Below are 144179 nucleotides of genomic sequence, written 5' to 3' on the forward strand. Positions count from 1 at the left end.
AGACAGCAGGTCGACCCTCTTTTGCTCAACGGCTCCGTCATGGGACGAAGAAACGCTCTTTTTCTCGAAAAAAGAATATATTTTACTTGCAGGACAGTTGTAAAATTTCCGGGAAAGTACATTAGCCTGGAACATTATAACATATATTTAAGAGAGAATAATGTTCGGAAGTAATTAAAAGCGTAATTTTTAGGTGATATGACCAAGGCTTTCATCATTAGAATAAGAAAAGTAAAATGAACCAATGAAAAGTTTTATTAACAAGTCACATGACTTGTTGTGCTTACGTTACGCGCTGCGCGCCCCGGATGACTTCCGGATGCGCTAACGCGGCGCGTCATATGACGCATTACGCGACAACGCAGGTCCAGAATATAGTCAAAATGTCTCCACCAACCAGCGGTCGAAACACAACCCCTTTCAGCAGGCTAAATAGTTCTGTTAAATGACAACAGAAAGGACAGGCAACAAGAACCATCAGTCAAAGAGGGGAGGGCTAGTTCTTCTCTACCGGGTTACATTGGGGCGCTACCGGAACTGATCGAATTGGTAGTCTACAGTGTTTCTGGATGTTTCAGACCGAAGCTGGGGTTAGCATGAGAGCAGCACCATTTCGTAGCTCCGTTGTGGCCATTCCGCAACCAATCATGGCAGCCGCTCTTTATCGTTATTTTGGGCGGGGTGGGTGGCGGAGCCGAGCTGTTTTGCAGCCATCATTGTGTGGAGTTCAGTTCATCTCACTAGTTTTGTATTTGTCATGAGGGGTTGTTCCTAATGTTTCTATTTTAGCGAGGTCAAAAAGAGATCCCATTAGTGGCCTACTGATTTTGCTCGATTCCTTTTCTTTTTTTTACACGATTTTTCGTTATCTGCAAAGACTAAACAGAGTATTGCGACTCTGTGTTTGTTTGTAAATAGAGAATGAACCAAAGAGAACTAATTCTAAAACAGTAAATACTTGGATAACAATCAATCAAATGGAGAGAGAAGCAGGCACGACGGATTACAACGGGGGCAAAGGCCTGCGTTAACTACCTTTCACTATCTGCAAAGAGAGAGTACTCCTAATAGAAATGAGGGGGGGGGGCACCATTCAAAGCAGATCAGTGTGCATAAACACGAAAATGTTTTCACTTACCACGTACTTGACATTCGACAGCTTATGATATTTGCTATTAAAAAACCATTGAAATTCACTGAAAAAACCATAGGTTATAGACCATATATAGTTAGGAATTAGCATTTACAAAACCTTGAAAATTCACTGAAAAAACCATAGGTTATACACCATATATAGTTAGGAATTAGCATTTAAAAAACCTTATTTTACTCACACAAAACCATTGAAATTCCATATATAGTTAGTTGCACTAACTATATATCGCGCACCCGCAATCCACTGCTGATCATGTCACATATTACATCATTCATGACATGGTCAGTGACATCACTGATGACATCACTGATGACATCTCAAATGACATCACTGATGAGATCACTGATGACATCTCATTTGACATCAATGACCACATCACTGATGATATCATTCATGTGACAATACAATGCATCTCCTCACGTTTTAATATAACCTCTGTTTCACCCAGTGTTAAATACAGAGTATAATTTTTGAAACCATTGACACACCAATACTAGTTACTACATACGTACTCACTGATTCCTACGTCTACACACACATTCACTCATTCACCCATACAATCATTCATACATACAATCACTCATCTTTACAACACTATCATATGCACTCATACACCTATACAGACACTTACACTCTGCCACTCATCCATGGAGTTACTCACACACCTAGTCAGTCCTGTAAAGAATCAATCACACTTCCATTTTCTTGTCTATACAGTTAAACATAGAGCACCTTACATTTTCAAACATATACTAACACATACTTACTTTCTTATACAATCATTGATACAAGTACACATTGATCTGCACAGAGTCACACACCTCCCAGCCAGCCACACACACACTCAGTCTCCTATACAAATACTTGGACAATCAATCAATAACCCATATAGTTAATCATATAGCTACTGATCAACACATGCAGCAGTTTACAGAACAACAGACATAATGATGCACAAATTAAGACAGTTTACTCACTAACCCATGCACTCAGTGAGACACATTTAATCACTCACTCATACATTCAGTCATGCACCTACTAAATCCTTCGTCCAGACACTTATACATCTACTCATTCTTCAATATGTAAAACATATTTAAACTTTACAGAAACACACAGTCACTGGATGATGTCATCAGTGATCTCATCAGTGATGTCATTTGAGATGTCATCAGTGATGTCATTTGAGATGTCATCAGTGATGTCATTTGAGATGTCATCAGTGATGTCATCAGTGATGTCACTGACCATGTCATGAATGTTGTAATATGTGACATGATCAGCAGTGGATTGCGGGTGCGCGATATATAGTTAGTGCAACTAACTATATATGGAATTTCAATGGTTTTGTGTGAGTAAAATAAGGTTTTTTAAATGCTAATTCCTAACTATATATGGTGTATAACCTATGGTTTTTTCAGTGAATATATATATATATATATATATATATATATATCACTGTATATATCACTGCTCTGTCTCAGTATTCCAGTACCGAAGTTAGGCACTCACAAACGTCACTTTTTTGGTTAGTCCGCTTTTATTAACAGCGGACAGCAAACAACGCCTTTCAGCCTCCGCCAGGTGTTCGACTTGTACGCCAAATAAGCCAACATTTTATATTTGTTTCAACATCCATACTAGCGATCACGTGATTAGTTAGGGCATAGAAATCAACGATGGACTCAGATGTTCCTGCCATATTGGAGGATTTTCAATCTATATATTACAAATTATAGCCCATTATTTCATATATTTACACATTTCATTTATAAACATTAAAAGGAAAATATATATATATATATATACATATATATACACATACACACACATACATATTTACAAGCAACTTGACATGCATCTTATTTATACAAAAAGGAAAATAGATACAGAATAGACAATGACGCCACCACTGAAAAACCTTATATACACTAGTACAAGATCCAATATCCTTAATTTCATATACCTAAAATGCATATATTTACAAAAAATAAGAGTCAAACTTTTTATAAAACATAGTTTTAACAGGTAAAGAAGTTACAATGAAGGTTAGTCACCTATACTATCCTAAACAAGCATTTAAAATGTAATAGGTCTCGCAATAGCGAGATTTTGACCTATTGCCATTGTAAATGGCAATACCTTTTAGAATATTAAAAGGCAGTGTCATTTACAATAACAATAGGTCAAACTTTAGCGAAAGCAAGACCTAATGTATTGTAGAGCGCAGTGTCTCTGAAGTGGGCGCTGCGCTCAACATTATAGTTAAGAAAAAAACACTGAACTGAGCACAGTTGATCGAATTATTGTACCCAGGAGTCACTGGTGCCCAACGTCCTTAAAGACCAGAACATTTCTCTATGCAGATTGTATAGATAAAGAGGTCCTTTCTTAATCGTATAAATGCACCCTGTATCAATTAAACATCTGCACCCCTTTCAACAATGTATGTATTTCTGCACGGACACCTAACTGAGACCTATCCTGGGCCCTGCTTCTGCCTAGGCATCATGCAGAGTTCAGGCTTCTGGGCCTTGGTGTTGGTATCAGAAGAGTGTACAGGAACAGAGGAGCCTTTTGTTCTCCGTAGTTGGTAGCAGAACTGCTTTATGTACATCTCCTCTATCTGTTTTACGGAAAATACTGACTAGTTGGAACTTGGGTGTGGGCAGTCCAGGGGCTCTGTGAAGAGAGGAATATCTGGATTCAAGCAATCTAAGCGATTTCAATCGCTGCCTATTCAGCTGCCAACATAAACGGCCTGGAGGAGTGTGGGAAGCAAGGTATTATATCTCCCAGGCGTCGCACTCAATATTGTAGTTAAAAAATAAAATGAACTGTGCGGGATGTCCCTAAAGCAGGCGTCGTGCTCAGCATGCAATAAACTATATATTTTTTTTTTTTTAAAAGGTGAAAGAACGTGCAGTGTTCATTAAGCGGATGCCACGTTCTTCTAAAAAGTAGTAATAATTAAAAAAAAGCTTTGCCATTGCGCAGTTGGGGTAGGGGGCAGCCGATTTTAAAGTTAAGAGTGGCATAGCACTCTACGAAAAGCAGCGCTGCAAATACAAATAAAAAAGCAGCTGCAATTGTTTGTCCCCATAGTCAATAAACAAAATAGTGCTCACCCACATATAATGCAGACCATGTAACAAGCCAAGTAAAAGGTCCAGTCGTTATGGGTGGTCACAAATGCAGACATGGTGTTAAGGAGGGACTAACAAGCCTACTTAATCAAAAGCAAGCATTTATGAAGGACAATGACAAGCCAATGACAAATATGGGCAGTGAGTGGGCGGGGGTTCCAGTGCATACGCTAATACAGCATGCCTCGCACAGCACGCGTGCTGCCCTTAGGCTCCACCTAAAAAAGGAAAACTTGTTACTTATATGCTCCATCAACACTCACTTGCAATTTATCTCCAATGTTCAGATAAGGCTTCTATAGAACTGCCCTGCAATGTGTGAAAACATATTTGACGACAATCTAATTTTTTTTAGCCGTGAATTAAAATGATTTAGGTGCAGGTTGGATTTCACCATTCCGGGTTGATAGAGGAAATATGTTGACCAGGTAGGTGGACCAGAGGGAAAACTACTTTCGGATGTACGATAGTATTCGATTGGAGAGAATCTAACCGGGATTTCTATTTATGAAATACAAAAAAGTACCTAGGATATCCGGTCCAGCTAAGTCAGTAGAGTTGTTGGGTTGGAGGGGTTGTCAGGCTGTGGTTTCTGTGGTCCGGAACAGGGAGAACTCAGAGGTCTTCGGGTGTTATCCCCTGGCACCAAACGGGTTCCTAAAAACCCGTTACCTCAGTTGGCGCCCAACTCGGGGCGGTATCAAGCGGCGACGGTCCAAGCCAGATGTTCGTGAGGAGCTTAGTGTGAAAATTCCGGAGGACGGCCAGTCACTTCAGCGACCCCTGTATGTCGACGTGGTTCCGAAGGTCTTTGCTGCGAGGTTCCCCGCGTCCCGACAGCTACGAAGGACTGCTGCCCTGACTATCGCCTTGTTTTGGACCCAGTGATCCTTGGTAGAGCGAAACGATAGACGAGTCTTCTAGCGACGTCACCGATCTTCAAATACTTCAGTTAAGTATAAGTGGAGCGTCTCCCAGTCCTTAGTTTGTCCTTAGTTTTTGGTATCCTTGAGATACGCCTTGATTTGGTACTTGCAAGCCCCAAAGCCGAAGGACTTGTGTATTCACGAGAAATATCGTAACAGATAATCCTTTGAAGTTTGAAGCTAGACTAGTGTGCAAAGATGCCTGGTTTTAGCAGACTTGGAAACTTGTTTTGTCTTGGTTATAGTAAGGACTCCCGATTAGAGGATTCCTGTCCGGTTCCTCCGATTGGAACTCCAACATATGAGCTCTACGTAAAGCACGGCGTAGGCCCTATCACGTATAATGAAGTGTGGATAAAATACACCCGCAAGGATGGTGTTTTAAAATGGCCCCAATATGGTAGTTTCGACTCAGAAATATTAGATAACCTAGAGGTCAAATTATTTAAGAGAAAAGCCCGGCCGGCGATGTTTGACTCTTTTCGCTTATGGCGCAAAGAAGCCAAACAGAAAGAAATAAAGTTAGCGAAAAAAAATAAAAGAGGTATGTCGATGGTGCAAGCTGCCGTTGCATACAGGGATAACGAGGAAGAGCAAGAAAGCGAACAAATACTTAGGAGCAAGAAACTAGCAGTAGATAAATGCTACCCAATGTTACCAAATAAAGGACAAGGTCAAGAGGAAAGATCCGAGAAAGATCCATTAATGTCCCACTTATTAAGCTCACCTCCACCGTATGCGTTAGACGCTACTACAACGCCAAAGCGTTTTTCTATACCACGCCCCGGCGCACGAAACACAGCTTATGCACACACACCAGCTACTGTTCAGCTGGTTCCTACTTCTCCGGCGCAGCCTTCTCAAGGGCCGCCATCTTTACTACTTACCCCATCTACTTCTACGACTTTGCCTACAGCTCCAGCTATTGTCTATGATACCACGTCTGCTACTACTTCAACTTCCTCTACTATTGCCTCTACTTCTTCTTTGCCTCAGCCTGTTTTTTCCGATGCACTTGCTCCTCCTTCTATTAGACAAAGAGTGACAGGTACCGTCACTGGTCTGCTTTCACCTTTCTTCGGGTCGCCTAAGACGACCCCTAAAACAGAAAATAGACAGTTACGTAGTCAACTGCCTGATTACGAGGAAAGAAAAGTGCTAAATGAACTAGCCCGTAAATGGATTACGGATACTGTTAGATATGATGTTCAGTCTGTTATGGAAGTTTTCCGTCAATGGAATGCATCCACTCAGAGATACGTATTCGAAGAAATGTGTGTATATCTGGGCGAAGATTTGGAGACATGATCCCACATACACAATGAACGAACTATGGCGTACACGCTTTAAGTTCCACGAAGGTATGATTACAGGCAGAGATGTTGAGAAAGCGATAGAGTTATTACTCTCTTATAGGAGTAAAGGAAACGTCTCTAGATCATTGTACGAAGACGACGTATCAGATAGGAAAAGAGCGAGACAGAACCCCATGAGAGAGGTTCCTCCGGTTTGGAGGGAAGGCGATGCAAATGTAGTACCGCCAATTCTGCCTCATTTCCAGCGTGTATGGGTACATGTCCCCTGGAAACGATCCGAAGTCTTGGCGCTCAAGCAGACATTGCCTGATCCTCGTAAAAACCCGACTGGGTATTATAAGGAGTTATCGCAAACTGCAAGCTCATGTATAATGAATTTAGCGGACATAGACATGCTGTTTGGGAACGTTGTTCCACATCCTCTATGGAGCAAAATACGCCATACGAACCATGCCCAAGAACTAGGTGACTCATGGGCGAACATTGCCGAGGTACGCGTAAACTGGGACAAGCTATCTGCGTGCAAGCAGAAGAAAGATGAGAATGTGTCTGACTTTTTCACAAGATTCGAGGAGACTTTCACCGATCATAGTGGTCAGGACTACCGAGGGTGGTCAAAGATTGTTTGTAGACAAGTTCGTACATAATTTAATCCCTGAACTATGTAATAAATTGAAAGATTCAGAGAGTGCTTGGGCTGTCTCTACTTCAGCTCAAATTTTAGCTACAGCCCAGTACTATGAAAATAGGCTCAAAGACGAGCTAGATAAAGTAGACAGAAAGACAAAAGATTTAAAAACTAAAGTTCTTCTCCAGCAAGCTTATCCGCCCCGCACGGCTAGTCAGCCCAGTTATCAACCGCAACATCAGTATTCGAGAAACGCGCAAGGAAACGAGTTTTCCCACCAGCGTATTGCTTATGGCCCGAATCAATGTGCATATTGCAAGGAAGAGGGTCACTTTAAAGGTAATTGTCCGGCTCTTGCGCGACGTTTGAGCGGTGCTTCGGGTGTAAGGGGAAGAGGTGTTCAACATGCCCCTAGAGGTAGGGGCCGTGGAAATTCCACGCAGAATACAACTTCTTTTACGCCTCAGAATTCGATGAACAGCTTCGACCACCAGAATCATGCGTCGACCAGGTCAGCTCAGTACTATGCTGACGACTATTACACCGAACATGAATACGAGGGTAACGATTGCTAGGACAGCCATGGACAAAGAGAGGGAGTTGTTTCAGTTCCAGTAGATCAGAATGGACCTTATGTCGAGGTAATGGCCTCAGGAGTGTCAGAGCCATTTCTGCTGGATACTGGTGCTACAAAAAGTTCTATCATGCACTCGAAACTTCCTGGCGCACCTTTGTCTGGCGAAATGAATGTCTCAGTAGGTTTCTCTGGCGCCCCTGTTAGAAACCCGATCTCCAGTCCTGTATCTCTTTCTATTGGCCCATGCGAATTAGAGGCACCCCTCATTCTTACAACAGGTTGTGGTGAAAATTTGTTAGGATTGGATTTGCTAAAAAGGTTATATGCGACTTTGTACTGTTCACCATTAGGAGTACAACTTACTTTCGGTAAGAAAGTCATTTCCCCAATGTATGTGTCGAAAGAAAATATTGCAACTGAATTGTCGTGTCTTCCTGATGCACTCTGGGCAAATGGTTCTAATGATGTAGGTCGTTTGGAGATAGCACCATATGTCATAACGTTGAAAGCCAACGTTAGGTTGCCACGTATAGCCCAATACAAAATATCTAGCGAATGTGAAAAGGCGTTATTGACGATTGTTTATGACCTGATTGATAAAGACGTCATCGAAGAAACAACAGGAAATGTTTGTAACAGTCCAGTTTTGCCCGTCTTAAAACGTACTGATCCTTCACAACCCCCTGTGTATAGGTTCGTGATCGACCTCAGAGAAGTAAACAAGATAGTTATCCCACAGTTTCCAGTTGTCCCCGACATTACTGCTTTATTGACGATGGTTCCAGCTTCAGCAAATTGGTTTTCGGTGATTGACCTGAAGAACGCTTTCTTCAGTATCCCGATTGCTGAGGAGAGTAGAGATATTTTCGGATTTAATTTAGGAGGACGAAGTTTCCGCTTCAAGTGCGCTCCTCAAGGCTACTGCGAAAGCCCATCAATATTCAGTCAGGCCCTGAAAACACAACTAGACACGATTGTTCTACCAAATGGTTCAACTCTGATTCAGTATGTAGACGATCTACTGATCGCTGCAGACACTGAAGAGATTTGCAAGAAAGCTACGTTATCATTATTGCATCACTTATGTGACATGAAGCACAAAGTCTCTCTTTCCAAACTACAATTTTGCCGACAAGAAGTAACCTACTTAGGTCACATCTTGTCGAAGGAGGGAAGGAGACTGACACCAGAAAGAATACAGGCAATCGCAGAACTAAGTGCCCCAAGGACACAGAGAGAGGTTCGAGCCTTCTTGGGCATTACATCGTACTGTAGACAATGGATACCGAATTTCTCACTACTAGCTAAACCCTTGCTGGCACTACTCTGTAAAGACACGCCAAATCCTATGCCTTGGTCTGAAGATTATTTACAACAAGGGGTGGTGATGGACAGAGTCTCTGAATTAAGCAGAGTACTCTCACCCAGTCAAGAGATCAGGGCTAGATCCAACACCGTTTTTTAGCTTATTGCACCATCCCAGTTTCAGAACCTGGCTGTATGCAAATTAGTCTGTCCCTGGCCCAGTGCATCATGGGAACAGGGCAGACCAGACTACAAAAGCCAATTCTTACACTGGGAAGGAAACAAGCTTCCGGGGACCGGTTTCTGCCATTTCAGGCGTCTTCGGCCCGGCTTGCTTGAATCCTGATGGTGCAATGAGCAAGGGACTCACATCTGAGTATACCCTTCCACGCTTAGGGTGGACAAAATTATTTACAACAAGGGGTGGTGATGGACAGTGTCTCTGAATTAAGCAGAGTACTCTCACCCAGTCAAGAGATCAGGGCTAGATCCAACACCGTTTTTTAGCTCATTGCACCATCCCAGTTTCCGAACCTGGCTGTATGCAAATTAGTCTGTCCCTGGCCCAGTGCATCATGGGAACAGGGCAGACCAGACTACAAAAGCCAATTCTTACACTGGGAAGGAAACAAGCTTCCGGGGACCGGTTTCTGCCATTTCAGGCGTCTTCGGCCCGGCTTGCTTGAATCCTGATGGTGCAATGAGCAAGGGACTCACATCTGAGTATACCCTTCCACGCTTAGGGTGGACAAAATTATTTACAACAAGGGGTGGTGATGGACAGAGTCTCTGAATTAAGCAGAGTACTCTCAGCCAGTCAAGAGATCAGGGCTAGATCCAACACCGTTTTTTAGCTCATTGCACCATCCCAGTTTCAGAACCTGGCTGTATGCAAATTAGTCTGTCCCTGGCCCAGTGCATCATCGGAACAGGGCAGACCAGACTACAAAAGCCAATTCTTACACTGGGAAGGAAACAAGCTTCCGGGGACCGGTTTCTGATCGCTGCAGACACTGAAGAGATTTGCAAGAAAGCTACGTTATCATTATTGCATCACTTATGTGACATGAAGCACAAAGTCTCTCTTTCCAAACTACAATTTTGCCGACAAGAAGTAACCTACTTAGGTCACATCTTGTCGAAGGAGGGAAGGAGACTGACACCAGAAAGAATACAGGCAATCGCAGAACTAAGTGCCCCAAGGACACAGAGAGAGGTTCGAGCCTTCTTGGGCATTACATCGTACTGTAGACAATGGATACCGAATTTCTCACTACTAGCTAAACCCTTGCTGGTACTACTCTGTAAAGACACGCCAAATCCTATGCCTTGGTCTGAAGATTGCCAGACGAGTTTTCACAAGTTGCGTGATGCATTATGTTCGGCTCCTGTGTTGGGAAACCCCAACTACAGTAAGCCTTTTACATTATATGTCCACGAGAAGGAAGGTTGTGCATTATCAGTTTTAACACAACATTTTGGTGACAGACAGCGCCCATGCGCGTATTTTTCAGCAACTCTAGACCCTGTGGCTAAAGCCCTACCAAGTTGTCTGAGGGCTACCGCCGCAGCAGCTGTCTGCATTCGACAGTCCGCTGGATTAGTCATGAATAATACTCTGATCGTTATGGTTCCGCATGCAGTAGACATTTTACTAAACAGGACGAAGACACAACACCTTACTAGCGCTCGACTATCCAGTTACGAACTTACGTTGCTAGCAAGTCACATCCACATAAAGAGGTGCGATACACTGAATCCCGCAACGTTATTACCCATTCCGACAGGAACAGACGAGATTGATAAACATGACTGCTGCTTTAGGACAGAAGAAGAGACAAAAGGGAGAGTAGACTTACAGGACACTCCCCTTCCTGAATGCAATGATACTTTATGGGTTGATGGTTCATGTTTCAAGCTGCCGAATGGTGATACGACTGCAGCATATGCCGTAACGACATTACACACCATTATAGAGACTGCGCGCATTTCCCATAATTCTGCACAAGCTGCAGAGCTAATTGCGCTTACCAGAGCATGTGTGTTAGCGAAAGGAAAACGAGTGAATGTGTACACTGACAGCCAATACGCCTTTGGTGTGGCTCACAGTTTTGGGAGATTGTGGCGTGAACGTGGGTTTCTTACGTCACATGGTGCAAAGATACAACATGGTCAGCTAGTTAATGAGCTCCTCCAGTCACTGAGCTTGCCACTACAAGTTGCCATTATAAAATGTAGTGCACACAAAAAGATTCAGGATGATGTTGGCCGCGGGAATGCATTTGCAGACGAGGTTGCGAAAGAGACTGCAAGGAACACAATGAGTCGGATGTATGTTGTAGGTCCCGCTAGATGGATTACTGATGTAGGAATGTGTGAGGACACCATTGAAAGCGTGAAATCTATACAAGCCGGGGCAACTGAGAAAGAGGTGAATGAATGGAGAGAAAGTAAGGGTAGATTAGACACGAATGGTTGTTGGGTCGAATTGTCAGAACACCAGCGATGGTTATTGCCTAACGCCTATGTACTTGCAGTAGTAACAATGGCTCACGGATTTGCACACATCAGTTCGAGAGGAATCTGTAAAATATTGGCCCCAGTATGGCAAAATAGCAATATCCCGAAATATGCAGAGAATGTGGTCAGAAACTGTAATGTGTGTTTGAAGTACAATCCCAGTAGGGGAACGCCAACTCCAGCTGGTCATTTTGCGCCTCCAACGTATCCGTTCGAGGTTTTGCAGCTCGATTTCATTCACATGGAGAGATGCAACAATCTGAAGTATGTGCTCGTTGTTGTTTGCGCTTTCTCCAGGTGGGTGGAAGCGTACCCCCTTAAAGACAACACTGCCTTGTCAACCGCCAAAGCCCTTGTCAAAGAGTTCTTCCCAAGGTTTGGCATGCCTAGAATTGTCTGGAGTGATATTGGAAGTGAATTCGTTTAGGCATACAGCAAAAATTCCACTCTGCGAATCACCCCCAATCAGCTGGATTGGTAGAGTGCTACAACGGCACTTTAAAGCTCAAATTAGCCAAAATCCAAGCCAGTACAGGTCTTAAATGGCCTGACGCCTTGCCCCTAGCACTCTTGTCAACGAGAATGACAGTCCATTCCAGATTAGGACTTAGCCCCCATGAAATAGTGTTTGGCCGCCCAGCCAACGTCTGGGGCGTACCAAGACCAAAGAAACTTAGCGAAATAGAGCACCCCGTACTGCTTGACTATTTGTGCGAATTGACAACTAAATTGCGTGTTTTACACCAACAGGTTCACAGTTACTCTCCACCAGCCTCTGACGATCCAGGTCACTCCATCACACCCGGCACGTGGGTTTTGGTGCGGAACTTCCAGCGCACCAACAACGGACAGCCGAGGTGGACCGGACCTTACCTGGTACTTCTTTCCACGAGGTCAGCGGTTCGGGTGGACGGCAAAAAGAACTGGGTGCACGGGACCCATTGTAAACGGGTCCCTCTGCCCCTTCCATACGACCGGTGGGTCAACGAAGGAATTGGCGACTCCGAGACAGAATCCATACCTCGCTTCATCCCTTTCAGCGATGCACGTTTAAAAGAAACTGGTACCGAAAAGGAGAGTGATCATATTTTACAAGGATTTGTGCCACAGTCGATGCAGTTGGACACTACCGAACCAGAGACATTGTTTGAAGACCACACCGTACCTGGGAAAGAACAGTATAATCTAAGGTCAAGACAAAGAGACTAATAAAAAGACACACAAACGAATGTGATTTTCCCTTCCCCCAAGAACTATTTTTGATTTTTCAGCTCTCTCGCTCTCAGGAAACTTGCTCATTTTTGATTTTCGAACCGCCATCCGGTTCTGCTGCTAGGGTCGCGGTTGAAGTCTGGGGAGTGCAACTGGGAAGTTTTAGGTCCACGGTTCTGGTTGGTCCACGGGAGTTACCCCGGACTGAGCAGAGCGCGCTCCCTGGCAGAATCAATCTACCGCCGCGGGCAGCAACTAGAGGATGGAGTTTCCTAGGGTAAAGAGACCTACCAGACTCCCAAACTTTGAAAAAACAATTATGCACTGTACTGGCCAAAAGAAAGTTTCTGATAACATGTATTTTAATGTTGTGTAGCATAACGATGTTTTTAACTGGTTATACTCTATTCATGTTTAAAGTTACGTTTTCGAATGTCACCCAGCCACAGCCTCCTCCTACTATCTCTCCACACTACTTTCACCCTCTACCTGAACACGAATCTGCCAGAAGACTCGAATTTGTAAATAACTCATTTATTCAACTCCTACACCAACACCAGTCCATCATGAACACATCGAACTGTTGGATATGTGGACTCATGCCACACACGACGGATAAGGGTATCCCATATTTCATCCTGCCTTTCAGTTATTATGGTTCTCTGTGGGCTTTCCAGACGATGTTCCTATTCGCCCTAGAACCATACCCGACACGTTCTACTGAAAGTGATTCCAGTAACAAGGCACTAATAGCAGGGATAAGAAATATGAGTAGAGAGTTCGACACCTATCTTACGATTCCCAAAGATGAATTCACTCCGTACACTCGTTGGACGTAACCAAATATGGGGTCTACCTGAGTAAGAGCCAGACAGCAAAAAAATCCCGCCCAGTTTGGATAGTACCCAACCGAGGTCACTTATGTTTACAGGGTATCGGCAGGGATCCCAAAGCTCAATTAGGGAAGAGTATATGCGCGGAAACATATGTGTTCGCTTCCCGAACTTCCCCTATATTATTAGCAGCCAAAGGCACGTATTTCGTCTGCCATGACCAAGCTTACACGTGGTTGCCCCCTGACTTCTCAGGTACATGCTTTATCGCATTTCTGCTGCCTCCCACTTACACGGCCAGAGCAGATTACCATCGGACAAGGACAGCTAGAGGTGTCGTGAGTAAAGACGACACCGCGGGTCAGGAATTCGCTGACTTCGCAAAGGGTTTTCTGCCATTTTGGGGGCCTATGGTAAACAGCAGGAATATTCGCCAATTATCGAGGATAGTTGAATCCGCCGTGACTACAACGGCCGGAGCCCTTGGAAATTTGACGACCGAACTTCAGTCGGATCGACTTATGACCCTTCAGAACCGAGTTGCCCTAGATATCATACTCGCCGATCGTGGTGGTGTGTGTAGAGTGATCCAATCCAGTTGTTGAATTTTCATCCCTGATAACGCTCCGACAGTGTACCAAGCCATCTCTAAACTACACGAAATATCCGATTCCCTTCACGTAGAAAAAGGGGACTGGTCCTTACTAGGGTGGTTCTGGGAACTGATCGCTACATGGGGATGGAAAACCCTGATCTTCATTGGGATGATCTTAGCACTTCTGTTTATGTTCTGCCTGTGTATACAGTGCGCTACTGCACTATGTGGCATCTGTGCTTCGTCATGTGTACGGAAGCCTGTGTCAGGAGACGAACTGTGCAACAGAATGATGTTACAGCAGCATCTCCACGAATTCCTTCATACAGATTTGGACTCCGATTAATATGAATTATTGCCTTACATAAGGGCAAAAGGAGGGTCTGTGGTTCTGAAAATCTGGACCCTGTTATCATCCCGATATCGAGGTCCAATACCCGTGTCACAAAATATCAACGTACCATGACGAATTTGGTGTCAGCGAACCGATAATGATTAGGGCATCATTCCCATGCATTTGCGTCATAATCGAGGGTCGCCAATACCCCCAAATCGTAGTTTCCGTCCCTACCCCTTAGACTCCATTTTGTGAACGGCATCCATCTTACGTCTTGCCCTCATGATAAGTCAATTAAAGGTCGAGCTTGATCTAAAAGGACACGTCCTCCTTCCCTGACTTCCCCCTGACCTGTCCCAACTGACTCCATTGCCTTTAGCCAAACCTGTTTGGGCAGCCCCTCGCCCAGTGGCCAAATGCGATAGCATCGATACATAACATTCCTCAAACCATTCACTACATACAAACCATGCTTTCTACAAACACACACCTGTCCTGTTCCCCGTTTATGGCCAGTTTTATGACTAGGAGGTGCCTTCCTTTATTGGGGTTTCATCGATATCTGATGGGAGTTCCGGGCTTGGCTGAGTAATCTATCACGCATTGGACATCTAAAATACGGGCTTGCCTACATGACTTCGCTCTTTCGTATTATTGTAGAAATATGTGTATAGCCATATCATAAACTCAAGAATTCTTGCTTGCAGCTATTATTTCTGTATATAAGGAGAAGGCTGGTTCTGTAAAAACGAACAGTCTCCTGAGAACACATGACCCGTGTTTGTCGTGCTTCTAGGACACCTGTTACTTGGTAGCTATCAATAAAACTCGATCTCTGACTCGACTAGAAGACTCCGTGTTTCTGTGGTCCGGAACAGGGAGAACTCAGAGGTCTTCGGGTGTTATCCCCTGGCACCAAACGGGTTCCTAAAAACCCGTTACCTCAAGGCGGTACTGTTTTTAGATTGATTAAGGGAAATGTTGGTACATGTAATGATCTTTAATTGTTGGAAACTACTATTTAATAAGAAAACAAATACAACTATTAGCAGTTTTTATAGCCGATATCCTATTCCCCATTGAATTTTAGATCCCAGTAAGGAGACCCTATCCCTTTAGACTAAGGACAAGTAGAACTACAAATATTGACTTATACACACTGATGGGGATAGAGATACACTTTTGATGCAAGTAATTAGGTTTTGGAGTACATATCTTTAGGATATTTATATTACCATTAGTTACTATTAGTTAGTATGAATCATGTTTTTCCACAGATTGTCAGATATATTTTTTTACACTGTTCAAGGCACTTCTAGAGAAGACTTATCTGAACATGGGAGATAAATTGCATGTGAGTGTTGATAGAGAATGTGAGTTACTAGTTTTCCTTTTTTATGATATTATAGGTGACTAATGTTCATTGTAACTTCTTTCCCTGTTAAAACTGTTTTATGAAAACGTGGTCTTATTTTTTGTACATATGCAATTAAGGATACTGGATCTTGTACTAGTGTATAAAGGTCTTTGGTGGTGGAGCCATGCTTTATTCTGTATCTATTTTCCTTTTTGTATAAATAGGATGCATGTTAAATTGCGTGAAAATATGTATTCATATTTGATAAGTAATATATATATATATATATATATATATATATATATATATATATATATATATATATATCTCCATTGCATTACTAATTGAGATTCCTGTACAGTCGGGTTGAATTTGTTGTACTTGTAGCAGATATCTTTGATGTTGGAAATATTGCATAAGAAATTGATATGATCATGGTACTGCTCTTTTCGGAAGCACAAGAATATTATATGTCTGGATAATAAAACACTCCTGCTTTATCTTTTAAAACAAGCTTTTCTATGTGGTGATTCATGGGCAGTAAGATAACAAACAGTCAGCGTTTTTCTGTGTTACTTATAGGATAGATACAATACGGGTGTGATTGTTCAATAAGCCTTAATGCGTTCCTCCCCTTTACTCCCATTAAGAAGGGTTAAGGGATACTCTCTGCAATACATTTTCAAATGGTGAGGAGTACTCCAAGGGTTTTTCTTTTTTTCTATTTACCACCATTTCACTCATTTAATGTAAATCCACAAGATCGCCCATAAATTCATGCACAAGGCACATACACAGTTAGAAGCAAGGTTGTGTTTAGACTACCAAATAATAGCAATTTAACACCTGCTTTCATTTAACCTCACTACCTATTTATACAGAAGCCAGTCATCACAGATATGACAAAAAAGTAGAACATGTGTGCTCAGTGATCCCTTTATCTATCCTGGCACCTTCACCTATATTAGGGGCACCTTACGTTGTGCCTGGTTAGTCCTACAGGTTCTGCGAGCTGGGTAACAACGCCAAAGCCTACAGTTTTACATTTCCCATTAGTAGGATTAAGTACAAGCAGCACCCTACATAAATATCATAAAGCAGCATTATCCCTAAAAAGTAATTCACCAGACATGCACAGTTTACTTTATAAACTACAGCTATCTGTTGGTTGGCCTACTTTTTCTAATACATAACATACTTAACATGCTTACAGTAAGCCATTTGCTGAAGACTGGGTTTGACTTTTGTTGTGTAATCTTGATTCAGTGACTTTCTGACCTATTCTGATTTGTCATCCTCACTCCCCCAAGGAGCATTTTAGTCTCAGTGTTCCGACTGGAGTTTTATTTCTTTCTGTGCCTGACCTCTACAAGTAACCTTTTCATTGTGCCCACTCTGCTCCCTGTCCCGACCCCACTAAATATAAAACATTTATTTTTTATTACATTTAATGCTTTATTGAAGTGCTGCCATGCAGCTCGCGTCCTGTTTGGTGCTTCATGCATAATATTTTTTACATTTTAATCTACTGTTCAAACACAGCCAAGCACCATGTTAGAAAATTATAAATGGCTGCCATGCATCAAAATGCATGCATGTGCTTTGACGGATATCTTAGCACACATTTTCTGTAGGGGAAACCCTATAGTAAAATGTCTTGGCACATGTGCGATTGCCAAAAACCATTGACAAAGACATGTACAGTCCAGCAGGTTAATGCACCTATAACTGCAACCGCTACTCTGCATAATGGTGGGTAACAAGCCTGTGCAGCCTTCCAACGTTTTTCTACTTCTCACCTCTGAAAAAGGTAATTCTAGAACCAGTCTGAAGCATTGCAGTAAGTAAACCTTGCGCTAGACCATGGCACCACACCATTTAGCAATTAACATTGGTCAGTCATGTCAACATATCAGAAATCCGCTTAATAGAGAAAATAATATATACGTAACAAGGGAGCGTTTGCTCTTCTTCGTGCATACACGGCGACCTTCCCCGAGACACTGTCTGCCACCGCACCCTACGCACATGCCTCCACAAAGTAGGGATCCGAGACAAGGCTCTGGAATGGACCACCTCCTTTCTTACCGGCAGAACCCAGAGCGACCGCCTCACCCTTTTCCGATACGAAGCCTCCGAGATCACCTGCGGCGTACCCAAAGGATCATCTCTCAGTCAGACATCGTTCAACATCTACATGGCAACGCTCGCCCACATCGCCCGACTGCACTACCTCAACATCATCTCCTACGCCACAACACCCAGCTGATCCTCTCCCTTACCAAGGACCCCCCCTACCCGCCAAAGCCAAACTCCACGAAGAAATGAAAGCCGTCAAAGAGTGGATGAAGACCAGCCGTCTGAAACTGAACTCGAACAAGACAGAGGTCCTCATCCTCGGTTCCACGCCCTCAGCCAGGGACGTCTCCTGGTGGCCGACCGCACTGGGAGCAACACCGACTCCCACCAACCATGCACGCAACCTGGGATACATCCTCGACTCTACACTCTCCATGACCAAGCAAGTCAACACCGTCTCTTTCTCCTCCTTCAACACCCTCCGCAAGATCTACATGTGGATCCCCACTGAAACAAGAAGAACAGTCACCGAGGCCCTAGTCATCAGCAGACTGGACTACGGCAACGCCCTCTATGCAGGAACAACAACCAAACTCCCGAAAAGACTCCAACGCACACAGAACGCCTCCGCACGCCTGGTCCTCGACATCCCCTGTCGCAGCCACATCACTGTGCACCAGAGAGACCTGCACTGGCTCCCCGTCAACAAGAGGATCACCTTCCAGCTCCTCACCTACGCACACAAAGGACTCCACAACACCGGACCAGCATACCTCAACAGACAACTCACCTTCTACACCCCGAACAGACAGCTCCGCTCGGCCGACCTCGTCCTTGCCACCGTCCCTCGCATCCGAAGAGGAACCACCGGCGGTAGATCATTCTCCCACCTCGCCACCAAGACCTGGAACACCTTCTCCATCCCCCTATGGCAGACCCAGGACTACTAACCTTCAGGAGACTTCTCAAGACCAGACTATTCGAGCGTTAGCAGTAGCAGCTCCGATACACACACCCCCAAGCACCTGGAGACCCTCACGGGTGATTTGCGCGCTTTACAAATGTTGTGATTGATTGATACAAACAGCAGCAGGAATATAAGTTAAGCAGGCAGCACTAATATGGAAGTGATAGGGAGGCAGTGGGTTGTCATACATAAGACTCAGAAAAAAGAACCACCATTCAACTGCATAGTAGCAGCTTGCTGCTTTTTAGGTCTAGCCGAGTGCAGCGCACATGCACTGCTCTGACCTCTTGTAATCACTTTAGCTTTTCAGCGAACTCACTGAAGTGATTTGCCATGGATTGTGGCTTTCAAAAATGTAAAGCCTGCAATTGGCCAAAAACTGGTGCATGTCCCGCTTTTCCCTAAACGTTAACTCCTCTGGCCTAGGGAGCACGGGAGCCAGCAGCATTCCTGACATTCCTTGTTAGCGTGGTCACTAACTTTCCCGGCCGCGCTCGTTTATAGAGCATTGTGCCATTCTGTCCAGAGCATCAGCTGTTCCGAAGATGGCGCCCGAGGACCTGCACTCTGAGCCTCACAACAGGCAATCGATCAAAGGTTCCAGGAGTGGGAAGTCAAATCCATTTTCTCTCAGTCTGCTTTGAGGGCATAGACATAAATTGCTTTGCTCTGCAAGCTTTATTCATCAGTCAGTTGTTTCCCTCTGTATATTCACAACCCAGTCATAGCCTGGGCAGAAGAGAGCACATCTACAGACCTACCCACCCCACCTCTGTACGAGCGCACGGTCTCCAGAGGGACGTGAACAATTGGTTTATTCTGGTCAAGGTTCCTGCCTTGCGCGTGCCAGTTGAGGTGTTGGCGCAGAGGAAGGATGGTGATACCAGGGGCACGGGGCTAATGCACCTCGCATCTTTGAAAGGCAACTGCTTTAAATTAGCCCGCAGACATGACTGCTAGGCGGTGTCGGCATGTCAAGTCAGTTCTCACAAGAAATGCACAACACCTGTCTGTGAAAGGTCCCATCCTAAGTGTTCATTCACCAGAATGACATGGCTAAGTACGGAGAGGGTTTTGAGCCGCAATCTTTTAATATCATGAGTGACCCATAACACGTTAACCCAACGTGCAGGCAGGATTGTTACACATTGGGTGGGGTGTAGGGCGGGGCAGGCTCCCGGGCTCCAAGCTGCGCTCTTTTATGGGCCCTTCGCTGCCACTACTAAATGTAGTTTTATATTACAAAAGCCTGACTTGTGTTTGTGATATATTCATGGTGATGCAGCTAATGCCCGTCACCACTAGGTGGCACCATATACAGCAGCTGCCTGGAAATCCCAGGGCAGTGTTTTTCTTTTGCAGGAGGTGCTCGTGCTACAAGAGAAGAGCTCCGCATGGCGTTAGGTACCCGAGCACGCAAAAGCTTCTGCCAGCTCTGCATTTAGGAAGGGAAAAATCAATGCTGCGCTGTGATGCATGTATGAATGTGAACTTAGGGAGAGAGTTGCTGTGGGAAAGAATGACTGGTGTATTTTTAGAGTCTTTATGAGGAAGAATGACTAGTGTATTTTTAGTGTTATGAGGGCCCAGAATGTGTCAGAAAGCATTGTGAATATGAAGTTGTTTTAAACTCACAACATACTCAGAATACAGTAGGCAGTCATAAAATGTGTAAAAAAAGGAAGAAAAAAATAATAGATTTTAGTAATACACCTTCAGACTGTACCTCGTGCAAACATTTTTATATGTGTCCATTAAAATCACCCACTCGACAGCTCAGCTGCTGACACCCATACAGCACCTCTAAAGTAGAATAAACATGTCATCACAAGGCTTCAAGGGGCTCCATCAATTAAAGCCAATGCCAGCTTCCAAGCATCCTTTACATTTGCTGATTAACCAATTGCACACATTTGCATTTCTTTCTCTCTCAGGCTCTACTCTTCTAACTTCTCTCTTTTTTATCTCACATTTACCCACCCACTCATCCTCTATTTCAATAATTACCTCCTACATTCACGCTCAATATAACACACTATCCAATTCTCGCTCTTGCTTACATTATCTCACGATCAACAACAAACACACATTTCTTTCTTATTTTGTCTCTTGTTTCAAAAGGCTAAACAACACCTATGAAGCCCCAAAGGTGAGAACTACTGGCTGTGCCAATGCTTGTTCCAACTTGGATCCATGAGCGCTTTGGTGTCTTGTAGGCTTTGCTATTAACAGTTCCAACTTCCGTATGCACGTTAGTTGTGTGGGTGTCAACAACAATGGAAAGTGAAAATGAGTAATAGAGATTCAGTGTGGAGGGAGTGTGCAGCAAACCAATGATTATTACCAATGAGGATTTCTTCTTTGAGGTTTTGTAGATAGGTTGGATAGAAAGAAAATGGAAGACATACCCCAATTCTTGATATCTTCAGCTCATGCATAATTTTAAACATGAATGTCAAACCTTGCTTGAACACTTTCAAACAAAAAAAACTTGATAGAGGCATATTTTTAGATATTTCTTTAATTTTTTAAGACAGAATAATGAATATTAAGCACCAAGAGTGTCAGCCTTAACCATTAGAAATTGTGATTACCCTAGTTGCTAAATTGGTATCTAACAGGATTCACTATAAACTGAGACCAAAAGTTGATAAGAGCATGAGCAAAAAAATACACAAAGCAATTTTAACAGACATTTGTATAACATTTAGAATATTTCCATAAAGATGTAACAGGTTACTACATTTGAAGCCTAGTAGAATTTTAACACGTTAAATACCATAGACATGAAATTTACAGGAACTGCACCGAATCAATTGACTAAGGCTTGGAGGTTAACTTTTATCACAGACGTTTGAGTTCAACTCTCTCTGTATATTCTCTGCAAATTGAAAAACGCTTCCAACTGTACCAGTTACTGTATGAACACTACTAATTCAAAGTACTGCTCCACACTTCAAACGGAATATAAAAGTGAAGGAAAAACTGCCTTCAATGCGGGCTGTAGGATTAAAGTTATGAGTTGCCGCAAAGCATATTTACATGGCAAAATCATAAGTGCGTAGAAAACCAAGCTTGAGCCAACTGAAATTAAGTATCAGCTACTTTGTGATAGTACACCCTACTAAGGAGCAGCGATCATTTCTACCCACGGGGAATGCACAGGCATTGTCAATGTTACGAAGATGATCAAACTTCTTTATTTTACTTTTGTACCAAGTAACGGCACTGCATATTTCCCCTTCCCCCCCCACTGCTTCGATCTCGCAATAAGAGTGGTTTCAGATGTTCTGCATGGCATTAATGGCAAACCAACCCAGATTTCCCAACCATAAAATCGTCAGTGGTAAAAGGGAGCATGAGAAGTCGTGTTTACTATTAAAACCTAAAAATAGAGGGTGAAGTTACAATTTAGTGTGCGCCTTGCAAATTTGAATTATAGAGACACCCTTTACTTTAGCAGTCCTTTAAAATGCTGATGCAATCTACGTCTAATATTTAAGATTTCCAAGTGTTAAGTGAGTTATCTGCAGCATTGGTATAGTGCATTCAGCAATTCATTAAACTGTTCCTGGCAGTTGGCATTAGAACTACAATCTCAATTACAGACAGTTTGCCGGAAAATAGCAGATCACTAAAATATGGATATATCCGCCAATAGTGTTTCGTAATTTCTTTTATCATAAGTGAATACTTCTGTCCACACACTGGCTTCAGACAAGGCTGAAAAACATGCATCCAATTGAATAACAGTGCTTAAAGCTGCATCTGGCATGGCCGCTATTTTTCAGCAGTTTATTAGTTGGGTAAGCCAATCAGCAAAAATTAATATATATATTCATTCTAACATAGGTCACCGACATTAGGTTACTCTATACGTCTGCTAATGAAATGAGCCTGTTCGGAAGCTACTTTTAACTTTACTGCACTGTCCTGGCTAATTCAGAACCAAAAACACAGCTAAGCATCTGATTAATAGGCAACTTGAATCTATATTTAAATACATTAAAACGATTTACACATATTAAAACAGCTCCACCATGGGAAAAAAATATAACTTCAACAACATAACCATGGTAAATGAGAAACATTCACTGTAGTTTCTACTCTTAATAGTCTCCAGTCCATCTCATCAATGACTTGGAAAGAATGCATAAATTAACTTTTAGTAATTTATGTTACATAACAATCTCCAACACTACTCAAGTGGGGCCCCAACCATCTGGAAACTAGTTTCTTTCCATAAACTAAATGCTTAACTTGCCCTTGATCGGGTTGGAGGCCAGAATGAATGCAACTGCAAGCATAGCATGTCAAACAAGCATGCAGAACAGCAGGTCCAGGTACAGATGAGGAACAGACTGAAAATCGGTATACAAAGCGGCAGCAAAAAATAGGTAATTTTGGTACAGCACTTGACAAAAGGTAAAAATGAAATTAGCAGCTATTTCTCAAAACGTCCAGTGGCTTCATCCTAGAAAACAAAATCACTATTTTTATGAAAAGCAAACTTCTGCATCCCATTTAGAGTGCCATGCACTAGACATGTTACAAAATCGGTTGAGGATGAACGTAAAAATAAATACAGAACCGTTACATACCCTGCCCTGCAAAAAGGTTAATGAAGGAAAAAAAATGAGAGAGGAGTTTGTTTGGGAGAAAAGTGAGAAAAAGAAAGTGAAGAGCAGGAAGAATGGAAAGGAAAGCAGGCCTGCTCTGCCATTGTATTAAGAAAAATGCATCTAAAGCATCAGAAATCCAGAAGCAGGTGGGGGAAGGTGCATTTGAGATTCAACAGACCAGGATTGACTGAGAAACGAGGGATCCAAAAATGTGAACTTTTATTACTACTTCCTAAGCTTCTCCATCAACCCCTTTCTTACGATAATAGGTGGAAAATCCATGTTAAAGGATAGCCAATTGATCTGTGCAGTTCAAACACTAGAAATCATTCAACACCATGGGCCTTATTATGGTGCAGTCTCAACTTTGAAGCAAGCTCACGCATTACAAGTCATGGCAGTGATAAGACTATTGAGTGTGTATCCAATAGAACTGGAAGGCCAGTTCAACCTCTATATTGCTGTTGTTTGTGAGGCCTCGTCATGCAATAGGTCTGTCCATTCACAGTTAACTCAACAGCAAACCATTCCATGCACAAATTATTTCAGACCTTCCCTTCATGAACAGCGTCTTCTAAGTGGTAGTGCAATCTCTTCCGCCATATGACCTCACAAGATGCTTGCTAGGATCCAAATCATAGATTAGTGCAAATAGTTACCCCAAGAAAATGATGACTTTTGAAAAGGTTTCCTAAAGGCAACAGGCAAACTGTTTGGATTTTCACTGAGCCTTTACATGGGAAAAGCAAGTTACCTAAATTTATAGCAAGGCTTTTTAAAGAAGAAATGCAAACTTTTGCTTCATGCGATACAAAATAATTTAATGTAAAGTTAGTGATTCTGAAAAGACATATTTTATGCTTTAAGATATGCCACCGAATTGTCTAAGGATCTTAGAGCATCACTACCTATTAGCACAAACCGAACTGCTGCGGATACTACAACAAAGTGAATAGTATTGACAGTCTAAGATCTAAACTAGAAGTAGAAACTCTTGATGCAACCAAGCACAATACATCAATCGTCAAGATGCATGGTAACTTTGGAGTCAAAAGGGCAGCAATGTATGGAACCTCCAAATAAAAGCAGGAAAACATGAGCTTTCTATTTTGGGACACCACGTCAACGTCTCACTCCTCTGAAAGCTCATAGGATTACATTGAGCGGCAGCTTTGGTATTTTGGCATACCAGATTCAGGACAATAACTCAAATGATCAAGTGTATGCTTACGCCAATAGGGCCATTTATATGTTATACAACAGAGGGCTGAACACTGTTATACAGCATTTATATCCCTGGGGAGTCACCAGGCCCAATACCAATTAAAAACAAAAGTGCCTTAAATGAAAAATCTTGAAGCGCTGATCAATGATTTTCCACTAAATACTGTTCTTCAATCAAAAAGCGTGGGGGTCAGGTACTTTGAGAACATGTTTTGGCAAAAAAAATGTTTTTATAGCGCAAAGACTGACCTGTGGTGTGACATTTACTTCTACCCTGTGAGTGTAGTGAGGAACGAGGAAGTGAGGAAGGAAGGCTAAGTGAATGAAGAAAAGAAAAAGAGTAAGAAAAAGAGGGAGTCATTTCACACAAATTATTTTTGGGATGAAACTCCTTAATACTTCACAGAATGAGGAATACCCAGCATTTCTGTCCTGAAATCAGATGTACATGCACAGCCAAGCCATAAGAATGGCAGATTCAAACAGTCCTGATGAATGAGGTAAGAAAGTGGGCATTTCAGCAGCATGGTTACCCAAACCGTTGCGAGCACCCAAAAACCTAAAGGGTTTTCACAAACTATTCCAAGTTAAGAAGAGCTTGTGAATGTATTAATTTTAAATTCTGAAGTAAGTACATTTCCTGGGTGGGGAAAACTACCATCTATACCCAATACTTAAAGGGGTACAACAGAACTTTTTTCACACAGGGAAAGGGATTTTATAATGGTGAAAACTTACACACATTTTGTTGTATTTTTAATTGTGTAAACTTCCATCATGGCACCAATCAAACAGGCTAGTACAACGCTCTGTACAGCAAACCAAAAATATGCAAGAGTGGTGATGGACCAGAGTTCCCATGAAAAAATTATACCCTGTACTACGTATGCTGAGATTAATGGTGAAAACTTACACACATTTTGTTGTATTTTTAATTGTGTAAACTTCCATCATGGCACCAATCAAACAGGCTAGTACAACGCTCTGTACAGCAAACCAAAAATATGCAAGAGTGGTGATGGACCAGAGTTCCCATGAAAAAATTATACCCTGTACTACGTATGCTGAGATTGATCAGATTAAAGCACTGTGAAAAAGGCACAGAGACTAAAATATAGAATTATTTCATCCAATACCAGAAAAGACATGAGCAATTCACAAAAGACTGCCAATTTAAAAAACAAAAAACATAATTATCATCAGTCTGCCCATTTCGAATTCCCAATATCAGAAGGTGATAATAGTTTTGATAGTCCTATTCATAAAACAAAAATTAATGACATCCACTCAGTTAGCCAATGCAAGAAGGATGTAGCTGATAAAAGACAGGGCTGTAACTAAGTCAAACAAATATAGAGATCAGACAACAGAGGGCAAAATTAATGGCAGTATCAAGTTGGACCGGTCATATCTATAACACATAAAATTACTTATGAGAACAATTGTACTTTAAGGCAGGTAACTCTCTATTGGATACCTTCCTTCTCCAGATTTTGTCGCTTATGAAAGTCTCAAAGTGACAAATGCCCAACTGGAAAAGATTCCTGTTGCAGGAAAATTCTGATCACTTGCCCAAAAGGATCATCATTTACTGCAGCAGAATGTGTACAGCAATACCATGTAACTGTATGACTAGAGGACTAGGTAAGCAGATGTTCAAGATAGAAACACAGCAGTGTAAGTCCATAGCTGTAAATCTACCACAAATGTATTGGGCCGGATATCCTTTTGACCAAATGACGTTTGAAATACTATAACATGGACTGCTATATAGTCTGGTCACCTACTTTGATCCAACAACGCCTACATATGTAGCTTATCAACCTTCCTGAACTCTGATGATCACTGGATGAAAGGCATTTGAATTCTCAAGATGTCTCTGTCTTTGAGGCAGTCCAAATAAACATTTGCAATGCAATGCAATAGGTCTCACATTTGAGAGAGTTTAAGCTATTGGTATTGTAAATTACAATGTTTTTGTTTATCTGGTTTGATAATTAACATATAATTAAAAGACATTCTCATTTACAAGGCCAATAGCTCAAACTCTTGTAAATGTGAGACCTATTTCATTTAAAAGAAGATCATGCACGGAGTGCTAATTGTTGCAGGAGAGCATGCCATGCATGCAGTAGGAGAAACTCATTTAATAATACAGTGCTTGCTTACAGATTAAATAAGACATACTGTGTAACAACAGAAGTAAAAGGGCAAGTCCTCATGGGAGGTTACAAATGAAGACAAGGCGGTACTAAGGAGGGACTAACAAGCCTATTAACGAATCAGAAGCCAGCGTTTTACAAAGGACAATGACAAGCCAATGAAAAATATGGGCGGGAGTGGGCAGAGCTTCAAGTCCATACTCTAATACCACATGCCTCGCAGAGCAGCGCATGCACTGCCCAGACTCGACCTAAAAAGAAGCTTATGCAGATGGTGATGGCAGCTAACTTTTAAAGCAGAAACGGCTAGCACAAGAAAGATGGCAACCATCAGAATCTTCAAGAAACTAGACTGCATGTGCTCAAATGAATCTGCCATCAAGATTCAAGTGAGAGACAATATTTTATTAGTTTCTTAAATTAAGACCTTTCTAAACTTCATCACTGTGGGAACTGAAAAGTAGGACTCTTGATCTAGCAAACTAGAACAAAGCACTAGCAAAGCTAACAGGCCTGGGATTTGGTTAAGAGAAGTGTTTTTAAATGTTAGAGCGATGTGTGTTGCGTTCAGCTGTCATACAAATAAAACCTCATAAAGAAGCAAAATACTGGACAAGTCTATGTAAACTGGGAGCAAGACTAGTTTACAAAACAGACCCCATTAGCAGAGTTGAGCTGCACCCGTAAAGAAGAGTGTTAGGAAAAGGAGCCAGGGGCTGACATCTAAAATTTGGGAACATAAAAGGCACAGAAAGCAAAATAGTGTACAGCACATACTTATGACACTCCATCACAAAAACCTATTGGGAAAACAATCTGGACTATGTAACCATCCTTGAAATGCCATGGCCCTGGACGGTCTATCCAAACAATGGCAAAGCATGAAAAAATAAAAGGCAATAACTGAAGGAGGCGGATTAAAATCCCCCTTTCTCTTTGTTTTATTTGTATAGAACCTTTTTTGTACCATTAAGATGAGATCTTCCAATCAGCTAAAGATGCCTGTCACCAACTATAAAATTGCACAGCATAGGTGGATAGCACACAAAAGCTGCAACAATTTCAAGACTTCAGTTGTCTTGACTGAATGGATCACACTGGCAGTCAGTGCATTATGATGATACTGTCACCAACAGTCCGCATAATGTTTACTTAACATAGAGGAAGGGGGGCAGGACAAAAACCAGTTTGAAAGGCCCTCGGTGCCAGGGTGTACAGATGGAGTTTGATGTTCTTAGGTTCTACTTGTTGCTCATCAACAAGCCTGCCAAATAAGACATCCCTCTAAAGACAGAGAACTACACCCATGGCAGGTTTCCACAGGCAGAGGGCATTTATCATATGTATGAAGTTTGTTGCAGTGGAACCAAGTCTCTGACAATCAAGGAACGTCTGTCTACCCAAACAAATCCAACATAATCAATTCTCCATCAAACGGTAGGCTTATTTATGTTAATGTGAGACCTGGTAATAGAAGTGCCTTTATGAAAGACTAACCTCAGACTAAAAAGTTCTTTTAGAACGTGTTCTTTTCGTGACACATTTGAAGCCAATATCCAGAGCATCTGTCACTTTAGAACTCATGTGAAATAAGACAAGTCCCATGGGTCTACCATAATGCATGGAGTACTCCAGCTCTGCTGAATTGTTGGTCCAGCACAGGTGAATAGTTAAGTTCACAGGCTGTAGGCACACCTGTAAAGGAACTGGGGAAAAGAGACCATGGTCGTCACGGTCCTCTAATGGCTGCTTTTTTTCTCCACAAACTCACATCACTCCCAGCAATAATCCAGAGATCAAAGGTCCTTGTGAATAAATAAATTAAAATATGGCAGAAAGCCCATGAACGTCCACTTTGTGTGTAATCTTAACTTGCAGAACAACCTCAAATGAGGGGAAATCTTGGGGTTGTACAGCAGATGCAGCATTCAGTGGTACCAGAGCAGTTTATCATGGTCAGAAAGGCTTTGATCTGAGCATAGCTCTGACAATCTAATTGACAGCTGACATGGGGCAGACCTGAAGAAAAACAGTGGGACTACAGAGGGCAGATGGGAGCCAAGACATGTTAGGGAGGGAGCAGACTGGGACCCAGAATGGCAGATTTCTTAAAGACCGACAGTACTATATTAAACCTGCAGATGATTTATGGTGGCAGAGGCAGATGGAATGATATCTCCCCACTTTTCATTGCAGAGCCTTCTGGGAGATCAACATTTGGGTGGTTCTAGAGACCTATTAGAAGGTGCTTGCTTTTCAGTGAATGAAGAACCATAACTGTGGTCTCTTTAATACTATTGCACGAAGGATGGTGTCTGTTGAGTCTAGAGATGCTGAAGTTGAAAGGGTATAAAGGGGCTTTGACTGGTGGAGGGTGGGAGATGTAGAGAAGGGCTTCTGCTGGTGTTTCAGCTTCAGTGAACAGCCACCTTTATCCAATACAATAGGAACAACGAAGACCTTCATCACTCATTCCCAAACTACCATCAGATTCATCAACTAAATAAACTGTTGTACCAGAGTTTGTGTGATGGATGAAACTAATACAATACATGCTACGGCACATTGAGTCAATCACAGTTTAATGAACTCTGTTGAGGTTTTCAATGGTAGCATACTGACAAACATCTCAGAAAAAAACCTTTAAGAAGAAGGCAAACATCTAAACGAGACTGTACTGCAGAAAAGGTGACCAACATAAAAGCATATAAGTGTCATCATAAATATGTATGAAGACCTTATGCTGGGTCAATACTTGATGGTGTACAAATATTTATGAATCCCTTCTACACCTGGAGACAACTGATTTTAAGGTAAGAAATTCTTGCCAACAAACGTTAGCACTCTATTTGAAGAAGTTTGCTTCCCCAATCATTGATTTCCTCCTTTAAAGGCATGCATACATTCAAAGTCTCTTCCTAACTTTAGCGGAATACTGATGGGATTAGGCCATGTAAGAGAGTGACAAAAAGACAACCGTGTTTAAGAGAACAATGGTGGAAGCATTTCTAGAGAAGATTTTTTTTTTTTTAAACGTGTGCAAACGGCATTCTATGTTATTATGTTAAAGTAAAATGCAGCGAGCAAAATATAAAAAAAGACCACTATTGAAATGTTTGATGTGAAAAATAATAATAAAGAGCTAGAAATTCTCAAAAACCCCACTGCTCATTTTGGCGCGCATATTTCGTTTTAGAACAATTCATTCACTGAACTGTGCTGGGCTCTCCTTCTCCCAGTTAGTTTTGAGCCCCTTATCCCACCTGTACTTTTGCCTGGTGCCTCACAATTGTTCTGCCATCTTCCTCTCTCCAAGACAATGTGCATCTATCAGGTAAATAGTTTGGGATCGTCTATATTTCATACATGTCACAATTTTTCTTATTTTAACTATTCTTTCTTTATTCCAAATATTGTGAAATGCGATAGTTCGTTTTAACACACTACCACCCAAGTCGGAAAGGGTATTGACACTTACTCAAAAAAGCTCTCGGGCTCTGGCCAAACTTGGTTTACATTTTTCTGTTAAACAATATGGGGAACAACTTATAGCTACTCGTTTGTTTATACCATGACATGCCCACAGAAGCAAAGTTTTCAAATTAAGTGCTTGTGGAAGAATCCTTTTCCTGAATTCCTTCCCTTATTAAATTCACCATTTCCTTCTGGCTTTTTTTTATTATAAAAAAAGCCCTTTTCTGACGATCAATTCATTAAATTACAAGACGAAACCTTGTTATTTATCACACAGTTATGTATTTGTTGTGTAAACCTATGTGAATTCTGTGGCATTACATATTTTCATGCCACACTTTGTCAAGCAGAGTTATCCACAATTATCACCTAGAATGTTTTCAGCATTCAAAATGTTTGCATTGAAAAGTGTGGCTCACTGGTTAGAGCGGCAGACTCTGAAGCAGAGATCAGGCCCGGGACCAGGGTTCAAGTCCCGACGCGGCAGGGTCTTGAGCTTAATGTCCGCAGACTCGATAATTCTCGCCTCGGCGCCTACTCTAACCATGGGTCCCACGCTGCAACTCTGGGCAATAGCTTGCTTAATCTCCACAACGGCCCCTACAACACTGGGCCTGGCTTCACCTTGGGGGTACCCAGGAGGGGCATCTCACAGGGAGAGCCAGGAAGGGTTCCACAGCGTTATACAGATCCGGGACGCCCCGTTGGGGCAGCTGTGCGCTTTACAAAATATACTGCATTTACAAATGAATTATGAGACTGTTCAACTTAATAGGCTGCTTCTATTCTCTCTCTCTCTGATCATTTGCGATCCTAGTTATACTCAAAGATTAATGTCACTAAATGTGCCACATAACAATTTTTTCATCCTTTTATCAATGAAAACATATTTGAGACAACATAAACAACAAAGTCTCATAAAACATCTTTTAAAAATGCAGCTGTTTAAATACATTGATTCTAGCTTTAAACCAACAAAGTCCCACATTACATCTGATAGTTCATGTACTGAAAGAGGACAGAAAAGACCGAAAGAGCACGCGTCACCCATGCAGATCATTAAACATGGTGGCAAAGACAGTTTCAGGCAACCAAGGGACAGCCAGAGACCGTATAAAAGACATCCGCTCTACAGAACATGCACACAATGTAACACTTTAGTATAGTCACAGTTCTCCTAAAAACAAAGGAACTGTTTGTGGATCGGTGTCTGCTAGAGAGCAAGAAAAACTATGAGGAAATTGTATATAGCAAGACATAAATGCCTGCATAAAATTAAGCTATGTACATTTTTGCTGATTGGAAAAAGAAAAGCATACTTGTAATCTCATAAAACAAGAATGTTGCCTATTTGAAAATCAGATACAGAACTAAAGGTGAATACGCCATTGTTACCCTTGCTCCCCAAAGGGAACATAGAAGTTATAACAGAGAGAACTCCTTTTTTGGATTATAGAAATTGCATGGTCCTAAAGTAATGTAAAGCTGGAGGATGCAACAGCCTCCAAAAATTGCCAGTGGATCTTCTAGAACCACAGAGAGCATTCTTCAGTAAATCACTGTAACCTTTTCAGACCTCCTGCTGGTTATCATCGCTATGATATACTGGAAAAAAATAAGAACTGGACATCGAGTCAATACAAAGTTTTTCCATTTAAGGTTTGATTACCAGAAGCAATACAAAAAGTGAATATAAATAATAATAAAGAATATATGCTGAACAAAACGGACAGCAAATGTCATAGTACATTGACCAGGAGACTTAAAACAGCGAAGCCCAAGATGTTTTATGTATTACTAGAACAAACTGGACAGCTTGGTCGGGAAATATTATGCCTATTTGAAGAATGGCAATGATGAATAGTAATAGGTAGTCAATACATATGCCGGTATAAGGACTTTCAAATGGCTCAATCAGTTTTTTTTAAGCTTATTGTGAGGTTTATTTACCATGAACTGGGGAAAATATTTGCAGTAGACCATCCAATAAGAAGATAGCACAGTAGCCAATTTAGTCACAAAACACAAACTTGGAACTGAAAACAACATCAGAAATATATTAGATGACAGAATTAGATAATAGTTAACATTTCACATTTCTTGATGTGTTTTGAGATTCAAACTTCTCACACTGTGTATCGAGCACAGTTTTAGCACATTTAAAGAGCAAGACAACACCTTTGTTATTGATAGTAAAGGTAACATACAAAGAGTGCTTAACATTTAATCTAAGCTCATACCCCGTATTGTTTTATATAACAAGACTTAAAAGTGCTCCATGTGTAAAGGTTACTATATTTGCCCTTTATCGCTCAGTTATGGTTCACCATTTCACTCATGTATAACCATGCACCAAATAAAAAATAAATAGTTATACAGGCAATGTACACCATATCAACCAATTCAATGCTGTTGATTAAGCAAATAGCCACTTTGGTGGAATATTTAGCAGTTACAATTTTGGCTTTATGTGCCACCAAAGCTAGCAGAATATTTTATCCCAATGTGAATCTTTGGACAGCTGAAAGGAACTTTAAAAATATGAAGTTTGGTTTCTACTAAAGTGGGGAGTTCAAAACAATGACATGGTCATTGAAGGCAACATGTTTCACAACCAACAACCCTGTTACAATGGTCCAGTAATGGGAAGCTGAGTGGGTGTTTAAATGATATCACATGGCAATACAACGAACAAAATACATGGCACATGGAGAACGTTCATTTTGAAATTGTGCACTATTAGAGGATGTGTCAAGTATTAAATGCTTGGAAGCTCAGCACTGAAAGGACTATACAGTATGAAATGCAAGTTTGACGGATTGTCCATCTATAAATTTATTAATGTAAATATTTAAAGGTCTTTAGCACTCAATGATAAACATGCTAAAAGGCTGATGAAAAAACTGTGAAAGCTATTTGCGCAGGATTTCAAAATACAACTGAATTTACAAAAAGACATGTCCAAAAAAAGTTCTTCACAAATACTCCAACGTACCTGGAGTAAACTTTTAAAATAATTAAAGAATACAAAACTGCGGACCAAGAATGAAGTATTCACTAATATTCAAAATAAGCAAAAGAAACTTTTTCAAAAGTTTGCTAAATACACTGCATAGAGAAAGGAATAAAATCTGTTTAGCTTCACTGTTTGCAAATCTCACTGTGTAAATCTAACTGATCCACAAAAAGGGACCTGCATCTTGATTTCTTTGTTGACAGCCTGTAGATAGCACACTCACTGGAAAAATGCATTCAATTTTAGCTTGTAGATTACTTTTATATTTTTAGCTTCTATAGTTTTTGGAAAAATGTTATAAAAATATATCACTTTCACCGGCCTTCAGATATTTGTATGGCATAAAACAAGCCTCTATGCTTAGACATCTAACTATCAAGCCAAACCATAGGCAATAATATCAGCAGCAGTTAGCAGCACAAGAATTTGTAATCGCATAAACTCAGTGCATTGTGTAAATAGCAATCGTGGAAGGTGTTTGTCTTTAAGAGATTGCATTCCTAGTGATGTGCAAACAAAAACATTTAAATTATTTTACAAAACGGGGGGGGGGGGGAAGAGGACTTCACACTGAATGTATACAGAACTATCGCAAGCTCATTCAAAGGATATGAACAGGAAATACAGAGAGACGCAGCTTACTGACACTTGGTGCAATTTCATGCTGGTGATTTAGTTTAAGGAGCAAGTCAGATATTTTTGTAACTGAAAAGGTCATGTTCATAGTCACTACATACATACGCACGCACATATTCACTTAAGTTACTATTAGTTTTACACTTTCACATAAAAATCATAGAACATGTACGCATGTTCATATATTTGTTTTCAACATCTGAAATGTGACAAAGTGCGTTAGCTACAAAAGAGGCAACAGGCTAGGGCTCAGTTTCCTACAAGCATACTTGGTGTCTTTTGAGAAGTGAATGCTATTGGTCAAATACATGCTCCTCAGGACACTTTCCATAGAGGTACTTTTCATACTCCTCCCAGGTATTTGCTAATTACAATGTAAATTGCCAGAATCCCTATAGGCTTGAAAAAATAAATGTTTGGAATTCAACCCCATTTTACTGTTTCAACTCTATTGCACATAAAGTTAACAAGGATCAAACTATACGTGTAAAATACTTTGGTTTACTAATGTTTGGGAAAGAATGATCACAAAACTTTTTTTAGACTCCCTTTGCACACAAGTATTTAAAAATAATCTTTGGCAATTAAATCAAAATAAAGATGGAATATTTTGAGGAGATGTTTAAATGGTCCCAAAGCTCATAACAAATGGAGTAAATAAGTCATCTGTTATGTTAGGACAGCCCAAAAGTACTCTCAATACAATGTGAGGGTAGGGGCGCTGGGAGGCGGTTTAGAAAGTTAACATCCCTACTAGTAAAGGAAGATGTGCAACCAATGCTAATTAACCCCAGCAAGATGTGGAAACGTCAACAATGCAACTACAAGGAAACTGTACAGTCCACAATATACACCGAGACACATAAAAGGTGAAGATTTCTAAAAATGTGTAACAATTGCATCAGAGCGAAGCTTATTTTCACTATAATTCACGCCATATATCTGCACTTAATTTGCTAACTGAGAAATGAGCTCATATAATGATAAACTTAACTCAATTAGCTGCTACAGAAAATGCAAGCATTATAACTAGCTTACACCACAGAAAACTAAACTTATTCGAGAAGCAGCCACAAAAAAAGCCATATACGGGCACCACAAGAAAGACAGACAGAACAGAAAATAATGTTGCATACAAATATAGTCTATTTTTCCAGCTTGTCAGTCACAAGCTCACAGTCTTTCCATCAAAAGAGGAAATTTTCTGTAGAAGTTGGTAAAGAAGCTAGGGAACAGTAACCAGTACTACGTGGTCAAAACATCATTAGTTGGAAAAAGGAACTTCGCTTAAACTGCTGAAAGTATTTATGTTCCACCAAACGCTTTCCGAATGCTTTTGTGATTTAAAATTACATTTAGCCAGAGGTCATCATGAAGCATGACTTTCTAAAGTACTGAAGTGTCATAAAGTGCTAATGCAAATACAAAATATTTACAATTCTGAAACTTTTCTGTCACTTATAAGGAATAGGTGTTCAGATTTTCCAGCGTACACATTTTTTAATGGAACATTTCATGTTATGACCCACCCACTTAGCGGAGGAAAGCTCAGCACAAACACCTAGTATTACTGCCCTAAAATATTTCTCTAAATTTCGAACATTATTTCTTCACTATCTGGATTTTTAAAAAAAATGTAAATCCCACTCCAGCCTTATGTAAACACAAATGCGTACATAGCGGCTTCTGTGACACGTAGGAATCCAAATTATGTGTAGCCGGTCTTTGATTTCAGTAAATGCCTAAGTACAAAAATGTGAAAAACGTGGCATTAAGCAACTGCAGTTATTCAATTATCTGCCAGAAGTAAGGCACCAATTAAATAGTTTTGCTATTACAATGCCCTTTTTAATTCCTTCATTATTCATACAACTACATTAAGTAGTTACAGATTAATCTTAATTAGAGAGGAGCGTTTCACAAAGAAACCGATTTTGAAAACTTCAAAAGTGAGTGTGTTCTTTAGGAAGTTCAAATGTAACACTGATAAAAGCCCATGCTTCAATTGCTACTACTGTGGTTAAAGGAACACAACAACTGAGAGATTAGTAAGGATATTTTAGTTTCGGCCTTGATGAACACATGCAGATTAGTGTCCTGCAATGTTCTTTTGAGCTCTGATGATTGAACCAGACAGCAGGAGAAAGAAGAAACTAAAATATGGAAAGCTCAACTGTACACTATGTAAGAACTCTAAACTCTGTCACACATGTGCTTATGACTCCTCTGTTAGGAGCACAATGTAGCAGATCTGTAACAAAAGTCTCGTGGGCTCTTAAAGCGGTTGCTATTTATTTTGCTTTAACAGGCTCCCGTTCCAACCAGCGGACCCGGACTTTTTGTTTATAGTGATAGTCCTTTAGAAAGTCTTGCAATATTGACGGCAATGGAAGTGCATCAATTCCATCGTATGTGGTAGATCTGCAGATGACTGCCCGGCAGACATACTGAAGATTAAAAGGAAAAGTTCTGTTGAGAGGAACAGTAAGCAATGGTTCGAAAAACATGCATGAGCTCGGATCTTTATAATGTTCAAGGAGGCCTGTAACTGTGGAGGAGTGAAACACACAAGGGTCATGGGCATCAAAACTGAAATTGTGATTCCACTGTTCAATACGAGCATGTAATGATCGGTTGTACCGACGGAAGCTCACGGAGAAGAGGTAGTCCTCCTGTGCAGAATCCCGGAGCAAAAAAGTGCCTTCGGGTTTGCCCTCTAGAAGTGCTTCTGCTTCATAACGGTCCATCACGCCCCAATAACAAGGATTGCTCGTGATCTGAACCAAATCTGGTACAAGGCAGTGTATATAATCAATCTGAGTGTGCACTTTCCAAGCACCTTGTCGGATGGTCTGGGCATGACTGTCTCCGGAAACCTGGCGTTGCTTCTGCCTACGCGATTGTAGGCAGAGAGTAGTTGTGTCCCCTTCTGGTTCACTGTTCCCCTGTGAGGCTGCACTACTCTCACCTGGAGAATCAGCCATTCCAGCAGCTAATTTTGGTCCAAGTTTATATATGGGGTTAACCTGTGCTGTGGCCTCAAATGTATGTATTTGAGCATTTGGAGGGGGATCAACTCCTTCTTCGATACTGAGCCTTCGTCTCTCTCGAAGCCGATCCTCTTCGTCCTCAGCAGAAATCAAAGTAGAATCAAATGTATCAAAAATGGTTGAATGAGGGCTCACAGGAGCAGTGTGTTGTTTAATTAGATGCCACTTCTGAGCAAGATCTGATCCAGGGGCAAATGGACAATTCTCCAGCATCAGTTCAGAGAGATGGATTTTTCTTTTAGTAGCAAACATAGATCGAGTCTGTTTGCTCCCAGTTCGCATGGGGAAACACAAACCTACAGTATCATGCAGTCGCTGACGCAATGATCGAGCTCCAACAGCTCTGTTTGAAACACTCTCCATATCATGAACAGAGCTAACCCCATACCTTCGCTCCCTTCTTTGCAGTCCACTCCTCGTTCTTCCAAATCTTTTGTCTGTGTCAACTGAGCTCTGTGTTTTGGTGGAACATGAATGCTTTTTCTTTCCCCCCCAAGGAGCATGACGGGTGTATGAGTCTCTCCGGGCAATTCGGGTCCCACTGCATACTGTCAAATCATTTTCTTTTTCAACACTTATTTCAACAATCTGTGGAATCTCTGCGGCACAGTTTTGACTCCGCCTGAGAGAGTTATTTAAAGGGCCCAATGCAAGATGTAAACCAATGTTTTCCCGTAAAGGACTGCTGGGTGGCTGCACATCAACATTTGGTGCACCATCACTTTGATCTTTCGAAAAACACTCTTTGGCATTCACCTCTACAGATTCATTGCGATTTTCACCCTCATGGTTAAAGAGGCTCTGGCATCGGTACTTAAAGTTATTCCACATCTTGCTCAACTTATCCATTAACTTGTTCACCTGCATTTAAAAGAAGAAAACCGTCAGTAGGCATGTCAATTTTAATTTCATATTTAAATGTTAACATTGCAATCTGGATCGGAAAAGAAGAACATTGCCAACATAACATAAGCACTATTATAACAAAGAGCAATATTGCATGTAGGAGAAGAGGTCTTGGTTCACAGTCACTAGAATCCAAACATTTTAGAATAACATCAAGTTGCTGGACTGGGTGAAGAAAATTCAATCTACTCTGGTAAAAATACCTAGTATTTTTGCTTTGTAGACCCTTCAGTTTTACCTATGATGGGGTCTGTGGAACACAGCCTATGTGATATGACTATGTTGCTACATTGTCAGAGCATCACTGCCACAATGGGATTGCGCTGATGTTTAATTTAAAAGCCATCCTATTTTAGTTTAACTAAATAAGGGCACAAGGCACCATTCCTCAGTTCAAAGCCTCAGTTATCAGGCTTTGAATTAACATAGGTGTGGGCCACAATTTGGAAATGCAGTTACAATGTAAGGCCAGGAGGATCCTAATGTTATGATATATACAGGGGAAAGATAGTTTTGTTTGTAACAAGCCAAAAATCTAATTTAAATGTTATTTAAAAAAACATAAATAAGAGCAACAATAGTTTAAAATTTCCTAGTCGGAAAAAACTCATGGAGCTCACTCCTCAACAGAGCAAGGAAATCAAATTTAGCGTACAATAAATTACCCTGCTGAAATCTGCAAGTAGTGTGCAGATAACGTCTATCAGCACAAGTGATGGATGAATATATTTCCTCCCCGGCCAGGAGCATTTGACTAGCTTCTTTACTGAAGCTTCTACTGATGATCTACCTGGACTGGTCCATTTCTTTCACAAGCACAAGTGGAGTATGCTGGTTACATTAAGGTAACCTTTGGGACGGTAGGAGCATTTAATTTAACAACACCTCTTTTCCATTGGTAAAACACCATTTTCATTTTACCCACATGTCTGCGGTGTCATTGGATAAGTTTGAAACCAAATATAAAAAATGAATTACAATATTTTGCTGGAAGAGATTGCGATGAGTAATTAGCTTCTTAGGCTAGACCATCTCTAACTAAAGACATGAATAGATTAGTCAATAAAATGTCCAACGCAATGCATTAGTGTGAGTTGCAGGTCAGCAACGGCTGTGGGTAGTTGACATGCTTGGTATTTTCCAATGGAAGATGTGCCTTGGAAAAACTAATCTGGTGAAGAGGAAGCTGCTGATCTGTGTTGTACTCCGGAGAGCTGGAACAGTAAACCATAACGGGACCAGTTGTGAAAAGCAAACTGGTCTTGCGTGAACTCCATTCCTATGCTGCAACTACTATCGTATCCCCCACAAGTGGAAGAGTCAATGGTGAGTGGTCATACAGATTTCAAAAAGATCTGAGGAAAGTATAACTACCTATAAGCATAAACAAAACACTCATCTTTGTATTAGGAGATGGCTCAATATTAACCAATCAAGCTAGTGTTGAACCGTGTACACTGAAATGATCTCTCTCAAAGGTTTTAGGGACCCCCAACTGATGTTTCAACTGCTTGTGGAGCGGACAGTAAGGGATCTGGTTGTGAGGCAGCCTCACCAGGTACCAAGTGTGCAGTTTGCATCACTAAAAAACAAAAAATAATCAACTACCAAAATGGAACTGGAACCCTGAGAGAACTACAACTTTTAGCTGGTAGCATTCACATGCTGAGCACCTCAGGTTTAGGAGTTTGTAATGCTTGGAATACTTCAGCAAATGCCCATGTGTGATAGAGGCCTGCCTCTACACAGATCCAACTATCCTGGAGCCCGCCTAGGACAGTCTCTCCAGTACCATCAGACAATTTTACTGTGCTTTTTGTTGAAAAAAAGATATATATTTATTTTAAAAAAAAACCTTTAATACTTTCTCGCGTTTTTTGTGTTTTCCACTGCCTTTTAAGGTTTTTAACATTATTCTATTGGTGACATTGTGGTTCCAACATTATTTAAATTGTGACATTTTGATTCATGTTTGGACCTTGAATAGCCAAGCAATTCTTTAACACCAATTATTTTATTTTATTTAGCATTTGTAACTATTTTTGATTTTCCAATGATTTTTGTTAACATATTTTCCATTTAGTGTTTATTAGTAATATTTTTTGCATTTCTTATAACCTTCAAACCCTCACCTGTTGTCTTCCTTTTTTGCCAAGTATTTATTTAGCTACTCTTATTTAGATATGTATTAGATATTAAACTATTTGCATGTTCAGTTTTTTTAGGAATACTAAATTCTTTACTGCATTTCTGAAAGTGCTGTACAGAAATGCAAGAGGTATTTAAGATTATCTGCAGAGGAGGTGTTTACATAACAATATGGTGACATATGACATCGCATTTAAACTCAAAGGTGGTAGGGCAGAATACTTCAGGAGAGGACTAACTAATTTAAATGGCACAAAACTTGATATGGTACCAGAGACTTGGTAGAATAAGAAATGTTAGCAGATGTAGGGAACTTTAATAGGTATCTCATTGCGACAAAGTAAGGCCATTCAGAGTATGGCTTTGGTTAAAAATGCGCTGTACCTTGCATCTGACAGACAACCAACTTGGAGGAATTTCCTAAAAGAGATGCCAGAATTTAATGGCATTTAGGAGTTCTTTGTTCTACCGATTTATTTTATAGTAATGGTCAGTCATGGTTGCAATAATTGAATTTTGAGGTTGGCTAGTTAACCACACAGGGAAAATGTGATGAAAACTGAAAAGTGAGGATGTATACATGAAGAAAGAGGAAGGGCCATAGGGTACAAAAGAAAAGTACACATTTAATACATCTTTATTGTGGTGTAACCTTTATATAGTGTTCTACTTTAAGAATTCACAGATGCAGGTTAGATTTTGCATAGAAACCGGAATAAAGCAACATTTAAACAGATGTTAATTTGAAATCAAATTAGAGCACAGATTTCAAGCTAAAATAATATTGGGTTCACTTACAACAAATTGCAATTATTTTGCACCGACTGTGGCAAACCGCACACAGACAAGGAGGGCCTAGTAGCAAAGCATAGTTTATTAGTTAATAAAAACCATGAACATAAAACCAAGAAAAACTAATCATACATTTGACCATTAGATCTAGATTTAAAAACAAGGATGCATCACGCCTATCCCTGGGGGGCCTTGCCTAGGCCTCCTCCTCCTAAAAGTAGGGAAAAGACCCAGTACTGCTAGGGACCTGCAAAGGGCAAGGTGCAAAGCAGCATGGTTCTCCAGGAGGGTCTCACCATGACAGATTAGTGTATCCACTATCGCAGGTTTTCCTTAGCATGGACTATAAACATTCACAAGAAACAAAGGGGTTTCCAGCTGCTGTGACCAGCCATCTAAGTGCAAGGCCAATTACCAGGGTTCTTGTTCTTGTATGTACAACACTTATCTTTGCAGATAGCTTGGAGCTCACATATATGGCTAGTCCACCTTTGGCTATTCCAAAGGATCTGCTTGTGCATGCAAACCTGCTGTTTCCCACAAAAGTTAGATAAACTCAGATCTCTTGAATCGCTATAATATCAAATGCTTTAAAAGAAATCCACTGAAGGGGCATCCTCCGTTTTTGACAGCAATGCTGTCAGATTCCAGGAGCATAATGGTAGACTACTCTTTTCTTAGTGGCGACAGTCGGATTCATTGCTATTCAGTCCGTGTGGTTGGCCACAGATAGGGAGCCAGCTCCAGCACGCGTGTTTTTGCCTAACAATAGTTCTTCTCTGTGTGGGAGGCAGGTAATCCACTTTTGTGTGAAATGTCAAACACCAACGACCCGAGAAGCCGCACTTCTCTCTCAATATTGATTTTGTAGGGCCATTCCCCTTGATAGAGTGGTCTTGCTGTGGGGGGGGGGGGGGTTGGAGAAAGAGTAGATTTGAGTTAGGGGAAGGGGAATAGCAGTCCTCCTGGAAAATGGAAAATACTTTAATATCCCCAGCTTCTTAACAGCTCTTTAGTCTCTAGTATTTTTGTGGGGAGAAGCCTTGCATTAAATGTAATCAGGGTGGATTATGATACCTGGTTTCCTAAGACTGGTAGGAACTTGATACAGAAGACGTCATCAGACACTACTCGCTCCAGGTCCGGCAGGGCCCTTATCAACTTTTACATTCTGAGGCCCCTTCGTGTTCAATTCTGGGATCTACACAAGTCTTATTTACTGTCCATTCAGTTTCTACCTGTGGTTCAGTACTTTCTTTTTCTTGATCGAACATAAGCTACAGAGCTGGAGCATGGATTTCTTCATCAAACTTTGCCTTCATATGAATACTTCCCAGGGTGAATGTTGACTTTTCAACCCCAGGCGGTTGGGTTTTCTGACCAGGCCTTCCTAGCAGCATACCATGCCTCCACATGTAGTCATCACTATGTTCTGAGAGGCAGTGGGTCTCATTAACGAAAGTATGCCTCGTTGGTGTTGTTGACAGGCTGCATCCCTCTTCGTTCTAGGTTGAAACTATGCCACTCACTTGGTGCAGCGCCAGCCAACTCAAGGCTATTAGGAAACTACAGTGTTACCCTCTTCCTCAAAGGGGAGGGGGGCACAGATAAGTGCGTACTTAGGTGCCCAGGCCCTGGATCTTGTTTCTACCGCTCCTGTCCCACCTGCCCTCCTTCTTCAACAGCTTCAGCGGGGTGGGGGGACGGGGGCGTTGAGTGTTCGGCTGTGTAGTAGTAGCTGATTCCAGTCCATCCTTCCTTCCTTGACTCTGTGTTAGGTTCCCGGGTTGGACTTACCTCACTGCTCAAAAGTGTGTTTTTTTTTTTCTCTCTCTTCTCCTCTCCTCTCCTCTCCTCTCCTCTCCCCCCCCCCCCCGTCTCCTCTGCGCAAGATGGAGTTCACCCTATGAGACTCCTGGGGATGGTGAGGTTGTTAAAAGCACGCTAGTGTGGCAGGCTGCCCAGTGTTTAACGATCGGAAAGTTCCTTACTTCCCCCAGAATTTCTTCTAGGACTGCTGGTAACTGTGCAAGTCGGTCTAAAACTTCTTTACATCAGCATATGCTGAAATTGGTGTAATTATTTGCTTGTACTCGGATTATAAAAGTGTTTCGTTTTTCATCAATACCCGACACAAAACTGCCATGTTATTAAGTAGGGGAGAGGAGTTGGCCTAACGGCTAGGGCGCTCGACCTTGGACCTGGGGATCTGGGTTCGAGTCTCGATAACGATGTCAAAACCTCCTGTGATTCTGGGCAAATCACTAAATCTCCCCGTGCCTAAAATGAAAGTGTCTCCTCATGTAACGTAACTGGAAAAATGTAAAGCGCTCTGATACCTGATTCGGTTCGGGTCTAGTTCGCGCTATATAAAACTCTGCAAAAAAAAAAAAAAAAAAAAGTAAATTTACTTCTATATCCATTTTGTTGGACTGTGGTTAACAGCCCTTACAGTTACTTGCATAGAGCTTAAGATGGCCGCACAAAGCTTGTTAGTCTGCTGAATCTGATACAATGATGTTCAATTCCTCCTCTCCAGCCACATCCCAAGCATGCAAGGCAGGGAGTGCTATATTCCCATAGTTCCGCTCCTGTGATGGGCTATTAAGTCCATGAACTCCCAGAGGAGAGACTGGACAATTGGCGGGAGCCACCTTGAATGAATGAAATGAACAGTAACCCGATTGAGAACTATGAGTGCTTTTCGGGCTGCTTGAACTGGAGGTCAGGATTGATGAGAGCACTGATGAGGTCAAGTAGTGGGCTAGCTGGTGCCTGCACATGGGTGAGGACGTCACAGCACATTCCTTTCAAAATTGAAGTGCCCAGCATGGGCACTGGGGGAGATGTTCTCTTTAAGATCACAACGCTAGGAAAAAGGGACCAGCAAGGGATCTGATCAACAGGTCCTGGAGTTTGAGATACGGTAAGGCTTTGAGATGATATTGTCACGAAGGGTTGTCCTCAACTACTTCTTGAGGGTCTACCACCTCCAGATAGTTCTAGCTTTTGGCAAAGATAATTGGGGGCTTTAAGATGGAGAGCTTTGCGAGTCAAGCAGGCGATCTTTAGCTGTATTCTTGCTTCAGAAGGCAGCCAATTTAGAGATTGTAGGACTGGGGAAATGTGCGCAGATCTTTTTGTGCGTGTGGTCATCCTGGCCGCTGCATTCAATACAACCCTAAGTGGGGCCATGGTATATTTCGCTAGGCCACATACTGTAGCACTGCCATAGTCTAGCCTCGGCAAAACCAGCGATTGAACTACCTGCTTGAAGTCAGCTTGTGGGAGGAAATGTTTGAGAGTCCAGAGTAGTCGCATCAGGTGATTCGCTCCCTTGCAAACCTTACTAATGTGGTTCTTAAAATGTAAGTGTTTGTCCAGGGTGATTCAGAGCGATTTGGCGAATCAATGATGGAGGGGGGCGGGGGAGGGAGAGGGGAGGGGGAAGGGGGGCAGTTTAAGGTAGTGAGATGGTTCATCCAGAGGTCTAGCTTGGGGGTATGATTCTGAGGATAAATTAGCAAGAATTTGGTTTTGGAAGTGTTGAGTAGGAGGTGGCTCTCCGTTACCCAGTTTTGAATGTTCAGGAGGGTAGTGTTGAGTGATGCAAGATTGTCAGGGGAAGAGATTTTCAGTTAAAGTTGTGAGTCGTCTGTGTACTTATGGAAGAGAATGTTCATTGAGTTTAGAGCATTATGGCTGCCGCTAGACTACTTACTGGCACCAGGAAATTTGACCATATCTCTCTAAATCTGAAAGCTTTGAACTGGCTCCCCCTGGAGGCCCGAATACAGCTGAAGCTGGCATGCATCACACACAAGGCTCTATACACAAACTCCTCTGCTTATCTGGCACAGAAACTAGTGTTATCTGGAAGAAACAGGAACTCTCGGTCCGCCAGAGACCTCTTGCTCCAACCTGCCTGTTTCGGGAATAAAAAAAACCTACAATCTGGCTTTCTCCAGGGCCACACCAAGAATTTGAAACGGTCTCCCACCCGCCATTAGAAGAATCCCTTCTTTGGCACGTTTCAAAAAGGAGGCCAAAACTTTCCTCATTGGTAAATTCCTCATCTAAGCTCCGCAGTCGACCATTTCAGTTTGCCTGACTATTCTAAGACTACCGCCTTTGCCGCAGTTCACCTATTCACACCACCAAGATTCAGTGGGGTTTTTAAGGTCTCTAACTGTTAACGTAACCATCCACTTGTGTTTCCTTTACTCCCCATGGGACCAGCACCACTGCCACTCTCCAATTTTGTTTTTTTTGTATACTGCTGTACATATATGCCTTTTTATTTGTTCTCTTCTGTAAACCTTGTAAAGCTCTCCGATACCCTCACGGGTCAAGTTTGCGCTCTATAAAACACTTAAATAAATAAGTGGGTCCAAGAATAGGTTGAATAGTATGGGGGATAAGGCGGACCCCTGTGGGACACCCATGGATACAGGCTTAGGCTGGGATAGGGAGTGGTTCACCTTTATTCTTTGGGATCTGTGGTGGAGGAAGGACGAGAACTATTGCAGCACCAGACCAGAGGCCCATCCTGTGCTCCAGAACAGATAATAGGTTGTCGTGATTTAAAGTGTTAAATGCAGAGGAAAGGTCAAAGAGGATCAGGAGGCAGGATTCATTGTGGTCGAGCATTTTTAAGATGTCATCGAAAACATGAATGAGAGCTGATTCAGTCCCGTGTCCACTCTGAAAGCAGGATTGGTGATGGTCTAGGAGTTGGAAATTTTCAATGTGAGCACAAAGTTGAGATTGGACACATTTTTCAAGGAGTTTGGCCAGGGTAGTGATGTTGGAGATAGGGCGGAAGTTGTTAAGGTCTGCACTATCCGCATTAGATTTTTTTTTTAAATCGGAGAAACCTGATCTGCTTTTAGGCAGTCAGAGATCCTACCTTGAGACAGTGAGGCATTGACAATCTTCGCCCAGAGGGGGGTGATGACTTTGAAGACAGGGTGGTAGCGGGTCATTAAAGTGATTGGATGGGTTGATACTCTGAAGTATCTTGCTAATGTCTCTTTCGCTAAAAGGGGTGGTGTTATCCCAAGAGGCATTGTTTTTGGTGCTCAGGCTAGCTGGTTCGGGCTGTTCTGCGGGGGATGGAGGGTGCGCAAGCCAATAGGATGGTAGAAACGCCTTTTTAGAGGGTGGGCTAAGTCCTGAGTCAGACCGAGTGGGTGCGTCACTCGATTGTTGTTTAACAATTTTAAAGAGTTTCCTGGGACGCTGTGAGGCTGTGAGGCTTGGTTAAGTTGAGATCTAAGGTAGTCCGCCTGGGTGCTCTTGATTTGTTAAAAGAGCTCCTTACCTTTCTGAAGACTTTTAGCTGATCCAAGGAAGGATTGGATTGCCATGATCGGTTAGTTGCCCTTAGGTTGCGTCGTTCAGAGTTTAGGTTGGCGTTAAACCATGGTTTGGAGATTTTGGTTGATGCACTTTTTTGTTGAATTGGTGCAACGGAATCCATGATACTTGAGATAGAGTTGTAGAAGTCCGTAAGTAAGTGAACCTCTGGCTTGACAACTTGGGCGGAAAGGGCAAGTTTACATTGGGTTGCTAGTTCACCTGTATTGCCATGTCTACAGTCCCTTTTCTATACATTTAGCTTCTTCGATTGAGGCTTCTTCGCCGACATCTCCCGGTTAATGTAAAATAGGATGATGTGATGGTCAGACCAGTCACAAAGGGAGACGTTATCCAGCGATATGGTGATTCCTTTGGAGACCATGAGATCCAGGATTTCTCCTTTAATATGCATTGGCCTGTCACAGTATTGGGTCAGCTCATGTTCATCTAAGAAGGATTTTAGGCATGTAACATGCTGTGGTGTGTGCGATTCACCAAACCAATTCTAATAAAAAACGGACCCATGTCAACCTAAGAAGGAAACACTTTGCACCCTTATCTTAAGGAAAATACCAATTTATATCTCTTTAGGGTCTTGTAGTGCAAACAACAGTCCTTGTGTTCAAGAAGGCCTTTGCTTTAATTTGATCTCTACAAACCTGCAGCAAATTCCACGTAATGTACAAAACTGTAAACAAACCTTCTTAATAAGTCAAGTGTGTTATTCTATACGCTCACAAATTAAATATTTTTTACTCCTTCTCTGCTGAGGCTTATACCACCACACCAGTGCAGAGCCCTGTTTTTGATTTTTGGAGCATGTGCCTAAATGTTTCATAACTTTAGTTTTCCACAAAGGTTATCTAGGGCAAACCTGTGTCCCTACACCCCCCTCACCACCCCAATGTTTAGTATTCTGAAGGAGCATATTTTGTGTTCTAAAAATTCGCGTGCATGTTGCGCTTCACAGATTGGGTTTCCTGTTCAAAGATGGCGCGATTTTAAAACATCAATGTCAGGTGATATGAGCCCAGAAGTACTATATGGGCCACGACTTCTTATATGTGTTTTTGTTACTTAATTTTTTTACTTTTTCCCTTATTGTGCGCATATTAAGAATCATATAATTTCGTACCTGTTGGTGTAGTTTTGCAGCTTGAAGACTTTCTGGATTCACTATGCTGTGCATTATTCCGCCATCTAGTGGTTCGGTCTGGAATTGTAGTCTTTTTTTTCGTGGCCCAGGTGGGCGTCGACATACCACCATTTGGTGTCCTTCGTAACGTCGACGTGCTTCCTCCGGAAGCTCCCACCTTTGGTCGCCATCTTCGGATTCTTTTTTCTTGTCTTGTGTTATTCTTGTTTTTTCCTCATATTTTCTAAAGTCTTGCTCATCTTTAATCCATTTCCTCCAGTCTCATCTTTCTGGCGGAGGAGGGTGGGTTCGCTGGTGAATCCAGAAAGTCTTCAAGCTGCAAAACTACACTGACAGGTAGAAACTATACATTTTGCAGCGTGAATCTTTCTGGATTCAGTATGCTGTGCATAGGCTTTGCAGCGGTTTGTCCTTATTGTGGTGGCTGGGGTGGAAGATGAGCACTGGTTAGTGAATATGTGTTATAAGACCTTCTGTCCCGCTTCTTTGTTCATTTGGATATCCTCACAGTAGTGCTTTGTGAATGTGTGCACTGAAGAACATGTTGCCGCTTGGCAAATGTCCTGAATTGGTGTGTTGGCCGAAAAAGCAATTGTTGCTCCTTTCTGCTTTGTTGAGTGAGCATGAGCTGCTCCTTGTAACAGTTGTCCTGCTGGTTTGTGGCATAGTTGTATGGTTTGTGCAATCCATCATGCAATGGTATTTTTGGTAACTGGTACTCCCAAAAGACTGCTTGCGAAGGAGACAGCATTGCTTTGTCTTTCTGCACTCCTTTGTCCTTTCTATATAGTGCATCACAGCCCTCCTGGTGTCCAGTGTGTGCAGCGCTCTCGCTGTGCTTGTGGTTGGTTTTTGGGAAAAAACTAGGTATTTGCATTGTTTGGTTGATGTGGAACCGAGACACCATGTTTAGCATGAAGTGTGGGTCTGTTCTTATTACAATCCTATCTCTGTGTATCTGCAGGTAGGGCTCTTTATGTGTTAGCGCCTGTAACTCACTTACTCTTCGTAGTGATGTGATAGCCACTAAAAAGGCTGTCTTTAGCGTGAGCATGTGAGGTATAGCCTTGTGAATTGGCTCAAATGGTGCCTTCATCAATTGAGTCAGCACTACGTTGAGGTTCCATGCTGGTGCTGGCATTCTGTTTGATGGTGCGATTCTCTTCGCTCCTTCTAGAAATCTTTTTACTACTTGGGAGGTGAAGAAGCTTCTTCCTGGTTCTCCTCTTGTGTAAGCCACTATCGCCTCCAAGTGTACCCCTAGTGATGTGTAGCTTAGTTTACTTTGCAGTAGATGTGTCAAGTATTTTAGTACGGTTGACTCCTTTGTGATTTCCTTTGCAGTTTCTCTCTAATGCACCATTCTGAGAATCTTTTCCATTTTGCTATGTAGCATTTCCTGTGGTAAGCCTTCTTGCCTCCCTTAGCACTGCCATAGTGCTTGTCGGTAGTTTGAGGTGTGCAAACTCTAGGTCTTCAGGAGCCAGGCTGAGGCTCCCTGGCTCTGGGTGTAGCACCCTTCCGTTCTGCATTGTTAACAGGTCCCTTCGTTCTGGGAATCTGTGCGCTGGTGCCTGCACCATCTCCACTATTTGTGAGAACCATGACTGTAGGGCCCACTGAGGTGCTATTAGTATCAGTGACATGTTGCTGATCCTGCGTTTGCGAAGTACTCTGTGTATCAGTTGTATCGGGGAAAAGCGTATGCAAAGGTCTTAGACCAACCCATCCATAGCGCATTCCCTTGTGACTGATGGTTGGGTTGTCTGGATGCGAAATGTTGGCATTTTGGGGAGTTGCAAATAGGTCTATTTGCGGTGTACCCCACTTCCGGAATACTTTCTGTAATTCCTGTTTGTTGATCTCTCATTCGCGGGATGCGGACATCTGCCTGCTGAGTCTGTCTGCTTCCACATTGTCCTTCCCTGGGAGATGTATTGCTAGCAGGTCTATCCTTAGTCGAATGGCCCATGTCCATATCTCTTGCACTAGCCCTGATGGTGCTGCTGTGTTCCTCCTTGTTTGTTGATGTAGAACATGGTTGTGGTGTTGTCTGTCTGGATCAACACCCTTTTTCCATACAGCTTATTCTGAAAGGCTTTTAAGGCTAGGAACACTGTCTTTAGTTCCAGGTAATTGATGTGCTTGACCTCATCATGTTGCGACGATAGCCCCCTCACCTTGAGCTTGTTCATGTGCGCACCCCATCCCAGCTTGGAGGCGTCCTTTGTGATGGTCACTGTTGGAGTTGGTTTTGTGAATGGTTGTGTGAATGGTTTCCCCTGTGATATGTTTCTTTGTTCCACCACACTATTTTCTGATGCACTGCATGTGACAACCACTAGATCTTCCCAACTCTCAGTTGCCTGTGACCATTGCTGCTGTATCCATTCCTGGAATGGTCTCATGTGGAGTTGAATATTTTGGACTAGGTGAATGCATGATGCCGTCATTCCCATCAGCTTGCTCACCGTCTTCACTGTCAGAACTTTCCCCTTCCAGTAATGATATGTTTCCTTCAGCATCACCAATGTTCTCTTCCTGCTGGGGAACACTTTGGCCTGTAAGTATGCATTCCTTAAATCTATAGTTGCCATGAAATCCCCTTGTTGTATTTGTGGTATTACCTCTTGTAGGGAAGTCCTCTTGAATCTGAGTTTTTATGAATTTGTTCAGGAACCTTAGATCTATGATAGGTCTTAGTGTTTCGTCCACCTTTGGCACCATGAAGTAAGTGGAGTACACCCCTTTGTTCATTTGGTTCTGCGGCACCAACTCTATTGCCACCTTGCTGATCAGTTCTTGTGCCTCTAGTCGCGAGAGCTCCATGCTGGGTGTGCCTTTCTTCTTGGTTTTCTGTTTGGAGGTGGTTTCTCTAGCTCTACACAGTATCCGTATTGTAAGATGTTCAGTATCCTTTGTCTCATTTGACCTTCCTCCATTCCTTGATGAAGTCTCTTATTCTGCCCCCTACCGGTGTTGTGTGTTCGATGTACTGTTTGTCGTTGAACGTTCGGTTGCAGTTTTTTCTTTTGTCTCTCCAGATGTGTTGCTAGGGTGGGGTTCTGTTTCCTGGTGAAGTTACTTGGATGAAGGCTGCTGGCTTCCTCTTTTTGTTAGTCTTTGTCCATTTGCGTGCCCTCGAAAGGACTGTCCCCGGGGCTGGTACTGACAGTTCTGCTGCTGCTGTCCCTGCTGCTGGCCTTGGTTGTTCCCTTGGTAGCCTTGCTGGAACGTCTGGCGCGATGTAGTAGGCATGTTGCCTCCCCTACCACCTGGGCTTCTTGTGGGCATACCCCTTCTCATTCCTCTGAACTGCAATGCTCCCATGAATCTTGCTGTCTCGTTGTCCTTTTTGAGCTGCGTTAGCTTGTCGTCAACTGGTGTGCCAAACAGTTGCTCTCCGTTAAAAGGAGTACTCCGGATGTTGCTTTGCACCTTTGGCTTGAATCCAGAAATTCTGAGCCATGCATGTCTTCTCTCTGTCACTCTTATCATCATCACTCTGCTAGATGTTTCTGCAGCATCCAATGTGGATTTTAGGCATGTCTTTGCCATGCGTTTGCCCCCTTCTACCAGGTGAGCTGCTCTTTGTTGGTACTGGTCTGGTAGCTGCTTTAAGAGTTGCCCTACTTCTTCCCAGTGTTGGTATGCGTGCCTGTTGATCAGGGCGTTGGAGTTTGTGATGCGCCAATGGATTGCCGCATTTCTCTCCACCTTTCTCCCTCTGAAATCCATCGTCCTACTCTCCTTGTCTGGAGGTGGTCCGGCATTAGTGGGCACATTGGCCCTCTTCCTAGCCGTTGCTTCAATTATGGAGTCGGCTGGTACAGACCCTTGGATGTATGCAGGGTCCTTTGATGAATGTTAATACTACTTCTCTGTTCTTGGAGTCACAACCTTGCATACTGCTGGTTCCTTAAAGGCCTCTCTTCCTTGATCCAGCACACTAGGGAGCATTGGCAGCAACTGGCTCCTAGTTTGTTGAGGCAGTAGAGTCTCCAGGAGAAAACATGCCTTGGGCTTCTCCTCTTCCACTTTCACTCCATGTGTCTGTGCAGCCTTATAGACGACCATATTGTAGATCCCTATGTCGTCCGGCGGCGAGGGCCTCGAAGGGTAAGTGTCTACCCCTTCTTCCGGCGATTCCGTGTCGCGATCTTGCCATTCTAATTATTGTGCCTCCGAGGACGTGGAGTCCCGGTAGAATGGCTGATCTTCGTCGCCTTTGAAATAATAGACTTTGTCCTCCTGTTCCTCGATTTGTTTGGGCGTTTGTCGGTTTGGCGTCCTCGTCGTCTCTTCCAACTCAGAGCGCGGGTTTCGGTGGGATGGTATATTGGCTCATCTTCTCGAAGTCCCTCTTCTGCTGCAGGATACTCGCCATTTTGGCCTCGAACCTCCTCTTCTTCCTCTCCATCTCGGCAGCATGTTCTGCGTCGAGGGTTGGAGCGTCTCTCTTCTAGGCCGTCGACGTCGATGTAGGCTGACTGTCCATGGTTGCTGTTGACTTCGTCACGTGTTTCGGCGGCAATGCTCCCTTCTTGAATGTGAACGCAGAGCACGCGTTGCAGTCTTCACTGCTGTGGTCGAGCGGCAGAAAGAGGTTGCAGACTGGATGCTGGTCCTTCTGGTCATACTTGTGGTGGCAATTCATGCAAAACGTAAACAGTGTTTTGTCCATCCCGGCGCTCAGGGAACCCCCTGCGAGTGCATTCTCCTTAGAACGTCGAGATCTTGGTTGAAAACCTTCTCCCTCGTCGTCCCCGTTACCTGACCTGTAGTCCGGTGTAGCTGGAAACTTGATTCGTCGATTTTCCGTGATTCCTCTTCCAAAACTCTGGAACCCTTTGGCAACGATCCAGACTCAACGGCGGAAAAAAGAATCCGAAGATGGCGACCAAAGGTGGGAGCTTCCAGAGGAAGTACGTCGACGTCACGGAGGACACCAAATGGTGGTATGTCGAAACCCACCTGGGCCAAGAAAGAAAAAGACTACAATTCCAGACCCAACCACTAGATGGCGGAATAATGCACAGCATAGTAAATCCAGAAAGTCTTCACGCAGCAAAAATGGATTTGGTTGAATTACAAGACCAGGAACTCTATCGGGAGATATGTACATCTCACGCTTCACTGTTCGGGACTATATATCTTTATACCATTCAAAGATGACATGACTTTAATACATCAGTGTCATGTGACACGAGCAGGCTTTAATCACAAGACCCACACCTTTCCACAGGTGTAGAGGTTTATCCTTTCTTTTTTAGGTATAAAATGGTGAGATATCCAGTTGTTCGGTTAGATTCTCTTTTCTGAACCGGACACCATTACGGGCGCACGGGGACATATATGCGTAAATGAGTTGTGCTTTTAACCTAAAATGAAATACTGGCTAATAGTTCATTGTTCAGCATTATATTGTGTATGTAGAGTGAGCCTTTACCATTTTAAGATTTGCGAGGGGCTATATTTGTTTAAATTTTGTTGTAGTCCTCATTTTGGGAGCTATTGCAGGTCTCTTTCACATCAAAGCATACAGCGCTCATCATCGGAAGTAAAATTTAAAAATGGCGCCAGCTCTTGAGCGAAAACGTCCCGATCTTTGTTATCTTTCAGAATTGGATTCCTTTTCTGCATTTTTATGATGCTTGTAACCGACAGGGAGCTCGTCTGTAAAGTTGAGCGTATAACAACTTATTCTTAATGGGGTTTGTGAGCTGTTTCATGTCATAAATTCTATCGCAAAGAGAGTTGCGATTTTTAAATTGCTTGCGCTTTGACATGCAACGATGGCATTACTAAGATATGTGAGCGTCATGTGTTTTAGGTCTGGTCTATAACGCTTACCTTATAACTAGTTACAGGCTTCATCACTTCTGGAGATACATATACTGTGCTTTTTGGGTGCTCGAATTTCTCCAAATTTGGGACCCAGACACCGATGCATTATATTGGGAGAATTATTACCTGCAAGTTTAAAGATACCTGTTTGTTTGACTTTGATACAGCTTTAGTTCTATTTCAAAACTGGTCTATCTGCCACTCAAGACAGGTCTTTCTTGATAGTCAATCGTGGGTAATTTGGTCACAGCACAACATAACTTGGACTTACTTATACACTACCGGTCTTTATACCATAGGTGTTGTGCATTCTGATAATAGACTATAGTAAGGATTGCTTTCCTTTTACCATCAGTATATGGGTGTCTTAATCAAAGACCCATTGAGCGTTTGGTATGTTTTGGCACATTTGATGAGATTTAGCTAGATTGTATCATAACCATTAAAATAAAATTGCTGATTTTACATATTATATTTGAGAAATATCTGTGAAGAGCGTAGTTAAGATAGAAATATGTATTCAGGTCGTTATTGAAGGGAAATCTGTGCTCTCTCTCTTTATAGATTTACGTGTCGTAATATCAATCAGACTGCTCACATAAGAGCAACACTTCAAAGAAAGTATGATACATATCATTGACCTATTAAGGTACGCTAGAATGACCAAATAGCGTGCTTAGATATTCTTCTGGTTCGGAGTCTCTTGTTTCATCGCTTAACTTTTTGGTGCTTTATGCTTGAATTTATTACATTAATCTGTTGCCGTCTAATTTCTTCTCATGGACTTAATGAGATTCATGACATTGATAATTTATTGGAAAGTCATTGTGTGCAATCTTATTTGCTTCTTTTGGACTGTACAATAAATGTGTTAGTTACAGTTCTTGTTCTTTCGTCCCTTTTAGAGTGTCTAATATATTCTGGGTTTGTGTCTTTTTTGTATTTAACTGTTAACCACTTGGGAGCTAGTAAACAAACCTCCCCAGTGCTGCGCTGTCCATTATCCGGTGCTGAACTGGACGTCCAGCGGTCGCACGCAGCACTGGGGAGGTAGTGCCCGTGACGACCGTTGGCCGACGGCAGCACTTAAGGGGTTAAATTGATAGTCTTCCCAGGAGTTTCAAAATATTGATTATTGTCATCATATAAGGAAGGAGAAGATATTTTTACATGAATTACAAGTAATGTTTTGTCTGGTTCAATTGTATTTTATGTTTTGTATTTGTCTACACATTGTAAATAGTTTGTTTGTATATATTTTAGCCCTGAAGAAGTCCTTAGGAGGACGAAACGCGTCGGCAGTCTTGTCCATTGCACGCTGTATTTTAAGAAATTGTCTATGGATTACAAGAATAAAAGGAACAGTTTTCTACAATCAAAACGACCACTGTTCTATTCATTTGGGAAGATACCAACTCATTTCTTTATGTTTGATTATGGACAATAATTAGCCTTCACTAAAAATGTACTTGTTGTCTTGAGTGCAGGGCCATTTATGTTTAATTTATTTTAGTGGTTTGCATACCACTTTCTTGGGACGTATGGAGGTCACATCCCAGGCTCATTGCACCTAGCTTTATTCATAACTGTAGCCACATTACAGGATAACGACTGGGGCATGATTCTTTGCCCGGACCCTCCTTTTTTGTATTCCATAACTATGTTTGAAAGCTTTGAGTCAGTACTATCTCTAAAGGCGACAGATTTCAAAAGGGCCAGGATAAGCTTCCCTAAAGTTCTCAGAGTGGTTAAGATGCTCGATTGTTGTCTGGTGTGAGCTTTCCTTGTTTATACATTTCCGGTGGTCTCTTAAGCAGAGGAGGACACATTGATGGGATCATCAAACTTTTCAAAAAGTGCTGACCTGCTACAGTGGCTACTGAGACTGGCAGCCAGATTGGGGGTGACAAAATTCAGAGCAAAATTAGACCTAGAATAAAAACAAGAGACTAAATTCATTTCAAGACGATACAAGACCACAATTTTTGTTTCTGTAGGGTAAGAAGTGGCTTAGTTTGCTGTATCAACACAGGGAGGGCAACCAGTGCTTGCCACAGGGAAGCAAGTTAAAATATTGAACACAACATTTAACAATGTAATACAGTTTAGAAGAACCTAACGCAACTCACATACAAGTGTTGCCCAATAGCAACAATTTTATACATGGAGAAATCATTCTCTGTCTCAAAAAAGTTCAGTCTGCACGAAGTAGTCATCCATCACCTACCTTATTTCAGTACCTGATCCCATTTTGAGGATCTTTAGTGGCCCATCGATGAATTATGGTTCATAATGTCATGTGCTCTCGTCCAGCAGTACACAGTCTAAAGGAAAACGTACCCACACCTGGATCGAAAATCTGGTAAAGAAGAGAAATGCAATTATTTACAACATCAAACTGGTTTTCAATGTATTAATACAAATACTAGCTATCTCCGACATCAGTTCATATTTTAGTTTCTGAGGGTACAACACTAATCCTACAGTTCTGGAGTACTTAATTACATTATACATACAAATAGGCGGCTCCTGCATTACAAAGGTATAATACACCCTACAGAGTTTACATTTGACTACTTGCAAGGACCCATCAACCAGAGGAGCAACCATAGCCCCTGTGATACGGGCTTCCCCTCCCCCGAGTACAAGGAGGCCCCCTCCGGCACTGTGCACCAATGGGCCTGAGAGCTCTTGACTGGATACCGAGAGCAAGGGGCCTCTCCATGCATTTTGCAGGGTATCCCCCGCACGTTTCGTCACACCACTGCCATCAACCACTGCCCCAACATACAAAGTGTACGAAACAAATTCAGAGCACCCTTAGACATAAATTGTAATAAGGTTTTCATATCCCATTAAATTGTAGACATGTTCGCAACAAGATACATGTATCATAGACCGAATATTCCAATCTGGAGAAAGAACAAACCGAAGTCCTCCACCCGGACTAAGTATAACCACGATTAAAGATCCACCCACAGAGGAGGGGGCCAATCTTTGTTCTTCTGAATAATTGAACAGAAGTTAATTTATCGACTAAAATACACAATTTGCCAAATTACAGCTGTGAGGGTTATATTCAGTACAGATGGAAGGCGCTCTGCCTACAGTAAACGTTACAGTGTGGTAAGAAATAATTTTGTATGTAGCGTGGTGCGTGAAGAGCGAACGGGATAACCCAAACCGTTCAGTAAAAATCAAAAGACTTTCAATAATGAGAAAACAGCAAGGCTCTCGCAACCACAAGGCAGTAAATTAGCATAATACACAGTAATAACAATAAGTGAAGAACAACAGCAGATCTTGTATTTTCAAATTTCCCAAAGACGTTTTTTTAAAACACAAGCGTGCGCTCTTCAATTTGGCATCCCTCCTCTGTGTGTTCCCGGTCGCCGTGTTCCAAGTCCGTCCTTGGAACACGGCGACCGGGAACACACAGAGGAGGGATGCCAAATTGAAGAGCGCACGCTTGTGTTTTAAAAAAACTATTAGACTAATCTAGTCCCTGCCTTTTGGATCCCCTCCCGGTAGAATCTGACACTTACACGTGTCAAGTTTCTTTATGCCCTCACCTTTGCGCTTCAGTGAGCGCCAACATCCTAACCTAATCGTATTCCCAACCCGGATCTGAGCTAATCGGGATTACTTACACTGTGATCCTTTTTCGATTTATACACAGGACTCACCGCTCTACTTCATCAACTTTTGTATATACCGATAGATGCCTGGGTCTCTACCAGCCCTGAAGAGTCGTGTTGACTCCACTTTAATACACGACGAAACACGTGTCGGCTGAATGTGGATCCAAATAAAACGTCTTTGGGAAATTTGAAAATACAAGATCTGCTGTTGTTCTTCACTTATTGTTATTACTGTGTATTATGCTAATTTACTGCCTTGTGGTTGCGAGAGCCTTGCTGTTTTTACACAATTTGCCAATTTCTTATTTTCTCCATACCCAGATAAACAGTATGCATCTGGGCTCAATCCTTTAGCTATATTGTCTTAATCTCTAAAGAGAGTCATTTAGCTTAATCGCTCATGATAAGAAAATATCCATAGACCAATATGCTGATGAAACTCAGCTGGACCTCAAAGTTTCCAGGCCCTCAGAAGTCACACTCTTGAGATGCTTTGCGAAAAGGTAATTAAATGGATGTCTGCTTTCTCTAATACTGAAGTCAAGCCAACCAGAGTTCTAGCATAAACACCTACAATAATAAATACTCATGTGATGTATGACTTATACAAATATTACCTGAAATTCAATCAGTCTGTCTTCAAAATGTGTTTCATCTGCCTTACTAAGACTTCCGTAATGGGAGACTCTAGACTCTCCTGGTCCTCTGCCAGTAGTTTAGCTAAGACTAAATTCAATATATATTGCATTTGATGAATATTAGAATTCTCTGAAGCTAGAATTGGACTTCATCAACATATAAAACATGGTCAATGGCATTCACTGCTCATCAGAATATAGTCTATTCAAGAACAAGACCGATTGACATGCAAGAACTAGGTTTAGTCTCCAGCATACATATATACGACTCACCATATGAAGTGACATTCTCTTGATTTCCTAGAAGAAGAAAGCCACATGTCCCTTTCCCCTGCATTAGACCTCTCTTGATGCCCATTCCACATAGAAATCAAATCTCCAGTAAGTATGTCACCTACTGCAAACTCAACAAGGGTCCTTACACAATTGTACCTAACACATCCTTTGACAAATTTGCGGACTATGAGGTGTACAGGATGGCCTTCCACAAATTGCTGCAGAAGCACAAACCGGCTTCCTTATTAGATTTAGTTTCTATTACAAACAGTAGGAGATCCTCTCCCACAATAACAGAGATTCAATTATGTTGTAAGGAGGTAGGTAAGTGGTAGGCTGTCTGTAAACCCGTGTTTCATCCTTCTTTGGTGCTGTCTGCAAAGTGAGCTCCCAGTGTTTTTCAAAAACAATATCCGACTTGGAAGCTCCTACCAACTATGAAATTTCTTGTTTTTTCATCCGAGCCATAACACCCTTGAAGTTACTATTGTTATTAGAGAATACTAACAGTCTCACATACCTTTTTGTAATTAAGCAGGGGTCAGTCAGGGTGAACCTTCAAGAAGCCATGCATTCATGTACTGCCATCTTGCAACGAACATAGGCTCTTCCAATACCAACATAGAACTCTTCTGAATTGCTACTCCGCTTCCCCAAACCTTAACCTCACATAAGCCGTAATGAACAGAAATAAAAATTCCCTTTGATCACCCTGTTAATCGTAATTAAGTATATCAAAGAGGTTGTCTAAATATATAACCGGTGATTTACACGTAACTTGGCCTCACCTAGTTCTAGAGTACGTTTTTATTTTCTGCATTATTTCAGCTTCAATCAGCAAAGCATATTGCAACCGCACAGATCAAGGATCATATTTCACACAGGCTCGGATACTGCTATTCCATGAATACTATGCCCAAATAGAGTCACCCTCACATTGAGCTGATCTTACTCTTGGCAACAATCCCAAAAGCCCGGTTTATTTCTTCCTGACACTTTAATAAACCAGTATTACACAGGTTAACTGAGCCAGGGATGTGAAACACTGTCACCCAAAGACCAATTTGGTCTAATTGTCAGCGTCCGGGAGCGCCGCTCTGTTTTGTACCAAGATTGCATCTGTTCCTGGTGCACATATTTCAGCATAGAAGACTGCTCTTCTAAAGAGGCACAATCTGTCAGGAACATGTTACTCATAGTGGTCGAATGTCTGGGACAGATCCAGGAGTTTATTACCCCTGCACAATTTTCCCCATCTTGTCAACATGTCATGGAGCTCTCACTTGACCTAAACATTGTATTGAGCACCAGGGCCAGGTCCACTATTTTTCTAGGCCCAAATCCACAAGAGTATCTCCTCCGCCCTCACCGGAACTGTAATGCTGGTAGGAAAGGCATGGTAAACAATAACACAAATAGTCAAAAAGTTGGTGTGCCACTATTTTGCCTAGTGAAAGTATGCATTTTTCCAATATGTTAAAAACAGCCCTGCATGCAGCAGTTCTCTCTCATTTTGCAGTAAACACCAGATGCCCATACTTTTAAGTAAGCAGACTACCTCGGAATAACAAAAGGAGAGAGCCCTGCAAGTAATGGCAGTAGAAACGTTCAAGGCATGTATATACACAGCTTCACCTGCAAAAGGTGAGTAATCTGCTTATTGAGTTACCATTTAGGTTAGCCATAAACACATACCAGTTTGTGGGCAATATAACACTGTGTATGTAAAGCTGTTCTTCGCCCTAGAACCAGTTCAATAAGAAAAGAATAAAATGATATTGGTTACTCTTTATATAGACCTTTTCCGAACATCACTATACGGATATCTGCGCTTCATAGGGTCAGGAATAGAAACTGCTCCTACAATGGTTGTTTTTTTCCAGAGCTCTGCGCAATGGTACAATTGGTCTGATAAATATAGATCTCGGTTTGAGGTCAGAAAAAAAGGCCAAGGCATGCTTCACGTCCCATTTGAGGAGGGTCCCCTCAGCTCAAGAGAAACTTGGAAAGAAAGTCAAGAGAACAGTCTCCATTTTTAGACTGAACTAGAATAGCAGGTTTGGGGTAAATGAAAGAACAGTCCACGGAACCACAGTCTCAGAATATGAAGATCACTAAGGAGTGCAAATATTATGACAACTAAGAAGTATCCTTAAAAGTTTCATGTCTCATGACAACCATCAGCTGAAAATGCTTGTGCACCTGCCTACTAGGAATAGGTTAAGATCATCAGGGATGGTGGAAGCCACCAGGATCACAAAGCACCGTAGGCTCTTGCTTAACTTTTGGTGGACCTGTCTAATCAGCAGCGGTTGAGGGAAAAACATACAGGAACACTCCAATTGCCTTGACAGTGAGAACTGACCCGAAGCATAGTGATCACAATTGCAGAAGAAGAGACTTGCAAAAGCATCAATTGAGGATGCTTCCAGGCCTCAAAGATGGGCTTTATAAAAAATGTCAAGAGAACGTTAAACTCGCTGACAAGTAGAGACACCTACATAAGCAATGCGCTCCGATGTGCTCAGCCGCAGATAGGAAAGCCTGCAATGCAAAGCAGATTGCGTTAAAACTGTTAGCATGTTTATATAAGGGAACACATAACTAGTCCCATAGGCACTGATAGAGTTTCCTGCAATGTGCCAATCATGCATATTTTGGCAGAGACAGTGGTTACTGTAAAATGGACATAGGACCGAAGGCATACACACCTGCACCACAAAATCAGATTGTGTCATGTCTACAACATCACACATAAACGGGCTGTCCATATGTAATCTTATTTGATGTTTTATTGCAACATAATTACTGGTATGTCAATTGTGTGCTCAATATTACAGAACACACAAAAATAAAATCAACGGCACAGATGTCTCACTATAGGTTACCTTAATGCTAACAGCAGCTCCAAATAAAAAGGAATTCCAGACAACCATATTAAAAGATACACACTTTATTACTCTTCCAAAATTACATAAATCTGCTTGAACTGAAATTAGCACTTGCCAATGCTCGCTACACAGTCCTGCAGAGACTAATCAGAATTCACTCTGCCCCCGACAGAACAGGTTAGACAAACTCCATGACACTTGCATTCACAAAACAGCACCAATGACAAATAAGCCCTGTAGGAGGCTGGCTTAGAATATGGTGCTCACGTATTTAAGTGTAGCACCCTGCAGTAATCCAGACAACCCTTATGGTGTTTTTAATGGTCTTGGACAACCTTAGAAAGCTCTCCAAGTGGTGGCTGTGGAAAGCAGGCTTCAGGCTTTGTCCAGAAAGATTGCGAAGCAGCTTGTTTTACCAGTACTAATGATATAGTGTAGGTTAAGTGAAAAAAAAACAGTGTAGTTATAAAAATATGTATTATAAACACTCACTAACACATTGCAATAACTCCTACCCGGAGATATAATCACAATGCACACAATGCTTTAGTACTAGAACACGTTAAGTAGCACAAATACAGAGTGGTCTCCATGGGGAGACCAAACCATATACCAATAAAGTGGAATGCGAACCACGGCCTAAGTCGAGGCTGGACCCAGATGATGTAGAAGAGCCGGGTACCCAAGAAACCCCCAAGATAAGTACCCAGGAACCCTACGGAGGCCGTGTGCAAAGTGGGAACATGACGGCGTGATCAATGCAAGTCAACGGGTACACTGCGGTAGCAGTTTTTAAGAAGAAGGACCCTTGCCAGAGGACCCCGAAGAAACCCTGTGAAAGATGGAAGGTTGGAGAGTCACCCCAGCCGTGGATACTCTGGGAGCCAGGATACCTACACCAGGGAAGCCAGGTGCATAGGTGCAAAGTGTCGCCAGAAACCGCTGTAGACCACAATGGCGTTTGCAAAGAAGATGAAAGAGTCCGGTGGAACTTAAAGGTGGATCCATGATGAGAGGTACCTGCAAGCAGAGGGGACAGAGTCTATGCCACTCAGGAGTGACCAGGATGCATGAAAGACTGATGCCCACCGATGTCGGAGATGCAGGAGAGTGGACGTTGCCCTGGAAGCTTTGCAGACCAGGTGATGTTTGGGAAGACAAGGAGCAATTTACGAGCGTCCCACGTCAGATGTCAAGATCCAGGGGGAGGGGGAAAATCGATGTCTGTTGGGAACACCAACAAGCCTTGGCAATGACAACAAAAGTAGTATGAGAAAAAGGTGTGGTGTCGGGACCAGCAAAGTACAAGTGACTCGCCACGAGCAGGTAAGTCAGAGCATGCCCCGGGAGCAGGCAAGCCCACTGGAACCAAAGACGACCCTCAAGAGGTCCCACGGGCCCATGGCACAGGAGTCCTAAGACGACGAATGAAGGCCCACGGTGCAGAGCATGCTGTGCAGGCGAAGATCTTGGTTGCAAGAGATGCTTGAGGCTGGAGCTTCTTGGAGCCCAAAGATCTCTGGTGAAGAGTCAACAACCATAGGCAACTGCAAGGCGACGCAGTGCACAGGAGTACTGCTCAATCGGTTCAGACGAGGGATACTGGCTTCAAACTTGCTGTAAAGACAGGGCAGGCCTCAAAGGAGTTACAGAACTAGCACCTGTTTTGCTGAACCTTTCAGAGTCCGTAGGAGGTCAGAAACAGCACACCAGTCAGCTTCGATGCTCTAGTGCCAGAGGCCCTCCCATGTATTGGGACGACGTGCTGACCTTTGACAGCCATTGTTTTAATTGATTTTAGGTGTTTTTTATTATTTATTCTAGCTTGAATGTACGACATCATTTGTTCTTCAGGTGCACTCAGCTTTGAAGATTTCATTCCGTGTCTACTTGGAGCTGCAGAGTGGGAGAGTTTTCACGGAGTAGAACAGCCTTGCCAGGAACAGAACGTGTGGGATGTGCATTTGAAAGCATGAAAGAGAGAACGGTGCGGAATATACTTCTCTGTCTTGGAGTGTAGGGTTATATGCAGTGGTGAACACATTTGCATTGTGTTGTACATTGGGAAGTATATGAAGTACTATTGTCTCGGACATGCCCTCATGCCATCTTGAATTCTGATTATGTCTAGCTTGAGCTTTGCGCACACAAGCAGGGCCCAGATCACTCAAGTGGTTTAGGCTATTCACGTTCCATGTTGTTTCCTGCACTTTTGGAGACTTTCGTAAGCTTCACTGAGATAATGTGTGGGGTGCGTGCTTGGTACCATTCTGAGCAGAGATTGCTGTTGGCAGAGAAATGTGTGCAATGTACAGCTCTGTCTCAGAGTCACAATACAGTGGACTGGACAGCTTCTGTCTTGAATCTGTCTCAGTATGCAGATTACTTTCTGCGTGAGTCCGTTGTCACTCAGAGATCCTATGTGAAGGACACTATGGATATCTTAAACTTGATCGAAGAAATGACATTCGATCCAACTGAAGAAATTTTGGTGACCATTGATATGGAGTCCTTGTATTCCTGCATCCCGCAGGACGCCGCGCTGGTGGCAGCAGCGCGTGCCTTGAGGATGCAGGAATGGTTTTATGATGCACCACAAACTTTTGTACTGCAATGCATCGAACTGGCTTTAACAAGAAACTTTTTTAGTTACAAGGACAAGCTGTTCCTGGAGATTACAGGGACCTGTATGGGGCCCAGCCTGGCCTGCATATATGTGGGCCAATTCGAGGAGCACGTCGTCCACCCTTCCACCAATCCCTTCAAAGACCATGTGCGTCTTTGGAGGAGATATATAGACAACGTGCTCCGCATTTGGACTGGAGAGGCATCCAGATTACTGGAATTCTTAAATTGGCTCAATGTACAAGATCATATCTTTCGCTTTACCTGGTCCTATAGCCGCAACTCAGCGGTATATTTGGATCTAGACATTAAAGCCATCGAGGGTGGCCTAAGGACGAGTGTCCCTCAGAAACCCACCGACAGGAACTCTTTGTTGTCCTATGACTCATACCATCCGAGGGCACTTATAGATAACCTGCCGGTGGGTCAATTCCTTCGGTACCGGAGAAACTGCTCTACAACGGAGGTTTATAATGAGCAGGCACAGGTTCTTTGTGATAAATTGGAAAAAAGAAATTACCCTGCAAAGATTATAAAACAAGCCAAGAAGAGAGCACTGAATACACCCAGGAGCGTACTTTTGGAAGTTAAACACAAGGAAAAGGAGGATTGCCTTCCAGTAGTAATGACTTTTGACCCATTAGCTACTAAAATAAGGCAGTCGATACGGAAGCACTGGTTGCTGCTGTCCAACAAAGACTTCAAAATGCCGCCGCCCAGGTTTGCTTTCAAGCGTTCATGCAATCTTAAAGACAAATTGGTGCACACACGTACACAACTTTGTAATGCAACAAGCAACAGTACGGTCCCTCCTGGACACTACCCGTGTGGTACATGTTCCGTTTGCCCTTTAACATCTAAGGTGACAAGTGTAAAGCTACAATCTGGCAAGGAATGGTTTTTGAGACAGTTTAGTAACTGTAATACCACTAATGGGGTATATAGGCTAGACTGAGAGTGTAGTTTACAATATATTGGACTAACCACACGCAAAATAAAAACGCGGATTCAGGAACATGTAAGCACTATTCGGGCTGGAAAATTGACCACAAAGCTAGTCCAACATTGTCACAGCAATAAACACACATTTAAGTGGGTGGTGTTAGAAAAAGTGACAGGAGATTCCAGAACAGTAGAACAGCTGCTTACCACTAAGGAGGCGAGATGGATTTTCCAGGAGAAAAGTGAAAGAATGGGGCTTAATGAGCTTCTGGAGTGGAATAAAGTACACTAAGGAAATACCTATCATGTGTTGTGATAAAGGGTTAGGAGTTCTTTTGCATCGGTGAAGGTGTTCAAGGGCAAAACCTCCCCAGAGTAAATACATTCTACAGTCTGTGCAATAGTCAATCCTTGTTAGCCCTGTTTAAATTGGACGGACATATATATTGAATCCAATAAAAAGAAAATCCAGACGTATAGTTGGATGCAAGATATATGGTCTATATGAATTGGAGGTATATGTGAGTGGACACTGGCCACCCCGGTTAATCTTTTACCTGAGTATCCAACATGTAATAAGAGACTGAATAAGAGAGCCTCTAGTTGTGAGCAATATTCGTTTTAAGGAATTTCTTTTGATATTATGTGCATCGACAATGTAAACTGGGGGTGAGGTGGAAACTACAACTTCTGGTTTTGTGCAATTTTTTCAAAGAACCTTGTTTAAAAATCTTCTTTGAAATCTGTTTTGAAACAATCTTCTATGAAAAGCTTGTTTCGAAATAATTTACACTGACAAAATCAACCGGTAACCAGGCATAAAATCATGCAATTAGGCTATACCCGGGTGAGTTGTCTTTGCGATGTAGTACATTCTTCTTGATAAGGAAGTATAAAGTTTTAATTGAAAAATCGAAGAAATTGCGAAATCTCGCGATACGGACAAAACAGCAGTATTCCCAATGAATAGACAAAGCTTAACCCCGCTCCAAGATGGCGATAACCTCTCGCGTGATTACGCACGTTAGACGCCGATCACGTGACGTTTTAAACGCACTCAAGTTGAATAAAGAAAGGAGCCTTTCTCAGGGAGACATACAGGCTGATGAAATGCTGAAGTCCCGTCACCCTATCGGTAAGGAGAATGGGGGCTGAGGTTTGGGACAGGAAGAACATCTATACCTTTAGGATTCCTTACTTAACATGGAGGGGTTATGCTTCGCTTAACGAACACTCGCAAACGATGTGTGGTCTGGCCATGAGTGATATAAAAACAGAGAGGCCGTTTTTACATGACCACGATTGGGGCAGTAAGAAATAGGATATAGTACATCAAACAATCGCCAATAAAAGCGGTTGAAAATCTAGGAAGCTTGACAGAAGAGAAAGTAAATAATGATGTTCTATCCCTTGCAGTGAAACTAACCGACGGGGAACAGAAGTGACTTACATTTGGAGTCTCAAAAATACCATACGAGGGTTCCGTCTTCTCGGCTGGTATGAGTCAAGTTGGCCGATTGAGGGTAACTATGGTGTAGTTATGTGCATTTGGATTTACCTACACCTAAATAGGTGTTTTTATAAGGCAGGTTGACAATTATGTGTTTTTATATGTTTTATAGTTGTGAAGACTACATTTGTCCGATGCAGTGGCGCCCTGAAGAAATTGCCTAAAACTTTGAAATGGCAATGAAACATGTCGGCTGTAAGTAGAGTATGGTGGGATAAGTAGGAGCCATACTTACTTTTTCAGAGTTCACAACCAACACGAAAGAGAGAGAATAAAGTTAAAGATCCGTGTTGTTTGTGGTTTATATGTTGTTTTGACACTATATGTGTTGTTCGTGGTTTTTCTACACTGCATATCTTCACAGACATTGTTTGTTTTTGGATACAATTTTTCTTTAGAGCTTGATGGTGCCAATGATGAGATCAGGGCAATCCTGGTGAGTACCTGCCAGGTTCCCGTTGGTGGTTCGCCCGTGAGGTGCCATCTCGCTCACACACACTTTTTTTCTTATCTGAGTCTGACACATGGGTGTGTGTAGTCTGTCTCACAACGTTTGTTTTACAAAAGGGATTAGGCAATTTTTAAATGTGGCACAACGTAGATGTATCGCCTACCCCATCAATTAAAATAGGGGAGTTAGTTGTAATGGTTTTTCAACGTAAGATACACTACTGAAATAATTACCTTATAGGTGCCCACTTGGTTTAGGTCATAGTTGTGGATAGTATTGACCCGGACACAGACCAGTACTGTCAGCTCGCTTTTCGTAACAGAAGAAAGGGGGCGAGGTTTCTAGAAACTTCTCCTCAGGTTGAGTAAAAAGTATTAAAAGGCAGGAAATCTTGGCACTCAGACGGAAGCTTGCTGTGGAGCAGACGTGTTGCCACAGGGAACTTGTTTTTAGGGTCCCATTCGAGGCTTCTGCCTAGCTATCAAGGGCTCCTTCACCAAGTAGGTAAGAATGCAGAGAGAGAGATCAGTGATTTTTATCATTTGATTATTGGCATTGTAGTGTGAGAGTGTGTCTGTGAGCACATTCAGGTCTCCAGTGGTTATAATCATCTGATGTATTTAGTGTATATATCTTTCGGATTCCTTGCATTTAACAGTGCTTAATTTTTGCAGTGGACGTCCCGTGTAATCTGCTTGTATTTTATTCCATGCATGTAACAGCTGCATTTGCATACTTATAAGTGTGCTATTATTGCTTCAACCCAAACCTGCCCCACCCCCCCATTTGACATCTGGGAAAGACTGTTTGAGAGTTGCACAAATAAAACTCCATGCTTTATTCTTTTATTCTGAAAACGGTCTTTTGATGCTTCTCATTCTAGTAGCGTTAAATCCCGTTCTAGGTGTTTTTATTGCTTCGCCAGGGTTGTGCCTCCGAGCGGGAGTGCAGTGTTTTCTATTATTTGGGAGGGCGAGGCAATACAGTTGCGGTGACTGCAGATGCAGGGAAGGGACTCCTTCACTTCAAGGGAGATTCCTTCGAGTTTCTTAGATGTCCACAGGCCTGTGGAAGAACCTGTATGGAGCACTGGCACAGAAAACGTAGAAGACTGGCAGGACGTTGAGACAAGGAGCAGCAGGAGTCTTCCCAGTTGCAGTCTTGGTTCCCAAAGATAAGTCCAAATTGCCCAGACAGTTGAAGGTGAAGTGGTTTCGGATCTGAATCTTGTCCCACGATGAATGTAAGAAACCACCCACAGGTAAGCCCTTAAGTCCCGTAAGGAAAGGGTTGGGACGATTCATGGGTCCCTCCCACAGGAGGGGCTGGATCGCAGGGAGGATACACTCATGTCCTTTGTCCAGTTTCGCACCAGAGTGGGAGCCAACGGCTACCTGAACTGATTCCAACTGGAGTATGCAAGGAGGGCACCAAATGTGCCCTTCAAAGTAGTCTAGTGGTGCTGGAAAGCGCCACCACCCTGGCCCAATACACAAGGTCCTGTCTGGGAGGTGGTCAAACCTACCTGTGACAGGAAACCCATTGTCCTGCCTTCCCCTGCTCGAGCTTGGCTCACCAGTAGGAGGGCAGAATCATGTCTCTGGGCGGCAGCAGCCATAGTTTGCTGTCCGAGTCTAGCAAACTCGTACTAGGAGCACAGAGGGCCTCCCGGAGGAGCTTTACAGTGCATGGAATCATACTTCCAACACAGTTTACGTTGTTGGGGTAGGATTCCAACATGTTTGATACCAAACACGACAGGGTTTGTTACAGCCAGTTTAGAGTTAGCCATTGTGTAATGAAGCATGGCCACTATGTAGCATAATGTCTGAGGCACTTACAACCCAAAAGAATGGACTGTAAATTGTAGGGGTGTCCTGCTCATGCAAGGGCACCCTTATAACCAAGCACCCTGCCTTCAGGTTTGAAGGCCTGCCTTAGAGATGACTTATAGGTTTTAAGTGCAGTGACCTCAGCTATAAGGAATCTTAGATCTGTCGGAAGTGGTGCTAGCACCAGCTTACACAGGCTGCAATTGCAGACCTGTAGTCACAATTTGAGTGGTCTCCCATGGGTGGCATAACACATGCTTCAACTCATGGGGGACCCCAGGTGTACCTATGCCCTGGGTACTTATTACCATATACTAGGGGCTTACAAAGTTACACCAGTAGCCAATCTAGGGGGTACATAGGTAACCACCATGTCGAAGAAGCATAGAGACGGGGGTCTTGATTAGCAGGATCCCAGTCAGACTTGTCAGTAGAACTTAATGACCTCAGCAAAAAAGTAGGGGGAACCATGAAAGCAGATCCTATTCCCCAACAAGCTGGCAAAGCGCTGACAACAAAGAAGTACATAAATCATCAAACCAATACACATCTTAAAACAACGTATAACAAATTAGCTTAAAAATACCACTGTATAACGCAAACATCGCACTGAAGTTATGTAATTATCTTGCAATGCCACTTTATGGTCTACTCAGCAAGGCAATGAACTTTTGACCCCAGTGGAACGACGTAAATGGCATTTCAGCACACAAACACAGCCACACACAAACATTGTTCATGGTAAAGGTCACGGGCAAGTTCAAACATTTTCTTTTTCACATTAACCAATACTAATCTAGTTTAAGCACAACACTGCTCTTCATTAGAAACTAAACAAGACAGCACACCAAGGCAATTTAAGTCCATGCGAGGAAAATCCAGTAACCTCAATGAAAGGGCACCCAACATCAAAGTTCTATGGATGCCATAGAAATGGTTTACGTGCACTATTAAATGCTTCTAGCTTAAACCGCCAAAAGGACATGCAAGTCAGTGCAAGCAACACTGAAAAAGAATCCATAGAGTCGCATGGGAAAGGAGAACAAGGATGAGACAGAGGAAAAAGGTAACAGGGCTGAGAAAAAAGTGCTAGGGTGCGTCTTAGCCCTTTTTTCTTCCTTATGGCGGGAGGGTAACAAGGACAATGGGAGGGTGAAGACTAAGTGTAGTCCAATGCTTCAAGTCACTGCTAGCGCTTGCCAACAAAGGGAGCTATAATGATGGCGATTTCCAAACCGAATGCTCAAAATTCAACTCCATGAACATTACATTGATGCAGTTATTGTTACATATGCATTTTAACCAACAAAACACTAATTATGTAAATATTAGTGTATAACTGCTGTCCATATTTACAACACTCACTTTAAAGCAAATCATCAGTACCACACAAATTAAAGATCCCAGTGGCTCTATATAGTCTTAGTAAATTCTCAAATTGCAGGATCATACACTCTTCAAAATAAGGTTGTCCTGTTTTTAAATTAGGCGTACAACTCTAGACATCATCCCTGGAAGGCAGCCATCTAAATGGTAATGCCTTGGATACGCACGTACTAAACCTCATTTATAAATGTCTTTGATCAGTAGGCAAAGTGTCACGTTCATTTTTAAATTCAGACTGTAGCATAAAATATATTGATAGCAACTGCTGCCTTAAGATATGTTGGACTTGACGTCAAAGGCAGCCTGGACAATAACCTAAGTATAACGTTCTTGATGCAAAATCATCACAAATAGAATTAATTTACTTTTATAGCAATTACACTGGATCAGTGTGTGAGGGAGGAGCGGGATACAGACATGTAGTGGGAGAAAAGAAGCAACACGGACAACGAGGCAACATGGACAAAGACGACCAGGGAAGAGGAGGGACAAAAATAGTACCTATCACAGCACGCTTAGCGGAAGGACTAAAGCTATTGGTACTTCGTCCATGCACCAGTCGAAAGAAAAGTAACTGAAGCCGGCATGAGCTTGCCAATTAGAAGGCAGCGAACAAGAGTGACAATGAAGGCAATAGTAAGCAATGGGCCGTGCTGCAAGCCCACTGTTGTATTTAATATCTCACAAAGGCGAGAGATCACATGCAGCACTTGCGCTTTTGCTGGCGAGACCTAAAAAAGGAGGAAACGTTTCTGCTTTACCACAAAGCCTAGATAAAACATGGACATCATTCACACATTAATGTGGATGCATTTTCAGCAGGTAGGTAGGATAGATAGGATAGATCAGGGTCATATTCCTGAGCAGCTAAGAATGTGACGGAACACATTTTTACATCAAGGAAGCACATTCATTTGCAACACAACCTCGGGCTTTGGATTCAAATTGAATGCCCTTTTCAGAAAACACTCAACTCACAATGTTAAATTGTAGCTTTTTAGTACATTCTGTAAATTGTATCCTCATCCAAGGTTTACTGTAATTCCATGGCTATCCCCTGCACCCTCCCATTCACCATTATGAAGTGTGTCACGTCTGTGCTTGCATTAAGAAATGTGCAGATATTTCACTACTCAGTTTTAGGCAATGCTAATTCCAACAACTGAATTAGTCGATGTGCTGAAGGGGCCATTAAGCAATTTCCTGCTAGAGGTTTTATACATTCTGGCAACAGGCACAGCAGGTGAACAGATTAGGCAGAATATTTACACAACCAATCAATAAGGTTCTTTTTGGCACTTAGCATTGTAATACTGCTGATGTGTGTTGAATAGCAACAGTACACTTTACTGTTGGGGTAGGTGTAAATCACGAAGGGGCCTATTCCGATCTTGGTCGGACACCATAGCGGGATGGAATCCGCCTATTAGTTGGCAATTCCACCAGCCAAATAAGGATGCAACGGCACCATAGGCGGTCAGAAACCTCAATTTTTCCTTTGCACCTTGTACGGTGGCCAGAAAAGGGCCACAGAACAAGCTGCAATAGAAAAATAGTTTTTTTCAAACATCCAGGCACCTTGTACCAAGCACCATGGCTGGGGGCCCCCAAAGTCCCCTTCTGTCTGCATTTCTATGGCGGTTGGACCGAAATGGAAAGGCAGATGGAGGGAGACATCTTAACACCTACGAGGTTGCCAGAGCTGGCACTGCCACTATTGTAGGGATTACGGTCCCACCAATGCTCCGACAGGCTCCATGAGCCAGTCAGAATAGCAACTGGCGGTCCCTCCCCCCAGATGCCTCTGACCGACTGATTATGATCCTCTTCAATGGATGTCAGTGGGCCTCTGGATGGCTCGTCTTCATTTTCTGGCTAAGAGTATAAATAATTACTCTATGGAACTAGGATAAAAGGGGCTATGCTTTAATGTTGGACAAATGTATCACAAGTAGTCAAACCTCTGCTGAGTTGCTAGTCTCTTCTCATTGGGCACAAGTGCAGGGATGGATCATGGAGCTATGCAGCTGTGGCCCAAGGAGAGACTACAGCCTACTGTCCTGCAAAACGAAGCATCTATAAATATTTGATAAAATAACTGACGAATCGAAAAAAATTCAAGGAAATGTGCATGCTTATTGCCACTTGCAGTACTTTCAAGTGAACAAGGGAAACTTCGACATGGGAAATAACTGACAGTGTACCTGACCTCAAGGTGGCTAGAACAGTAGACCGTTAACTCACTCTTTCCAAACAGAATGAAAAACTTGTTATACGCTGTGAATGAAGAAAAGAAATTACTTCTTTCTTTCTTCGTGATCTTGCCCAAGGTGGCTAGAACAGTAGACCGTTAACTCACTCTTTCCAAACAGAATGAAACACTTGTTATACACTGTGAATGAAGAAAAGAAATTACTTCTTTCTTTCTTCGTGATCTTGCCCAAGGTGGCTAGAACAGTAGACCGTTAACTCACTCTTTCCAAACAGAATGAAACACTTGTTATACACTGTGAATGAAGAAAAGAAATTACTTCTTTCTTTCTTCGTGATCTTGCCCAAATCCAAGGTCCAAATATTTGTTAACTTTGGGAGTTCACATTCTATGGCAAGACTGGAGGCGCAGATTAGGTTCCTCAATTTTTACTGCTAATTTTCAGCAGCCAGCCAAAACAGTAAAAAGCACAAACTACATTACCCATAAAACCAACCAACAATGAGGGCACTCAACCCCCTTTTTTCAGTCCAAGACACAGTAACAACTCCTCTTTTCTTGCTGCTGTAGCCAGACATGTTGATTTTTCTGTATACACCTATTATGCTACGTTTCTTTATGATTTTTTTCTGGTCAATATAGTTCATTTGATCATGGTCTGGTATGAATTGCTCTGTTTGACATTGCTTCATTCCCACTTACTCCATCTCCCTAGTGGGAGCTTTCATTTTCCCACTGCAGTGCGTTAGACATGCCCCGCTCTCTTAATCACGAGAGTGTTTCCCAGTCCTTTTTTTAGGCCAATGACAGGCCCACTTAAAAGCGACACGTAATGCTTCCCACCATGAGTCAAGGATGCTAGTCTGGAAGAACAAGCCACCCTGGTACTTGAAAGTGCACAGCCACCATTTCATCTTTGTCCTTGAGACCTAGGGAATTACGCTAGTGATTCCTGCCTCCTTGACTTTCTGATACACCCTATTTGGAGACTGTTGGGGTTTCTATAATTGTTAGACACATGGCTGCCCTGTAGAGCTGGGAAGCACAGCCTCCTTAACCCCTGCAGGTTAGCACAATTTGTAGCATCTTAGCTGCGCCCTCCCGATTGGACTTGGTACACCTCCTCCTGGTATTTACAGGGTGCATTCTTTTGCCTAGCCTGCATCCCTTACCTTTAGTTATGGATCAATCAAGGTCTCTACCTACCGACCAGTATGAGCCTTTTGGATAGGAGAAATACTACATAGTGGAGGAACTACCTACAGCGCTAGACAACTCCATACAGCAATCTGTGAATACAGCATTGGTTCTTCCCCTACAGCTGTATACTAGGCAATTGCATACCGTTTTCCTATTGCATCACCTCCCATTCCTCCGGTTCTGCTTGAACTTCCAGCGACTCCCCAATAGGAACAGCCACAACGGAAATCAGGCATGTTGCCCCATTCAGATGCCTTCACCAAATTGTCCAAATCCTCCAGGGCAGAACATGAGTAAAGCGGTCTTCCAGAGTTTGAATAGTTGCAGTTTCCTTCTGCAAACTTCACTAATGTCCCTGATGACTTATTGGATGCGTCAGACCAGTCTACCCCCTCCCCCGCGCAGCTTAACTTAAGCCAAAGAAACTGATTTCGGGGTCCCCTCGATCCCAATCCCAGGAAACCCCAGTCTGCAATTTGATGTCCTTTGACCTTGATTAAATAGTGCATCTCGATCCTCTAATCGGCGTCCATGGTTGTAGAGTACATGCAAAACAGGATTCAATAAGGATGTGTAAACCAGGATAAGTGCGGAATGCCCACATCCACATGACGGGTCTAGCAGCCAATGGTCTGTTATTTGGTCTCCTTCTTGTTAAGGATCTGGGAAAATTAGCCAGCACTTTTAATGCCTTGGACAAGGCTCAACTATGGAAAGGACTAGACTTTCTGCAAGGGCATGACGTTATCAGGGACGACTGCCTGGAAATTCTTTCTTCCAAGGTCCCCAATGGGCTTACAGCAATCAATGTTGAGGCGCCTGGCAGGACACAGGCAGAGGTACCTTCTATTCCACAAGGCCAAGCTACCAAAGAGGCAAACAGAGGCAGTTGCCAAGCTAGTCCCTACTACGGATCACAAGCTTCCCATTACAGGCAAGGTTAATCCCTTCTTCTGAGGTTACTTGGGGGCGTGGGGAGGGTTGTCCTTTCAGAATTGGTTCCAAATCTCTTAAATCATTGGGTACTTCAGACAGTGCAGGTGTAACAAACTTTTATGGGTTTCCCATCCAACAAGCTTGCCCCCGATAACAGACATTTTCCCCTTCCAGAAAGGGCTTTCATACACGAGGAGATTCAGGACTTAATGGCAAAGCAGCTATACAACCCATTTTGCAGGACAGAATGCTTGATTCCCAAGTAGGGAGATGGTCAATTCAAGATATCTGCTCACCACAGTTAAAGTACCATTGGCAAGAGTACTCAGTTCTGCCTTTTGACCTGTCTTCTGCCCGTGGATGTTTCACCAAGCTGATTAAATTAGCCGTCAAGACCCTAAGGGACTAGATGATCTCATCCTCGGTATAGGACAGATCCATTCTGCCACATTTATCTCGACCTGTCAATCTCCTTCAGAAGTTGGGTTTTCTCCTAAATAGGAAAAATTCCATGTTGACTCCATGTCAGTCTGTGGAATTCCTGGGATTCCAGATCGATTCAGTGGTTGCTGGCCCAGAAGTTCGAGTATGTGAAGCAGGAGTCGAGGAAATCCTGATAAGCGACAGAGTGCCCTTGAGCGAGGTAGCCAGATTGGTTGGCCTCTCTGACTCCTCCATTCAGCCCATTTTCTCAGGCCCTCTTCATTACAGGGCGTTGCAATGCTTAAAGAGCAGGCACCTGCAAAAGGGACTAAGTTACTCGACCAATGTTGTCTTTCCTCAGGAGACCAAAGACGAGATGTCATAATGGTAGCAACAAATGTATGCGTGGAATGGAAGGGTGATATTTGGCTCCCAATCAGAAATGATAATCAAATCAGATGCCAGCAGATAGGGCTGGGGAGTCTTGTTCGGCCTGGTCTCCACCGGAGGATGCTGGTCAGTGGCAGAGTTATGCTTTCAGATCAACTGCCTGGAGCCGTTAGCAGCCTTGTTTGCCATCCGTAAGTCAAGCTATTGTATTCTTCTTCAGATAGACAATGTTTCAGGTGTTTCTTACATCAACGAATGGGGAGGGGAAAAAGCCTAAATTGCTGGCAGAGATTGCCCATGATTTTTAGGTCTCGCCTGTCGATGCGCATGCGCATCGAGCAAGCGAGACTATAGGGGCTCATCCAGACTTTATCTAACTTGCAAGGAATCGTGGCGATTCCTTGCAGTGCCCGTGACTTTTAAGCTCAATGCGCATGTGCATTGAGCTTAAAAGCGCGTGCACAGCCGCCCGCATTCCTCCGACACCTTTGAAGTGAAGCTTAGCTTCACTTCAAAGGCCCGGCTTGTTCACACCCACATGCCGCTCTGCCCCGCTCCGCCCCCTCCCCTGAGTCATCCTGCCTGCCCCTTCCCGCCGTGTCTTTCACTTGTTTGTAAAGATCAGCCCTGCTCATATCATAGATTACACACACGCAATTCCACAAGCATAGTTTTCCATGAACTTTAATTTGATAAGGATTGCAGAGGGTGTAATCTTTATTAAAACTCATATAACACATCTGAAGGCACGCAGCGTTGCAAAACCTCACTCAGCTGGTAAATCAGCATATTAGTTGGATTTTTTCTGCTTTGCGGGGTTATTGCTTAATGGAGCGTCCACCTTTTGTATGTGCCTAGGTTCTTCCGGAAGCCTCTGCGCCGTTCAGTGAGTACTTGGCATGCCCGCGCAGCTTTTGCTTTGAGTTGTAGGTTTTGCAAAAGGAGCTGGTAGCACTGGGTGCTTGTATCTCATTGCGTGTCTACACCAGGCTGAGCGCAATTTACTGGCAATCTTTCCGGGCTGGGCTGCACACCTTTGCCGCAGGTCTACGCTTGCCTCTGTGCTGTTCTCTATGGGTTAGCACTGGACTCGGCCACTCCTGGAAATGTGACAGTCCTGCATCTTTGTAGCCACTGTATCCTATAATGCTACAGGGAACAGCTTCATGCCCACCCACACCGCTCTGTGTGCTTCTCTTAAAACAATCTGCATCCCTCTGTTATAGGGAGCGGCACGAGCCACCGCATAGAAGAGAAAGTCAGTGGGTTTTAAGTAATATTTGGTATTTCATATAATATGTGCAACCCTCTGCTCTTCGTAATCTTCGGGGAATAGGCAGGTGTATAATTGGCAGTAATCTCCGGAATACGCAACCCCTGACCTTCGGTCGTCTTCGGAAAATAAACTCCTCCCTCGCCTGACCAGCTAGAAGCAGCAGATCTCTGAGATTAGTTACTTGTCGAGCATTATCGTTCTTATCTTTAGCATTTTTTATGCTTTTTTGACTCTTTTAATTCCCGTTTCTAAATCCTTTAAACACAACATTACGAATATGTATATACTGTTGGATGACGGCGTAAGAAATGCGGAAATTGCAAGCAATACCCAGCACCGTCAGAATCTCAGCACATACGCGTACAAAGGCGCACACTCGCCTACAAACTGCACACAGCTGCACGCGTACACCAGCTGCATGCTCACCCCTCAAGGTACTCACAGCACATATTCAACCTTCGCCCTCATCCATCCATTCATACAAGGTGGACGCATGAATACATACTTCCAGGCACACTCCTGGAAGATGCATAGATGCGTGTGCACCCACTCTGGCTTCCTCTGCCAGCCCCGCCTCCCTCGGCATCCTTCCTCCCAATCTCTGGCTCCCTCCATCCTCTCACCTCACTGTGCCCTTTCCCTCCCCAGCCCCTCCTCTCTGCCGCTTTGATGTTCTCCGTGAGCCGCATGGCCTCTGAGAACATCAAAGCAGCCGCCAAATGCTGATCATTTGTCACCCCCTCCCTTCCTACTGGCATTCCCCCCTCCCTTCTCGCCCAGTCCTTGCTTTCTGTCCTCTTTCCACTCAATTTATTTTTCCTCTCACTCCATTCTCGCTTGTTCATAAAGGGTACTCTGCCAATGGACTTTCCATCGAATCCTTAGAGAGTCGTGAGTGCAGACCTCATGTGCCTTAATATTGGGAAGTTCCGAGACTATACGTGCTTTGTTTCAGAACGCTGATACGCCTTCTTTTTAAGTCATCAAAAAACTCTTGCACCATTTGTTGGGCACAGCGTATATAGTACTGCAAAGTATTATTTTAAAAACGCAGTCTCATCAGAAGTCTCAAATGAAAAGTTCCCTCCCCTGTCACCAAATGGTAATTCTCTCAATTGTAATCTACTTCGTGTTTATGTCGGGAAAGTTTAGCGACAGCAGTGAAGCTGAGGTGGAATTCTGAGATAAACCATCATTCGGGTCAAGTGAGCCGGTGTATTAAGCTAAGGTATCCTTACATTCAACCACTTCCTGCACAAGCGACACATTACCCATGAGGTCAGAGCAAACAACGTCTGCTTTTTTTTCACCCTCTGTTTGCAGTCACTTACAGAAAACTAAAGCTGCATTCCTTGTGTCCAAAATGTGCTTTGCGCTTCTCCCTTCATTACGAGTGAGACCATTTCAAGAAGATAATAACAATTGGCTTAATATGCATATGTTTTTCATCTGTAGGGGAGGTGTAGCTGTGCTCTGCTTTCGATGCTGTTTCTGTAGGCACCGGTGTTGAGACGAGAAGTGTTTTATATGCGTGCATGATAATGCAGGGCCTTTTATAACGACCAAGATTCCAGAGTCGCATTGTTCTTACTAATTCATTTTTTACAGCAATTTGCTGACGTACTGCCACTTGTAAGTAAGTTAAGCAACTAGAGACCTACAAAAACACAGAAAACAGAAGCAGAAATGTAGTCGGCACACTAAATTATGCGCCTTGGTCGTATAAACTTGCTTATCTAGTCTATGCAACCTATGCTACCTGGAGGAAACTCCTGGTTTGCAAAGATGTATAGAGAGGCGCTATAGTGACAAGTGAATTCTAGCCTGTCCATGCCCTAACTACTGCTTTAACTTAAATACAATATTCTCTAGCACATTGGTTGTCCAACAGTTCGTATATGTTCTGATTATCCGTAATGGATATATACATAGAGGGTTTATACTGGCTAACTGTGCATTGCAGTCTGTTAATGCCATTAAGGTATTGATATGACGTAAGAAACAATCTGACGAGGTAAACAATGAGGCCTACGAAAGTGGTGTGTAAATATCACTAGAGGCCTAAGATGGCATTCATGGACGATAACACAGCCTTATATATTATTAGTAAGACATGTAAAAAAATATGGGATGAAGTATGGACTACAGTATAAGGATATTGCAAATCGCCAAGGAATTCCCTCATTACAAAGAGGAACTTGGGCTAAAGCAGTGCTCTTTCTGAAAAGTCACAACCCAAACCCTATTTTAAATCCTCATTGCCATGCTCTTCTTTATAAAGAGACACCACTGCAGCATATAAATAAGTATAAAATGTATGCTGTGAAAATAAAGCCAATGCCAATATGCACGTTATAAATAGCTGGAAACTATACTTTAAACAATTTAATGTAAGGCACTTTGAAAAGAAGGTGCAAGTCCACGTGTGGTAAACTGCAAAATTCTTAGTTCTTGTAATGACTTCAGCAGTGCAATAGAGTGCCATAAAAGTCACCTTGTGAACCAATAACTATTTTTTTTTAAAAGAGACCAGAACAAAGCTGGAATGCTAGTTACACCTTTAATTATTTAAACAACGGCCTGGCTTGCTAACCTTGCCTTTCAATCTGCCTGCTGGCAATGCGGCATCACAAGTGTAATACATTATTACAGTAAAGTAGCTATGCCAGATGAGTTGTGGTTATATGCCAAGTAAATAGAACACCAGTGCACTTCCAAGATAGTCACTTTGATCCCTTCGCTATTATAGCGTTTCACAGATAGTCCATATCCTTGATCAGAAGCCAATTCCACAAAACCAGAAGGTGTAGGAAATTCAAGCCTTTATTTTGCAAACGCTATGGTCCACAGCCGACACGCGTTTCGCCCCCTTCGGGCTTTCTCAAGGCTTTTGTAGTGTGATTATAAATCTCAGTTCCTGTATCTATATGAGGTTATTAAAGTGCTACTGTTGTATCCTTATCCAGTTAATCTTAGCCTGAACAGTCGTTATGTTATTGCAGGATCCTTTTGTTCATATCAAATACGTAGTGTGGCGAATCAATCTTCCCAAAAGCAATCTCAGTGTGCAGCCATGCTACGTTCTACAACCTCAGCATAAACAAAGATCCGCTTTGAACACCGTCCCTGCAATCTACCACCACCACGTCCACGTCCATCACCACCCCGTCCACCACCACATCCACCACCACCATGTCCACTACATCCACCACATCCACCACCACCACACCCACCTCCACCACCACCACGTCCACCACCATGTCCACCACCACCACCATGTCCACCACCATGTCCACCACATCGACCACCACTTTGTCCACCACCACTTTGTCCACCACCATGTCGCCCACCACCATGTCGCCCACCACCATGTCGCCCACCACCATGTCGCCCACCACCATGTCGCCCACCACCATGTCGCCCACCAAGTCCACCACCATGTCGCCCACCATGTCCACCACCATGTCGCCCACCAAGTCCACCACCATGTCGCCCACCAAGTCCACCACCAACACCACAATCCACCACCACCGCGTCCACCACCACATCCACCACCACGTCCACCACCACATCCACCACCACGTCCACCACCACGTCCACCACCACGTCCACCACCACGTCCACCACCACCACATCCACCACCTCGTCCACCACCACCACGTCCACCACCACCACGTCCACCACCAACACGTCCACCACGTCCACCACCACCACGTCCACCACCACCACGTCCACCACCACCACGTCCACCACCACCACGTCCACCACCAACACCACAATCTACCACCACCAACACCACAATCTACCACCACCACATCCACATCCACCACCACCACGTCCACCACCACCACGTCCACCACCACCACGTCCACCACCACCATGTCCACCACCAACACGTCCACCACCAACACGTCCACCACCAACACGTCCACCACCACCACGTCCACCACCACCACGTCCACCACCAACACCACAATCTACCACCACCAACACCACAATCTACCACCACCACATCCACCACCTCCGCAGCCACCACCACCAACACGTCCACCACCACCACATCCACCATCAACACATCCACCGCATCCACCACCACATCCACCATCACCACCACATCCACCACCACATCCACCACCACATCCACCACCACCTCCACATCCACCATGACATCCACCGCCACATTCACCACCGCATCCACCACTGCATCCACCACCACATCCACCACCACCACATCCACTGCATCCACCACCACATCAACCACACCCACCACCACCACATCCACCACCATATCCACCACATCCACCACCACATCCACCGCATCCACCACCACCACATCCACCACATCCTCCACCTCCGCATCCACCACCACATCCACCACCACATCCACCACCACATCCACCACCAACACATCCACCACCACATCCCACCACATCCACCGCATCCACATCCACCACCACATCCACCACCACATCCACCACCACATCCACCACCACATCCACCACCACATCCACCACCACCACATCCACCGAATCCACCACCACATCCACCACCACATCCACCATCACCTCCACATTCAATCGCTGACACACACAGCACGTTCCCATCTAATTGTGTGTATACAGTACAACATATTATATCCTATGTCTTCATTAACAATATAGTGTATCTGTACTGAATATATATCCAGCATTTCAGACTGCATTTCAGAGCTTTTAAAAATGTTTATGGCTTTTTTTTTTTGAAATTCTTTAGCATTGGCTACAGGAAACAAAAATGCTAAAGATTTACAAAAAAAACCCATAAACAATTCTAAAAGCACTAACTCTAATGCTGCGAGACCTATTGCATTTTCAATGCTTGTTGGCATTACTGCCATCAGCGCAACATTTCAGTTGCGGTGGATTATTTGCCTAGATAGGCCAATGTGTTAGCTCACTGAATTCCAGGTTTAAGAGGGATATCAGAAATTGGAAGTTACTTCCTCTGCTTTTTATTTTTTTTTTTTATTTTTTTTTTTTTAAAAACCTTTATTGTACAGAAAGTGCTCACAAATACGGGCCTACAACCCAGCGGGCTGGCCACCACATATCAGAAGCATAATTAGCAGTACAAAAGTACCCACAGGATATGACATCACGAACACAGGAGACATTGGCCGAAAGCCATAGAGCAACAAGCATGGACAGGATACAGGAAGGTTGCTTTTCTATTATGGGAACGGGAAGTACAGGATCATGACGGGCAATGAATCAAGCAAAAAAAAGGGGGGGGGGCCGTGGTGAGCCGCGAACAGGCGAACTTAGAAGGTACAGGATAAATCCGACAAGGACTAAACACATTGGTAAAAACAATTCCAACGGAAGCACCACTAAGAGAGACAATTGCGCCCGCCGTCCAGCGCCCACCCACCACAGCTACAACACGACTTTAACCAACAGACGTAAAGAGCCCATCGTATAAATCAATACGTTACACACCCCAATAAAAGGAAAGAAATCCCCCACGAAAGAGGGAGGGGAAGGAAAAAGAAAAAGGAAGGGACTCCTTCTCAAACACGTGCCCCCTGGCGAACGAAGCAGGGAAACCTCAACCGGCACACCGCAACCATTAGAAATCAGTGACAGGAACACGTAGTGAGCCGTAATCAAAATGAGACCGGAAGGCCAGTGCATCCGAAACACCCCAGGGGAGCACACGACAAGACGGAGTCCTGAAAAAGAGAATACTTAAGAGCCATAGAACAAAAAAAAGGGGAAAAAAGGGGGGGGGGGGGGGGAAAGACCCCCCAAAGTGACAGACCCCCCCCCACCCACCCCACAAGCCCACCCTGCACCCCTGCAGAAGGCTATGGCCTACCCCCCAGCAGCGTGCCTGTCGGCCTAATTAGAACCCGAAATATAGAAGAGCAAAGTCGAGACGGAAACATAAGACAAAAAGGAGGGGGGGAAAGGGAAAAAGGGGAAAGAAAACGCACGGGAGAGGGTCATAGAACAGGATCAACAGCGCCCACCCACCCGCCTGAAAAAGGACAGAGCCCTTGGGAAGTCAAAGAAATATAAGGATACACCTCCAGGAGCATCACAAATTCACACATAGTCATACCGTTACATGCCGATCATCCAACCATTACAAGACTACCGTACACAGAGGCAAAGTCGTCTCATCCCTGTCCTTGTTTGTCCAAAGTTGTAGTCGTCCGATTCACTAAGAACCAGACCGCAAGGAACAGAAGGCAAAGAACAGGGAGATAAAACGGCAGTCCAGACAAGATACGTGGAGTAGAACCCGGATGATCCGGAAAAGTCAGAGAACATCGTAAGCAGTGCAGGCACAGTTCCAGGAACAGTTCGAAGAAAGCCGACCCGGCGGGGCCAGCACAGGAGCCAGGGTCGGTCACTCGAGGCGAAGAAATGCAGAAAGAATCATCGAGTCCAGTCCGGACGGGACCCAGCCCCCGGACCAGTGGCGCAGGAGGTGGAACAGGACGATGAAGGGCCTCGGAACTCCGCACACCCATTGAGACAGCAGTCGCCGGGCCCATTCTTCCCAGGATAGTTCCATCCGCACCCAGCAACGGCGAAGCCGCACCCAGCTTAGGGGGCCCGAACGGCCCGAAGAGAGGATCCACCTCCAGAGCGACAGCGGGTGCGGCCACAGAAGCCCGCCAGGAGTGTAGGGCGGCCAGGATGCACGCAAGTGTAGGAAAACCTTTACAGTATCCGGCACCCGGGCCATGCGGCGGGCCTCCAGCGCTCGTCCAGGCCCGGTTGAAACATTCAGGGTCGGCCGCCATCTTGGAAGCCCGGCGGGGCCGCGGCGTCTGTCAACCCCCGTCCGGGCAGCAGCGAGGCAAATGAAGACCAGCCGACCAGCAGCAGGGCACCTCCAGAGCAGGAAGGGGGGCCACCAGAAGAAGGGGGATCGCCGGCTCCCCCGTGCCGCCGGCCCCGTTCTCCGAGTCCGGGCGGAGGGGATCAAAATGGCCGGACCGGAGAACAAAGGGGGAGCAAGCCGAATGTACAGTCAGCCCCGTCAATGGAAGGCAGCGCCTCCACCCAAGGCCACCTGTCCGCCGGAGTCGGCCAGCAAGTCACAGCCGGCCTAGACGTACAACGGCCTCCACGACCGCATCCACTGCGCCATCAAGGGCCGATCATCGCGCTCCGCCCCGTCCGGGCGCCGCCAAGAAGAATCAGGCCAGCCCGCTCCAGAGACCCCGAAGCGAGCGGGAGCGCCGTTCAGGATCCACGGCACCCAAGGACAACCAGAGCCAAAGGTGAGTGCCTGCAAGGTATCCGAACGCTACAGCATAGCAAAGAGGACTTCCCGGGGCAGGATAACAGCAGGATATACGATAAAAACAGGCAGGCGAACGGAGCCGAGCTAAAACGCGGCCATCTCGGACGCGGGCTTGGCTCCTCCTTCCTCTGCTTTTTAAATATCTTCAGGACCTTTGGGGACCCTGCTAAAAAAGGACCTCTTACTATCTGGTCTCAACAAGTAGGTGCCTTGCTTCTACAGATGGAGGGCGGACTCTGGCCATGGCTACAAAAGCATTTCTTCAGGAGTGGTGCAGGGACCTTCTGTATGCCTTCCAGCCTTTTATGAGGATCCCCACAGTAGCTGCTTAGTTGAGGAGGCAGAAATAGAGGCTGGTTCTAGAGGATTCCAGTCTGACAGTGCAGCCTTTGTTTCAGAGTCTGGGTTTAATTGTCTTGTGTCCCTCAAATTAGTCTTCTTTCCTGGAGGTTCTCCTGGACCAGGGGATGAGGGATGTTCACACTTTAATTCTGGAGGGATCTCTACATCTTATGTCATGGCATGTTTCAGGGGTGGTTGGCCATTTTCTGGCCTTTAACAACAAGCTGAATTCTTCATGGACCAGTCATGGTCCTCTATTAACCATAAGCGATATGCTTTGGCCTGGCGCACATGGGCATATTTGCGTGACAAACAACATGTGGATCCAGTGGGGGCTAACTTTTACCTGGTGAATAACTTTGTCCTTCTTGGCAGCGGATGGGCTGGCCTATCGGTTGGTGAATAATTCTGGATCTGCTATTTTGGCACATCGTGTGCCTATTGATGGTGAGCATCCTATGGTAAACAAGTTATATGGGGCATTAGATTGGACAATCCTTCCCAGCCTCGGTAATCCCACTTGTGGGCTGTGTATGTTGTGCTGGGATTTCTTTAAAATTGGCTGGATAGTTTTTATTGTTTCCTCGATGGAAGCAGCTGACACCCAAGTTAACCATGCTCGTGTGTCTGGTTTCATGTAGAAACGTTTTGGATGTGGAAGCCTTGGACCTTATAGGTACAGCATTTTCATCTGAAGGAGTAACTTTTCAAATTGTTAAAAGTACAAAGACTTTGCCTAAATGCATTGATTACCCAAGTTTTCCTGATAACCCAACGTTGTGTATTGTGCAATGATTAAAGGCCTAGGAGCATGCTACTAAACAAATTAGACAGAGCTGTAGGGGTCAATTGTTTATTGCCATTCAGAAGCCTGTTGGCCCATTCTCGTCAGATACGCTGGTTCGAAGGGTCCAACGATTTATGGCAGAAGTCGGTATTGCTGCAAGTACATTTGGAGCAATGGCATCCAAGATATTTATCTTAAGTTTTAGGGTGAAATGAGGGCTGCCGATTTGTCCTCGGACTCTAGTTTTAAGGAGTCTGAGCCTCTGGTCCGGACACAGAACAAGAAAAAAAATCTAGCTGTTGCAGCGCGACTTTTCAATTCTATTAAGGGGAGAGGGGTTGGCCTAACGGCTAAGGCGCTCGACCTCGGACCTGGGGATCTGGGTTCGAGTCTCGGTAACGACGCCAAAAACCCCCTGTGATTATGGGCAAATCACTTAATCTCCCTGTGCCTAAAATGAAAGTGTGTCCTCATGTAACGTAACTGGTGCTATGTAAAGCGCTCGGATAACTGATTCGGTTCTAGTTCGCGCTATATATAAAAAAAAAAAAATGCAACATTAAGGACATCAAAAAGAGGGTTACTCCAACTGTGTTGTGTTATGGAGGATAAGACATTTTGTTTGATCATCATGATTGTGTGTATATATATTTCTTGGTCACCTGTCTGCTATTGTACTTCACTATGCCATGGGACGGATGTTACCTGTGAATCTTTTGGTTACGGGTTCTGAATAAAAGCAGGATTGAGTGTCACTCTGGATAATATGGTGCGGTCACAGATTATGGTGTTATGTCCCAAGTCCACTCCTGTGTTCTCGTCGACTGTGTCTAGGTAGGCTGAAGTTATGGTACTTTTGGTTACAATTGACTTCGTTCCTGGAGTAGCTTCTTTTGAAGGTTCTCCTTCATGTTGGTTCTTGGTTAGACTATTTATTTTCAGAGTTGTTGTCTATCTTGTTGATTGGAGCAAAGAAAGAGTATGAATTACTGCGCCTTTGACTTATAAAGATAGTGGTGTGCCACGATTAGTGGTTGGTTTTTATGGGTAATGTACTTTGAATTTCTTACAGTTTTGACTGGCTACTGAAAATTGAAAGTAAAGATTGAGAAGCATAATCCACGCCTCAGTGTCCTTAAGAAAATTCCTGACGCGACAGCTAGAAACATTTTTATGGAACAATTTCTTTAGGATATCTAGCATAATAAAATGCAAGTCCACTAATTTTACATTTTTCATTTATGAAGGATATGGGCTGGGCAGTTTGCATGGAGACTATATATTCAGCAACCTCTACACAGCAGGAAAACAAATTAATGGCGTTTTCTTTTAGACACGTCTGCCCACGAGAAATGTAAACTAATGGCACCTCAACAAAATCTAGTAAAATGAAGCATTTTTATTTGTTAAATCTATCACTGCAAAATGCTAACATTTTTTGCTGCAGGTCAACATATGCTTGTGTATTCTGGCAATGAAAATCTTCACTGAAACTGAAGAGAAAGGAGAAATTAACTTGGCTAGCTTGGAATTATTCGGGTAGCAGTGAATGAAAAAGCAGGGTGATCATGTCAGCTTTGCTGATGTGTCCAGGTCACAAAAAGACACCACATATTTTTGTCAAACTAATAATTAATCCACGGTGGAGGTACAAAAATAATAAAATAAGCAATGACTTAATGCAAGGGCCCATCCGTCTAGCACGGAGAAAATAAAAATTGACAACTGTTGAATCAATAGTAATTTCATCAGAATCTGTGATAAATGGAATCAAGGAATGCACATTTAGTAGCAATCTACTGTGGGAAATAGAGGAACAGCATTACTAAACAAGCACATAACCTGCCTAAGAGGCGACGCACAGAACAGTAAGTGGGGCAAGCATCAGCCTTGGATAAGCAGAATATGAAAATAGGACTAAATACAAAAAGAATGGTAACTGCCTGACAAAAGCAGCAAATACTAATGTGAGAGTATTAGATTTTTTTTTTTTTTAAATGTCTTTTTATTGTTGCATCATAATACTTGGGTACACAGAGAATCAACCGCTGGCGTGGCTTCAACATTCAGCCACGGCCAGCCATGCGCGCAACTTTTCTGTGAGCAAACTTATGAATTTATGACATTTCTTCTGTGAAACAGTACAGATTGGCATGATACAGTCTCAGGCTGGGATCCTATTATCGTGCATGTGAGAGTATTAGATATCAGAAGAGATGGAAACCTGGAGAATTTTTAATACACAACATTTAGTATTCCGGCAAATTAAAGTTTTAACATGCTGCACCCTTCTGCCCAGATGAAGCAAAATGGCCACCCCACGCCCTTTCCCCTCTACTTATTATATTAACTAAACTCACTACAGGACGCATAATGCTAAATCATTATGCCATTTTATACTACAGTACCTATGAGACTATAGCCAGAAAAGCCAATACGGTGGATGAAGGTTGACTTCTTGGTCCTGCCTGAAACAAATAAACTGGCATGTTATGTTATGTTATGTTAAGGGGCATTTTTAAAGCGCTCTGTCACCGTGGGTTTCCTGGCGCTAGTCTGACACTGAGAGGGAAAAAGGATTAACCAGAGTGTGGGAAAAGCCAGGTTTTTAGGGATTTACGAAATTGGGTTAGTGAATTTGAGAATTTGAGTGAGGGGGGAAGAGAGTTCCAGAGTGTGGGGGCAAGGAGAGCAAATCTCCGGCCACCCATTCTGCAAAGTTTAAAAGAGGGAACAACCAAGAGGCGAAGGGTAGAGGATCTGAGATTCCGAGAGGGGCAATAGGGACTGATGAGGGATTTCAGAAAGGCAGGGCAAGTGCCAGTGAGGGATTTGAAAGTAAGGCAGCCAATTTTAAAGGCTGCCCTGGAGGAAATAGGAAGCCAGTGGAGTTTAGCAAGAAAGGGTTTGGCTGATTGCCATTTCGGAATCCCGCAGGCTAGTCTCGCCGCTTGGTTCTGGACGATCTGGAGTCTAGCGAGAAGGCCTGTAGGCAGCCCATGATAAAGGGAGTTGGAGAAATCCAAACGGGAGAGGACAAGGGCCATGATGACTAAAACCAGGGCTTCGGGCGTCAGAAGGTACGCCACCTTTCTGATCCTGCGCAGCTGGTACATGCAGGTGGAGACCACCGACCCTATTTGGGGTTTGAGAGATAATTCGGAGTCAATGATGACCCCGAGACTCTTTACTGAAGCCACGGGGGAAGGAGGAGCACCGAGGTCTCCCGGCCAGAAATGCGGGCCCCAGTGAATAGAGCTCTTGCCGGGAAGAAGGAGTTCCGTCTTCCCGGGATTGAGTTTGAGCTGGTTCTGGCTCATCCACTGGAGGATATGAGTCATGGCCGCCTGGAAATTAGAGACAGCAGAAGAAGAGTCAAGAGGAAAGATGAGTTGCAGGTCGTCAGCGTAATTGAATACGGTGACGTCCCACTGCCTCAGAGAAAAGAGAAGAGGTTGAAGATATAGATTAAAGAGAAGAGGGGATAAGGAAGAGCCCTGGGGGACCCCGCAGAGTGAACACTCCCTGGAAGACCTGAAAGTACCCAGGCTAAGAGTCTGAGACCTCCCGGACAGGAAGGATTTGACCCACGTCAACGCCAGGCCCTGGATGCCGGCCTGTTCGACACGGTGGAGTAAGATGTTATGATCCACCGTGTCGAAGGCGGCCGACAGATCTAAAAGAACCAGGGCCTGGGAGGTGCCCCTGTCCACGCCAGCTCGGAGAGCGTCCAGTACGGCCAAGATGACTACCTCCGTGGAGTGGCCGGGTCTAAAACCGGCCTGGTTGCCCTCGAGGAAGCTAGAGCTCTCAATGAACTGCGAGAGACAAGTGGTGACGTGGGCTTCCAGGATTTTGGCGAAGAAGGGCAGAAGAGAAATAGGCCGATAATTCGCCAGGACCGTGGGGTCCGCTCCCGGTTTCTTCAGTAAAGGCACTAGAACAGCTGCCTTGAAGGAGTTAGGTACGGAGCCAGAAGAAAGAGAAGAGTTTAGCAGAGAGAGAACATTATCAGGGAGATGGAGACAGATGTCCCGTAGTATGGAAGGTGGACAACAGTCATCCGGAGAACCAGATTTAATCCGAGTGGCCAGGGTGGCCAAAGATTTAGAATCTAGAGGGGGAAAGTGAGTGAAAGTGAGAGCGTTAGGAGGGGGGCAGGTGAGATTTGCACCAGGAACGGTAACCGGAATAGTGTCCTTGATCAGGACAATTTTTTCCAGAAAAAAAGTGCTGAGGGCATTACAGGATTCCTGAGTCGGAGCCTGGGTAGGGAGCGTCCTGGGATCGGAAGAGAATTCTTCAAGCACCTTGAAGATCTCCTTTGATTTACAGGGGGCGGAGAGGATCCTGTTAGAGACATAGGTAGCTTTGGCCACAGCAATGGCTTTTTTGTATTTATTGCGGGCAGTAACGTAAATGTCTCTGCTCAAAGAACAGTAGGTTCTTCTCCATTTACGCTCCAGCTGGCGTAACTCCAAATGTTGGGTTTTAAGTTGATGGCCAGACATGTTATTGCTATAAACATCATTTGTGTGTATATCATGCATATATTACAAAGCAACGCTACTTCCCATCACACATTTTGATATACAGAAATTAGCATTCTAACTTTACTAAGTAAAAACTTGTGAGTTGGTGCGCAATACACTACATCAATATATTTCCCTAAATCTAGGCATTGTTGCATGATTTGCAGTGTTTGAGGCCCAGCACTACCTTTTGCATTAGGACCCAACCTCAAAGCAATGTGAGAGTGAAGCAGCCAGAGCCACATCACCGATGAGGCTCTCCAGCCCCCCACTGAACAATACACACCCCCTCCTTCCTTAAATCCCCTCCCCAACTAACAACCAGCGAACTCTGCCCGAAGTCAATGCCTCCCAAATCTCACTCACAACCACGTGGTTATCTCCCACACCCAGGACTACCCAAAGGGACATCTTGAACAATTCCAACACCAAAAGCCACCCCCAAGAGCCCACTCAACACCCACACCCGACACCCACTCTCTCTGACACCAATCATGCAAGACCACACAAGACTCAACGTCCCAGATTGTCCAACACCCCATTCTGGAACCAGAATAACACCCCCTCCTCCCCAACCACAAAGGAGAGCTCTCAACAACAGAACTCACCTCCCACTACAACTCTACCATGTCCTCCATAATGAACCAAATAGCCTCCCTGAAACTAAAAAGAGTCAGGAACATACCATCAAGATCATGGTTCAACACAGACAAACTACTAAAGAAGAGAACTAAGAGCGGCAGAAAGACTCTGGTGCAACAACACGTCCACAATCCTACAAAATAGAACATTCACTGTAATCCCCCTGCCAGCAAATTGCCTCCAAAAACGGAAGAGACTACTCCCAAGCACCCCGCAAACCTATGGAAATCTTTCAATCCCATCTCTGAAGCAGAGATAATAAAAAATTATCTCCAACTCCAACACCTCAGCACACTTCCTGGATCCCATACCTGCCCAACTGGTCAAAAAGCTCACACTCTCCGAAGCCCCGCTCTGGACAGAGATTATAAACAGCTCCCTAAGCACTGGAACCATGCCGGACTGTCTGAAAATTGGCCAAGTAACACCTCTACTGAAAAAAACGGGCTCCGACACAAACGAGCTGAACAACTTCAGACCCATCTTCAACCTCCCTCTCCTCGCGAAAATCCTGGAAAGATGTGTTCTCCTCCAACTTACCCAACACCTGGACATCACCAACCTTCTTGACCCCCACCAATCGGGTTTCAGAAAAGGATGCAGCACAGAGACAGCGATCCTAAATATAATAGACCATATGCACAAATCTCTTGAGACAGGTCAATGCTGCCTACTCATACTCCTGGACCTATCGGCAGCTTTCGACACGGTTGACCACAAACTTCTCATTAATACACTTAAAGAATGGGTTGGAGCTGAAGAGGTGGACTTACAATGGTTCACCTCTTTTCTACAAAACTGCACCCAAACAAAATAAAAAATAAACTTCCCGTCCGACTTAGTCCGTTAGCAGGGGTGTCCCACAAGGATCAGTTCTCTCGCCACAGCTTTTCAACATCTATATGGAACCACTTACCACCATATTAAAAAACAACAACATACCCTTCCACCTCTATGCTGACGATACCCAGATCTATCTGGAAACCTCCTCTATCGAAGATATTCAAAGACTAAATGACACTGAAAAAAGTCGAGCACTGGCTATCACAAAAACACCTGAAACTAAACCAAGACAAGACAGAAATCCTCCTCATCTCCAACAAGGAGAAGAACTCCCAAATCACCGAATGGTTAAAAGCTCTCAATCACAAACCCATTCCAGCAGATTTTGTAAAATCGCTGGGAATCACTCTGGACCCTAAGTTAGACATGAGTAAACACATCAAGAACACTGCAAAGAGTGCCTTCCTCAACCTCAAACTACTCAACAAAATATAACCCTTCATCCCTCCCAATGACCTCAAACAAGCCACTCAATCCCTGGTGTTGTCAAGACTGGACTACGGAAATGCAACCCTCACGGGATCAGCAAAATCTCACCTAGCCCCCTCAGATCAACTCTGAACGCAGCAGCTAGAATGGTCACCGGGGTCAAGAAATATGAACACATCTCGCCTACACTTAGAGACCTAAAATGGCTCCCAATCGAAATGCGTGCCAACTTCAAAACTGCCTGCCTCACACACAAAGCGCTACACACAGGGAATTTCGCCTACCTGGCCTCAAAACTCCAGAAGGCCGGTCAGACAAGAAGCCTAAGGAGCACCAACACCTTACTCCTTATTCCACCAAAATCTCGTAAACAGAAAACCGCATATCGCTCCTTTGCAGGAAATGCGCCAAAAATCTGGAACTCCATTTCAATCCATATCAGGACCAATCCCTCGTTCCCAATTTTCAAAAGGCAGCTCAAAGACCTCTTCCTTAATCGATCTCTCACGAATGGATAACTACAGCCTAACTAATCGAAACCTGCCCATAGCAGACACTTTGACACTAAGACCTAACCTCATTAATCTCACCCAGAGCCACAGTCCTTTCTTCGACATCGCTGTGTAATGTCACAAGACACTGGACACCCTATTATGCTAACTTATCTTATGAAGGACAATGGGCTCTTTTTCGAAGATACTCTGCGATACGTCCTGACTCACTGTACAATTTTGTCCTACGTGTGATAATGCTGTAAAGCGCTCGGATACCCTAGCGCTATATAAAACATTTAAATAAATAATAAATAAATAAAATAAATAACTAAGTCAGTGAATTTACCTCAAAGCAATTCTGGATTCCTTTTTGTGTGATATCCTAGTTCATCAGGCCAGTTTAGAAATGGTTTCTTTGTTGGCAGCTTAGATAGAACACATACTCTCAGCTGTTGAATATAAATGTAAAAAACCTTACATTATTCATGCCCGGCAGTTTGCAAATGGTGTAAAGGGCCTATTTAGTGGATGATCTCACAAAGGATTTACTACCGAAACCAGAAATCGGCAAACAAATTTACATTCCAACATTCTTTTTGTTGATGATGTCCACAGTAGTTTAAACTTTATTTTGCAGTTTACATTTCATAAAATGGCATACATCACAATAAAAAAATACATATATCACCATGGTACAAAAATATTACAATTCTACCCATGTCCCTATAACATCAGTAATAAAGGATGCAAATTTAAAACTAAATAAGATCAATAATTTGCTAGCAATTTAATATAAAAATCATACAATAAAAAAACTGCTTCTCCTAAGACACTTAGGGGTCAAGCCATATAAAATAGCCAAGTCTGCAGAGATACAGTTAAAAGACCATACAGAAAAAAAGAATGCAACTGTGTTTCATTATTTAGTACTATTTAGCTGCCCAACGATCTTAAAAAAACGTTTTACTGCATACATTCTCCTTCCATAAGGCTAAGTTCTTCCCTCCGTTTCCATACTGCCCACAGAAAAGTGGCCAGAACAAAACACACTGAGGAATTTTCAAGACGTTGAAGATACGTGAGCGCTGCCCTGTGTTGCGATAAATTGGCACTACGTAAAAAGGTACAAACATTCTTTGCCTTTGTTGGGTATAAAATGGGTTGAAAAACACTATATGCTCAATGGACTGACCAGATACCCCATCACAGGGACATCGAGTAAGATTTTTATGTCAATGGGTATTTACCTGAAAGCCCAACATCCACGCAATACAATTCAATCGACTTCTGGTCAGAATAAAGTGGTGCTGCATATGGTGGACAAAAGCCAAATAAGATTGTAAGCCTTGTGCCACTGGGGGTAGCAGAGTGATACTGACTAACACTACTTTTATTTTTATTGTTATCCCACCTTTGGCTAGCTGCTTTTTCCAAAACGATCTGGTTTAACTTCTCCTTAGGGAAAGTTATACAATTTTCGAGGGGTTCATCGAGGTCACTCAAAATCAATTGACAAGCATGGATCCAACATATTTTATCCAAGGAACCTCTTTAGCTCGTTCCAATTGGAGACAGTCCCTTAGCATGGCTTGATTCGGTAACACGGACTGCCCCCTCCTAGATGGAATGCCACAGTAGTAATGGAGCCAGACTAATTACATCGCCAATATATTTGAAACCCACCTCACTATGGCAAATGTAGTTACAGCAGCTTTTAGTCAGTGAAAGCAGCCTTGTAAAAGCATCCTCTCCACATGATGCAGTGACTCAATATCTGCCGTGCCCCATTTGTGGCAACAGCTTTTGCCAGATAAATTAGTAATATTTTCGGTATGGGTTTCATCCACACCTTCTTAGTAAAGTTAAATAAGGCTGAGATGCTTCTCTCCAGGAGTAGAACTCTATTTGAAACCGTGCATTTCCAGAGGTATCTACCATCAAAAAGAATTCCCATATACAAGAACAAATCAGCCACCTCAATCCTGCGCTGGGATACTTGGAAAACCGGATGATTCTTCACCGAGGGACCAGTAATTAAAAATATTGGTTTTAGACTCATTAACGTGTAAGCCCAAGGAGGCCATAAAACTATTGAGGATGTCAGATTGAGTAAGACAAAAAGTTTCCTTTTCATTTGCTAGCCCTTTTGTAGAATTAGATTTGGGAAGTTGTAAAATACGAAGTTAAAATTACCAAAATCCATCTGATGATGTTCACAAACCACCATGATTTTGCTTATTTCTCTTTTTATTTCGATTTACAAGTTCTGTGCTTATTTATTGCTTGCTGTCTATCACACATTGTTTTACTTACATTCATTATTTGCATACAATGTTACGTTTTATGAATGGTCATGCTCCATTCCCCCTTTTATTTTGTTTTCTTTTTCCCTTCCTTGCTATTTCTTTTTTCATGATTTAGCTATAGGTGTTTATTGATTCCGTTTTATTATACCTCCTTAATTTTCATTTGTATATCTCTTATGCCTCTTGTTGATTGACTGTATTACATTTTGTATTTATGCTATGTTTTTGGTTTCAATAAAATTGAAATTTAAAAATAAATAAATAACTAAATACAATTAGACGTGATCTCCCCTTAAAACAATAGCAGGTGATCAACAAGCCACCCCTTCCCATCCTTACAATTCCAACATGGCAGTCCTTCCATTATACATAATTAAGGCCCTTTTCACTTTTTCCACTTTAGTCAGTGATCAGCTCCGATTCAATAAAAGAGTACCAAAATACTCAATGAAGCAAGCAAAGAGACATCTAGGTTTAGTATCAGCTGACAACAGCAGGTCGGGAAGGTGAATCAACCAATAATTTCATGATAAGAACCAGCTATTATCCTAAGTTTAACTGTATGTGGGGAGGAGAGATAAACCGGTAATGAAAGGAACCCCAATGCAACTAGTATACATAGCGCAGGTCTCCAATATCGCCTCTGCATCTGCTTATATTTCTAAGTTTCACTGTGGTAAGAGATGAAGAGGAGAAGGCACGTTTTGAAAAAATCTCTGGCCTGGAGATGGCCAGTTCGGCAGCCACCAAGATCCAGCCTTCCTTGATCCCGATTTCACCCAGATTGCCAAGCACTAGTCTACCGCGTGCTGCGCCTACCAAATGCAGCTGCTGTAGTTCTGGATGGCCTACGTAGAATAAGATGGTGGGAACTTTGGACTGACGTCAATGGCAATTGGGGAAGTACAGCAATTTGTTGCTGCTGTAAGTTGGTGATGTTGGTCTGAAGGATGGTGTTGCTGGCAGGACAGCCATATTATTGATTTGGTCAAATAAATATTAGCTAGTTTATCAAGGTCATTACTTTCGGAGTAATTTACACATCATCTGATATAGATCATCTTGTCAGAAATGGCTTATAGTGTTTTAGCTTTGCACAGCGCTAAGATAACGCACAATTAATTTGCTATTACTTGACAAGTTAAAGAGGTGCAAATGACAGTACCATAGTTCTTCAATGGTATATGTTGTAAAAAAAGGGTTTCGTAAATGTGGAAACCAGGTTCACCAAATAGGTGGCGGGGAACCATATAATATGAGAGGTTCCATTGAGGACAAAATGTCATGAGACTCATGTTACACTAGGCCCTATAAGTCCAACAGTTACGCGTATACTGGAGTTAACATTAGTCTGAATTGAACCTATGGATTTCTTATTTTTATGAACAAGTGAGCATTCTAGAATCTAGTTTTATTAATATAGGGTGCATACCATCTCAGAACCACCAGTCTAGACTGAAGGTGCAGCTACTGCATTGATTTGAACTAGTTTTCAGTTTGTCTACTGTAAGGCCTGCTTACAACAAACTTAGAGATGCAACTAATAGTACATTAAAAGAACTTTAAAGTGGGATTTGGAATTTGACTGCATCGAATTTTAAGCTCACCTAAATAATTCTATTCAGTGAGTCTCTACAGCAAGATTTTTTCCTTTACAAAATTGACGTATACTTTAATGACAAGTGGGAGCTTAACAGCCCAACTGTATCTTGTCTCACACCTTTGATGAAGCATCAGCGGCAGCACTTCATATGGGCTATACCACTAATGATTCAAAATGCAATTGGAAAAGCTCGGTATTTTCTTGCAAGTGTTGCCGTTTTTTGTAAGTATTGCACGGTGGCCACAGCTCACATACTGTGCATCTGCTCAAACCTTAAGGAATTATACATGCAAGTTATTTTTCAAACTATGGGTCAGAACTTTTAAAGTTTGTATCAAGGTTTTTTATTATGAGGAGTAGTTGAAATTATCATGGATGACAGAAGTAAATTTACTAGGAGTACTTGGCGACATTGGATTTAATCTTTAAACTGGAATGTTGCTGCGAATAAGACTTTGAAGGAGTATGTGTTCGATACCCTGCAAGGAACTCACATGAATTACTGGACGGAACTCAAACCTATCGAGACTGTAGAGGATAAAATCACACAAATTACATTTAATGTATAAAGGATGAGCCTCATTGTTTAATTCATATAAGGATTTTAATTTACATTGATGCTGCCTTTATTAAGACCTATAACCAATACCATGAATTGATACCATTTTAAACCAAAGGGCATTTTAACTTGTTTGGTGCATTTTAAAAGTGCAGTTTTCCCAACAACAAAAAACAAAAGCTCTAAACTGAGTGTTATAATGCTTGGATGCAAAAGATCTGTCGTGAGAGATAGCCTTAGACGATCATGTCTTTATTTTGACACACTTTCGTTTTGAAAGCAGGCACTTGGCAATACTCGTGATGGTTCGGGCATTGAGCAATGTGAAAGGTCCTGTACTAACCCCTGAGATCTTAACATAACGCATGGGGAGGCCCTTTATAATCTCGAGCGTTTTACACTCCACCACTGGCCATTGTAAATGGATTGTGTTAATGAGGACACATTATTCTTGAAATGTGGATTTTTTCAGCAACACGAGATTCCAGTTTGAGCAAAATATGATATTGGGTGCTAGGTTAGGCAATGTACATACAGCTTAACAGCAAGAAAAGAAATACCGCTCTATTGCACAGTGGAAGAGTCCTTTCAGGTCGCATAACTGCATAATTTGGAAGGCATGCACACCAATTCAACAGTCCACTAATCGGATTCGATACTAGAATGCACTGACCGAATGCCATTTGAGGCTGGCTGGATACCAGTTAACCTATTAGTCAAATTCTAAACACAGAGTTACAAGTTCAACTTAAGGAAGAGCGGCGGCTATAATTTACGTGGACAATTACTTCCACCCCAAGACTTTTCCAGGGCGGGCATTTTAGTTTCAAGTAAGGGCCAATGCCTAATAATAATGCTGGGGCACAAATAGCGCGACAATCCAGTTGTGCACAGCAGCTCGGTTAATTCGGGTTTCCAAGGCTGAAGTTTGAGCGAGAATTAGAAGGAGAGCAAACATTTAAATGAACACTCAATTTTCAAAATGATGGCGAAAAAGCCCCTTCACTGCCAATGCGATTGGCTGCGGCAGACCCCCGCAGGGTGGGGAGTTAAAGGCCAGCTTAAACCCGAACCCAGTAGTAAATCGGGGCAGTAGTTCTCCACTGAGGACTGAAAACGGGTCAGGGAAGGGGGGCGAGGACAAGTCCATCACCACAGAACGGTGGAACTTCTCATCTGTAGATTAAGCACTCACCTTTATCGTAGCAGGGTTGGAGGCCGATGCAGGTTCGAGACAGCGCGGGAGCGCCACAACAGGAGAGGAACATCCAGGTCGGCGCTACATAAGGCCGCGGGAGCCCCGGTACACACCGTGCACCCGACACGGCGGTACAGGATGAGGCCTAATCCCGAGCGGGACCGACGGTATTCCAGGGCAGCAGGAGGGAAGGTGGGGCGGAGGTGACGCGCTCACGACGCAAGTACAGACCGGGTGGCTCCCGACGGCGAATTACGCCAAGAAACCGGTGATATCCACATTCCGGCCGCAGCGATTCTGCATTGAAGAACGTCTAGTCACACCGCGCAAATCCAGTGGCGGCGGGTGACTGAATCTTCCAGGGGCGGAGGGCGAACCCTTTTACCCAGGAAAGGCTCAGCATCTCGGTGCCCTTCTCTCTATAGTACACCTGCCGCCCGGCACATCCTGCACATGAATACTGTTCCAGGTCGCGCTCCAGCTGCCCGGGACATTATCGTCAGTGAATTATTGCCAGCGTTGTAACAGCCAATCGAAAGCCACGGTACAGTCTCCGAGGCCTCGAAGCCAATGATCAACGAGCAAGAGTTCCTCAGTCAATTCGACGTCACCGCTCTTTTCCAATGCTCTAAGAGACTATACTGCTATTTATTCCTTGCAGTAAAAGCTTTAGGCAGACCCCCCAGGATATAGCGGCATGGATCAAAAATTTGCTAGCATTCGCGACAAGAATTTTCAATTCTATTAAGGACACGGAGGCGAGGATTATGCTTCTCAATCTTTACTGCATAAAACACAGCAGCCAATGAAAATGTATATTTTCAGTAAACATTAACCACAAAACTTCATTACCCATGAACACCCATGAGCATAGGCACGCCCCCACAGTCCATAAGAACCCCTTGCGTGCTCCCATCATCCTCTTTCTTTGAGGCGAAACAAGTCTAACAAAACTTGAACGGTCACAATCCTCCAACGTGGAAGAACATCATCAGGCAGAACATCCTGAACTCCGGAGTCGATCAGTCCGACTTCTTGTCAGATCCTGAAATAAAGGAAATACCACCACCGTAATCCTTGCATAAAAGGGTGGGTAAGCTTAATACATACAGTACATTAAGCCGGGTGGGATAATCCTCGCCTCCGTGTCCTTAATAGAATTGAAAATTCTTGTCGCGAATGCTAGCAAATTTTTGATTCTATTACAGGACCGGAGGCTTCAGATTATGCTAGTTTAACGCTGATTAAATACCACAGAAGTAATATCTCCCACCGGCTTGTAATAAAACGTCTTAAACGTTGAATCAGAGGACCAATCTGCACAATGCATAATATCTTGGATACTGGATCCTAAACCATATGACTTGGACGCCATCGCGCCTCTAACTGAATGAGCACCAAAAACATTTGTATCAACACCTGCTTCCTTCATAATGAACCGAAGCCATCTAGCAATAGTGGCAGCCGCCACTGGTTTAAAGGGCTTTTGAATAGCAATCAACAATTGAGAACAGCCCTGCGGCCGCAAGGCCTTTGTACATTCCTCGTAGGTCTTCAAACAATGGACCACACATAGTTTTTCATTGTCAGGAAAAGCATTATAAGATATATGTCTAGACATTGTTTTAGTACGACCTGTAATATGAAAAGAGACCCCTTCCGGGGTAAACACTCTACCTGTTACGTCGAGCGCTCTGACGTCTGAAGATCTTCTGCAAGAGGATAGACAAAGCAACATGGCTAATTTAGCCCACAATTGCTTCCTGGACAGGAGAGAATTAACCGGCCATCTGTCGAGCAAAGAAATCACAACTGAGACATCCCACAAACCCGTATACTTGGGTTTGGGAGGGTTAGCCACCCTGATGCCTTTCAACAACTTACAAACGACCGGATGCATGCCTACTGGTTTACCATCCACCAGGGCATGCCCCGCCGAGATGGCTGAGCGAAAGTTGTTGACCGAACGATACGCTAGGCCACCCGCCGCCTTCTCGGATAGAAAGTTCAAAACTTGGGGTAACTCTGCCCCCACGGGATCCAGACGTCGTCCCACGCACCAATCCACCCAGTTCTTCCAGGCAGCGGAGTATCGCTTCCTGGTGGAAGGTGCCCAAGCCTGCTTGATAAAGTCTGCAGTCTTGTCCGAAATTCCTGGCATTTGCCACTGTTCCCTGAAAGCCTCCATGCCATCAGGGATAACCTGCCCTCCAACAGCAACGGGTGCTGTTCCTGACGAGGGCCCTGCAACAACCACTTCAAATCCGGCAGCAGCCGGGGGCGGTCGCAGCTCCACTGCAACAACTTGGGAAACCACGCTTGTGATGTCCACCACGGAGTCACCATGACAATTTCCGCCGCTTGCCGTATCACATGAGGCATTACTCTGGGAATCAACAGGAAGGGGGGAAATGCATATTGGGTCCCCACCGACCAATCCTGGAGAAACGTGTCCGTTGCCGCCGCTATCGGATCCGGTCTCCAGCTGAAGAACCGGGGAAGCTGATATGTCAACCTGGATGCGAACAGGTCCGTCCGAAACGGACCCCAAACTGCCTGCAACCAGAGGAAGACCTGGGGAAGCAGCTTCCAGTCGCTGTAATCCCTCAAGTGTCTGGAATGCCAGTCCGCCACTTGGTTGGCCTGACCCGGTATATACTCCGCTATGACTGATATCTGGTTCTGCAGACAGTAATGCCAAAACTCTTTGGCCATTTGGACAAGAAGAGACGACCTCGTGCCGCCCAACTTGTTGATATACCTCACTGCGGACACATTGTCCATTCGCAGGAGGATGCAACATGATGTCTGCTTCGGGGATAACGTGCGGACCGCGAACGATCCTGCCAGTAACTCCAAACAGTTTATGTGAAGTTCGAGATCCTGTGACGACCACCTGCCGCCTGTGGAAACATCTCCACAGCGCGCGCCCCAGCCCCATCTGCTGGCGTCCGACTCGATTATCACATCTGGTCGCGACCCGAAGATCGCCCTGCCGTTCCAGGCATCCACGTGGCCTAGCCACCATTGGAGTTCGTGCCGAACCTCGTCCGTAAGCGGAACCGAGTCCGTATACGAGAGACCCTTCTGAAGATGTCTGATCTTCAGCCGTTGGAGGGCTCTGTAGTGTAAAGGACCTGGAAATATCGCCTGGATAGATGACGCCAGGACTCCTACAATCCTGGCTAGGGTCCTGAGCGTGACCGAATGACTGTCCAGCAATTTCGTGATCTCTTTCTTCAGCTCCCTCAATTTCGCCTGCGGAAGACGCAGCTGTGCCGTGAGGGAGTTGATCGTGAACCCCAGAAAATCCATCACCTGAGACGGGACCATCACGGATTTCTTCAGATTGATCACAAATCCTAAGCGGTGCAACAGTGAAGTAGTCATGGTCAGCTGCTGCTGCAAGACCGACCTGTCCTGTGCCATGATCAGGACGTCGTCTAGATAAATGATCAGACGCACTCCCCTCTCTCTGAGAAAGGCGACCACTGGTTTCATGACCTTGGTGAAGCACCAGGGAGCCGAGGAGAGACCGAAAGGGAGGGCCAGGTACTCGTACCAACGGCCGTCCCAAAGAAATTGCAGGAACCTGCGATGTGGCGGAAAAATCGGAATAGAAAGATACGCATCTTTCAAGTCCAACCGCACCATCCAGTCTCCTTCCTGCAACAAGTCTGCTAACATGTGAATACCCTCCATTTTGAAATGGTTGTATAGCAGATACTGATTGAACTCTTTGAGGTTGAGCACTAGTCTGTTGCCACCACCTTTCTTTTGAACGATAAAAACATTGCTGGAGAAGCCGCGAGGACTTCGCTGACACTGAGCTATCGCGCCCTTCCTCAGCAAGTCTGCCACCTCTGCGTCTATGAAACTGTGATCTAGTTGGGAAAAACGGAGAGGTGGCGGAGGGGACGCTTGCGCCGGGTTAGAATAGAATTCCAGGTGGAACCCCTGAATGGTCTGCAAAACCCAAGCATCCTGAGTCAACATCTGCCAGTGTACAAGACAATGCTGTGTGCGACCCCCCAAAGGAAGAAGAGACACATCCATGACACTCACCGGAACTTTGGTGGGCCTTGAAATTCGCCCTGTTGTTTCCCGACTGGAAACGGCCTCTGTTGAATCCTTTTCTGGAAGGGTAGAAGGTGCCTCCGCGGGTTGAGTCCCACTCGCCCCGGCCTCGTCCAAATTCACCTCTCTGGGAGCCTCTCTGGAAGCCTCGGCCTGACGAGCGACCCCCGCCTCGCCCGGCCCTGTTGAAAACACCCTGCGTGAGTGCTCGCTTGATCCCACTCTGGGCCTTGTCTAATGCGGTGAAGGTACCAACATATTTGGTGACATCCTTAACGAAGCGGTCACCGAAGAGACAACCACCAGCCAGAGGACCCGGCTCCGCCTCCGCCAGCTCCGTCAAATTGCCATCCATGCGTAACAGCAAGGACTTGCGCCTCTCCGAAGAGACTGCGCAGTTCGCGTTGCCCAGAAAGCAAATCGCACGCTGAGTCCATTCAGCCAAGATGTCAGGGTCCACAGGAGTCGCCCCTTCCTTGGCCGCAAGGGCCATCTTCAAGATCTTGGCCAGGGGCCCAATGACGTCAAGCATCTTGTCCTGACAGCCCCGCCAGGCCCTGTCAAGCCCTCTTTTGGGATCTTTTGAAAACTTTTTCAAGAAGGTCAGCATACTGGCATCAATCTCCGGAGTGTCGGCAACACTGTCCGGTATATCTGGACGTGGGCACTCCGACCGCAGCCGGTTGCGTACCTCCCTCGTGAAGCTCTTGCGGAGGTGATCGTGAATATACTCCGAAACCTCCGTAGGCGGGACCCAGTCCGAAGAGCGAGGGTGGATTATGTCCGAAGGGTCAAAATGGAAGGCCCTGGGTGTCTTGACCTCCTCCGCCTTGGAGGCCGGCTTAGCTTTCTTAAGGGGTGGAGGCTGCTCCTCCGACGAATCAGTGCCCGTACTGGTATCAGTGTAGGAAGAGGTGGTATCTGTGTCCACCACTATTTGGCGCTTACTCTTCGCCTTGCCCCCAGATCGTGGCTGGGTAGGAACGTCTCGATCCTGCAAGGAAGCCATGGACTGGGCGTGAGGCCACAAGTGGCGGTCGTCCGAAACTGCAGTAGAAGTAGAGGGAGTAGGTAGTTTCTGCTTCTTATGCTTGCCATAGCCGTGGCGCTTGGCAAAGCCCTCTAATTGCTTTTTAATGGGGCGTAGGGCCACTGCAAGTGCTTGCTGCACGGTCTGGGGGACTTTCGCGTCCATGGCTCTATTCACGGAAGCCTGGACCGAGGCATCCAGTGCTTCCACAATATTATCCTCCAGGACTGCATCCTGCTGTCCCTCTGATGTCTCCTCCCCTTCTGCCTGTTCCTCATCTGGGTACTTAGCCCAATTTTCCATGGTGCTACTTGTTGAACAAGGGAATAAACCCTGGCAGAAATGGGGGTGGTGGGGGGGGTCAGCCCACTGCACACAAACAATAAACCTGGAAACTATACCCAAACCCCCTCAGCAATGCTGTATCCAATAGGGCCAGTGACCCAGGTCCACAAAATACAGCGAGCGTGTGCACACTCAGGACCTCGTTTTCTTACTGCCAGGGCAGGCGGTCAGACGAGAGGCTAGCCGGTGTGTGAAAACGCGCAAAACGCGCGTTCCTGTCAGCCTGGGAGACGTGCCGAGGCGCGCCGCCCAAAACGCTACCAAATCCTACTAAAAAGGAAGCCCAAATGGTCAGCGTTTTTGGGCGCGCGCGTCGGCCGTGAGCCACCCGGCCTGTACGCAGGGCGTATGAGGGAGCCTCTGCGCGCCCTCAGGCTGCCGGTAACGGGCCCATCTGCGAGACGCGGCGGCCCCTCGCCGGTCAAAGACCGTGACGATCACGCCGAAGCGCACACACTCCCCAGCGGAAGCTGCCCCAGTGAAGACGGCCCCACTGCGAACGCGCAGCGAGGTGAGAGCACCCTTCGCGCGTATTCGCCAAAACAGAGAATAAACACCGATTAACACACCACCAGAGATCACACCTGCGTCCTCAATCAGGGAGCGGACTGAGCCGCTGTAATCAAAACAATAGCAAACACATGAGCTAGTACAATGAACTCCCAAAGCACCCCCAACAGGCAAGCAGAGTGAGGGGACAGGGAAGGTGCACTTAACTCTGGCTTGTGAGCAGCAAAGAAAGAGGATGATGGGAGCACGCAAGGGGTTCTTATGGACTGTGGGGGCGTGCCTATGCTCATGGGTGTTCATGGGTAATGAAGTTTTGTGGTTAATGTTTACTGAAAATATACATTTTCATTGGCTGCTGTGTTTTATGCAGTAAAGATTGAGAAGCATAATCTGAAGCCTCCGGTCCTGTAATAGAATTCGCAAATTTAGCGGCACAAAAATGGAAATTTAGCGGCACAAATATGGAAATTTAGCGGCAATTTTGCGGCATTTTATTTGGCCATTTTTCCTACAACAAACACAGATATCTTAGCTTTTTTAGTTATTTAACAACATGAAGCTATGTATATTTGGTTTAATTACAATGTAAACACTTTGTTTCCCTCGAAAAGCATGTACAGATATTTGAGTGTATCTCTGGATATGGTTTGGGAATTCTCAACGTGTCAAATCCTGGTGCTGGTCGTGGGGAAATGAAGTGGTGAAGTATTCCAGGGGCGTGACGTCGTTGGACAGTCCGCACCATTGGTCTCTTGAAGTGCGTGCTCTGCTTGTTGTCGAAGCAGACCTGGAGTAGGTGATGGCGTGACCGAGCGAGATGTCAAATGCAGAGTTCACCCGAGTCCACCGTGATGCACACCCTTTGGCTCACAGCCCTACTTATGCCTCGTCGTGATGCACGGTGCACTTTCGGTTCTCTGCAGTTATATGTGTACTGTGAATGCACCCTCTCCTAACCCCTAAACTCCAACATGCAGAACTCCCTATGCATTCCCAAGTCCAATGGCAAATCCAGAAGTCTCTTCTAAGTAGCTGCCCACCCCTACCAATCCCCACACCTGTGCAACGCAAACAACCTGCTCACTTTCAAGAAACTGCTGGAAACACATCTCTTCAAGAACATGTTCCACACTTTCTTGCATCCTTCTCTTTTCTCTCTGCCCCTAGAAGCAATTCAGGCATCCGGTGCACACTATTTAAATATATGTAAATAAAAGAAGTTTTCAGTGACAGTGCAGCTTGCATTGTGGGCACCCCACCTGCAAAATCGTATGCCGTGATGTGGCTAGGAGTATAGGGTGGTACTTGGGCACGCACAGCTATCTTCCCTAAAAGACAATAGCCAACAACTCCCCTAAAGAAACGTCAGAAAGATGTACGAGGATAGGTAAATAGACAATATGATAAGAGTAGGTGCTACTACTGTGATTTTAGTCTTCATCTTGTAACATTGGGCCAGGAAAACACCAAGAGCATGGCCTGACTGTACATGACATCACTCCAGAACAACCAACATATGCTTGTGGAATAAAAAATTGCAACTCAATTAAGCACTAAACAGTTGACAACAAATGGAAATATGCCAGATTTTTCTTGCTCATTTTTACTGTGAAATTTACAAGCTGTAAACCTAAAAACAGAAAATCCTGCTCCGGGGCAGGTCCAAGCAAAGCCTCTCCATCAATCAATCAATGTATTGACTTTGCAGAGCACTTCAAACCACTTGTCAGGTTGCTGAGGGCTGGGGGCAGAGGGTCCATGAATCACTAATAGCTACTGGGGATGATTAGTGTGCAGTTAATCCAAAGAAATAAAGGAAAGCAGCACATGCTAGGCTGGCTCGCTTTTAAGAAAGGTGGTGGTTATTCACAGATCTCTTGCAGGTAGACTTAAAAGACTTGCATATGTGGGCCCATGAATACAAAAGCCTTTTACTTTTGCAAAGCCTACACTCCACAAATCCAAATTAATGGGGTTGGGAACACTGTGAATCTTATGAATGCCATTTTTGCGCTGTGGCGTATTAGTAAATATATTATAATGCAGAAATATTCTGAGTTTCATCTAAGATGCTGCACTAATTGCATCTTTGATGTGAACTGAGAACGGCACATCGCCTTCACACAAGCCAAAGGCAGAAGAAATGCGTGGTAATGTTGCGCGAATTTGTTCGATATGGAGAATACAAGTTAAATGTGCAAATGCGAATTTGCACTACATTTACATAAGTTAGTTTTTCCTATCGGTTGGAATTCCCCATGCATACATTTTGCCTCTGCGGCTCTCCGGGAGATCTAGGACCGTGTTGGATTCGTTGAAGTACTTGGGGACTGAGATGAGAATCTCCAAACCTAGCCGTCATGCTCCAGGAGAAGGACTTTGGACTGCTAAGAACTTTGTAACTGAGACATGTCTTCTGCATGACTCCACAGGGTAATTAATTCACTTAAAGAAAACATGTTTTAAATTTGTGCAGCGTCTGCCCTAAGTGCAAAGGGTTCCACACACTAAATCCGTGTTATGATAAAATGATTTTAATGCGCAATATCCTTTTTATCAATAATTTTACACGAAAAAAAGGTAATACTGGTTCTTTAATGACAGCGTCTTGATATTAATTCGTTAATATTTCCATACATGGAAAAGAAAATCCCTGCTACAGGGCATATGACGGGGTCTTTGTTAACGGCCCTCTGGGTGTGTTCAGCAGTCTGACTTCATCAGTTTGCACATTAAAGCGCGATCCGGTTGACAGCCTCGCTCCCGCCGGCCCCCCTAACACTGCCAATGAATATGGATCTCCTCGGCCCGGGAGATGGAGAGGCCGCCACATTCATAGAAATCAGGACACCGAGGGGCAGTTATCAGGAGTCAGAGCAGGGCGGGCTTCGGAAGAAAAAGAAAGGTCATACCACTCCTGCAGGATCAATAAAATGAACTGTTAGCCGGAAATATTTACATAAAATATGGGCAGTGGTGTTACTTTCTTGACCACAACAAAAAAAACGACACATCTGTGGTTATGTACAGCAATTTTGAAGAAAAGATACATTTCCAGTAGCAATCTAATATCTTCAAACAAAGCAGTGCGCCCGAGGAAATCAAATGAACGACTCGAGACCAATCAGACCCCACACGATATAGTGGCATGGATTAGCTTTTGTAAAAATACCGCAATTTTTACAAAAGTGCCAATTTCGCGGGCACTTTGGTAAAAATCGCGGCATTTTTTCAAAAGTGCCGATTTCGCGGCAAACCGCGAAATCGCGATATCCTGGAGGGTCTTTTTAGGGATGCTTAATGTTGACTGTTGCGTATAATTGTTCATAGATCCCACAACAATGTAGATAAGAGCAAATTATTTACTCTGATCCCATAGCCAACATTTCAGAACATGTAAGTGGGAGATTAATGAAAAATTAATTTGGATTTCTCCATGGATTACTATTGAGGGAGAGGCAATTCTAAATGGGGGAGGAGGGGCAGCAAAAAGAAAGCCATTTTGGTCTTAGAAAAATTGGGAGTGTCCCGCCAGAATCGGATCTGTTAGCACAGTGGTTCACAAACTTTTTACTCCTGAGGACCCCCAGTAAGTCACTACTGTAAACTGGGGACCCCCAAGCAATTTGTACTATTTAAATTTTAAAAGTGAAAACGGAAGTCTGTGAAAAATAAACAGACAAGTGCATACCAAACACATACTCTAATAGCTAAAGATTTGATTATTTTATATTGAAAACATTTGCAAAAATCCAAGGATTTTAATGGGAAGGTTGGTGCTGCACCTCGGCGATTAACTTTTTTCAATGTTCACTTATATTTTGCGGTATGAGGCTCCTGCTTCTGCCAGGGCCGTACTGGAAACCCATGGCAGTGCTGGCCAATGTCAGAACAGTCTCTACACTGTGTGCACCAAGTGAGTGAGCCTGACTACTACAAAGGGAGCTTTGGGGGGGCTCTCCCCCCAATAAATTTTGGAAAAAGTGGTGCATTTCACATACATTTGTCATTATATATTGAACTGTATTAGCTTTTAAAGCATAGTAAATGATGACCTTACTGTATAGCAGAATACAACGATCTTTTGTTTGGGCTCCTCAATGATTCCCTCACTATTACCCTCCAACAGTGCCTCTTATCTCTCCATTGCTCCTCTGTCACATGTATTGCATTTGTTTCATAGCATCTCTCATACCAGTGTAGGGCAGAGACAATGAACCCTACATGTGCAAATCAGTGTCCAGAAAGTGTTACATAAGGCAAAGGTGACTTCAAGGTGTGGGATTTATGTCACCTATACCTGTAAGCATTCTTTAGGTCTCGGCTTAGCGTACACTGCGCAGCAGTGTCGCGCAGCCGAGATTTTATGTTTACAGTATGGGGGATTGAACCCGCCCCTCTTCTCCATTGGCTGGCTTCCTAAACAGAGGCCAGCCATTGGAGGAGAGGGGCGTCACTCAGTTCAAGGCGGGATTCGGGGGGGTGTTTTTGGTGTTCTTTCTCTTTTCTTTCTCTCCTCTTCCCATTGGCTGGGATTTTACATTCCAGCCAATGAGAAGAGGAGAAAACAAAAACCACGCCCTGAATGCGAAAATGACGGTGCTTTCTCCGAGGCATTCCTGCCTCGCCTCGGAGAAAGATGGTGGTGTGCATGGCGTTGTCCGACCGAGAGGCTTGCGCAACAGACAGAGACTCCCCCCCCCCCTGAGCCGGTAAGTTTTCCGCCCCCCCCCTCATTGTGCTTGCTTTCCTGCCCCCCTCGTTGCGCGTCTGTTCCCTCGTGCCGCACCCTCGTTGTGCTTAATCTCCGACCCCCCTCGTTGTGCGTCTGTTCCCTCGTGCCGCCCCCTTGTTGTGCAAATTCACCAGTTAATGCATGAAGTGCAGACTGCTCAAGTCGGAGTGAGCTGTAATTCCCTCTATGTAGTTCACACATTATCTCCTGAAATTCCGAGTTACATGCGTGCCCTTGGATAGTGCAAACGTAAAAGGAAACACGCGCCGGGCTCTGAGGCGAAGCACCACAGCTGTCCATGGATGGGTCTGGTCTGCCTCCACAGAGCTCCGACGGAAGCCGCGCAGCCTCGGTCTCCTGCAGACGCCTGCCATCTGCTGGAGGAGGGTGGCGGCTGGTGGCCGCCCCTCGGCAGGCCTCCCTGGCTGCGCAGTCACTCAGCACAGCCGGCAGGCTGCGGGGGAGCTGACAGGCTCGGCCGGCAGCCTCGTCCGCTCTAACCCGCAGCCAACCATTACCAGCGAAGCGGCTCTTAGCAGCTCCGCAGTGCCAGCCCCTGCGAGGCTATCGATCAAGGAAGACGGCAGAAATACAGCGGGGAAGAGAGGCTTTCCATCCATTAGGGCCGCAGCTCTGCGCCAATTAGAAGGAAGGGAAAATCATTACTCAGCGGCTGGCGGCAGCCAGCCCTGAAGTGCTTGTTTTCCATCTAGCGCCACTCATTCCTCACAAACCTCTGCCTCCCCCACGACACACATTAGGTAAAGAGGTCTGGGCATGAGAGGTTTAACACCGCAATAGCAAGCCACGAGCAATGCGTGAAGCACGGCACTGCACCGTTAACTTGAACTGAATTGTGTGATCTTGTGTTGGTTAATTGGCGCCTACGTGGTCATGGCAGGATGCAATACAAAAGATGCGTGGAATGTAAAATTAGGGTAGTCCTTTAAAAACTGTTGGGCTTATTTACAAGCCTGTTGCGCAGCCGTTACGTCATTTTCCCCCCCTGTTAAAAGTGACGCGCCGGCGGCGCAACAGGCTTGTAAATAAGCCCCTGTGTACCGCATACATTTTACTTAACTGCCAAGTGGTCAATAACTTGTCTTGTGGTGACATCCAGTCTTGGGCGTTTGTCATCTAAATCCATTCCTGGCTTTCCATACAGCCGTATTTAGCGTTGTGGGACTAACAGGCTTCAGGTTTTCCTTTTAAATTACAGGCGTAGCCTGCGTGTCACAGCGTGGCGATTGCTATTGAGCTAAGACCAGGTTTGGCAGAGTGCCACCATTGACACCGGCCAGTTTCTAGTTAACAATATCCATCAGACCTACACACAGCGTGTGATCCTCGGGATTGGTGAGAGCTCATAGGCTCTTGTGTCCACTGACTGCAGGAGATCTAAACACCCACAAACAGGGCGCACGTTCTTTGTGACTTCTTGACACAGCGTGACAACTGTGCCACATAATTGTTGCGCTGTGGTGCGACTGCACATCCTGCATTCTTGAAAGTTATGTTCCTGTCCAGGTCGATTCAATGTACAAAGTCTGTGCTAATGAAGCCTTACAAATCAAAGTGCACCTGCTGTATTCCTTAACGCCACATAATTAAAGCCGCCTTTAACGCAACATAATTATAGCCGCCTTTTACTACCCAAGGTGTCACCCTTGCCTCTTGATGCTTCTAGGCTGAGTAGAGTGTGCAGGTTTTAAAAAATACAAATATTTTGAATAAGTACTGCAAGTCACAAAGGGGTTCTACCAAATGTAATAAAAGAACCGGACAGCAGGAAGTATTCCTATATTGATTTATGGAAGTGCAAAGTTACTTTCAATATCCTCTTTTACATATGGTAGATGTGCTTAACATACGGTCATTCCATGCCCTCCCACCTCGCAACATTTCATATAGGTTCAGTTCTGCAGAATAAATGTGAAATCCTATATTATAAATAAACAAACATTCAATTTATGTCTTGTGACAGTCATATATTGGAAGAATAGGAAATACATTAAATTTAAACTAATTGTAGTTTTAGCTTAAAAGTGCTCGTGTTGCACACAGAGAAAGAACTAAGTGCGTTTTTGCATCAAACCAGGATCTACATCATAATTGTTAAAAAAAATTACACATCTGCTATGCTATGGGCGAGCTGTGCCATGTAGATGTTAAACAGCGTTGGGCTGAGGGATGAGCCCTGGGGTACGCCGCAGATGATCTCAGCGGCTTAGGAGTGGAAGGGGGGGAGTCGGAAGCTCTGTGTTCTGCCGGAGACGAAGGAGGTGGTCCAGTCTAGGGCCTTCTCTTGGATCCAGGCGTCGTGGAGGCGTGTGCGTAGAGTGTGGTGGCAGACCGTGTCGAAGGCGGCTGACAGGTCCAGGAGGATGAGGGCCGCGGTTTCTCCGTTGTCTAGCAGAGTCCTGATGTCATCGGTGGCGGCGATGAGGGCAGTTTCTACCCAAATAAACCTTTATTAGCAGCATCAAGATAATGAAAGACTGAGAGAAAACATAAATTACTACCTTGTACCATGCAGTTTGAATGCAGCTCTTTGACGGCAGTTCATAGCTCACTGTGTTAGTTTAAGAGTGTAACTTATGAACTGCACAGTAACAACAGAAGCTCTGTGACAAAAGCCGTAACCCACTAAGTTATGCACATAAAATATTGTTTTTTTAAATGCATGGTACATGTTCTTTGCTGCAGGCATACCTCTGCACTTCCTTAGAGGAGTCAAAGCAGCCAATAGACAAAACTCGCATCTCTCTCTCCAGCAGGTACATTAATCACCGGAGTTATATTGACGCTTTTATTGTTGCTATGAAAACTGCTGATTATAAAGGAACTTTGTAGTGCTTTTAAGACTGCTGCCTGGGGACCCCCTGGGAGTGTGTCACGGAACTCAATTTGGGAACCACTGTCTTAGCATTGATCCAGCGCTCCTATTGAAAAACTGTCTCAATAACGCTACAGATCACCACAATACTCCCCATTAATCATGAAACACATATGAAGGCCCATAATACCAAAGAGACAATTTTTGAGCAACTGAATCATGTGGTCTTATTAACTATACTACTCATATATTATTTACAAATGATATACAACTGCTGTTTTACCTATTTTTACCATGGTTTAATCATTTATCAATCATTAATCAGGCCACTAAGGCAATTGAATCAACTGATGGTAACTAGATCATGAATAAACAAGACCAGCTTGTCATTTCAAATCTAATTTTTATTAACTATAATTTTTCATAAAGAAAAAGCATTAACGTTTTAAAATCTTTATTTTGTAAGCAATCAAGAAAGCAGCATTTTAGTAAGGAAATGAATTAATAATCTGACATTTTTAAAGCAAGCTCAGAAAACACGAAATATTAGCAGTATAACAGTTTCCATTCCCTAAATCTATTTCTCTGTCTGATTTTCACTCCACCTAGAAAGAAAAAATCATTTAAAGTCTGCTGTCCGTACGTGCGCCAAAAGTCCGACAGCATGTCACGTCAATCAGGAATCGGAAAGAAGAGAGTTTTTTCCCTGCTCCGAGTGTCAGGTTTTATACCTTTCTTTCTAGCTACACTTACTACATTTTACATATTTTTGAAGGAATCCGAGCTTTTCATTGGCTGTCCTGTGTTAGTCCACGATAGACTTGGTTAGGTCATCTCCGTTACTTGACCAGGCCCAGGCTTTTACATAAGCCCTATTGTCTCTCATTACCACGTCTTCCAGCTTCCTCAGAAAAGATACTTTTTCCATGAGTTTTAAACATTTACTTCCTAGCCTTGGCAGACACAACAAGTTCCTGTCCTTGAGCCTTTCTCCGAGTGCACGTTCAACTCAGCTGAAGAACTGCTTTTTCAATTTATGTGATGATTTTGCAGTCAAAGTCTTCACAGCTATGCATGTGCAAGGCATCGCTCTGGACAAGTTTTCATCTGCAACTCTGTCTGCCATATTTTTCTGAATCACTTCTAGGCCTCACTTTGGAAACTATTATTAAACAAACACAAGACATCAATGAATTAAAGAATTGAAACCCATTCTGTTACCCACCCCCTTTACTAATTAATCCTGTTAATTATGTTACCTAGCTGAAGCACAAATAAGCAGGATTATATTTACCTTTCCTTTAGGAACTGCAGGAACTCTTTTATTCATTTTTTCACAGAAAAGACATAACATAAGCACACAAAATAAGCACATGCTATTAGTTAAACAGCCGCATTTAATACTGACAAAGACAATAGACAAGGTTAGTTTATTATTTCTTCTTTGCGTTCGCGACATAAGGCACATTAGTTTGTCCCGCGTGTACTGATGCAAAAAATTCTTAAACTATGTTGATTAGTATTTTCACCACAAGCATATTAATTCAATTATAATTATGGGAGATTAACTTCGCAAGTTTGAACAAAATCTTGTTCATCTCTTTGCTCCATCAACTCCCTCATCTGGTGATTTAAAAATCACCAAACAATACCCAAAATTTGTAAATTTTCAACCCTTGAACATGTTTTGGACGTTCTTAATATTAGTATTTCTAAACTTTAGATTCAGCTGTTTTTCTGCATTTGTCATATTGAGTTTTCCGAAATTCTTCTAATTCTATTTCTTTTTCTTTCTCCTTTCTGAGTTTGCAAATTCTTTTCTTTTCTACTACATATTTTCTTCTCTTGTGTATCATGCAACTAATGTTTAACAAAAGTATCACTATAGCTATGACTATTAAAGGAAAAACTATTTTACCTATAATTGAACTACCAATCTCTTGAAACCAGTGTTTAATAGCTGCAAATCTTTTACTTAAACGTTCTGAAAAACTATCATCTTCTAAAGGTTCTACTTCTTCATGTAATTCAGTAATGTTCCTAATGTACAATTCTATATTTTGACTCTTGTCTGGGATATAAGTACAGCAATGTTGGACATGCAAAATTCCACAGACTCCACCCTCTTTTGCTAGCAAAATGTCTACAGCAAGATGATTTTGCATTACCATAGACCTCATGCCAATAAGTTCTGTATTCACTAATTGAAAACCATTTGCAGTATCAGTTGACAATCTATCAACAATTGTAGACATTTTCCTGATCTTAATTGCATTCAGGGTTATACCTACCATAGGTATTACTGCACCAAATATATCTCCCAATATTTCTGAAAAACTTTCCCTTCTAAATCTACTCAGATGATTACTAATTTCAAATGAACCTTTTGCATTTCTATCAATATGGAACATTTTGGGAAAAACTAAACCTACATAACATGTTCCATACGAGTGATCAGGGAGATTGTAATAAGCGTTATTCCCACAAACAAAATAAATTCCAGGAAAAATTGGATCTTTGCCTCCTTTAAATCCCCAACCCCCTATTATACGATAAGTGTCTTCGCATTGACTTGCACCAACAAAATAATTATCAAACAAAGTATAATCTCTTCTTATACAGAATTTTCCACTAACAGGAGTATCTATGTGAATTGCAACATTTTCATTTCTACCATTGAGCTTTTTGTCTTCCATCTGCCAAAATTTTTACTTAGTATGTTTCATCATCTCATTTCGCTTGTAAATTGGCCTTCTCTCTTCGACCATATTTAAAAACGAGATTTCTTCTGCTCTCAATTTACATGTTAAATTATTTCTAAAAGCATACTCATAAGTGAGTTCATTAGTTACTAGGAAAAATTCCCTCATCTGTTTAGCAAATTTCAATTTATTCAAGCTAGCTACAACTTTTACATTTGCAAACATTTCATCATAATTAGAATAATAATACTCCAAACGTCCAGTTTGATAGAACAAACTAGCTATTACACTACATGTAATGCAATAAGTAAGAGGAAGCATATTATAAGTGACACCTTCAGACACAGAAGTAGGTAATTTCACACAAATGTAGCAATCTTTTGCATCCATCACCTTAACATATTCAGTTAAAAGTTTTGAAAAGGTATTACTAGAAAAATCCCCAACTGATCTATCTTGGTGAATCTCTGGTTTGTGTACAATGATTTTATCAGACTTTTCAATTTTATGATGATTAACCACAACTTTACTAGTCATATTAGTTTTATACATTTCCTTATCTATTCCAAAAGGAAAAATGACAGCTAAAATTAACCAAACTAAAATTATGAAGATTACACATATTGAAGACAATTTGCAGCATCTTCTGAGAATTGAGCATCTCGAATTATTATTAGTATAAGAAGGCATCTTTTCTTTCATACAAAAGCCCTTAAAATATAAAAGAAAAATTAAAAATTACTGAATATACTCCCCTCTTTTTTTTTTCAACTAACAGATAACTTTATATTCTAACAGCTTTTCTTCGACCTAATGTCATACAATGATTTGTTTCCAGCGAACACAATTTCTTCGACCTTGTGTCACCTAACACAATATCTTCAACCTTGTGTCACCTAATGAATGAAATCAATCATTATCACTTGCATCATCAACATTTCTTTGACTACTATTTACTTCTACCATCAGTGGAATAATTATATAAGTCCACTCAGGTGATTTGTACTTCTGATTTGGCTTTATTACTCTTTTTGCTCTGCTGTTTATCACTTCTATTTTCTTTCCTGTTTGGACTTTCTTATTTGAGACTTCTTCTTCTTTTTGACTTGTGATTTCGTTCACCTGCTCCTTTGCTAATTTAAATTTTAGGCCTTTGTTTTCATATGGCCAATTATCTCCTTTTCTTGATAATTTCTTTTTCGGCTCTGCCAAATTATACTCCACTCTCCAAGCTCTTTTCCTTGATCTTTTCACTTTCGACTCATCACCACTTTCATCTGTTTCACTTTCTGTGTTATCAGCTGATTCATTGATTATCAACTTTACTATATCTGATTTTTCTTTAGATTCCGGAACTTCTTTACTCGGCAGTTTCACTCTGTTAGGAACATCATCCTTATAGCTGGTACTTGGAATGTCTTCTTCTTCTTCTATTACTTCCAACTTTCCAGTTTCAGAATTTTCGTTCCTTCTTCCAGAGCTTCCAATCTGCTTTTCAATACTCTCCTGATCTTGATCTTGAATCACTACTTCTTCCGTTTCTTTTTCTGCTTCTTGATCTAACAGATCTTCATCATTTTCATTGTCTTTAGAATCCTGTATTACAATTTCTTCATTTTCTTCATTCAATGCCTCATTCACAATTGAATTTTCCAGATGTCGACTTTCTTGTCGATCTTCAGGGTCTGGATTTCGATTTCTTTCAAGTTCTTCTTATGAATCTGAATCAGCAGTTGTATCACCTTCGTCAGGATTCTCAGGTGCTGGCACTCGTATGGTATGGCTAGCATGAATCCATCTCCTCAATCCCCTGCACTTTACTGCATTTGTTGTGACTAATATCACCTGTCTTGCCTTCTGCCACCTTGGTACTAGGCACTTTCTTCTTCGATGAACTTTTGTCCTCACCCAGTCTCCAGGTAACAGATCATGTGCTTGTTCGTTCTCTTTTGTAATTACTTCAGTTCCCACCTGATGGAACACAGAAGTCACCACATCAGATAGATTTTTGCAGTAGTCCATTATGATGCTATCATTAATGCTCAACAGTTTATCAACTGGAACAAATGCTTGCCTCATGACCCTACCCATAAGTATTTCATGAGGGCTCAAACCTGTTTTTCTATCTGGAATGCTTCTCAAAGACATCAAAACAAGTGGAAGTGCGTCTGTCCACTTCATTCCTGTTGCTAAACACATTTTTTCTATTCTGTTTTTTATTGTACCATTCACTTGCTCAACAACACCTGATGCTTCTGGTCTGTAAGCACAATGCAGTTTTTGTTTTATGTCCAAAGCTTCACAAACTAATTGTAGCAATCTGTTTTCAAAATGTGTGCCACGATCTGTCTCGACTGTCATAGGAAATCCATACCTTGGTATGATTTCTCTCAAAAGCAATTTTGCCACAGTAATTGAATCATTGCGGCGTGTTGGGAATGCTTTCACCCATCTTGAAAACAAACAGACTATCACCAAGACATATCTGAGTTTGTTGTGAGGTGGCATGTCAATGAAGTCAAGCTGTAATCTGGTAAATGGACCACCCTCTCGTCCTATGGTTCCCATGCTTACAACAGTTTTCCTGTTTGGGTTGATCTGTTAGCAGATAAGACACCTCTGACAAAAAGACTCTGCAATTATTCTGAATTTTGGATTGTACCATGTTTGTCTAAATAACCTGATCATTGAATCTCTGCCAATATGTCCTGGACCATGGTACATTCGTGCCATGTCAGAAATCATGCTGTCTGGCATTACTGGTCTGTCATCTTTGTAAACCCAAATCTCATCTTCCTCTCTCTGTCTGCATCCTGCTTTTAACCATGTGTTTTTCTTCTCATCATCTGCCTCATCTTGCAACTGTTTTACTCCCTGCCAAGTCTCAACTACAGATGTTAGCATAAATGAGTTCAAAACATGTTCCTTTGCTTTTTCCCGATTAATTGACACATTATTTTTTGCACAGAATTTTGCTACTTCGTCAGCATATGAATTTCCTTTTGTTATGTAATCCTCTCCCTTTTTATGTGCTGTGCACTTTACAACTGCAATTTTTTCTGGTAATTGAATTCCGTTGATTAGTCTCTTAATCAACTCTGCATTTCTGATTGGTGATCCCGCAGAAGTTAAATAACCTCTTTGTGACCAGAGCTGACTATCAGTCACAATGGTAATTTTTTGCTCTTTTCCCAATTCACATGCACGAATCAAAGCAATCAATTCTGCTATTTGAGCTGATCGAATTCCTTTGAGACAAGAAGCTTCAATTACATCTGCAACTGTGCACACTGAATATGCTGCATTCAGAACACCTTCATCTGTTCTTAAGCATGAACCATCAACAAAATAAACATAATCTGATTCAGCTAATGGGACATCTTTTATGTCCTGTCTGGGTTTTGTGCAATATTCTAATACATCCAGGCATTCATGATCAACAGCCTCATCTCTGATTTCTGTTTCAGAAGTGTCAGGTAATAATGTGGAAGGATTTAAATTCACACATCTTGCAATTGAAACATTGTCTGAACCAAGGATAACCTTTTCATATTTTGTTAGATTACTGTTTGTCAAATGTTGTGTTCTGCTTCTTGTGAGGAGAATATCAACTGATTGTGGTACATATACTTTTACAGGAAATCCCATTATTATTCCTTCACTTTGTTCCAAAATCACACTGGTTGCAGCTACTGCTTTTAAGCAACCTGGTAATGCTTTTGCAACAGGGTCAAGAACAGCTGAGAAATATGCTATTGGCTTTCTCAGTCTTCCATGTCTCTGAATCAGAACTGATAATGCACATCCTTCTCTTTCACTGCAATACAGCTCAAACTCTTTTTCGTAGTCAGGCATTCCCAATGCTGGAGCTTCACACAAACTTCTTTTTAACTGTTCAAAAGCTTCTAATTCATTTTCTGTTAGTTTAATTGGGCCTTTTATGTCTGCTTTTGTCAGTCTCTGCAGTGGTTTTGCAATTACAGAAAATCCACTAATCCATTGGCGACAATAACCAACCATTCCCAGAAACATTCTAACCTGCCTCTGAGTTTATGGAGGTTGCATTGCTTGAATCATTTTTATTCTTTCTGTTGTCACTTGTCTGACTCCTTTTGCAATTCTGTGACCAAGATATTTTACTTCTTGTTTGCAAAACTGTAATTTTGCAGGAGATACTTTATGTCCCTCAACTGCCAGATGATTTAAAAGAGTAATGGTATCTGTTACACAATTATCTCTTGTTTTTGCAGCCACAAGGAGATCATCAATATATTGCACTAACGTAGATTTTCCAGGCAAATCTAGATTTTCCAAAGATTTCTTTAGCAACTGATTAAAAATAGATGGACTTTCGGTGTACCCTTGAGGGATTCGACACCATGCTAGAATACGCTCTTTGAACCTGAACGCAAAAATGTGCTGGCTTTCTGAATGCAATGGAACAGTAAAGAATGCATTGCATAAATCAATAACCGTGTACCATTCTGCATCATGCGGAATCTGATATAAAATTACTGCTGGGTTTGGTACAACTGGGCAACAAGGAACAACAATTTTGTTAACCTTTCTCAGGTCTTGAACAATCCTGAAAGTACCGTTTGGCTTTTTAATTCCCATAATCGGTGAGTTACATGGACTGCTCTCAATTTCTTTTAGAACACATTGTTTAATTAATTTGTCTATTACAGGAATAACTCCTTCAATCACTCTGCTTTCATTTTATACTGAGGAATATTTGGGTAATCTGCTCCTTGTTTTACTGAAATTTTTACTGGGTCTACATTTTTCATCAAACCCATTTCATCTCCAGTGAAATCCCACATTTTTATATTTACTGTATCTTTTAATTCTTCACGTAGATTATTCTTATCAAACACAGGAAATAATGTACTTTCTTCTGCCTCAATCATTGACATTGTTAATTTGTAAAGCCCATCTTCTTCTGGAGTTTGAAGCTCAATACCATCCGGTGAGCAATATATTGCGCAATTCATCTTGCAGAGAATATCCCTACCTAAAAGATTTACAGGACTGCTGTCACAAACTATAAATCTATGTTTATCCTTAAATTTACCTATTTCAACTTCAACTGGTTCTGTTAAATCTGTTTTTATTTGCTGATTAGCTACACCTACTATTTGGATTTTGTCCCCAGAGAGCGGTAGGTTTTCTATTTCCACTGATCTAACAGTAGAACGGGTAGCACCTGTATCCACTAGGAAAGTAATTTCTACATCATTTACTTTACCATTTACAAATGGACCAGACTGATCTACCTCAAGAGTGGCTCCAAGCATATACTCTTCCTCCTCTCTCAGGCACCGTCAGAAGTAATCATCAGATTCACTCCCACCATCTTCTTTCAACCAATATTGTTGTGACACATTCACTCTTGGTGATCTGTTTACCTGTTCACCTCCGCTGAATCCTGTTTCTGTACTGTATCTCTGCACATTTACACAGTTTGGAAGTGGCGGTTATGGTATCTGACTTTGCTGATTCACTACCTGTCGCTGTAGCTGTTGCTGCTGATTAATCTCATTCTGCATCTGTGGATTTAATGATGCATTTTTTAAATAATTTCTGGGCTGATTCTTACATTCGAGCTTCCAGTGTCCAATTTCGCCACAATTAAAACATGAGAGTTTCTGTTTTAACTCATCTATATTTCCCATCAATTTTGGCTTATTATAATTACATTTACATTTTCCTTGATTCTAGTCAACATTTTTATTTCCTAAAGTTGCTAATTGCTGTTCAGCCACTTTTACTTGTGCCCACATAGCTTTTTCTTTTTGCTTCTTCTGTTTAGCATCTATTTCATCACTGCAGTATTTTGCTTTTCTCAGAATCTCATCTACTGTGTTTGACTGCCAACCAACTATTCCAGTTCTTACCATTTTACTAATTTCTGGTCTCAAGCCATATACAAATCTGTATATAAAATGGCTCATATCTTTTGCACTTAAATTTTCATAACCACTGTATTGTTGGAAAACCAGCAGTAATCTTTCATAAAATGAATGTACTGATTCTTTTGGCTCTTGGGTAGTTCTATCTATTTTAACCCAATCTATTTCTTTTGGGGGAATCTTGTTTTTCAAAAACACAATTACCTGATCGTACTTCCTCATTAACTCTGGTGAAGGAGCACCTGTTACCTTATGTCGAGGGTATTCTTCTGTAGGCCATTTTATAGTAATTTTGCATTCTGCCCAAAGATCTGATGGGACAACTATGTCAAAGAATCCATCAAGATCAATCCACAAAACTTTTGAAACTTTCACAAACCTGTCAACCTGTCGATACCATTCTACAGGTTTTTCTCTTAATCGAGGAAAATCATTTGTAAACATTAAAATGTCCTGTCTTGTCCATGGGACATCTACATACCCTCCTCCTGGCATTTCTCTCATTGGTAACTCATTTACTACTTCCACTTCCTCTTTCTTTTCTCTGATAGGGAAAGCTAAGCTTGTTCTGTCTTCCTCTCTTTTCTTGGTCCATTTCACTCTCCATTTACTTAGTTCACCCCATTTTCTCAAAATCACAATTAAGTCTTTTATATGAATGATTCTCCCTGAGGTATTCATATTTTTAATATCTTTTTCAGAGAAATCCACCCTGTAATGTTTCTGCATATTCTTTTGCTTACTCAAATCTACTTCTAATTCAGCAGCCATCTCCTCTAATTGATCATATTTGTTTTTCGTTTTTCATGTTATGCTTTTGCAAATAAATAGTAATTCATCATCCTGATATGCTTTCAAACTGTCAATTCCAATTGTTCCAATCATGAATCCCTCAATATCTGCTTTCAATTTTGCAAGATCAAGTAATTTACATTCGGGGGTTTGTGTTAAATCTATTTTATTCTGACTCTTTTCCGGAGTTCCAGAATCATATTCTGCACCAGATGGAATTTTACTTGTCAAACTTTGATTAAAAGTTAAGTCAGGCATCATTATTTTTCTCAATGTAATCTGAATAAATTTTTTCAGTCACTTTCTGTATTTCTGAATTTAGTGGAACAGTCAAAGCTGAATGTCTAATTTCTTTTTGATCAAATACTGGAAGGACAGGTCCAATCGTTACAGGTACCGTTACTGCTTCCATGCTTTTAGTTAACTGCTGTATTAATTTATCCTTCAAACGATTTTATTCTGAAATATTTGGTAATTCCGCATATCTTTCTGTTCTTTTTCCATTTGGGGTTACATTTCTCTGAACTGGGGTTTCATTTCTATGGATTGGGGTTTCAGCATAATTTCTATTTTCTCCTGATAAATTTGAACTACATCTTGTTTCTACTCTTTCAGGTGTTTTTCTATAATCAGGATTTTTTTTAGGAGATGCCTCCTCAATAATGTCTCTTGGAGGGGCACTAGGAGAAGTCCAAGAACAAACTGGTTGATAAGGTGGCGGTTTTCTAGTATACATTTCTTCTAATACTGGATCTTCTAACTCATTTTCTTCACTAATATTATTTTTCTTTTGGGTACACTTTTGTCCAGTTACCTCATCAATCAGTCTCACTGGGTACAAACCATCACACATATCTCCACGTCTCCTTCGACGCATTCTATCCTGATGTGTTTCTCTATTAAGATCTAGTCCTGTTCTTCTTGATACTCCTCTACTTTTTCGTTGTAATTCAAACATTTCATCCTCCCATTCAACTAGTGCTTCAAATTGAGCAGGTCTAGTTTTTGGTACGAGTTTCATCATTTTTTCTCTTAAGTTTTTCAAAACTGCCATGTTAAAAGATCCATCTTCTGGCCATGCTAATACACCATCATTTTCAGTATACTTCATCCAATTCTCAATCCAAAGACAAGTATGATAACCATATTCACCCAACATATACGCTGCAGGTGTTTTGTACTTATGAATTAATCTTCCACCTCGCGTTGCAATTTTCTTGTCAGGTTTAAGTTTATTTTTCAATTTCTGAAACCATGAAAGTTTCTTTTTCTCTTTCATGTAATAATAATCCATGTTTTAAAACAATTTCCCTTACTTCCGTAAAGATCGTAACAACTTCCTTGTTATTCCACGACACCAACCAATCCATGCGCAAAACTCACCAACAAGCCAATCAGGTTATGCTACGTCAGTATTCTGCTCGACCAATAGAATTACTGTTTTTCAAGATGAGCCAATCAGCTGTAAGCTTGCCTTAGTCATGTGAACCGATCGGTGCGCGAACACTGTGACGTATGTTAGTCAATCACAGCGCGACTCTTGTGACGTATGCTGCCGCTGCGGCTTCTCTGTCTCTCACTCCGCTCCTTAAACTAAACACCTCCTTTACAATTAAAAAAGTGCCATATTTACAAATCTTACAATTGAATTCTATTAATAACTCCAAAATAACAAACCATTTGCCTGTTTCGCTAAATAAAGTGATAGCTTTTCCAAACATTCAAGTATTCTTTTGCGTAAAATAGACTACGCTATTTTCACAGAATATTTAAATTCGTCGATAAAGTAAGGCCACTCTACCCTTCTAGCAGGTAATAACGAACTTGTTTCCCTCTGAATGCACATAGACAATTCAGAGTTTAACTCGATCATATATTACAAATTCATTTACGCACATCCATACGGAAAATCCCTAACCATGCATACATAAAATCTTTAGTAGGACTCTAACCCACCAAAAAGAAATTCTCACTTGCCAGTAAGATAGACGACGCTTCCTTACCCTTCACTCAAGCTTAGATAAATTCTACTACTCTTTTCACAGTGAGTTTTAAAACAGGCTCCAAGTCCCTATAATCGAAAGCTAAAATTTCATAGACAATCCTCACTATGCATTCTACCATACACACCTAAAATCCCTAAACTTGTGCTGTACATCCACAACACATGTGATATACGCCGATACCACTATTTGAAACAGAACAAATGCACTGTGTAACTTCACCTGTCACACTTCTCTTGCCGGCACACCAGGAATTTTCACACTGCTGGAAAAAACCTTTCGACTACATATAATAACTGAACAAACTTAACAATCTTAACATATGTTAAACATTGATCTTATGTATTTACTATGTAACATGTCAGTTACCATAGTAACCGAACTCTGCTACCAAGGAATTGATCCAGCGCTCCTATTGAAAAACTGTCTCAATAACACTGCAGATCACCACAATACTCACCATTAATCATGAAACACATATGAAGGCCCATAATACCAAAGAGACAATTTTTGAGCAACTGAATCATGTGGTCTGATTAACTAAACTACTCATATATTATTTACAAATTATATACAACTGCAGTTTTACCTTTTTTTACCATGGTTTAATCATTTATCAATCATTAATCAGGCCGCTAAGGCTATTGAATCAACTGATGGTAACTAGATCATGAATAAACAAGACCAGCTTGTCATTTCAAATCTAATTTTTATTAACTATAATTTTTCATAAAGAAAAAGCATTAACGTTTTAAAATCTTTATTTTATAAGCAATCAAGAAAGCAGCATTTTAGTAAGGAAATGAATTAATAATCTGACATTTTTAAAGCAAGCTCAGAAAACATGAAATATTAGCAGTATAACAGTTTCCATTCCCTAAATCTATTTCCCTGTCTGATTTTCACTCCACCTAGAAAGGAAAAATTATTTAAAGTCTGCTGTCCGTACGTGCGCCAAAAGTCCGACAGCATGTCACGTCAATCAGGAATCGGAAAGAAGAGAGTTTTTTCCCTGCTCCGAGTGTCAGGTTTTATACCTTTCTTTCTAGCTAAACTTACTACATTTTACATATTTTTGAAGGAATCCGAGCTTTTCATTGGCTGTCAGTCCACGATAAACTTGGTTAGGTCATTTCCGTTACTTGACCAGGCCCAGGCTTTTACATCAGCCCTATTGTCTCTCATTACCACGTCTTCCAGCTTCCTCAGAAAAGATACTTTTTCCACGAGTTTTAAACATTTACTTCCTAGCCTTGGCAGACACAACAAGTTCCTGTCCTTGAGCCTTTTTCCGAGTGCACGTTCAACTCAGCTGAAGAACTGCTTTTTCAATTTATGTGATGATTGTGCAGTAAAAGTCTTCACACCTATGCATGTGCAAGGCATCGTTCTGGACAAGTTTTCATCTGCAACTCTGTCTGCCATATTTTTCTGAATCACTTCTAGGCCTCACTTCGGAAACTATTATTAAACAAACACAAGACAACAATTAATTAAAGAATTGAAACCCATTCTGTTACCCACCCCCTTTACTAATTAATCCTGTTAATTATGTTACCTAGCTGAAGCACAAATAAGCAGCATTATATTTACCTTTCCTTTAGGAACTGCAGGAACTCTTTTATGCATTTTGTCACAGAAAAGACAAAACATAAGCACACAAAATAAGCACATGCCATTAGTTAAACAGCCGCATTTAATACTGACAAAGACAATAGACAAGGTTAGTTTATTATTTCTTCTTTGCGTTCGCCACATAAAGCACATTAGTTTGTCCCGCGTGTACTGATGCAAAAAATTCTTAAACTATGTTGATTAGTATTTTCACCACAAGCATATTAATTCAATTATAATTATGAGAGATTAACTTTGCAAGTTTGAACAAAATCTTGTTCATCACCATGCTCCATCAGCATGTGTGCTGATCCAGTGTTTTGGGCCTACCCTCTTACCACTGGACCTCCGATGGACCTTTATTTTCCACCTGAGAGTTAATGGGAGTTAACCTTGCATCAATCAATTTAAATTAACAGTGTAACCCATTTGGCTACACAATAAGGACCTTGAATCAGTAACTATGGTTAAGCGAGTGTATTATAAATTAAGAATCAAGTTAAAATACACAACTTTTAACACCATTGTATAACAATACAGAATAACAACATAAAAGCCCAACCTCCGGAAGAAATGGGGGTGGACCAATATTATGCAAACATATAAAAATTCAGTCAAAGCAATATAAAAGGCTATCAGACATATTTGATGCTCTGAGAAGAGTCTCAGGTTTTGTTGTCTACATGGTTAAATCTAAATCAACTAAACTAAAGTCCAGGCTAAAGGATGGTTCTAAAGTCTAAACAATCTAAAAAATACGGAAACTCAGTAAAGGAAAACAGAACTAAGCAGGAACATTAGTAGGAAGGTGTCAGCTTTTTCAGAAGGTCGGTCAAGAGTCATCTTGGGTCAGGGAAGTAAATGTCAGCCTAAGCCACACTCGGCAAAAGAATCAAGTAAGGCATAGAGGTTTAACCCTCGCAAAGTCCAGGGAAAAGTGCAGCAAGGGTCTATAGACAGGTTCTGAAGAGAATGTGAAGGATTCTGTTCTCCAACGTTGTGAACCCTAAGTTATAACACACAAGAGTCTTCTTGGGTAATACCCCTTTGCACACATCATTAGAGGTCTATTGTCTTTCTCCACTTCTCATGTTGTCGACTGCAACATTTGCAAAGTATCCCACATTGGACATGGGAACAACATCGTCTTCTCACAGACAGGCATGTTGTAAAATTGCTGAAGAGGCCTTTCAGTTAACACTCTGGCTCTCCATGTTCTTTCATCAAGGTCTTCTTCTCAGGCTGTCTCTTTCCATCACTAGTACATCTATTTTTCATCTAACAATGCATGCAAAGACTTGCAAGAAATGTTATATTCAGAAAATGGAAAACATTATTTTACGCAGCACGTTAATCAGGCTTACCAAAAACAACTTAACCTAGTAACTCGATGGTGCACATTTATTATGCCTGTGCACACTTAAATACAAATGAATATGAACAGTCAGTACATTAGACCTGTAGTACATAAAGTATATAGTAAAATCTTAAATGTATATGAATGAATAGGTTTATTTGCATAAGTTAACTTAAACCATTGCAATACAAAATAAAAAAGAAATAACATTTTCTTGTACAATAAAAAAGTTTATAAAATACAGTTCTTAAGTGCCAGCAATTGTCTCAGGTCTTATTTTCAAATTTGGGTTTGGCCATTGAACTGTGGCCCCTCCCGTAGTTGATTATCCCCACCCAGAATGTTCGGGGCTCCAGGACTGCCTTTATTGCAGTTCCTCTCGGTTTTAGATATTTCTTGTGTAAAGTGATATTACATTGCTAATTCATGACCTGGTGAGCCAGATTTGTGTCTGATTACGTACAACTGTTGTGAGCCATCTGGAGACTTAGCCCTGTGGGCTTGTAGTTTAATTTTTCCGGTGACTGTGACCAGTAAGGTGCGAAGGAGCTTTGGCTTGATTGCTGTTTCCTAGGCTAATTCCGTTCTCTTTCGGGGCTCTTTGTTTGAAGTAGTCCGAGATCAGCGTTTGGAGTGTTCGAGCACAAGGTGCAATTGCGGGGGAGTGAGGGAGGGATAGATGGCTTGCCTGATAATTTGTACAAATCTTCCACAGCAGCCAAAATGTTGGGTTCTCTTTGTAAAAAGCATATGGCAGAGGCATTGAGGCAGGTGTTTGCTTTTTCACTTAGGCATCATTGTCTAAGGAGGAACCTCTTTTCATTTGCTAGGGCCGGGCAGCAACACAAGAGGTGTAACCAAGACTCTCGCTTACAATTGCACAAACTGCATGCTCCTTCTGTGTTTTGCTTTGCCCAAGCTTGGCTGAAGCCCTTGATTGGCAATGCCAGCAGTCGCATGTACATGATCGCTCTTCTGACTTTGGGGTTCAGCGGGACGGCAAGGTAGGCATGCGGTTTGTTTACCGTATACGAGTCATTCCGCGGAATGAAGGAAGCAGAGGTTTTTAGTGTTGCCTGGGCTTGCTAGAATGAGACTAGTTGGACTTGTTTGTTTATTTGGTTTTTCCATGCAGCTTATGAGCTTGATGTTCAGTTTCATTAAACCATACGTGATGGCTGCCAATTATTTGGTCAGATCTTTTTTGTGGGCGATGGGACTTGCAGTTTCTGTGAACCAGACCCCCAAGTACTTGTATTTCTTCACACAGTTAATTTTCCTAGATCCCATGGCGCAGGTAATGTGTTTTTTTATGCTTTTGCTGACCTATTACTACAATTTTGGTCTTATCCGAGTTGAAAATGAGATGGTTCAATGTGCTATATTTGTGTAAGCTGGTCAAAGCACGTTTGTGGTCCACTTTGGTGTGGTCCATGATACCAATGTCATCCGCGTGCTGCAAAATGTGTAAAGGTCGATTACTTAGTTGAGGAGGAGCCAGGCTGCTGTTGATTAGAGCGTTTCCCAGGTCTGCTGTGTGCAGATTAAAGAGGTGGGGGGCGAGCACACACCCTTGTTTCAACCCTCTGGCTGTCCGGATTTTTGCTGACAGAGATGTGGGACCTGTTTTTATCCATACCCAGGTTTCTGAATAGAGGGATATTATGGCCATTAGAAGTGATGGCAGAATTCCCCAATTTGGAAGTTTCTTCCAGAGCGAAGGTCTATCAACCTTATTGAAGGCTGTGGTTAGATCGACAAAGCAACACCAAAGAGGAGGATGTAGCAGGTGAGTAGCTTGGTGACAGAGGGCCAATAGAGCGATTATATTATCCGTTGTGGCGGCTCCTCCTCGAAATTCAGTTTGTAAGAAGGAGAGCAGCTTGTTATCTGCAGCCCTGGTTTTCATTTTTTCCAAAAGGATACATACGTATGCTTCAGTTTCTAAGTCTTATAGTGCTATTAGGCGATAGTTACTAGGGTTTAGATGATCTCCCTTTTTGTGTATCGGGCATAATATTGAGCCCTTTCTTGAATCCGGTGTACTTCAAAGGGTGTAGGCGGTATTGAACAGAGGGGTCAGAAGCGCAGCCCAGCCTCTGGGGCAGATTATAAGATCCCGGCAGACAGTTTGTTTGGACCCAGCGCCCTACTTGGTTTCATAGATTTTATTAGTCTTGTAATTTCCCTTGGTTGGAACGGTGTGTGTAAATATTCTGTGTCTGATGAGACGGAAGCCGTGATACCTGTGGGTTGGTAGGCCAAAAACTGGCTTCTCACATGGTTCTCCCATGCTGCTGCCGGAACTGCATTAGATATCGGAGGTCCAAGCGTTTTAGGGAGTTCACGTATTGCCAGAATCTAGCTAGGGATCCTTTTTTGAGCATGAAAAAGATCTTGTTCCATTCCTTCTCTTGTTGGGCATATTTCTAGACCCAAACAATTTTTTGTAAGCATTCCTGACTTGGGGAACTTGTTAAGCGTTGAATCCTCTTTACAGGGCCACTTTGATCCTGGCGTAACAGTCCCCCCTCTTTGGTCTTATGGAGGGAAACTTCCAACTCTCTGGTCAGCTGGTCCTAATTTGTTAGAAGGAAGTACCCCTGTGTGGTCCTGGAGATGGATTCTCAGGTCATCAAGCCAGCTGGCGTCCTGGGGCAAGTGGAACGGCAGCCACTTGATTCGTTTTACCAGGGACGTATGTGTAGATTACCAGCCAGAGACAGACCTGGTTCGATGCTTTAAAGATTTATTTGTACCGTTGGTTTTCAAATTAAAGTAAGGCAATAGGCCAAGATTTTTAAGCAGAGGTATTTGTTCAGTCCTTTTTTCAGTTTGGTTCCACCCTCCTTATTCGTCAGGAAGTGGTTGGCCCTTAATGGGGTACTCTCCACTCCCGGCAGGCTTGTGGTCAGGATACCGGCGAATGCAAGAAAACAAAGAAAAAGAGGGACAGCCGTCACTCTGGGCTCTTTTGCTCCATTCAACTGAGTCAGGGAAAAGGAGTGAGGAGAAACATCCAAACCATCACCAACGCTATGTACAGAAACTCTCGAGTGATGTGAACTGAAATAACGTACTAATAAATGAAGATCACAAAGGACTTGTATGTCGAGAGATTACAGGGGTTTACGGCTCTCCTCCCTCCCCTGGACGAGGAACCCCCTGTGGAACCAACCCCGTACTCTGGAACGTACCTCTGGGAGCCACGCTCCCTGGTGAGCGTGGCTAGAAGACGTCTGGTACCGGATCGGGTCCGGCTCCCTTTCTTGGCTTGTCCGTGAGTGGCGGTCCTGTGGCTCCCAGGTCTCCGGTTCGTTGGGGTGTAGCGCGGTAGTGTCGGCGTCCTCCTGTTCCCGGGGTGCAGCGTGGCTGGTCGGCGTCCTTCTGGTCGTCGGGGATTTCTCTCCGGTTCCTCGAGATCTCGCGACTTCCTGGATCCCAAGACACTGCTCCTTCATCTGGCTCCGTACTGGTTGAAAAAGCCCTTCCTTCCGTGTCCGGTGCTCCGATTGGTGCATGTGACCTAGTCACATGGTACGGCTGGTCCTCCGAGGGAAAGAGAAATGATGTGCAGTTAAAGGAACCTATCGGGTCCCAGGGCGACTGTAAAAAAAACACAGGAGAGGCGTAAAGAGGTAAGCGATCATCATCCCCTTCACTTACTACGTTCTCAGGGGGTGGATCCTGATATCCCTCCCCTAGGCAGTACCCGTTCGGGGACTAGGACACGCGGTAGAGAAAGTCAGCATTCGCATTGGAGCTCCCTTTCCGATGGCGAACTTCAAAGGAGTAAGGTTGAAGTGAGAGGAACCACCTAAGGACCCTAGCATTATTCTCTTTGTTACGACACAACCATTGGAGGGGGGCATGGTCAGTATACAGAAGAAAAGGGGTCCCTTCCAGATAATATTTCAATTTGTCTATTGCCCACTTGACCGCCAGGCACTCCTTCTCTATAGTCTGATAGTTCTTTTCCCGTGGGAACAATTTACGGCTGACAAAGGCCACTGGTCGTTCTAGTCTGTCCTGGGTTTCCTGGGAAAGGACAACACCAAAACCCGTGTCGGAGGCATCAGTTTGGATAATGAAGGGGTGGTTGAAATCAGGGGATACTAACACCGGACTGGAGGTGATACAGGATTTTAATTCGGAGAAGGCCTGGAGGGCATGGGAGGAAGGTGACAGGAGATCTTTTTCCCTGATTCCCTTTCGGAGTAAGTCGGCTAGGGGAGCTGCTATTTGGGAATAGTGAGGGATGAACCTCCGATAAAATCTGAGCAACCCCAGAAATGCCCGGATCCCTTTTTTTGTTGTGGGAAATGTTGTATTGATGATGGCTTTGACTTTCTCCTGTTGTGGTTCTATGAGTCCGTTCCCCAAAAGATATCCTAAATATTTGACTTTCTGGTATGCCACCTTGGATTTCTTTGAATTTATGTGTAATCCGGCAGTCCGGAGGGCCTGAAAGACTTTTTGATAATGGGAAAGATGTTGTTCCCAGGTGGGACTATATATAATGATGTCATCGAGGTATGCTGAGGCATACCCTTGATGTTTCTTTAACACAACGTCCATGAGGCGTTGAAAGGTGGCGGGTGCCCCATGCAGATCGAATGGTAAAACAGTAAATTCATAAAGGCCCGAGGGGGTGGATAAGGCCGTTTTATGTTGGTCTTGCTTAGATAGGGGTACCTGCCAGTAACCTTTGGTCAGATCTAAGGTCGTAATGTATGTGTCCTCTCCCAATTGCTCAACTAGTTCGTCCACTCGTAGCAAGGTGTAGGAATCAAACTGGGTGATGGAGTTGACCGCCCTAAAGTCTATGCAGAATCTAATGCTGCCGTCTGGATTCGGAACCAGAACAATATGCGAAGACCATTCGCTCTTGGAGGGTTTTATGATTCCAGAAGCCAGCATGTTCTGTACTTCCTGCTCAACAGCAGCTCGTCAAGCCGCGGGGGTTCTATATGGTCGTTGTCGTATGACCTTCCCAGGCGTGGAAGGGATGAAATGTTCGAGTAATGAGGTCTGTCCCGGCTTGTCGGAGAAGATTTCAGCAAAGGAGGAAAGTAAGGTACCTAGTGTCTCTTTCTCGACACTCAACAGGTCTTTGTTGATGTCGAGCTGGGATAGGGTGGTCTCTGTTATTATTGCGACTAGGTTGGAGCGGGGAGGGGGCCTAACCATTTCTTTAACAGATTTATGTAGAAAATCTGTGTCTTGGTTTTGGAAAGGCATAGTTTATAGGTAGTAAGACCTATTTTTTCGATTATCTCATAAGGTCCTTTCCACTCAGACCGACATCTAGGGATTACGGAGGGAAGCAGAACCAAAACCCAGTCACAGACCTGTAGATGACGCCATTTCTTTCCTTTGTCATAGAATATCCACTGCTTCTGCTGGGCTTTTTCCAGGTTGTTATGGGCGAACTCCCGCAATTTAGACAGCCTCGTCCATAATCCTCTCGAATACTCAAGAAAAGCATTGGTTTCCTCAGGTTTTTCCCTGTCCCATGCTTCCCTGGTCATTTCAAGGAGAGTGCGAGGCTGTCGTCCATACAGGAGTTCGAACGGAGAGCAACCTACACTGCTCTGTTTTTAGCAGCAGATTACAAACAATGCCAAAGGCAAGAGGGCATCCCAATTTGCCCCCTCGGCCGTCATAATTTTTTTAAGGGTGAGTTTTATCGTACCATTGTACCTTTCACATAACCCGTCGGTTTGGGGGTGGTAGACCGAAGTTCTTATTTGGGTTATGTCTAGAGTCTTGCACACCTGACCCATTAACCGGGACACAAATGGTGTACCCTGATCCGTAAGGATCTCACGCGGAAATCCCACCCTTGAAAATAATTCTACCAGTTTCTCACAAATGGTTATAGTGTTTGGCGTTCTCAAAGGAAAAGCCTCAAGGTATCTGGTAGCATAGTCGATGATGACTAATGCATACTGGTTGCCCTTTCGAGATTTAGGTAAAGGACCAATGAGATCCATGCCAATACGATCAAAAGGCTTCCCGATCATCGGAAGAGTTTGTAAAGGGGCTGCGGGTGGTTTATAAGGATTTTTTCTTTGACATACTTTGCACTCGTGACAGTACTTAGTTATTTGGGCGTGTATCCCAGGTTAATAAAAATGTTTAAGGATGGTTTGGCTGGTTTTTGGGGCTCCTGTATGGCCGGCTAAGAGATGTGCGTGTGCAAAGAACAGGACCTGCTCCCTGAAACTTTGGGGGACTAAGAGTTGTGTAGAGCCTGTTGGACTGTCTTTTCTATACAGCAGGTCGTTTTCTTTTAGAAATGCTGGGTATGTCATGATAGGAAGGGTCGCCTGTTGCCAAGCTACGCGGAGGGTAGGGTTGTTCTTTTGGGCGTAATGACATTTTTTATCCCCTTGCCATGGGGCCTGTGTGAGATAGACAGGGGATTTTTTTCTATAGCTTTCAACCTTCAAGCTAAGATATTTCATGAACTCTGGATGATCTATCCCGAGTATAAGTTTCTCAGGTAAGCTAGGAAGGACCCCCACTACAGCTGTAAGTTCCCTCCCGTCGGGCATCCTGACTCTTATGGAAGCTGCGGGGTATACCTTAACATCTCCATGTACACACCTAATGGGGATGTGGTGTTGGGGTATGACGTCGGTGGGTTTGGCAAGAGAACTTTGGATGACGGATTGTCGGAAACCGAAGTCTAAAAGAGCCCTGACGTGTACCCCATCAATAAAAAGACTTACGTAGAATCCTGTGCCCATTTCTTCTGTGTACAGAACATGGCGCGGAAGATAACTAACGTCCATAGGCTCTTCGGTGCTCTGTCTCTGGGGACAGAAGCGGGCTACATGGCCCCATGTCCCACACTCAAAACATTGTGGCCCTTTTACCGTGGGTGCTACGGCTTTGTCTGTTAACTGTTTCCAGCTGGTATTTTTCTTCTCTTGTTTGGTGGGTGGGAGTTGTGACTTGTTCTCTCCTTCCCATATGGATGTCTTTGGTTGGGCCCTGGAATATCCAGAGGTAAATTGTCCAGTGCGCCAAATCTAGGGGAAGAAGATTAGAGAGCCCATTTTAAATCTTTATATACTAGGACAAATGAGGAAGTCTGTTGGGTGGAAACAAACCATACCTATTCGGAGTTGCCAAATCAAGATGTGCCACTCTGCTCATTGAAGGAGATCACAGAGGCACTGGGCAAGTTATTACCAGCTAAGGCGCCAGGGCTGGAAAAGATTCCTGGTGACCTTTTTCGCTCTGAGCCCTCAATCTGGGCAACCTACTTGTGGTCCCTTTTTAACGCCGTTTTGCAGGGCATGGCGCTGCCCTCTACAGGGGCAGAAATTATCCCAATTTATAAAAAAGGTTCACCGCTTATTCCAGCCAACTATCGCACCATAAGTCTTTTAGACAATAGCCAAAAAATCTTTGCACAAGTACTTCTGGGGCATTTGCAATCTTGTATAGAAGAGAGTAACGTATTAACACCTCTACAAGCAGGGTTTAGGGCCAAGATCTCTACTATTGATCAGATCTTTAGATTACAACTTATCCACTGGAAAACCGTGGTATTAGAGGGTGGCAGCCTCTACCTCACATTTGTGGACCTTAAATCCGCTTTCGCTCTAGTCTAGATGTATCAATTGTGGGGTATACTTCTGGACCTGGGAGTTCCAGAGTATCTCTGCTACCAGTTGAAACGTGTTCACCAAGATAATTATACACGAATAAGATATGGCAAAAATGGTGAACTTTCTGCCCCCTTCCCCGTAGAGAAAGGGGTGCGCCAAGGATGTGTCCTGACCCGACACACTTTTCCCTTTTTATAATGGGCCTAAGAGAATCCTTGTTGGCTGGAAAAGATATCGATGCACCTAGGTTAGCGAATCGCAAAATTCCTGCACTTATGTTTGCAGATGATACATTTTTACTGTCCAAAACTCCTATGGGCATATAAAGGGTTCTTGATGTATTTAGCACTTTTTGTAGAAGCCGGGAATTGGAGATCAATTTTCAAAAAAACAAGTATATGGTTTTGTAAGCGAACACTACGAACTGCCCAAATCCCTGACTAGATGGAAGGGCCCTTGAGAGGGTGTCTATTTTTGAATATTTAGGGATTACACTAACTGAAAAAATGGAATGGGGAGACAAATAAAGAAAGCTAGTCTAAAACTGACCCAGTCTACGAGAGGTATTATCAAGGTATACAAGTGCTGCACGCACAAAGTGATAGGCCCTGTGGCAGAAATTTACAACACACAGACAAGGGGTGCGGCCTTGTATGGGGTAGAATCATGAGGCCACTGTTCATCTACCTCTTTATAATTGACAGAGAATTCATTTCTCAGGCAATTGTTGGGTCTCCCCACTAGCTCTCCATTAACACCCCTCAGGATGGATCTAGCGATTAGCCCTACAGCAGATGTAGCCTCTTCTAGACCTCTCCTATATTGGTGACGCCTTTGGAGTACCCCCAAACTAGCCGAATTCAAAGAGCTGAAGGATGTTTTGAGGCTACAAGGTGCGGGATAACTCCCTTGGCTAGCCTATATCAAGAACACTTGCTAGGCTCTGGGATGGGTAAACATGTGGACTTCTGCTGGAGAAATCTGTCCCAAGATCCCCAGAAAGGCACTTCTCAAGACCTATAGAGAATTTAAATTTAAATTGGCCCAGTTATGGCGGGGGATAAAGCTTGGTTGCCTAACTTCTAGGTTCTTGGAAGTAAAACAGCAATGTAGGCTAGTACCGGTATTAGATTATATTCAACTGCTTCCAGCAAAGAAGCTTCTTTATCCAATTTAGACATGGGATGATCATTTACCAATAAGTGGCAGAGCATCCATTCTCTAGATTGCCCAGGGTGTGACCAAGGGAGGAAACTGAAATGCATGTACTTTTCTTCTGCCCTGCCTATGGAAAGTCATGGACTTGGTGGTTGCTACAACTGTGTAGGAATATGGGGACTAGACATTGTTCGGAGGTGTTTAGGCTTTTTAAGTATGATACCGATGTGCCTATAGTGTTCTCCATCTTGCGTTTGTTATATTCTATGTGGTGCATTCGTAGAGCTATTCTGAAGAAAGTCCCTACAGGAAAATCTTAGATTTATAACAACTAGAAGTCATGCTATGTTATCTCCTTTGACTTAGAATAATGAGTGTATGTAATCATTGTGTTGCATGTATATCTCTACCGCAATTTACCTTTTGCCAAGGTGTTTTAGAATTCCTATAATTTTATTTATTTTAAATTGGTATCCTTATTTTAGTACTTATTAGATAAGAATCCTTTTTTTTGCACCAAATAGGTGTTCTAATTCTTAATGAAATAGTCCCCTGTTACAGCAAGTGTTATTGCTCCTCAGCTTGTAGCCAATGGAGAAATTATGTATTCTATGCATATTGTACAATTTCCTGTTACAGAATACTGAGCAGGTTTGGGGGAGCTAACTCAAGAATGCAGTTATGAATGTATATTTATAGTGTTTAAAAAAGAAAATATATTATATATATATATGTGTGTGTGTGTGTATATATATATATTTATATATATATATATATATAGCGCTCCCTGTCCCACTGGAAAGTCAGGGCACTCGCGGGCGGGTGCAGTTTGCGGTAATGGGTACCCGCATTCACATTCAGCTCAGCCTCAGAAATAGTGTATTCCAAAGAACCGCACTCGTGGAACCAAACAGCTTAACAGTGCTCACGCCAAATTTTAATCACTATATATATAGTCTTTTACATGACATGCTTATATTTTGCTATAATGTATTGTTTCATTTTATGTGCTTTTATGGCCTGTATAGTCGAAATAAAGATTTTTTGACTGACTGACTATCCTCTGAGCATTGAGATGTTAGACAACCTTACATATTAAAAAGCCAGGATTTTAGTCCCTTACTGAATGTGAGGAGATCCTTGGCATTTCTCAAGTAGAAGGGAAGGTCATTCCAGGCCTTTGCTGCACAGACAACAAAGCTTCTCCCACCCCATGAGACTTTTTTATTGGGTGGTATTATCACCAACTTGGCTCCACAGGAGCAAAGGGTTCTTTTGGGTAGGTACCACTGCATTTGCTGTTTCAGATAGTCTGGGCCTGTGCCTTATAAACGGTGCACAAATCTTTAAAGGGTACCCGCTTCCTAACAGGCAACCAGTGAAGCGTTTTAATTTCCTTGGAGATGGGGGCAAATTTGGGTGTACCGGTGAGCAACCTCGCTGCCACATTTTGCAACAGCTGAAGTTTGTTCAAAAAACGTTCCTGTATTTTTAGATGGAGGCTATTGCAATAATCAAGCCTAGACAAAATGATTGCAGTAACTACTGTCCGCCGACTATCAGCTGGCAAGAAGAGGAGTATTTTCTTGATCATTCTGATAACATAGAAGGTAGTTGATGCCACAGCGTTGATCTGATCACCAAAACTGAGTTCATCATCGATTATCACTCCTAGATTTTTTACTTTCCTAGTAGGGATAGGAAGAGTGCCCATAGGTTCTGACGACCACTTAGGGGTCCAGAAATTGGCATAATTTCCTAATATGATAACCTCCGTCTTTCCTGAGTTTAGTTTTAAGCAATGTTGTGCCATCCACCTCCCGATTGCGTCCATACAATCATGGAACCGATTTTTGATTTCTGCTGTTTGTCCCGGCTGCAGAGCCACAACAATTTGTGTGTTGTCTGCATACGAGGTTAGGCTGAAGCCTAAGGAACCAATTTAAAGAAGCTAGGGAAGATACAAATACATTAAAAGAGTGGGGCTGAGCTAAGATCCTTGTGGCACTCCACAAGGCAGCGTAAAAGGTTTAGAGTGAAATTCTCCCAGTGCCACGTTTTGTGATCTGTCCTTAAAAAAATATTTCAGTAGCTTCCATGCTTTGCCTTGGACTCCACATGCCAACAAACGATCCTTAAACACATCATGATGGACTGTATCAAAGGCTGCAGATAAATCCAACATGATTAGAGCAGCCTTACCTCCCCTATCCAGGGCCTCGCTTATCTCTTCTGTGGATTTTATGGGAGCCGACTCTGTACTGTGCCCTTCTCTGAACCCATATTGAGTGGGGTCTAAAACTTGGGTTCCACGTAGAAAGGCACTAAGTTGTAAGTTCATAGTTTTCTCAATCAGTTTTGCAGGCAAGGGGAGGAGAGATATTGATCGAAAATTATTGGGATCCTTTGGGTCCAGGCTGGTCTTTTTTAACAAGGGCAACATTGATGCAACTTTCCAATGTCTAAGAAAGTGACCAGCTTCAAACATTGCATTGTACAGGGGGGTAAGTACGAGGGCCACAGGGTCCGGGTCATGATAATGCGATTAGTTTCCCCCATGGATCTGTGTAAGTTGTGTATTTGATTGAGAGTTTGGTGGGAGTGTGATTGCCTTAGGACTCCCTCCGCGAGTTGGAACAGCTCTGGACTCAGTAAAACTGACCCATTTAAAGATTGGGAGCTCCTGGTCACGGAATTTTTGCCCTTCACGTGGTTTCCGGGTGAAGCAGTTTTGGGATTGGTGTTAGGGGGTCGTAGGGGGTATGATTCTTTGGAAGTAGCTTCAAATTTTGCCCTGGGAGAGGGAGCACAGGGGTAGGCCTGATGTATCTGGTGGTGCTTCCTTACATGGGTTCTGATACAGTTCCCGTTGTCTGTGCCAATGTGGGATGGCATTGTACCTGGGTATGGCTCGTGTTTGGAAATTCTGGTAGTGGGCTGTCCTGAGGACGCTTATGCCCTGACCTCTCTTTTTGACCATACTTGGTCTTTGTTCCTGGCGCCTAGTAGTAAGCCTTTTTTTAAATTATTTTTTTATTGTCCTTTATTGTTCGTTATTGCTCCGTGAAGCTGTGGAATCTGTTGGGGTCAACAAGAGCTTTTGGGGTACTCTGCGTTGCTGAGGCCAGTGCTGGCATTATGCTGAGCAGGGGAGAGCAGAAGAGGTGCTTAGGCTCACTCTTGCGCTCTCCTGACTTAGGGCTCCCTCTAAGAGTCAATCCTTGACTTCACTGGGTGTAAAGATTCGTGAGATGACGTTGTATCAGTCAGAGGGGACCCAACCCTTGACAAGCTGCTTCTGAAGCTAGCTGCTTGGTGGTGAGGGTCTGATAACAAGAGTGACTGGGGTGGCAAGGGCAGAGCTAGCGGGGGTATGTGTGGTCATAGGCATAGGAGAGATTGCAGGCGGTGTTGGGCAGAGTGGGGCACTACAGGTGGATTCAGGCTGCACCGGAACTAACCAGGCCGCCTCCACACCCACCTGAGGCACGCACTCAGCGGCTGCTGTTTGACAGCAGCCGCACTCGCCTCTGCTGAATTTGCACTTACTATGGAACTGTGCTGAAATCCGAGCCGCAACTCGCCTGGTGTCTTGACTCAGCTCGTCCCAGATCGCCAGAGGGCAGCTGGCAGAAAATCCAGTTAGTTTGCTGTGGTCCTCCGTATGTATATATATGTCAGAATGTCTAAGAACAACATTTTAATGCAATAGATGAAACATTAGTGCACACATTACATAAACTGTTGTTTCTAGAGTAACAAATGCTACATATATGAGGATGGTTTCTATTCAGTCATCTAAACAGTAAATGTAATCTAATGCATTAAGGCACACATTATGTAAATATAATTTATCTTTATAGCAAGTGCATGCCTACAAAATAAGGATGGTTTATAAATTCCTCGTTTAATACGGTTCAACACAGTTTGAGTAAGTTCTAATCCTACAGTGACTCCACATTAAAAATAATGTAAAGTGCCACACTTCTTTTATTATCATTAGAAACATCATGTACTAACTGCACATTTATATCATATATCTGTTTTGAAATTATTTTATTTATTTTATTCAATTTATATAGCGCGTTATACCCTGGGGTCTCTAAGCGCTTGTCCAGGTAACATCGCTAGATTCCTAATTGAGCACAAACAGACAGATTTCAAGTTTTACAGCCGGCCTTACAACCCCGCCCAAGCATCCTGACATAGCACAGTTTTTAGCTTCTTGCGGAAGGCCACAAAATTAGACTCCCTCCGCAGATCGGTCGGCAAATTGTTCCATACTGTAGGGAGAGTATTTGGTATCGCACGTCCACCCACTGTAACTAATCTGGCGCGTGGTTGGGTGAGACGAGGGGCATCAGCAGATCTTAATGCCCTGCCCGGTATGTATGGAGTTAGACGGGTCTTGATGTATCCTGGGGCCTTACCATACAGTGACTTATGAGCAATGCATAGCCCTTTAAAGAGCACTCTCTGTCTCACCGGCAGGCAATGTAGCTGGCGTAAAAGTGGGGACGCGTGCGAGTTCCTAGGTTTCTTAAAGATGAGCCGAGCGGCGTCGTTCATCACCACTTGGAGTTTGTTGAGAAGTTTTTGGGGCAATCCTATGTAAAGCGATTTGCCATAATCCAACCTTGAGAGTATCATTGCGGAGACCGCCTGTCTCAAGGTTGAAAATGACAAGAGTGGTGCGATTTTCCTGAGTTGACGTAATAGTCCCACACAAGTTCCGACCACCATACTAACTTGCTTCCGCATGGATAGCTTATCATCCACATGGATACCTAGACTCTTAACCGTCGCTGCAGGTACTGGGGGAGGACCGAGTTCTAAGGGCCAAAACCCATCATGCCAAGGGCTGCCCATCAAAGTAATTGGTAGAACCTCAGTCTTGTCAGGGTTAATTTTTAGAGAATTTAGTGACATCCAGTTAGTTATATGCTTAAGGATGTTTTGCAACCTTGTGGACACCCCAGGGACCTCATCCATTTTTTTGGCATAGGCACTGCGCGAGCTTCCTTAAAGGCAAGCGGAACCTTTCCAGATGCTAAGGATGAGTTCAAGAGTGTTATGACCTCCTCCTCCATTCCTGGCAGCGCCAGTTTGAATATTTCCGGAGGACAGCGGTCGGTCTGGGATCCTGATTTAACTCGTCCCATGAGCTGTGACAGTCCCTCCTTCGTAATCAATGGTAGGGTGTCTAAAGGACTGTCCACCCACTTCTTAGCCGGATTGATCTGTGGGGTTCAGTCATGTAGGGGAGCGTCAGCGATCTCGGAAAGTAGATCAGTGATTTTACCAGTAAAGAAATCCTGGAACCTCTGGCAGTCCTCCCAGGTGAACTCCGGCCTCTGTTCTTTTGTTGTCCTAATTATGACATATTTGTGACATGTAAAGGGTGGTCAAAATTTGTGCTGCACCAATCCCCTTTCTGATAGCGAACCTGTAAGAAGGTAGGCTGGTTTATGCTGTCCACTACTTAAAGTGGGCACCATGTACCAGTCCACACGATCCTTATGATTCATGAGGTCAAAGATAACCTTTATTGAAAGGTATCCTAGTGGTAGCTATTGAGAGCAGCCTTCAGGCTTAATCTTGAAGGAATGTAAAGCAGCTTGTTTTATCAGAATATCACCTCCTAAATGACTAAATAAAAGGAGAACCACACAGTAGTTATATTAAAATATGTATTTATTAATATAACTATCTCTACAAGAGTAGAATATAAAGCACACACTACATAGGGCCATATGTAGGTAAATGGCATTTACAGAATCGTAAATACCGAATTTTACCGATTCGGTATTTACAAATCGGTAAATGCCATGTAGGTAATTATTCGGTAACAATTACCGAATCGTTAAGATTCGGTAATTACCGAATCGGTATTTACCGATTCGGTAATGGCCATTGATTCCTATGGGCCTTGAGGCTCATAGGAATCAATGGCAATTACCGAATCGGTAAATACCGATTCGGTAAAATTACCGATTTGTCAAGGGGAACAGGGTGTCACTTTGACACCCTGTTGCATCCCTGAATCTGGCTTGTGTGCCATGTGACACATATACATGCCCTTAGGGCATGTATGTGTGCCACATGGCACAGGTGTACATGCACAGATGTGCATGTACACAGGAATTCGTTATTTACCATGCAATAGTATTTCATGGTGATTAACGAATTCCTAAGGGCCTGTGGCACTGTTTCCAGTGCCACCTACATCCCATATTACCGATTCTGTACATTTACCGATTCGGTAATTTACAGATTTGGTAAATTTACAGAATCGGTAATTATGTGGCCCCCTACATCTGAAACTACAAATACCGGTCGGTAACGGCCGAAAACGGCCATTACCGACCGGTATTTGGCCACCTACATATGGCCCAAAAGGAATAGAACAGTCGTAAATAGAACAATACACAGCAGGCTCCAGGGGGAGACCGAACCATATTCCCAAAAAATGGTATAACAACAACGACTTGACTAGACACAGTGCCTAGTGCCCGTAGAATCGTTGGGATCCCAAGGAACCACCCAGAGGAGTGACACAGAGAACCCACGGAGGACGGGTGCAGTGAGGACACACGGACCCGTGCGCATGACAACTCTATGGGAAAGTCGTGGATGGAAAATTACAAGTTAAGGACACTTCCAAGAGGACTTCAGGCAAACCCTGTGGAACATAGGAGGTTCTAAGGCCAATCCACCAGTGAGTACCGAGATACCAGTGTTACCCATCCCAGAGGAGCCGGGTGCATTGGTGTCAAGTGGTGTTGGAAACCTTCAAAGTTTTCAATGGAGAGCTGCACAGAAGGACTGCTGCCAGGAAGGCGAAGAGTGTCTGGTGGAATCCAAGCCTGGATTCAAGGGGAGAGGAACCTGAAAGCAGAGGGGACAGAGTCTGGGTTACTTCTGGTGACCAGGGGCTCGGTAGTTGAATGTCCACCAATATTAGGTGCCTCAGGTGAGAAGAAGGGATGTTTGAATCTGCAGCCACGGGGACCATGAGACGTCTAGAACGACCAGATTCCGGAGGTGTCGATGTCCGGCTGGAGCACCAACAAGCCGCGGCAACAGCAACCCACGCGGTCAGAGCAGAGGAAACAGGTTACTGAGTGGACCAGCAAGGTCCAGGGGACTCTCCAAGCAATGGGGAGTCAGGGCACGCCTGGAGCCACCAGGTAAGCCCAAGAACTCACAAGGTGACCCTCGATAGGACCCACAGGCCAACGGACCAGGGATCGCGAGGGGACCTCAAGGAAGTAAGCAAAGGACCAGCCCAGAGACAACTGTGGAGTGGAGGCTGGAAATCTTCGGTGCAAATACTGCTCGTGGTCAGGACTACACGGACTCCAAAGCACAGACTCAGGAATCATCACTAAGCATATGCAACTGCAAAGTACGCAGTGTACAGGGGTTCGGGTTGCACGGTCCCCTCGAGGGATACTGGTCTCAGAATCGCTGAGAGGGCAGATTGACCTCAGGAACCTAGGGGAACCCACCTCCTGTATTGCTGAAATCTTCGGAGTGCTCAGGAGCTCGGGAGAAGCAAACCGGGTAGATGCATCTAGGTGCCTGCTTTTGTAGGGGAGTAACTCCTTTACTCCAAGGGAGATTCTTCAGTCGTGCAGTGTTGTGCAGTCAGTCAAACTACTTGTTTTCTTCTTAGCAGAATCTTGTCCATACAAAGTTCTGTAGCGAGGTAACCCACTTTATACCCAGGGGAAGGGGTTGGAAAGGTTCTATGGATCCTCCTAGGTGAGGGGCAGGACAGAGGGGTGGCTACACCCATGTCCTTTGTCCAGTTTCGCGCCAGAGCAGGAGCCAATGGCTCCCAGAACTAGTTTGTGCTGGACTAAGCAAAGGGAAACCAAATGTGCCCCCCAGTGCTGACTATCTGGCTCTCAGAGAGTGCACCCACCCAGCCCCAATACACTAAGCCCTGTCTGGCAGGGGGTTACACCTCCCGGTGAAAGCATGCCTCTTGTTATGCCTTCCTCTGCACGAGCTTGGCTCAGCAGCAGTAGGGCAGACTTGTGTCTGTGGCTGTCAACATCCATTTTGTGCTGCCCAGTTCGAGAAAACTGGTACCTGGTAGACCGGTGACCCACAGTAGTGGTTCTAGAAGGGAAGAATCATACCTCCCACACCAGCTACTGGTGCGGAGGTATGATTCCAAGATGTTTGACATCAAACACAACATATTTCTAAACAGACGTTTTAAAGTTAGCATTTACTGCGAGGTTATAATGCACTTAAACATATATGTTTGGCTGCATCACAGACAACCCCGAGGAATGAACTCCAAAGGCTGCAGAGGGGCTCTGCTCATGCAGGGGCACCCTCTCACATAAAACCCTGCACCCTGCCTTCAGGATTGATAAGCATTATATATGCTGCAGCCCATGGGAGGCCTCTGGGGTACCTATGCCCTGGGTACATGGTGTACCATATCCATATACTAGGGACTGATAAGGGTACCCCAAAATCCAATCTGGGGTGTACCTAAAGTTCATGCATTGCAATTTATAGGAGAAAGCAGACAGACTGGGGTCCTGGATAACAGGATCCCAGTCAGACTAAGCCAAAAACAGTGTGACAAAAGCAAAAAGTGGGGGTAACCGTAAGAAGCAGATACTACTTTCCTACAGAAGCAGCCATCCCATCAGTATCTTATCAGATGGACAAATCACAATCTGGCTGTCTTCATCACCTCTCTCCTGGAATCCTCCAGAAATGAAATGCCCATAATATTTGCTCTGTGTATCTTCTAAGTCTACATCTGCTCTTTTCTCTTCACTCCTTTTGTCACTTGTACACATTTGTATCCCTTGTAGATTACATACAAAAATATTTCACAAAGAGCAATTATCACTAAGGGTTTCAAAATGCTTCAAACAATTCCACTACCTAGGTTTCCAAACCATCTGCCTATAGCAGATGGTTTGCCTATAGAAGAAAATCCATTCCCTGTTTCTTCCCAAGCACCTGTTGCTGTTAACCCTTTCAAATCTTTCTATAAGTCAGTAATGTTCTGTATGTATTTCTTCAAGTCCTTACTCTTGTCTGGAATGTAAGTGCAGCCATTCAGGGGGCTCCCTGACAGAGTTAGCTCAGTTCTGCAGAGTCTTGCTCTAATGCCCTTGAATATTTCTTAAACAGATTGTTTTAAATACTGTTTTCCTTTAATTTATTTTTAATACACCTGATGTATGAGACTCCAGTATGGACATTTTGCTGAGAAATGTGTTTATGTTTCTTGCAACATCCATAAAAAAGTTTCTTTTAGATCAAAACAGGGCCTTTCATATGAGAAATGGGAGGCCGTCACATGTCACATATATTATTTGCAGTGATATTGGTAAGTTGCTGCTGTGTTCCAAAATTTAAACCACACATAACTATCTCTGAATATTAGATGTAAACACATTTAGAAGCTGAGACATGGGGGAGGGAGCACCGCGGACATGTCCCAGCTGAATTACCTCTGTTGCATCTTGGTAAATGCAGTTCATTATTATAATTCGATCAGTTCAAAATTCATAAAGTTCAAGGCCAGTGCCATTATTCTTCTCTCACGTATCCCTAGACACGTGTTTCAGGCTTCTGCCATCATCAGTAGGGAAAATATCATTCGGTCGCCGGACATGCTGCCACAATCTTCTCAGGACCATCACCACTCCAAGGCATGCAGGCACTCCCTGAGCTCGTCAGCTTGCGGCTCACGGGAGCCATTTTACATAAAGACATGGGGGAGGGAGCACCGCGGACATGTCCCAGCTGAATTACCTCTGTTGCATCTTGGTAAATGCAGTTCATTATTATAATTCGATCAGTTCAAAATTCATAAAGTTCAAGGCCAGTGCCATTATTCTTCTCTCGCGTATCCCTAGACACGTGTTTCAGGCTTCTGCCATCATCAGTAGGGAAAATATCATTCGGTCGCCGGACATGCTGCCACAATCTTCTCAGGACCATCACCACTCCAAGGCATGCAGGCACTCCCTGAGCTCGTCAGCTTGCGGCTCACGGGAGCCATTTTACATAAAGACATGGGGGAGGGAGCACCGCGGACATGTCCCAGCTGAATTACCTCTGTTGCATCTTGGTAAATGCAGTTCATTATTATAATTCGATCAGTTCAAAATTCATAAAGTTCAAGGCCAGTGCCAATATTCTTCTCTCGCGTATCCCTAGACACGTGTTTCAGGCTTCTGCCATCATCAGTAGGGAAAATATCATTCGGTCGCCGGACATGCTGCCACAATCTTCTCAGGACCATCACCACTCCAAGGCATGCAGGCACTCCCATAGCTCGTCAGCTTGCGGCTCACGGGAGCCATTTTACATAAAGACATGGGGGAGGGAGCACCGCGGACATGTCCCAGCTGAATTACCTCTGTTGCATCTTGGTAAATGCAGTTCATTATTATAATTCGATCAGTTCAAAATTCATAAAGTTC

The 144179-nt window shown here is 43.3% G+C and overlaps 1 protein-coding gene across 1 annotated transcript; it reads right to left on the reverse strand.

The window, feature by feature from the left end:
- Positions 1–35911: 35911 nt before the first annotated feature.
- Positions 35912–97473, reverse strand: SOCS5 (suppressor of cytokine signaling 5). Its single transcript, XM_078649664.1, has 4 exons — positions 97009–97473; positions 91692–91794; positions 55576–55707; positions 35912–37999 (listed from the first exon to the last, which is right to left on the reverse strand). The coding sequence occupies exon 4, from the start codon at positions 37985–37987 to the stop codon at positions 36380–36382; it is 1608 nt and encodes a 535-aa protein (XP_078505790.1). The 5' UTR covers positions 37988–37999; positions 55576–55707; positions 91692–91794; positions 97009–97473; the 3' UTR covers positions 35912–36379.
- Positions 97474–144179: the final 46706 nt, after the last annotated feature.

This window comes from Lissotriton helveticus, chromosome 6 (assembly GCF_964261635.1).
Source record: "Lissotriton helveticus chromosome 6, aLisHel1.1, whole genome shotgun sequence".
NCBI lineage: Eukaryota > Metazoa > Chordata > Amphibia > Caudata > Salamandridae > Lissotriton > Lissotriton helveticus.

What these genes read in the sequence shown, in the direction of transcription:
- SOCS5 (XM_078649664.1), bottom strand. Translation starts at nt 37,987, where the DNA reads ATGGATAAGTTGAGCAAGATGTGGAATAACTTTAAGTACCGATGCCAG.